The sequence below is a fragment of the Lytechinus pictus genome, chromosome 16 (assembly GCF_037042905.1).
Source record: "Lytechinus pictus isolate F3 Inbred chromosome 16, Lp3.0, whole genome shotgun sequence".
NCBI lineage: Eukaryota > Metazoa > Echinodermata > Echinoidea > Temnopleuroida > Toxopneustidae > Lytechinus > Lytechinus pictus.
In genome coordinates, this window is record NC_087260.1 from 20,824,701 (window position 1) to 20,945,547 (window position 120,847).

Sequence of the window (120,847 nt, forward strand, 5' to 3'; positions counted from 1 at the left end):
AGAAACCTTCCAAAATGCCTTATAAGTTGGCTACGTGGGTGGAGGGGGGGGGGTCTGCATCCTATATGAGTTTTCAAGAAACGAAAAATCAATATCATAATACCTCTAGGAACAGAGAGTAAAAATTTACCCGATAGCACGTTTGCTGGGTATTTTTTCCTGCAATATTGGGCAAAATGCATGTTTGAAGGGTAAATTTCAACGCAACATTGAGTAAAATTTACAAAATATTGGGTATCTTTTTACCCAACGAACATGCATGTTCCCATTGGGTAAACCTGAAATCAATCCATGACATAACACTATGCACATTTCCTTACTGTCCATTGCACTTGCATACAGCTTTCACTCCGTCATTACAAACTCTTTGCCGACATCAGCCACAACCAATAAAAATAATATATTATTAATAATTCTTATATGAAAGCAGAATTAATTAGTAGAGCTCTAGCAACTTGTAATTCTAATTCTTGTGTATTGTATATTAATATTTTTAAGGTTGTGTATTGTATATTTTATTTGAACCATGTTAATTTAATTTCCTTCTGTTGCCATATAATCATCATTATGTATTTGTTTTGTGTAAACCAGTGAAAACAGAGAAAAAAAGAATTTCCTTTATGGACAATAAATTGATTCTGTTCTATTCTATTTTACTGTACATAGTCATGTGTTCATAAAGATGCAGCTAATTCATGCAATTACTCACAAAACTTGTAAAATTCAACATGAAAATATGGTATTCTTTACTGACATCCACCCCTCCCCCCTCTCTCACAAACACACACACACACACCCACCCCCTCCCCCCCACACACGCTGACAAGACGATTGAGAGCCTTACATAATCATCTCTCACTATATTTCTGAATGCGATGCAAAAATAGTTTAATAAACAACGTGATTGAGTTGACTACTGTTATCTTGACAGACATGATAACTAGACAAAACTTTGACACTTATCCAACATGTCCAATGATTCGTTTCAGAAGGCCGATGCAATATATTGTGCACATGCAGCATTGTCCAACAAAGTGTTGATCATCTAAAATATAATATAACAACTTGACGATTTTAAACAAAATTACCAGTATTTCACTTAAACGTTGAATTCTATAAATTCGAGATCTATATTTTTTCTCTGGAATGGCATTATTTTAAAACAAAACTACTTCCGTAACAAAAAAATCATTATCGACTATGTATACATGTCTTCTTTAATTGGTTTTTTTTTTTTTTTTTTTTTTTTTGGGGGGGGGGGGTGGTTTCCCTAGCAATTATGAGTGGAAAAGCTATAATAAAGCAACCAGAGGACTAACGGCTTGCTGTGACCTTCCTAGGGACCTGGACCTCGTAATACAAATTATTGCTATGGTTTGCAAACGTGAAAAATAAAGTTTGATTGGTTCTTGGTCTTTATTTTGAACAAATCCACATGTAACGATGATCTCGATTGCTATCTAGGCAATAATTGCAAACCTTTTATTTGTGTAACGGTTCCCCGGGCCCCGTATATAGTAAGACGAGTAGGAATATTATTTTGTAGAACAATATTGTGCGATTGATTGCATTGAACACAATGTATACATGCAGTAAACTGTGAAAATCATTCGGTTCGAAAAGGAAGGGTAAAATCTCAAAATCTCACCAGCAAAATAATATATTTTTTTCGGGGGGGGGGGTGCGATAAAGACAACTTCCCCCAAACCATGGGCAAGCAGCTTATTAATAGGACAGGTGCTCCCGGGCAAACCCCTGTAAATGCACACCCCTCCTCAGCAATACGCCCACTCCAGGAGGCCGGTATTACCCTAGTTATCCAGGGGTAAATGTCCGGCTTTGCTCTCGTTCTTTTAATGACATTGTCACTATCATCATCATTTTTATTGATTTGATATCATGATGGAACAAGTTGATATCGTACATCCCTCCTGAAACTTCTCTTACTACCTTCAAGATAAAGTTTAGGACCACATTAGCTCAACACCTATTATAATTCACCCTTACTGTATGCTACCCCCCCCCCCACCACCCCCATCCCACTTTGTTTATTTTTTGTTTGTTTTTTGTTTACATTTGTATAAGTTGTAATTTGTAGTCGTAACTTACCTTGTATAGGATTGATTTATGTTTTCTTTTATATATGTATTTGTTTGTTCATTATATTTTGTATTTTTAAACGTGACCACTGGACTCCTCAGAAGAACAGCCTGTGGCTGAAGAGAACCATCCAGCCCACGAGTGGAAAATAAATAAATAAAATAGAATAAAATGATAATGATCATCGTCACCATCATCTTCATCATTGATATTATCATTATTATTATTTTTATCATTATTATTATTATTAATAATAATAATAATAATATTATTATTATTATGATTATTATGATGATTATTATTATTATTATTATTATTTCCATTATCCACAACTTGATGTTCTGTTGGTATATTATAAACAGCAACCGGACTTCTTCCAGAAATCTAGGGTTATTGTTCTATATTCTATCAAATGGGTCCTCTTCTCATTGTTCACTTCTCTTTCTAATTCAAGACATTCCGTAGGATATGAGCTGTTCCAAGCAAGCTTGCCTTCTGTATCGTTTCAAAGGAAACCTCGACTCCTAGAACAGCCAGAAAGCTTCTGTGTCTTGTTGTCACTGTTCCTAGGGCTCCGATGACTATTGGTACCACCTTCGTCTTCACCTTCCATACCCTTCTCCTAATATCCTATTATTATTATTATTGTTATTATTATTATTATTCTTCTTATTATTATATTTAGGCCCTATCATTATTATTATTATCATCATGATCATCTCTATTATCATGATTATCATGACGAGAATATTTATGTCATAACTGATACTATTTTCCATGTTTTTGTACAGATGTCTGCAGTACTAAAGCTCCTCGGTGTTCGTGGTCCAAAGCGGCTGGTGAGGGGCCGTTTCATCTACGCTCTCTTAATCTCCCTCATCTTCTTTGTGACCGCCAGCCTCTTCAGGTTCCAGGCCCAGGAGATCTTTATTACGTCATCATTTCTTCAGACTGACCTGATCGAGATGAACATCCTGGCCCAGGCACAGTCACAAGCTATACCGCCGGTCACAAGATCATCATCACAGTCTAACCGAGGTGGTGTCCCAGAGTCAAGGTTAGGTGGTAAGTCCTGGTCAGGTGACCTCAAGTCAGGTGACCATAAATCAGGTGACTTGCAAGATCATGGTCATAGCAAGCGTGACGAATACCTGCCGTCTGTTGCGCCATGGCCGGCTCACCATGATGGAACTGATCATGCAAAACACAGAAAACACCACAAGCATCATACATACAGGAAGTCGAAAGAGCTGCCTTTAATTGACATCGATATCAGCAAACTGCATTTTCCCGAAACAGAGACGCTCTTGAAGTTCCAGTCAAGGAACTTTGTATCACATAAAACTGACAAATCACATTGGAGTCTCAGCCATAATTCCGGCTTACACAATGGAAACCATGAGAAGGATGCGATATTTGTGAAGAATGTTGTATACCCTAGTTTGCTAGAAGCAAACAACACTGCTCCTTTTAAGGCAGGATCGTGTTACAGACAAGTCCATCTGTGGGCCGACGAAGGTAGGAGCTTTTCTAGGAGAGTTGGTGACTTTCCTTGCCCGGGGCTGCCATGTGGAGTTCGTTTGGTCGTGGACAATGACTATGAGACACTGAAGAGTAGTGATGCCGTGGTTCTGTTTCATCGAACCAAGTTGGACTGGGCAGAACTGCACCGTCACAAACCGAAGGGTCAGAAGTGGATATTTTACACCCAAGAGAATCCCATCAATACAGACAAGAACGTCATCCCAAAGAAAGAGTTCTACAACACCAGCTATGACTACATCATGTCTTATCGGTTTAGGGAATCCCATATCTACGGATCCTACGGCAGATACAACACAGATCATCCTGAGATGAAGTTTACGGCCATGAGGAACTGGGCATCGGACAAGACCAAACAAGTCGCCTGGGTGGCTTCCAACTGTAACATAGTCTCCTGGGACCGTAAAGGTTTCGTGGAGGCGTTGTCCAGGTACATCCCGGTGAGTATGTACGGGAAGTGCGGAACAAAGCCTTGCCCAAGGGATGAGCGGTGCAACAGGAGTATCCGCAAGCACAAGTTTTACCTCGCTCTAGAGAACAGTCCCTGCCGCGATTACATCACGGAGAAGCTTTGGCGGAATGCCTTCCTGAACAACGTTGTTCCCGTCGTCTATGGAGCCTCGAAGGAGGACTATGAACGGGTCCTGCCGCCCGACTCGTTCATCCATGTCGAGGATTTTGACTCCATTAAGGAACTAGCATCGTACCTGCGGAGACTCAGCAAAGACGAGGGGCTCTACAACACGTATTTCGAGTGGAAGAAGTTCGGCTGGGTGCAGCTCACCATCGAAGAATATCTCCTGGAGCCGGAACAAGTATGTGAAAACATTGTCTCGAGGCTTCTGGGTGACGAAAGAGACATGAGGGAAGGAACCTACCACAGGCCGAAGTTCCCGGATTGGAAAGACTGGTGGACAAACTCGTGCAAGTTAGGTATCAAATGGCCAATCAAATTAAAATGAGAAAGACGGTTAAGGCGCTTGAAGTAAAGACACCTAAAGTGAAAACTTAGTCCTCAACAATGACGCGAAAGCTGTTCTTTATAAATTCACTGCACTGGGGTGTTAAAACTGACATCAGTAAGGTGTCCCTAGAGAACCACATCATGAGGTGTTAAAATTACACCCTAGAGTTTGAACTTCCAATACCAGAGAATGTTTAAGTAACAACGAAAGGTGTTGTAATAACACAGATTGGTGTTGAACTTACACCACAAATTTAATACCGGCGGGGTAAATTACTCTGGTCATTTAGGCCAGTACGAACAACAACAAAGTTTTTGACGTGTTGGGTCACGGAATATAGAAGAAGCAAGAAAAAAGGAATAAAATGGTCAGAATCTGGACAACTGAAAGGAGAGAAAAAATCTGCGAGTTCTATTGGGATAAAAACGAGAACGGCAAAAATAAAATAAAATGATTAAGATCGAGAATTTTTATTCGGAGAGACACAAATGGGGGAATGGTTAATCAGGGCAGAACCAAACCCTGAAACTGATGCTAGAGTTTTAGCTCCGAGACGTACGGACATGACGGAGGGTTTAAGAACAGAGAAAATGTATTGCCAAATGCCCTTCATGACAAGAACAACCGAGAAGTCTTTGTCGAAAGATGGTGAATCAATACAGCAGTTTTCGTCCTTGACTCTGGACAAACGACATTGCTTGCAAAATTTATTCGTCCGTTCCGAAGCTTAGGACGAAACTGCTGTTCTGGTCCACCAATTTTCGACGAAGACCTCCAAGCTGTTCTTTGGCATTTTGACGGGCACTGATTTTCAATACATTTTACTGTGTTCTTAATCCTTCCGTACATCGCGGAGCAAAACTCCCTGTTATTGAGGAACACGTGGTACTATTACCATGATTACCTGCAAAATTATTACATATAACGCAAGGCGACGCAAATAAAAACATTTTAAAAGTCTAACGTATGACGTACGGAATCATCTCTCCATGCAGTGGTGTACGCGGGGGGGGGGGGGGGTTACAGGTGTTCAACCCCCTTAAATTTATTGATACCCAAAACCCACCGCTGAGAATTCACCCCCCCCTAAAAAATGTTGAAGACCTTTTTTTTTAAGATTTTTTTTTTTTTGGGGGGGGGCTGGGGGTATCATTTTAGGATACGAAACGACGTAAATTTGTAGTGAAGACCTTTTTTGTCAACATTTCTTTCAGCTTGAAAACACCCCCTTTCAAAATCTCTGCGTATGTCTCTGTCTCTATGTGTAATCCTATAGAAATAAAGATGAAAGGAAGTAGACAAAAGAAAAGCAAACAAAACGTTATAATCAATAAATCACTTAATGAATAATTGTTTGTAAAGTTTGATCTCAACAGATATGTATTATAATAAGAAATGCGAATTAATATTGATTGAGTTTGGAATTATAAAATATTTGCCTCTTTTCAATCTATCCTTAAATTCTATTATTTCATTTTTACCTAATGTGTGAGATTTCTTGGCAAGCTTGTATTTGACTTTTCGTTAGTGTAAATGTATTAATATTATTTGCATAAGTTGTGTAATTCAATGCGATTTGTTGTTTCACCTGGAGGAAGTTTGTTTCTTTTTGTTTTAGAAAAAGACAATGAGATATTGTATTTCATCTTAATAATAATGTTTTTCGTAATCTACCAACTTATTAATTTCCCCCTCTTTCTATATCTGTTCTAGGAGTGTGCCAGTATGGAATGCTGAATTCAAGCTTATTATTATCCTGGCATTATAAAAATGAAAACAAAAATAACCTTAAAATTGTGTGATTGTGAGAAAAATTATATACTTTATTGCTCAAATTAAAAAAAATTACAAAAAGAGGTACACTGCCTGAATGCTGCAAATCATGTGGATTGCCCTCAAGATCGGCCAAAGTTTGCGACCTCAGCGGTTGTAAACCATACAACATGGATGTTGCTTTATCGAGATCGGATAAAAAGTATATAGAAACTTTTTAGCATTTAAAGTGTTCATTGATGTTTTATTATACATTGTTTTACCTTGTGTTATCTTCCTTTTCCTCGAATGTTCCTCAAATTGTACATGTTTTGTATTATTTTGTATTTCAACTTTAAACACAATTTTGCGATAAATATTCAATTCAATTCATTAAAAAGTGATATGCACTCCCTCAAAATATTTTGCTCGCTTTTCTCAAGATCACTTAACCCCCCCCCCCGAAGGAATTCAAGAAAAAAAACCCAATAATATTGATTTTTTTTTCAAAACGTACCAATCTCATCAGAGAATCGGTAATAAAGATATTTTTAGATACATTTTTGCAAGGTCCTAATATTTCAGAATTTTGTGCATGTATATTATTATAAAAAAAGTCCCATCATAGCAACCTATATTACGCTTCTATTTTTTTCTTCAGAAATCCTTTTAAATAGGCAGCTTTGAGAAGTGCGAGAGGAGGGGTGTTGGCCGTCTGATTTTTCAAGTCTACTCAAGGGACAGAAAAAAGCATTAAAAACAAAAGAAAGCAAGAAAAAAAAAAAAAAAGAAGAAAGAACTGAAGTGTTGGTATCATAACTCTACAATATCCCTTTTAATTGAGAAATGGGACCTTTTATAGCCCGTCTTGCCCCGTGTATTATTATAGGCCGATGATTTAGGCCCTATATCTAGATGACCCCGAGGAATAAAGATAATCCTATAAGAACATCTAATTATCAATATTTATGAAAGGCACTGAATAAATATTATCATAACTATGGTTTCATTAAATTGTCTATACCGAAACGATTTTGTGTATTTAACGCTTATTATACTTTCATTTTCAGTTGATGTAAAAGTTACAAATATCTATTAACACAACATATTTTTTTTTATTTCATTGTTATATAGAAACCCTATACGGTTGCGAAATAATGTTCTATGATTATGTGACGATGGTTAATTGCAAGCTGACAATCAAAGTTTGTTTGATACTATCCCATTTACATATAATTATGAAGAGAAAGAGAAAGAGAAAGAGAAAGGGGGGAACACAAAATAAAATAAAGTTGTCCTATGTGAAATAATACTAGAAACAAAACTAAATAACTATTATTTTTAATGTTTTGAAGACAATGTCTCCTTAGCATTTCTCTTCTCCTTTTTCATTTTCCCCATAAAAACCCTATAGGCCTACATGAAATTCATTATAATTTTTAGAATCGTTTTCTGTTCAATATGCTTCGAACAGACCACTGCACTGTATTGTTTGGCCAACGCCATCTAGCGGTTGTACAATGAACAGGTCATATGACTTAATTTTTCAGCTGGCTGGGATAGTGTCAACGCACTTTAGGCTTTTAGAACTTTGGCGTTTACTCCCTTTGAAAATGAATGCGGATATAAATGTAAAGTGAAGTCATATGCTGATATTGGCCTAATGACGGTCAAATAAAAAATAAGAGATATTTGGTCAAATGTGGCTTTAGGGTATAAAATATTGGCATTTATCTACATTTGCCTCTCTCCATCCAGGTGTAGTAAATGGGTACCCAGTAGGAAGATATTGTTTGAATATGCTCGAGCGTCCGATCAGGGTAGCCATGCTAAAGCAGGGGTAGTAGTATGCGGCACTTCAGTGGCGCAATGAGCCAACATTTTTGAGGGGGCTAGATATGGCGTATCGCATAAAATTAAGAAAAAGTTGCGAGCGAGCAATAATATTTCGACATCTTTATTTAAAAATCTGATTTTTTGATTTTTGTATTGATGATGAAAAAAAAACATTTTGTGACAAAGGCATATATTGTGACCTTTCTTTTTCATTTTTGTGATCATGCATTTTTTGGCAGGTCTTAGTTATATACCAACAAATATTGTATTTGACCTCCAGAATGTCCTGATATTCAAAACGCCTATATTTCCAAATTTTCACGTATTTTACCCTTTTATTTATTTGGTTATTCATTTATTTATTTATCTATGTATTTATTTATTTATTTATCTATCTATTTATTTATTTATTTATTCATGTATTTATTTATTTATTTTTAATTATTTGGCCTATGAGTATTCTAACTTAATTCGGCTCACTTCTTTCCCTCGTATTTTTCAGCCCTAATGATATGTGTTTCATGCACGTTCTGACCCTCTTCTGTATACCAATCTTTTGATTTCAATTGTTTTACTGCATTTTTTTATTATTCAAAATTAAATAAAAACAAACAAAAATATACAATGTAATTTTATTTTACATGAATCATTAAGTGTATGCCCCAAATAAAAAATAGGAATTTAAAACACAAATGATCTATTCCAACACATTCACAATTTGCAGGTGAAGATTGCAGACAATTATATTGCTTGAAAAAGAATGACTATACCTCACGTGCAAACTCATTTGATTGATAAATACTTATAAAGCAGAATATTTTTATAAGTTTTAGATGAAAAACATAGTTCATAATTTAATGAATTAAGATGGAGATGAAAAGTATGATGATGGTGATGGTAATGATGATGATGATGATGACGATGATGATGATGATGTTGTTGTTGATGATGATGATGAAGATAATTATGCTGATGATGGTGATGATGATGATGGCGATGATGATGATGTTGATGATGATGATGATGAAGATAATTATGATGATGATGGTGATGATGATGATGATTATGATGATGGTGATGATGGTGGTGGTTATGATGAAGTTGAATAAGATGGAGATGATGATGATGATGATAATGATGATGATGGTGACGGATAATAATTATAACGATGATGATGATCATGATGACGACGATGTTAATGATGACGGATGACGATGGTTAAGATGAAGGGGATGCTGGAGATGATGATACCAATAAAAGGGGATATGGCGATGATTTGACATCAAAAGAGGAATGATTTCCTAATAAACTAAAAGATTGACACTGAAATTTTGCTTCAATCACTGTGGTAATATAACACGGATTTAACGTGAATATTTTTTATTGACTAGATATCACACAATTTTTTAACGAATATAATTTTAAATCAAATTTTATCATGAGGTCAAGACCGTTTTTTGTCTCACCTGCATAGCAGAGTGAGACTATAGGCGCCGCTTTTCCGACGGCGACGGCGACGGCGGCGGCGGCGACGGCGGCGGCGGCGGCGACGGCGACGGCGGCGTCAACACCAAATCTTAACCTGAGGTTAAGTTTTTGAAATGACAGCATAACTTAGAAAGTATATGGACCTAGTTCATGAAACTTGGCCATAAGGTTAATCAAGTATTACTGAACATCCTGCCTGAGTTTCATGTCACATGACCAAGGTCAAAGGTCATTTAGGGTCAATGAACTTAGACCATGTTGGGGGAATCAACATCAAAATCTTAACCTAAGGTTAAGTTTTTGAAATGTCATCATAACTTAGAAAATATATGGACCTAGTTCATGAAACTTATACATAAGGTTAATCAAGTATCACTGAACATCCTGCTTGAGTTTCACATCACATGACCAAGGTCAAAGGTCATTTAGGGTCAATGAACTTTGGCCGAATTGGGGGTGTCTGTTGAATTACCATCATAACTTTGAAAGTTTATGGATCTGATTCATGAAACTTGGACATAATAGTAATCAAGTATTACTGAACATCCTGTGCAAGTTTCAGGTCACATGATCAAGGTCAAAGGTCATTTAGGGTCAATGAACTTTGGCCAAATTGGGGTATTTGTTAAATTACAGCCATAAATTTGAAAGTGTGTTGGTCTAGTTCATAAAACTTGGACATAATAGTAATCAAGTATCACTGAACATCCTGTGCGAGTTTCAGGTCACATGATCAAGGTCAAAGGTCATGTAAGGTCAAAGAACTTTGGCCACGTTGGGGGTATTTGTTGAATTGCCATCATATCTCTATAAGTGTTTTGGTCTAGTTCATAAAACGTGGAAATAAGAGTAACCAAGTATCACTGAACATCTTGTGCGAGTTATAGTAGTTTTCAAAATCAGCACTGCTGCTATATTGAATCGCGTGATGCAGGTGAGACGGCCAGAGGCATTCCACTTGTTTAAACATTAGGCCAATAGCACAGAATAATGTGGAAATTATAAAAAGGAGCATCATAAATCAATAAAAGTGGCAATAAGGGCATCCTCAATATTGGATGTTCATGGCCTTAACTTATTAGATTGTACTATAGGTCTATATCAAAAGAGAAAATATTTGAAATTTCAACAATGTCATGAAACTTACAGTGACTGCTGCTCCAAGCTGGGAACCGACGGCGTTGTTCCACTTGTTTTTACGTGTCCCCTCACCCCCGGGGGTGGGGGGGGGGGGACTATTTATAGCTAGCAGCGGATGACTCAGGATTGTAAAAGAAAATCTGGTGGGGTCGCCCCATCACCTCTGTTGATTCTTGAAGTTTTTGTGAGAGGAGAATAATATTCTCCATGATGGCCTCCCATTCGATATTCAATAAAAATGTTATAGCAAAGGATATTTTGAGTAAAATTCGGGGCTATTATGGTTCTCTAGAGTGAGGGAAACAATTTACATTGAGTGGGTATTCCGTTGAATGATCATAATTTCATTTTAAAGAAAATCATCTTTAAATGTCATTGATCAGAGGATGGATGAGCTAATAGAAATCGTTTGTGTTTCAACTATAGAATTTTTTTAAAAGAAACAGTTTTAGAAAAATATTTGTTGAAGTTGGATGTAGGAGATAAAATATCTTTATGTAAATTTCGATGTGGTAACCATAATCTGCCAATTTCTAAATGTCGTTATTCATCTGATCAACCTCTTGAAATATGTCCATTGTGTAACCGTGAAGTTCAGGGTGATGAATTTCATTATGTTTTAGTATGTCCGTTTTTCAATGATGAGCGTAAGAAGTATGTTGAGACTTAGACCTAATGTCATAAAGTTTAATCAGCTATTCAATGTTAAATATATTAAGCAATTAAAGAATCTATCCAAATTTTGTGAAGTCATCATGTCGAAGTTCAAATAATTTTGTTGTCTTTCCTTTTTTCATGCACTTCCAGTTGTTGAATTGGTCTTTTTAAAATTAATGTACAATCCTGAAGGGGCCGTATAATAAGAAATAAAAATCACTGTATCACTGTATCACCAACGAACGTAGAGGGCAGCAACACACAAGCGTGTTGCTATTAGGAAGGTCCACTCGATACGCGCATACAAATGAAGTGCGCGAGCAATTTGGTAGTCATGCCAACGAAACCATGATCCGATACAATACACTCACGGAGTGACAGCAAAATATAGGTAAACTAATAGATTATGACAATAGTAGATTAAAACAATGAAAACAAAAAATATATAAAAAATTAAATAATAATGTACCAAATTCTTAAAATAATATATCACTAAATTATTCTCACAATTTTTTTGTACATCTTCAGTAAAACAGGATTAAATTCTGTCATAAATAAACCAGTCTGCTAATTTCACCCGGATTTAGCCAAGTCATTTTGTGACCACCGAAAACCTCTCAGAGCACTTTTTTAGTAGATTGTAGAGTTGATTTATTTTCATTTCCTCTTTATCATTATTTTTGCTTGAAATATTTTTACATTAAATATCATGCTTAAAAATATGAAATACTTGTTCCTGTATTTTTCATAAAATATTACATGGTGGTGACAACAGTTTTATGACTTTGCATATCAATATGTCTTGATAACAAGTATACGTGAGGTTGATACGTCTTCATCTAAATTTCGCTGCACCATAATGCGCCTACACAATATCCAGCACCGCCTCTTATACAAGCGCCATGGCTGGCATGACCGCTCCGGCCCGGCGGGCCGGTCGGTGCTGAGGTAGGGTACGGTGGGCTGCATGCATATGCTAACACACATTTTTGTAAAATTATGAAATGAAAAAAGTAAATGTGACATAGACCTTCGCCCCTTGATAGTTCGTCTCAAGTCAAGACCCGTCGGAATATACATAGCTCGATATACTGAACCAGATAATTGCTGTCTAATATTATGTCTAACGTACGTTAGACTGGGACTTGGCTTTGCTGTTTAGTGGTCGTATTCGATCCTGCCTGATGGATTGCAAAATGTGGGTTGGATTTGTGGATATAGCATAATTATTTTAGATTTTTAGACTACAATCTACACTCTAAGTGATAATTAAAATTCTAACCTTGAATATTTATCGTTGCTCATCCGCCGTAGTGCCACATCAATGACAGACCGAGTCTATATCTTTCAAGTCCATATCTAGCTAAGTCGAGTCGCGTCGAGATTATCATGCCAGTGCAGTGCAGTCAGCATTATCATTCACGCAGCGCAGTACGCGCACCGAGGTACAGGTGACCGGGGAAGTTTCGGCGCGGCCAGACCAGAACATCACGGTCTTGGCTCTGGCGTTAGATTGTGTAGATTTGGTAGGGGCAGCGAAATTAAGCAGAAGAACGGTAACACAAATGGCATCAGTCTATGTATTTTTATTGCTATGTAAACTACAAGAATCATGATTACCTTTTGTTTTACAATTTTTAAAAAATACAAATATACTAAAATAATATTATTTAACATATTTTCTTGGAGGTTTTATTATCAATAATAAATAGTAAAATTGAACAAACGAAAAAAAATCAACTCTACAATCTTCCAAAAAAGTGCTCTGGGAGAAAATGGTCACAAAATCTGAGCGGAGTGACGGACCTTCCTAAAAGCAATACTGCAAAGTGTTGCTGCCCTCTACGTTCGTTGGTATCACTAGCTAAACTTGAATTTCCAGAGGGGAGTTGTGAAGTGTGCGTATCCACTCTATGAGCTAATCACGTGCTAAATTGCAACTTGCTGGGAAAAAATTGCGCCACCGATATTTCTTTCCATCGCGAGCTCTCTGCTTTGCTCCGCTGAAGTTTCCCGGTCCGTGCGCTATATCAGGGTGCTCAATATTTCTGCTCCTGCTGCATTACAGAACTTCAGAAGTAAAGGAAGCGGTACAAGCCTGTCTGCCGACAATTTGTTTTCTTGCCCACTCTTGTGATCTGTAAAAGGATAAAAGAAATCCATCATCATGAAGCTCACGTGTTTCTTCGTCGTGATCATTGGTAAGATTTTGATAAGAAGTTTGGGGAAACGATTGATCAATTAATTTAAATTGCCGACTTAAGTCTTACTCTTAAGTTAAGTTAGAAGTTGGACTCAATCGCTGAATATATTATCATCAGTTCAACTTCAGAAGAGAGTGGGAATATGGAAAGAGATTCAGAGAACGCGAAAGAGAGCTGAGATGAGAGAGGATATTATTCTATTGCTAATACATATTAAATACCGGTAGTTTACTAAGTTATGATGAATAAGAAGTGTGGTCACCATGATGATACAGGTTGTCTTCTTGTCCAGATCTAACCCAGGGCCAGGGGCTTACCGTGTATTTGACCATACTCACGGGACAAGGGTGATTTATAGTCTAAATATTTCTCCTAATGAATTGTGAAAACAGAAATTATGCACTTACCACGATTATATGGATGAAGGTCTAACGAGTGGCAGTTTCCTGACATCTGGGCACAGACTGGAACCTCAAAAAACGAAAAGTTCTCTCCTTCTACCCCTGTCTCGATCGGCCATTTTTGTTATGAATCGTAACAAAATGGCCGATCGAGACTGTGGTAAAAGGAGAGAACTTCTCGTTTTTTTGAGGTTCCAGTTTGTGCCCAGATGTCAGGAAACTGCCACTCGTTAGACCTTCATCCATATAATCGTGGTAAGTGCATAATTTCTGTTTTCACAATTCATTTGGAGAAATATTTAGACCATAAATCACCCTTGTCCTGTGAGTATGGTCAAATACACGGTAAGCCCCTGGGCTCCCGCCCGCTGCGCGTGCGGGGGCTCCCTGGGTTAGTCCAGATCTAGCATGTACATGTAGACTAAAAAAAGTTAAGAGTTTAATACCTCGGGCGAAGTTCGTGCAGGCTCCACTCCACTTCACTACCGCTCCACCTACCCGAACTTCGGGACCGTGAACTCGATCGGCTATTCCGAGTGACAAAGGTGGGATCAAAAAGTGGTTTATTGTAAAAATTATAGAAAAAAATATAACGAGATAGAAAAATAGCTTAATTTCTTACTCTACACCCTTATTTCACTCCGTGTCCATCCTCTGGTTATCCTCAAAATTTGTGATTTTGGGCCAGTATCTAATTCCTCACACGTATTATTCACGGCCGATTTCAAAACATCGCATGCGATCGGTCGCAGGCCAAACAGCATAAATATTTATATCAATATTGGATGGCTCAGAAAATACCAGAAATATTCTAAGACTAAGTGTTTGGGAAAATATTCCAAGAATCAGTGGAATATTTTTTAAAACTCTTGATAAACATGGATGTTGAATTAGCCCCATTGAAGTCAATATATTGGCCTGGTTCTAAATGTTACAAACGTTCTTCACAGAGATGCCAAGTTCAAAGACCAGCTATGCGTGAGATTTTCTGTGAATCTGAATGAGATCACAGACATTGTGTACAATGTATATGGGGATAGGCTGTGATAGTTGCGTGAGACAGAGATTTGAGGGGATGAACAAGAGTCCAAAATGCTTGAGTCTCACGCATAATGCGTGAGACTTGGTAGCTCTGTCTTCAGATATAAAAAAATAAAACCAATATTAATGTGTTTTTTTTTACATCACACTTCGGTAATCTGTATTCTTCCTGTATCCTGTTTCCTACACCATATAGCTTAGAACTTATTTCAGGATATTGGTCTGAGGATGTGGTCACATCTATATTTACATACTTTTTCATCATTTCTCAGACTATCGGGCACATGTTCTGTGTTTATTGCATGGTAGAAAAATCTCCAATTGTGTACAATACAAAGCCATTTTCTGATGTGCAGTGCTTGCCCAGCAGAACAAGGGTGCAGTGCACACATTGGCCCAAATTCACAAAGATACCGGTACTTTCAATAGAATGTGCTGACTTCTAATGTATTCACATTATTTTTTGCCCTTTGCCAAAAGTGTGTAGTTATATCATAGTTGAACTTTTCATATGAATGCAATGAAATAGTGAAATGAACACATTTCCATAGTCCATTGTCTAGAGCTATAAAAGATCGAGAGTTCAACCAAAAAAAAAAAACTAATTTTTTATCATCTTATGAAGTGTCAGTAACATGCACAGGTGCACCTTGACTATGGGAGGGGTTAAAGTTTAATGTACGGGGTTTTTTAAGTTGTAAGAAATTTTTTGATGGGAAACTGCTAGAGGTGAAAATGGCAGTGACCTTTAACATCAGGGGGGGGGGGGAGTTGCCTAGTAATTTGCCCCTCCTGACAAGATTTTCTAGTTATGCGACATACATGTGTATACATGTATGAATAGAGCTTTGGTACACTTGTGCATGTAACCAACATTTTATTTGAGATGATAAAAAATTGAAAAGAGAGACAATGTGAAAATGTCTGTGCATACTCATTATCTCATTATCAAGCAGCACAGATCAAAAGGAGTGTGGTTAAGAATATAAACCTGGAGTTTCATTTTCTACTATACAATCACTTTAGAGACAGTCAAGCACACTATGCAAATGGCTAATTACAGTCTTTACAGCTGTATGCTAATCTGGTGTGCAAAGTTGCAAACCCTTCACTTGAGTTATTAGAGTCTGAGTGTACAGTCTACAATGACTTTATACTGAGTGTCATCTCACTCACAGCAAGTTCTATTTACGTACTAGTCTTCTGTGAAGACCCACTTGTTGATCAAATTTTCAATCGGGTCTGTGTCTGCAGACTACATGTAGCTGTATGCAGTATTTTAAAGGGAAGGTACTGTTTGATACCAAGTTCATATAAGGGGGAAAAAATGAAGAACCTCCCCCCCATAAAACTTATTCTAAAGAGTATAAAATGGGTTCGTAACAGAATTGTGGTCTTCAATTTTGTGTCAATGTATGCAAGTACACACTAGAGCTACCCCAAGACCCTCAAACATATATTCCAAATTCTATAGATTTTTCACTCAATTTTTAATTTTTCTATTTTGATTATAAAATCAAAATTGAATCCCCGTTAATAACCCCCCCCAAAAAAAAAGAGGGGCAACCGGGCAAGCAATACATGTATGTTGACAGAATGAGAGATGAAATTTTATGGCAAATATGCCACCTACACTACAGCGTCTGCATCATCTGCATGTAGGCCTAAAAGGGGGGGGGGGTTATGGTCTATTTCCTGATGGGGAGGGGATGTTTTAAAGGACAAGTCCACCCCTGATAAAAGTTGATTTGAAAAAAAGGAGAAAAATCCAACTAGCATAACACTGAAAATTTCATCAAAATCGGATGTAAAATAAGAAAGTTATGGCATTTTAAAGTTTCGCTTACTTTCACAAAACAGTTATGTACAGCCTGGTCGGTATGCAAATGAGGGGACTGATGACGTCGTCCACTCACTATTTCTTTTGAATTTTATTAGATGGAATATGAAATTTTTCCCTCATTGTTTTGTGAAACAAAGTTTTATTCCTCCCTGAACATGTGGTATTTCTATTGTTTTAACATTTGATGGTTCAGTCAAGTTGGTCATTATTGTCATATCTGTAAAAATGGAAATATTGTATAATTCAAACAATAAAAAACAAAAGAAAATAGTGATGGACATCATCGAATCCCTCATTTGCATGTCACTGAGTTGTGCATATATAACTGTTTTGTGAAAAATAAGCGAAACTTTAAAATGTCATAACTTTCTTATTTTACATCCGAAAGTGATGAATTTTACGGTGTTATGCTTGTTTGATTTTTCTCTATTTATTAAAATCAACATTTTTCTGGGTGGACTTGACCTTTAAATAAAAAGAATTGCAATGGTTCCTGTAAACATGAATTTGGGTCATTATTATAGTTATTTATGAAGGAATGTGTAGATTGTAGTAATCCTGTATTCATGGTTTTTCGAAATTAAACATAAAATGCCAGTTGTGCTGACATTCTACATGTAAAAATGAGTTCAGACATAATCCACCCAAGTGTTCGTAATGAAAGATGATTCTTGTTGAATATATTAAAAAGTATGTGGAATCGCTGAGAAATGGAAAAAGATCAGTATGGCATTCCAGCCAGGTGTTACGAGCAAAATTTATGCACTGTGACGGGTCCCACATGTGCTCATCTGTGTTTGCAATCATCAGTGTGGCCAGTGTTTTTTAAGCTTAGATTTGATGATTTTACAGAGTTACATGTAGATGAATGTAAAACCACATACCTCCAGGTACCATACGACCATGATGATTAAATTTCATCATTTTTAGGGCAAGGCCAGTTTGGCCTTGAAATACCTATTATTTTTGAGGGCATCAAGGCCAATACAGAGGACAACAAGGCCAAAATCCTTTTCCAAGAGGGGCATCGAAGGCCAATCTTTTTAGGTATCCTTTTTTGTCTCGCCCACCAGAGGTGAAGGCGAGACTTAGGGATCCAAATGTCGTCCGTCTGTCACAAACCTAATGACACATACATGGAACTCCACAACCGTAAGTCGCTTTTCAACCAAACTTGGATGGTAGATGGACTTGGGGGACCTGCATGTTATGCTGCAGTGGGAGGTCACATGGTAAGGTCAAAGGTCATTTTCAGGTCAACATTAAAGTTTATGTGCAAGGCTCTTTTATGACAAGTGTTATTCCATCCCTGTCATTTCACAATGAAGTTTTGATACAATTCTGTTGCGTGCCCTCGCAAATCATGATATTTCTGGTTAGTTTCATAAGTGGGCGAGACACAAAATCGCTTTTGTCTTGTTTTAGATGTCAAATGTACTTACTCTTGTACAGGATGCTACATAAAGCAAGTGAATTTCAATATACAACTGTACATGTAGATCAAGTTGGAAAATACTTGCCCGAATATATATTTCACTTGCCCCCCAAAAAACTCTCAAAGCAAGATTTTACTGCTTCAAAAGAAAGTAGTGCCATTCTATGTACATGTACCATTGCCCATTTCCTCTTTTTAACATGAACTGATGCACCTTGTATTTGTAAAATTGCCGATGCCCCTGTAACTGGCCGTGATGCCCTTTAAAAAAATGAAGAATTCACGGCCAAAAAGGCTGTGCCCTTTTTTCAAACTGGCCGATGTGCCCTTTTTTCAAAACCGGCTGTGCCCTTTTTCACTGTGAGATTAAAGTTGACAAAGTTCTCCCATATTTCACAAGCAAAAATACAGAAGTCGATTAATTTAAGCCCTGTTAAGATATGGTGAAAATTAATCTTGATATCAATAATTGTTTGTTGCAACTACTGTACTTTCCTTTTTAAAGGGAAAGTTCACCCTGAAGAAAAGTTTGTTGTAAAAAAATGGAGAAAAAATAATTAAAAATATTGGTGAAGGTTTGAGGAAAAGCCATTAAAGATTATAAAGAAAGTTATTAAAATTTGAAGTTTTGGATTTGTGACGTCATAAGCGAGCAGCTGCCCCATAATTTAATATGCACAAATTCTTAATAGTTCGTGATGACTTATTTTTGTTTTATTTTGTTAGGAACAGGTGTGAAATATTTTGTCTATTGATATACTGAAAGTACAGTAAAAACCATTTTCAATCTTCTGAGAAAATGACATTTCATTGATTTTTTACCATAAGATATGTGTAGGAAAGCTACTCGCATATGACGTCACAAATCAAATGAAATTGTTATAACTTTTTCATTCTTTGATGGATTTTTCTCAAACCTTTGGTAATGTTTTTTATTATTTTTTCTGCTATTTTTGCAGTAAACTTTTTGTCAAGGTGAACTTCCCCTTTAATAGTCTTCACACCGCAAATTAATTGTGAAGCATGAAATAAGCTTTCACAGTATTGAATGTATATTTTTAATATCTTTAAAAAATATATATATATTTTTTTCCATGTCCCTAGAACATTAAGACTTATATATAAGGTTGTGAACTGTAGAACTTTTTTTAAAGATGATATTGAACAATTGAATTGGACTCTGAAGTTTTGCTATATAAATAGAGATAACAATAGAGCTCTTGATGCAAGAAGTACACATACTCTTGTCTATCACACACACTTAAAGGACAAGTCCACCCCAACAAAAACTTGATTTGAATAAAAAGAGAAAAATCCAACAAGCATAACGCTGAAAATTTCATCAAAATCGGATGTAAAATAAGAAAGTTATGACATTTTAAAGTTTCGCTTCATTTCACAAAACAGTTATATGCACATCTCGGTCGGTATGCAAATGAGGGAACTGATGACATCACTCACTCACTATTTCTTTTGTATTTTATTATATGAAATATAAAATATTTTGATTTTCTCGCCATTGTCATGTGAATTGAAGTTATATTCCTCCCTGAACACGTGGAATTCCATTATTTTAACATTTTGTGGTTCAGGCAAGGAGGTCCTAATTGTCAAATTCGTAAAAATTGAAATATTGTAGAATTCAAACAATAAAAAACAAAAGAAATAGTGAGTGAGTGACATCATCGACTCTCTCATTTGGATGTAACTGACTCGTTCATATAACTATTTTGTGAAAAATAAGCGAAACTTTGAAATGTCATAACTTTCTTATTTTACATCCGATTTTGATGAAATTTTCAGCATTGTGCTTGTCTGATTTTTCTCTATTGATTCAAATCAACATTTTTCTGAGGTGGACTTGACCTTTAACTTCACAGATATGACCTTGAGTAAAGATTGTGACTGCCAAGTGATATTTGTAGACCTTAATACTAGGTGGTTTCAAACCGCCTCGATCACAAGAATCCCCGTTAAATTACGAGAACTTTTTTAGGCTGAAAAATACCATTAATTATTCCTGCATTCACACCGCCCTGAAACATACCCTTCGGGATAAGTTCCTGAAGTAGTTCCTGAAGTTACGAGCATGTGCAGTATGGTCTGATAAGCAAGCAAGGCGCGAGATTCAAAATCACTAGCCCAGCAGCCACCCACGGCGCCGCACCCAACGACACGCTGGGCTAAAAGTTCCCGTAATTTGCTTTCAGACCGCCAAATACCCACGACCTTGGAAAAATCCCCGCGAAAGTTCTCGTAATTTCGCCAAGTACCTACTATTTATCGGGTATTTTCTTTCGGGGATATTACGCGTAGTTTGCTTTCAGACCGCCAAAATACCTGGTATTTTCTGATCGGGGTAAATTTCCCGATCAGAGAATACCTGGAACTGGCGAACTTCAAGGCGGTCTGAAACCACCTAAGGTAGCAGTTATGTAGGGCTTTAATGATAGAAGACACTTCTAATATTTTCAATTCAAAACAGAACTCGTTGAAGTGTAACTTGATTTAAAAAAAAAACATACCACCACTCCTTATACAGTACATATGTAGTACATGATCTCTAGATATATCCTCTTTTGTAATATGTGCTGTACGAGTGCGCTATTATTAATCCTGTTTAGAATACATGTAGATGAAATTACATTATGACCTATATTCACCATACATACATGTACAGTTTACATGAAATTGCAATTTCACTTTAATATTAGAAGCAATACCGTTTTTCATAAGATATTGAAAATGTAATTCTGCAGGTTTTGTTCCTTGTATACATTGTATTGACCATGCTACTTGTAGTCTGCATGCACAAACCCTTGGTTTTCGCAACTCACATCTAGTACACAATGCAGAGTCTGAAGTAGTGAGACTAGATTCACTATGTACTGTGGCTGGCTCTTACAATGTACTGTATGTGACACAGACAGTGAGTTTGATGTCTACATGTAGTCTGCGCTCTAGTCATGGTTTTGGTTAAATGTTAAAGTGTTAAATGTGCTTGCAGACGAGGATCATGCAGTGTTAACAGCAAACAATAATTTCCTGTGAAAGCCTTTAAAAATCTAGATCATTTGTCACCATATCTTTGCAGGATTACTTGTAAATCTCCTTTGTAAACCTATTCTAAGCTGGAAACGATCGCACGATAATTCGCCAGCATACATGTATGTGGGACGATGTATTATAATAGCTTGGAAAATTTTCAGCTGACAGGAATGTCACCTTTATTTTGCTCATTTCTCAGCAGTTACAGATTATTTTACCAGAATCATTTTGCATTAATGTTTGCCACATGCAGGTACATTATATTTCTTTATTTAAAATTAAACATAAAGAAATGTGTGAAAATGAAAATCATAGCTAAATTTTGAGGGTCACGAAAAGTGTTAGGGGACCTTTTTATAAAGTAAACATGATTTCTTGAATAATTTTTGACAGTATGATTAATAGGAAATTGCATGTTACATAAAATATAAAATTAGCTGAGAAAAATATTATCTTTGGTTTAAATCTGAAAAACTGCCTTTCCAAACCACTTTTGTGATGTTATCTTGCAATTCCTACATCCCTTTTAGGAGGCAATATTATTGTGCTGTTCAACTGGTCATCAGACTCAGCAGAGGTAAAACATAGTGCATGCTGGGATATCATCTGAGCAGGGATAAATCCTTGGATCTAGTGGGGGTTGGGGAGGGGCACTAGACCCTAGGAGTGCCAAACCCCTCTTTTGCTACATGTATTAAAAGGTGGTTTCAGACCGCCTCGAAGTTCGCCAGTTCCAGGTATTCTCTGATCGGGAAATTTACCCCGATCAGAAAATACCAGGTATTTTGGCGGTGTGAAAGCAAACTACACGTAATATCCCCGAAAGAAAATACCCGATAAATAGTAGGTACTTGGCGAAATTACGAGAACTTTCGCGGGGATTTTTCCAAGGTCGTGGGTATTTTGGCGGTCTGAAAGCAAATTACGGGAACTTTTAGCCCAGCGTGTCGTTGGGTGCGGCGCCGTGCATGGGTTGCTGCTGGGCTAGTGATTTTGAATTTCGCGCCTTGCTGCTTATCAGACCATACTGCGCATGCTCGTAACTTCAGGAACTTATCCCGAAGGGTATGTTTCAGGGCGGTGTGAATGCAGGAATAATTAATGGGTATTTTTCAGCCTAAAAAAGTTCTCGTAATTTAACGGGGATTCTTGTGATCGAGGCGGTTTGAAACCACCTAAAGTGAAAATTATTGGAGGGGGGGGGGGTGGATCCCCCTCCTTTTTAATACTGGATCCTTGCATGTTTTAGAATCTCTAGATGTATTGTTTTGAGGTCATTTACAGATTCCTGTGTAACTTCATGGCAGCTCAAGAAATAAACCTCCATGTAGCCTGGAAAGTGATTTTCCACTTTAAAAAAATATTGCTTTTTCCATTTCTGATGACCTGTAATTCTGTTTCAAACTTGATCTAAAATAGAAATTCTGTAAATTGTCAAAGAAAATGTACCTAGAAAAGACACCTTTTCTGTTTGTCAAAGGTATATTCAATGAATTTTCACATAAAAATGTAAAGCACCAACAGATTTCATTTTGATTTCCCAGTATTAAATCAGAAAATCATGGTCCCTATTGCATGTACCCCTGTATCAAACTATAGGTCCCCAAATCACTACACTTTAATATAGATTATAGTCGTGCAGAATCTAGATTTAAGTTGCTGTACATGTAGCGCTTCTGAATTGTCAGTTTAGGGGGCAAACCCTTCCATGACATGACAAGGATGGTCTTAATTTTAACTCAACGATAAGCCCATGACTAGTGGCATCGGGAATTGGGGGATAAAAATAATAGCCACAGATATATCTTGACTCATATGAGTCAGGAGAGGGCCAGAGTTCCCTATTGGCATATAAGGCTATATGCACTATCTATGTAGACTCTGATTTGCATATTTAAAAAAAAAGGATTGTTCACATACTGTATTCTACTGCTGTTTGGCCAGTCATGTTGGAAATTAATAAACTTTGGTGAATTGCTGCAGTAAATTTGGTGTATTTTAATGAAGGTCTTAAATGATAATGATATTTAGTTATAAATAGTGCATACATGTATCATATATAATTTAACATCTCTTGGTGCTTGATGGAATATAAAATCATTTTATATTCCATTAAGCACCAAGAGATGATAAATTATACATGATATGCGCTATGTACAATCCATTGTATGCTTGTCGTCTACTTTATCTCTTCAAATCATTTTATTATCAGCCTGGAGTTCCCTGTATTTATACTCGATGGTAATGATAAATTTTCTTATTTCTTGTAGATGTGTACTAGCCAGAACAAAATTACAAGTTAAGTGAATTTCTCAAATCAACACATGTACAAGTAGAACAATTATCTGTTGTGCAGTGGGAAAACAGGATTCAGAATCTGCAGGCCCTTGATATAACTAGGCCTACATAGGCCTATCTCCACTCCAAATTAATTTAGCTCACATCTATCCATGTGCATGTACTATCAATTGGGCAGCAAGAAAAGCAGGATTCAAAATCCATCTTAGGCCCAAAATATTAAAACTCAGAATTATTTTTCGCATGTGAACAAAACAGAGTGTGAGAGGGTTATGTACAGGTCTGCAGGTGGCAAACTACATGTACCTGTACATGTGGCTGTGCACACAAAGCAGCACATGTTTACTTTACTGTAATAAACAAGTTCCATAATTAAAATTAGACGGCAGCTTCAATTCCATATACCCGCCCCCTTGAGGAAAAGCAGTACTAGTACCAGTATATAGGAAATGATTGCGGACTACGTTTACGCTGGAGAAGGGGGGGGCGGGGAGAGCTGCGGGCTACTCATATCTGGTTCAAGTGAGCGCATGTTAACCTCCAAACCTGTTTCACTTGCAAATGATTGGAGGTGGGGGGGGGGGGTGTTGCATTGATCTAACCCTGGCAATTTTCCATGTGGTCCTAACTAATTTTTATCAACTAATGAAATGTAATGCCAAAAGATGCTAAAGCAAGGGAAAATGTGGATTTCAAGAACGTCTTTATAATTGAAATATAGGATTTTATTAAAATCACCTTCACATCTACTGGATATAGTGTCAATGGGCTGTTGAAACCTTGTATCTAAAAAAAAAAAATTGAGGACAACTCAGAGGAAATGCTGAGTTTTGGAATCCTGCCGATGGTAGCAATCTCATATTGTTTGGAAACAGTCTCCTAATTCCAGTATAGACCTCTTTCTAGCTAGGCAACATTAATTAGCAGGCTAATTTGAAATTTAGGGTATTTGCTCTGTGGTGCTAGTTGTAGTTGTCGGTGATCATGGCAAGTTATAAAACACTCCTTAAATTCATTAAGAAATGGACCATCTGTATCTAGTTCTTGCACGTTGGGCCTCACTGGGGGATTTTGGTCTGGTGTTGCGTTGGAAGCACAATTTGGATTGCGTTTCCTAGCTCCAAAACCTATTCAGAGTTTGTGATACAGAGCACAATTGCTCAACACCTCATGAATTGACATAGCACCAACACCAAAAGGTCAACACTGAACTTGAAATCACCCACTGTGTGTAGGGACATGAATGGCAGATTGTAATGGGGAGGGGGGGAGGAGGGAATGGGGGGAGGGGGAGGAGAGGAGGGAGGGGGAGGAGGGAGGGGGAGGAGAGGAGGGAGGGAGGGGAGCAGGATACCTACTAGCATTGAAAAGATCCTCTACCTGAAGTAGTATGGAGCTGGACTGCTTGTAATAGTGTAGCCAGGGGAGCGTTTCATGAAAAGATTTTATCCGACATATCCTATTTTATCCGACAATTACCATGGTAGCAGTACCTCACAGCCAATCAGAATCAAGGAAAGTTGTCAGATCTGACAACTTGTCGGACAAAAATGTTGATGAAACGCACCCCTGTTCTTGTATTGTAATATGATTCATGCTCATGTATAGTACTGTATGAAGACTATAAATAGGCCATTATTGTTTGCGTTTGGAAGAGTACAAAGTACCTTTCACGCTGCATGAAATAACAAATTCATACAAAGGCCAATGTCATTCAAAAGGTTTCGCTTGCATGATAATGAAGTGTCACATGTTGACTTGTCATTGAAAAATAAATCATGATAATGGTTTGTGTTTACAGTAAGAAATGACTATCATTTTTTAGATGAATGAATACCGGCAGGAAGTAATTCCTCAAAAAGCTGTGGGCACCAGAATCGGTAGACTAGCTTAGCCGGGGTAATATACATGTAGGAGCGCCTTGAGCACCTAGCAAGGTGGATACATGCTCTATACAAATCCTATATTATTATTATTATTATTATACTGTAACAATTGGGTCTATGTCATGTACAGTGTAATGAGAGTGTTCATTTTCCATTGACAGTGCCCCTTCCCCCCTCCCTCACCGTACATACATGTACAGCATTATTATGTTTCTCAAACCAATCACTACCCTACTACATGTACATATAAATACATCATGTGACAGTTACAATATTATAATGTACAATTTTGCATACCTACATGTAGGCCTACAGTGTCCACAAATGTGAAAAAGGGGGAAAATTCTAAAATATAATACACGTCACATTCAATGGTTTCAACATTGTGTGGAAATTCTTTCTGGTCACATGGTGTGTACCTTGCTTCCTGGTGCATGTAGTTCATGATCATTATTGTGTGTCAGGTGGTTTTCATCATAGTCATGTGATCTCAACACTGGATGCTTCAATGATGCAAGTGCTCTAAATGCAATGCTTTATGTCATTTTTATCCCTTGTCTCATTTCCTTCCTACTCTACTTTCTCTTTTGTTCTATGCCATTCATGCTTTTTTTGGTGCAATTTCATAATTTATTTTTTCTTAACAAAATATCCTTGCTCGTCATTTTTGTCTGACTTGATCACAAAAGAGTAGGGTACAAGGACAGTTTATCATATTTGTTGTTTTCAATGAAATAGCAAGGATTTTGATATGCTTTACATTACACTGTGGCCCATACAGGCTGGGTGCAAGGAACATGCACTCTTTATTTGGACAAGAAATCATCAGAGATTAATATCTATACAGGGTAGCTTTCTCATGAAAATTATCTTCCGCATTCCCCTATTAAAAGTTTAAAATTTGCCTATTGCACCCACTGTATTTTGAGATCTTAGAAGATCCATCTCTTCTTGTTATGATCATGATGTATTGTAATTAAAGGGAAATTTGGGAACTAATTATTAGACCACCTCCCTACTTAAGCTCCCATACAAAATGGTCTAACAATTACTGTATTTCCTATGGTGTAAATATTGTCTGTGCAATCTATGGCAATTTCCAAGGTACTTCCCAGTATTTTTTCTTTGTATGATAAATTCACCCATTTTATAGGCACAGAATGAAGTTTGTGACATTTGTATTGGTGCATTCATCTCTTCTACAGTGTGCACTTGGCTCAATCACTTTGTGCTATTGCACTACTGCAAATATCCTCGAGTTCACCACATCGCCATGAACACGTACAGTGCATGTACACCTAGCACGTGGGCTTATATCCACTATGTCGAAAGAAATTTTCCATCTCCAAGTGCTACAAAAAGGCAGGAGAATGGGAATAAAAAGAAAGGAAATTATACCACTTCTCCCATACTCTCTTCAGTTTCATTGTGATGATAGGCCTCCCTCTCATTCATGTTGTACTGTATGTACATGTATTTCTGGTTAATTGCCAATCATCATTTCCTTGTACCAGTATAAAAAGTGTGTACACGTAAATGCATAAAAAGGTAAAATTGACTCTAGTGTACATGATGAAATAACTTAAAGCACTTCTAATAGTTTTTGTTGCAGATAACAGGAACAAATTATTATGGAATGATAATAAATTTAGTTACTATTTTTAATATTTGCCGAAGACCGACAGTACTGCATATAGGTGATTGGTGTTCCTAAGAAATCCTAACCCATTCATTTAGACCCTCCCCCTCCCTTGTCTTTTCTTCTGTTACATGAACAGATTAATCAATTAACTTTAATTTCCATCTTTCCTTTTGGAGAAACTTGAGATATGATAGGAATTAAATTTCATTCAGAGCTGTAGTTGACCATGTACATGTACTGTACATGCATTTTAATACTTTGGCATATTATTTTAGACTCTTTTCATGTTCATTCAAAATAGAAAGCATTTACCGGTAAGTCTATTTTTAAGCTTGATGAAAGCTTTATATGGTAAAATTTGGCAATGTTTATGGTGGCTATTATTCCGAAATTCCATCTTACAAAACTGCAGTGACCGTAGACTCATGATCACTTTTAACTGATTTATTAATGAAAATTTGAATTTGTAATGAGACTGATAATGAAAATTCGTAGAAATTACTTCTGCCCTCTCAATTTTAGTGATCAATGTACCTAAAAAGTGGAAGCATTTTCTTTTTTTCATCATTGTGAAAAGTGTGCAATCGCAGATATTGCCAGTTGAGACTTTATTAAAGGTCAATCCCTCATCACAAACAAAACTATTCAGTTTTTGTCTCGCCTGCATAGCAGAGAGAGACTATAGGCGCCGCTTTTCCGACGGCGGCGGCGTCAACATCAAATCTTAACCTAAGGTTAAGTTTTTGAAATGACATCATAACTTAGAAAGTATATGGACCTAGTTATTGAAACTTGGACATAAGGTTAATCAAGTATTACTGAACATCCTGCCTGAGTTTCAGGTCACATGACCAAGGTCAAAGGTCATTTAGGGTCAATGAACTTAGACCATGTTGGGAAAATTATTTTCAAAATCTTAACCGAAGGTTAAGTTTTTGAAATGACATCATAATTTAGAAAGTATATGGACCTAGTTCATGAAACTTGGTCATAAGGTTAATCAAGTATAAGTGAACATCCTGCTCGAGTTTCAGGTCACGTGACCAAGGTCAAAGGTCATTTAGGGTCAATGAACTTTGGTCAAGTTGGGGGTATTTGTCGAATTACTATCATAACTTTGAAAATATATGGATCTAGTCCATGAAACTTGGACATAAGGTTAATCAAGTATTAGTGAACATCCTGCTTGAGTTTCAGGTCACATGACCAAGGTCAAAGGTCATTTAGGGTCACTGAACTTAGACCATGTTGGGAAAATTATTTTCAAAATCTTAACCGAAGGTTAAGTTTTTGTAACGACATCATAACTTAGAAAGTATATGGACCTAGTTCATGAAACTTGGTCATAAGGTTAATCAAGTATTAGTGAGCATCCTGCTCGAGTTTCAGGTCACGTGACCAAGGTCAAAGGTCATTTAGGGTCAATGAACTTTGGTCAAGTTGGGGGTATTTGTTGAATTACTATCATAACTTTGAAAATATATGGATCTAGTCCATGAAACTTGGACATAAGGTTAATCAAGTATTAGTGAACATCCTGCTTGAGTTTCGGGTCACATGACCAAGGTCAAAGGTCATTTAGGGTCAATGAACTTTGGCCAAGTTGGGGGTATTTGTTGAATTACCATCATAACTTTGAAAATTTATGGATCTAGTTTATGATACTTGGACATTAGGTTAATCAAGTACCACTGAATATCCTGTGCGAGTTTCAGGTCACATGACCATGGTCAATGGTCATTGAAGGTCAATGAACTTTGGCCGTGTTGGGGGTATTTGTTAAATTACCATCCTAACTCTGAAAGTTTATGGAACTAGTTCATAAAACTTGGACATAAGAGTAATCAAGTATCACTGAACATCCTGTACGAGTTTCAGGTCACATGACCATGGTCAAAGGTCATTAAAGGTCAATGAACTTTGGCCGTGTTGGGGGTATTTGTTGAATTACCATCCTAACTCTGAAAGTTTATGGATCTAGTTCATAAAACTTGGGATATAAGAGTAATCAAGCATCACTGAACATCCCCTGTGAGTTTCAGGTCACAAAACCAAGTCAAAGGTCAGTTAAGGTCAATAAACTTAGGCCATGTTGGGGTAATTGTTGAAGTGCCATCATAACTTTGAAAGTTTATGGATAGAGTGAATGAAATGTGGACATGGGTGTAGTTGACAGTCTTAATAAGTCTCCGTTCAAATGTCATTTATGGTCAATGAACGTGGTATTATGTCATTATATGAATGATGTTTTTGTGAATGATTATTTTATAGTAGTTTTCAAAGTTAGCACTGCTGCTATATTAAATTGCGTAATGCAGGCGAGACTGCCAGAGGCGTTCCGCTTGTTAAAGATAAATTCCAGTTGTGGGGACGATCTCAAAATGACTTTTTACAGAATTTAATATAATGATCACCAAAGTGTCTGTTAGTATTAGGAGTGGGCTATAAATGGGTGATTTTTGGTTTTACTGTGGGAACAGTTTTTTTGTGTTCCTTTTACCTTATCTCAACATGAAATGACAATATTTTTTGTCTCGGGTCCGAGAAAAAAGTGTGCCGGGCCAAAATCCAAAATGGCCGCCAAAACCCCCCAAAATCACAGTTCTGGCCACAACTTTTTTATTTGGTGGTCATTTTCTCTGGTTATGGTGTCTATTCATATGTTTTTGGGGGCAGGCAATTTGTTTTTCCTATAATTAGTACTTTTAAACCATTATTTGTAGAGTTAAAAGGTAATTATACCTAAATTTTCCCATTTTTGTAGCCTTTTTTCAGCCAAAAAGTGGGTTTTATCATCCTGGGGTTCTGGGATATTAGATGGTACGAGGTCAACAATAGCAAGCAGCTTCATGTAGCTATATTGCTTTTATTCCTCCACTTTGGGTTTTACGGATATTTGTGAAATATATCTTATCAAATAAAAGAAAATGTCATTTATACATAGGGGCTATACGGTGTTAGAATGCACTGTACATACTACACTGCATATATCCATGCATTGACCACCATGGCATATGACAAGGCCTGTATATAAACTAGAGTGTCATAGAAATGAGCTTCAATGGTTTAGAATTAGATTGTGAATTTGAATCCTTGTCAGCTGATGTACATGGTGAAACCAGTAACGTAAATTAAACTTACATGTAAATATCACATAAATGTATATATACGTACATCACATTTTTAGCCATATCTTCTTCATTTGGAGGCTTTTTTTTTAACCTGGTTCTGGTGTCTATAAACTGGCCTATGTTTATGGGGTCAGGTAACTACTAGTATCATGGTAATGCTGATCAACAGCCAATCAGAATAAAGGATTGCATGCAAGTTACCATTAAGTTAAGTTAACATAATGGTAAATTTATATGCAACGGGGCCCAGAATAGCTACAGTGTAAATTACCTCTCTCTGCCCCCTGAATTAGCATATTTGACAAAAAATGTCCTCAATTTCTGAGACAAAACATATCTTCAATTTCTGAGGCATCTAATTCTAAACCTGAGAGCTCATTTCTATGACATAGTTTATACAAGCCTTGTTATCTGTCATAGTGGCCAATGCATTTATGCAGTGCAGTATGTATGTACAGTACATTGTACATATGTATACTGTATAGCCCCAATGGATAATTGACATTTTTTTATTTAATAAGATATATTTCACAAATATCCGTAAAACCCAAAGTGGAGGAATAAAAGCAATATAGCTATATGAAGCTGCTTGCTATTGTTGACCTCGTACCATCTAATATCCCAGAACCCCAGGATGATAAAACCTACTTTTTGGCTGAAAAAAGGCTACAAAAATGGGAAAATCTAGGTATAATTACCTTTTAACTCTACAAATAATGGTTTAAAAGTACTAATTATAGGAAAAACAAATTGCCTGCCCCCAAAAACATATGAATAGACACCAAAACCAGAGAAATTGACCACCAAATAAAAAAATTGTGGCCAAAACTGTGATTTTGGGGGGTATTGGCGGCCATTTTGGAATTTGGCCCGGCACACTTTTTTCTCGGACCCGAGACAAAAAATATTGTCATTTCATGTTGAGATACATTACAAGGAATAAAAAAAAACTGTTGTCATATTGAAATTACAAAAAAAGTATTTTTGACCCATGTATAGCCCACTCCTATTAGTATGAATAAAAATATGTGCCAAAGGATTCTGGAAGAAATTGTGTAATTGCTGAGAAATAAGCAAAATAAGCGCGGATTCTGTCACTTCCGTCGGGTCTTTATTCCAGCAATAATAATACACTGTCCCACGTGTGCCTATCTGTGTTGGCGATCTTCAGTGTGATCGGTTTTTAGCTTAGATATTATGATTTCACAAAGTTCAGTTTATGTAACTGTACCAGATCTAGATCCACGATTATATAGTAATACTTAACCTCGGTTTTACAGACTTTCTCACAAAATCAGTATTTTACTGCAACTACTGTCATTCTTTGGAGCCTTTAACCAACAAGCTCTGCTTTTACCTTTGGCTCCCCATATCCACACCTCTCATTTTCTTTCTTTGTCATTATATTACAACCATTTACAAGAATACATTATAGTACTATTTTATTGTTATATTAAGTAAACATTTCATATTTTATGATATTTATTTATGCTTACCTACGATAATTTTTATTGTATGATATTATTGTTTGTACTGAGTTGTTGATTTTGTTGAAAATGTGAAATGTTGATATTCTATGAATAAAACCTTGAACCTTGATTTAGCTTTAACCTTAATCTTTTCGAAAGAGGAATTTTATACGCTAGCACATGTATTTGTATGACACTTAAAAAGTATTTTCTCTCTTCCACATAGCGATAGCATACGTAGGCATACATGGACTTTATAAACAAGATTAAAAGGGTCTTTCTTCCAAATAGCATATAATTATATAGGCCTACATGTACTTCATAAACAAGGTTAGAAGGGGAGTATTCAACAGTATAAAAGACAAATGCAAATACAAATCTTTGAGATATGAGGCTTGTGGTACCATGTGACCAAGCTGGTGTAATTTAAAAATAATGCTCGGAAACAAGGCTAACAGTGACCTTTGGTTTTACATGTAAACAGTGATATCTTTCAGTTTCTGTTCTTGAAATGTATGTTCACAAATGAGACCCTAGATAAATGTATAGGCCTACATTTATGTGTACATGTACATGTACTTCCAGCTTTGATAGTTGGGGAGGGGAAGGGAGGGTAATTGAGTGCTTGTGAGAAAAGGCCACCGCACACCTTTCTGTTCGCGATCCGATTTTGGAACAAATCTCATTTTGCTCATTTTCTGAAAATGTGAATGGAACATATAATTTTATTTGAGGTTAGAATTAATTGAAAGAATACTAATATAACAATTTTGAAAGATTGCAAGCCTTTATTTTGGAGTAAAGGCCAAATTAGTTTTAAATCATAGCCAATCGTACGACTACTATAACGTCATTACGACTAGATATTAAATTCTTAAATTCGCTTTTATTCTAAGAAGGATGATAGCATAGTCACAGATTTGAACAGAGGTATTCGTACGATGATTTTGAACATTACACAGTAAGATATTCCAAGTCTCAATATTAGCATCAAATTCTACTACATTTCATTCTGAAATTGGGTCGCAGACCAATCGTAAGGTGTGCGGTCGCCTTTACAGATCATATTCATTTGTTTGTTTATTTGTTGTTGTTTTTTTGGAGGGGTTATTGAATCATGTACAAGTTTCAAGTTTACATGTATTTTATTGATTTCAAATCCAGACACAAAGGATTACAATCAAAATATAATGTACATGTATTTCAAATTTATTTGTTTAATGGGGGGGGGGTACTAAATTCACTCATTTCTTAAAGATATAAAGATCATATCAATTGGTTTGTGGGGGAGGGGTAGGGAAGTATTGAATCCCGATTTGATTGTGGGAAGGGGGGGGGAGGTACTGAATGTGGTTTGAGGGGGGTGTGGTGGAGAAGAAGAAGAGTACATGTACATGTATATCCACTTGCTTATTAATAAAGATTTACAAGTCATATTTATTTGCCTGATTGTTTGGGGAGGGGGAGGGTCACTTGATGGAAATGTACATGTACATAAAATTTGTTCTCTTGAGAGGGGGGGGGGGGGGAAGAGGTGCATTTAAATCCTCTTGTTTGTTGAAGCCTTGGGATATGAACATTTCTGCTTCAGTGATGCTTATAGATATAAGTATTGTACAGGGGGAAACTAATTAATTATATTCAGCTTTTAGGTTTGTGTGTTAGAAAGGGGAAGTTGTTTGCAACTGGTCTTTATGTTGATACGCTGTGCAGTACAATGCAGTTCAGTTGATAGCGGTAAATCTTACTCAGTTTTTGGAAATTAAATTGCATAGATACTGACATTATATCAAACTAATGACCCATTGTTCTTTCCCTGTGATTGGAACTCTTCTGATACTACATGTACATATAGTGAAAAAGTATTAGAACACAAAACTTACTGCTGGTAATCATATAAAATACAGTTAATGCGGACTTAGGATAGACATGTAGGCCCGTATTCTGGAGTCGGGTTTAACTTAGACCATGGTCTAACTCTGCTAAAATTATGGTAAGCCAAAATTGTTATTAAGTTGTATGTTTCTTAAAATTTACTGTGCTCTTTCCTGATTTGTGCTTCCTAGACAATTATGAATGATTTGAGAGCCAAATGAGCTGAAATATGATATCTCTACTGTTAGTGGTTATGTAACAATTGGCTATCCATACTTAAACCACAACTTTAAACCTGAGTTTAAGTTAAACTCGACTTCAGAATACGGGCCGTAGAGATGGGTCTGGCTATAAAGTCAAATCTCTATGGCCCACAGAAATTTGTTTGACTCTAAGGCAGATTTTGACTTTGAAGAGCATTTATTTAAAGAGATCGATGAAGTTACACAAATGCTTTGCACAATCTGAAGTAAAACTTGACTATAGAGAAGGCTGAATTTTATAAATGCTGACTTTTATAAATACAGGCTTATTTGAATCCATGGTCACGGGTTCTGTACAAATACTGCACATTCATGCAACTATGCACCAATTAGTGGTGAGATATTGTGCGATATTGTACATTTCTCTTGTACTGCAGCACTGTACAAGTACATCTTAAAATGTATTGTGGGATGTACACACTCAAGATAAAAAGTTGAACCAATTTTGGAGGGTGAAATCTTGCAATATTTACCAGGATCTTGTATCGCTTAGCATGGACTTCATTAGATCTGTTTGACAAATGGATCACAGGACCAATTGATTAAGGACATATCAAAGTCCAGGCTTGCTGTGATTCCACATCAATTTACAATATGTGGTTCTGCATTAGCCTAGTTTGGCGAGTCTCAAGATTAATTAGACAAATTAGCTTAGCCCATTTTATTGATCTTGAGATTAAAAAAAAACAAATCCCCTCAGCCAATTTTTATTTATTTATTTCTTTATTTGTTATTCATTTATTTATTCATTCATTCATTCATTTTGAGGGGGGGGGGGTTCTCACTAGCATTTTGATTGTGACCTTTATACGTGTGCATTCATATACATGTACATGTACGTGCTGTTTTTTTATTTGATTAGTGTATAAGGATATTGTATCATTGATAAATAAAAACGCAAAACCTGAGTGCATCTTCACTTTATTATCTTAATAATACACCAAATCTTTTAACAATGACCATAAGGAGGCGCGATAGCTCAGTCGGTAGAGCGGGGGATTCGTATTCCGGTGACCCGGGTTCGATTCACACTTGGTGCGCTATTGCCCTTTGGTAAGGCATTAATCCTCATTACCAGGTCCTTCGGAGAGGACCTTAAGCCGTCGGTCCTCTGGTTGCTTGCTTACAAGCATTCATGCTTTCTTAGCAATCAGGTAAAAAATCCCAACCAATCAATATATTAATCAAAGTTTAATGTAACTTATCGAATTGCCCATCATTTTTACTTCTATCATTGGTATTACGTGTGTGGCTGACAATGATTTACATGTACGTTCCTCTGGCCTGCCTATTGCCACCCGTATCACTCAATGGAATGATGCTGATCATATCCATGAATCAACTTTTAAAAATTGTTGGTATTTGCTCAAAATTAATTATTTCTAATCATCAAAATGGCTGTAATACACAATAGAGAGTGTCTTTAATGCATCTAAGCCATAGAGATGTATTACTAGTTTGCTAGAGTGCGGACTCACAATAGGCGCGCATACTTAACGTTTGTGATTGCACGGAGCACAGTCGGCCATTGCTCGATAGGTCTAGATTTGCAAAAGTACCCGGATGTACCCATAGCTCGTACGTTGTAACGCTGTGAAAAGGATGCTGTCTCCGGCTTTTATCTTGAAGAAAAGAATCCAACCTCATTACATTTGAAAATATGAATGACAAATTGCATCTCAATAAACTATTAGTGTGATTACATGGGGATTATGCTATTAATTTGTCTGTTTACCTGAATTCTAGGGATGAAATTGTCCTAAATAATTTGCATTTACGACTACCTGTCCATTTATAGGCCTATTTAATATAGGTATGAAAGAATAGATAACAATATTGATAATATCACATAATTAAGTAGAAAAAATAAAACATACAATATCAAAAGTAAATTTTGACAATTCAAAAGACAGTGAATCAGCCCATCTTCTCTGGATTTCCCTACCTTTGGCTTTAACTGCATCGTCCTTTGGCACAATTCCTTCATCCACATGATTCAATGTTCTCCGATGTGACCAATTTGTTAATGTCGGATATAATTTTGTAATTTCAATTCATTTTTTTTTTAATTTCATTTCCATTCAAACATAATACGAAGTAATATAAATCGGATAGGCCCTACAATTTTACAGATGAACATTCTTATCTCGTAAAAAAAAAACAGTATAGGCCTATAAAATTGAGCATAAATGGCCTACTATTGCCTTAATTTGTATGAAATATAATAGTTTTTTATGTACAATAATTAAGTTAGTGTTTTGATCTTTGATTACCATTTTATTAGCAAGTAGTATTTAGGGCATCTCATTATTTTTTCTTGTTGAGCCTCCCCTTACACCATCAAAGGTAAAACTACATTGGGTATTCAGTGCACTTTATGGCACCGAAAATGAGATATTGATTTTAAAAATATCTAGAATGACTTTTTATTGTTCCAAAATTTTTTCTTTTAATACCCTTCTCTTTAAGTTAGAATCGGTTTATTTTATTCTCTTTTTAGGGGGTGGGGTGTAATTAAAGTGACATAAGCACTCAAGCAAATTCACAATCAAGATAAAAGTATACAAGAACAGGCGGCGCGACCGGACCCCTCCCTGAAGTGAAAATGAACATTACATAATAAATGATTGTGATTTTATGCATCCGGCGGCCCCCACCACTATCAAAATCATTACGCGACCCTGTAATAACCTGACATAATTTTGTTCATCCATGAAAATCGTATATATCATAAAAACAAACCTGAATGATCAAACTCGGGTCCATACTAGCCAATGAAATCAAAAGAAGAAAATGAGAATATCAAATTAGTATATACTTTTAAAATGACACAAAAAAAATGGAATCTGCAAATATATATCTTGTTTATATACAGAGCCAGAGGCCAGTACGTGCCAGTGTTTGGAATTCTTTGCCATTAAGTTAGTATTCAAGCGACACACTCAAATTCAATCAACACAATTTTAAGACAGGTAAATTAGGATGATCACTCAACAGCCGACAATTTTAATATCTTATTCCAAGTATTTGTCAGTTTCACAATAGGCCTATTATTGCTTAATATTATGTTTGGTTTTCGTACTCACAATTTTGCAAAAGTTTTAATGGTAAGTTTATTAAGTTTGCATGTATCTAGATCTTTCAGGATATTGTTATCAATTGGTTTGATACACTCAGTTGTAGTAATAATATTCTTTTTAGTATAATACAAATTATAATATCCCACTCTCGCTCTGTTTCTTCTCCTCTCCTCCTCCTCCTTCCTCTCCTTATTATTCGTTCCTTGATTTGTTCACATAATATTGGTCCAATCATGGGATCACCAGCGAAATATCAACAGAATATTTCAGCCGGTTTGCCGATCAGCTTAGTGTTTCAGCCAGGGTGAATCAAGTCTAGATTTCCAGAAAATCAAAGAGAAAATTTTGTATGTTGCGTTAAACACGCATTGTAATTTGTTTATCATGTTTGCAAGGCAGTACTGTAAACATAATTCCCCCCATTTATAGGCCTCCTGTATACATTGCAAAATTGTACGACTGCAGGCGCGCATTTGATATGCAAATTTTGCTGTCAACAAACTTTTCTACATTGATTTGCACGTAAGAAAGTAATCAAAATGATCGGATGGTTGCCAACATTGGAAATCTAAATCATAAACTGATAGATTCATCAATAAACTGGACCAATGCATAAATCATTTTCAAATATTATCAATAAAGAGTCATTTCATGACTCACAAGTTAGTGTGATGACGGTTACATCGACGTTTAAAACCATGGGGAAAAGGCCCTATTCTATATGATTTCTATGTGTAGATCTATATATGGAAAATAAATTATAACAATTATTTTAAAAATGAAGAAATAAATTATCAGCACCATGGTTATGCCTAGGCCTACATGTACATGTTATTTTTAATATTCAACCCTTCCAAAATCATTAGAAAAGTCATATTAATGTATCGAAATGTTTAATATGACCAAAGCAAAAACAATTGGGGATGTATCATTGGCCTGTATATTATGCGCTATTATAATAGGCATTTTTGTTCTCAGTTTTATTAGATTTTTTGTTAATTTAAACTTTAATTCAGTGCATTCAATACTATTTAACTTTTCCATTTGCTTTCGCGCTCATATGTCATCATTTTGTTCCGTTTCTGTGCTATCACTGTACATGCCCCATAGGTACTGTACGCGCATGGCAGGCTGAGAAGAACTATCGAGTAATGGTGGCCGGTCTCCGCGTAATCACAGCGATTTGACGAAGTACGCCCTCTAGCGTTATTAGTATGTACATGTATATCTATGATCTAAGCACTGTACAGAGTCACCTGGCCTCATGCGGCAGCATGGCTACCATGTCATGCATCAATGTGCAAGGAATTTCTTTCTTGGTGTATCTTGCTTCAGCAAGGGGCAGAGTGGCAGATCATGCCAAAGGATGCTTGTCCAGCAGTTCCTGGGACTAATCGACTGATTCATATCACCTGTGGTACATACATATACATGTACTATATGCACATGTATCACCAGAGGAGCTATGGTTTGGGTTAGACGATTGTTGGTTTTAAACCAAAACCATATTTTAGTAACATCGTGTACATTTCTCTTCTGTCTGTAGGAGCAATTTTGGCAATGGGAACTACTACCAATGCCACTAACACCACGGCTGCACCAACAACCACAGAGGTACCTACCACCACAGCGGGGCCTACCACCACAGCGGTGCCTACCACCACAGCGGCACCTACTACTACAGCGGCGGCAACAACTACAAAGGCACCAACCACCACAGCGGCACCTACTACTACTAAGGCACAAACCACTACCAAGGCGATGACCACAACCCCTGCACCGACCACGACGCCGATGCCCACACAGACAACTTGGATGCTGGACAACGGCAACAAGTCCTGTATTTTGGAACAGATGGAAGCTAAATTTTCAATCATGTATGAAATGATAAATGCAGAGAACAAAACTGTCCAAGTGAGTTTCAGATGTAATTTATTGACCACGATGATCATGAATTCATCTTTAAAAGATTTGATACATAGATGAAGTGAGAACATTTCATTTGTTACACAATTTTTAATGATTAAATTGATATAATTCATTTTGACAGAAATTGAAATTAAATATTGAATCTTTTGGTCAATCCACATACAACTTTAATGGAGGAAATTTTCACTTGAATTCCTGAAACATGTTCCAAAATTTTAAACATCGGCTGAAATACTCTGGATCATATATCAAATATAGGCAAATTATGTCCTCAATCAAAAACCTGAATGAACAAGCCAGGACCGTAGAAGTATTAAGCTTCAGTTATCACATTAAGCTTCAGTTATCACAGAAAGGTAGAAAAATCATATTAATTTGCTTGATCAGCCATATCTGTTCATGGTATTAAATGAACAATTCCCAATGCTGATTAAATCCAAGGCTTTTGCCTTCTCTTGAATTAGATATGATATACAATTTTATCAATCTTACATGCATATGTGTGTTTCGTTCCATAAAGAACCATACATTTTGCAAACTATGTGGGTCGAATTGAACGATTCAGCATGCAATTGTATTAAATGAATATCTGCAAATTGTAATTTTTCTGTATGTTTGTCTGCTTATCCAGTCTACAATCACATTCAGTCTGCCCCAGGAAGCATCGGTTGACGCTGCAAAGAGCGCTTGCGGCAGCAACGAGACCATGCCCAAGCTAACCCTCGTCTTTGACGATCCCGTTTACGGCAACAAGTTTGAGCAGTTTTTCACCATGTCCGCCAACGACTCCGCCCTCACCAACATAACTCTTGCGCTCAACCACACTGATCCCTTGTTCCCTAACAGCACCAAGGCCGGTATGAATATGAAGTGGGATGCAAAGGTTTTCCGTGTGTTTTAATGCTATACAAATAGATAAAGAATTATTTGGTACCAGGGGGTACCAAATTATGAATGCCATTTTGTTTAATTATTAAATTAATTTAGGATTGTACCCTGGCTTCCCAAAAAGTCTAAATATATTTTATATAAAATGTTATTATTGCACCATGAAAATATGTTTGAAATGCTATAATTCTGTTATTATTGTTGTTAACTTGAAATATTAGCAAGTTTTCCCACCGACAGGCAGAACAAATTCTAGAACGTAGTACATGTATCGAAAATGTCCGTCGAATGGCAATGAAAAGCTCGGAGGTCTTTGTGAAAAATTTGTAATCCGGAACAGCAGTTCGTCCTACGTTTCGGAGCTGACAAAAAATTGCAAATATCTTGTTTGTCAAGAGTCCAGAACCAAACTTTCATTTTGATTCACCAGTTTTCGACAATGAATTCTAGGTCGTTCATTGTTATTAAAGGGGAAGTTCACCCTGAAGAAAACTTTGTTGTAAAAATAGCAGAAAAAATAGTAAAAAATATTGGTGAAGATTTGATGAAAATCCGTTAAAGAGTAAGAAAGTTATTAGAGTTCAAAGTTTTGGATTTGTGACGTCATAGACGAGCAGCTGCCCCATGTGTTATGTAATATAAATTGCATGAATTTCAAATTTCGCATGGTTCCTGATGACTTATTTTTGTTTTTTATTCAAGATCGGGTGTGAAATGATTTGTCTATTGATATACAAAAAGTAAAGTGAAAACCATTTTCAATTTTCTGAGAAAATGACATTTCATTGATCTTTTACCATTCGCTATGTAGGAATGCTGCTCGCATATGACGTCACAAATCAAATAATTGGAATTCTAATAACTTTTTAACTATTTGATGAATTTTTCTCAAACCTTCGGCAATATTTTTTATCATTTTTTCTGCTATTTTTACAATAAACTTTTTGTCAGGGTGGACTTCCCCTTTAAGAGTTTTAACAATACATTTTCTTTGTTCTTGAAAGCGTTCTGCGTAGCGATGGGAAAACTATCTGTTGATGCAATAGGGAAACCTTAGTGATATGGTACTGTAGGGTCGCACATGGTATTTACAGTACCGGCTAAAAGTCAACTGAAGCAATGTTACAGTTAACTTTCAAGTCTTCCTTAGTTTTTTCATTTAGATTTATCTAATGAGGGGACTATGAATAAAGTTGATATGCATTTTCACAAGTGGATGAGACAAAATGTGACTATGCTTTGTTGATTAATAATAATGATAATATGTGTGATATCTTATTGAGCGCACACACCTTCTTGATACTTACTTTCATTGTTTAATTTTGCTCCTGTGGTTTAAGATAATTATTGACCAAGAATCTGTCATGTGTCCATGTCATAGTTTTTACCGTTGCCCCACTAACCAGTGAATATATCTGTACTATTCCCCTGATCAGGTCAGCTGGTGATGTACTCTGCCACCCTTCCCAGTGCCACATTCATGGTCAACAATGGTAATTCTTACCTCTGCAATGCCCTCCAGATGTTTAAGGTCAACATGGACGCCAATGTCACCTTCTCAAGGGTCAAAGTTCAAACAGCTGATATCGTAGACAATAAATTTGGAAATGGTAAGAGAGTTGATAAAAAAAAAAAAACCTGGGTTGGGATAGAGAATGGTTGTGATTTATTTGTCTTTTGGTGTTAGGGCAATTCCAGCTCCAGTTATATCACCAAAACTGTAACGAGGCAAGTGTTGAGCTGTAACTCTGCCTTTAAGTCAAGTCTTTTGGGACCACAGATTTCTGTTTGACTTTAGGAGAAATTGGACAAAGTAGAGGACTGTAACACCACTTTTCCATAATCTGGTTTAAATAATTGCTTCGACATGGGAAAATATTTGACTTTATTTAAGGGTTGATCTTATACGCAAGTTAACCTGTATATACATTCAGACTACTTTCACTTCAAAATTATATTAACAATTGATCAATCTCTCCCACCATGTTTCTTCCTTGTTTTATGATCATAGTATCGCAGTGCCCTCAAGATACGCCCTCTACCTCGCCAGCCCCCACCTCCAGCATGGCGCCCATGACCACCGCCTTCCCACCGGCAGACAACTGGAACATCACCTATGATAACAAGATCTGCATGATGGTCACCATGTCCCTCGAATTCAACATCACTTATAACACTACTAAGAACAAGGTGAGAGTGGTGTTTTGTAAAGCTTTGAATGACTTTAAGGTAATGAGGATGAATGCCTTTACCAAAGGGCACTAGTGCAACAAGTGGAAATCGAACCAGGGTGACTGGAATCCAAAACACCTGCTATACCGACTGAGCTGTCATACCTCCTTCATCTGGGCCTTACAGCTCTGATTTTTAAAATAAAATCATTAACCACTGTCTTCAACCTTGTCAGTCAAAGGAACTAAGATATGCATAAATACCGATATTATTTCCAAATTATTTCAAAATATGTGATAAAACAGTCTTAAATTAGTAGATAATATATGCACAGTATTATGATTTTTTGAAAAACAGAGAGAAAAGCAAGGTTAAAGAAAATGCGATGTAACACAAAAGAAATGCTGAATACCTGATTGTAAAATGGTGTGTGCAAAAAGCCAAGGTATGGCTATAATGATGATAACAATGATAATGACTATCCAGTGCAAGGTACTTTCAGTGTTGATACTAGTTGTTTAACCTGCCTCATTTCATATCCATCTCTGTGCACAGAACAAAACTGAGACCGTAGTCCTCCCCAAGACCGCGAATCCCTCCAACTCAACTTGCGGAGCCAGCAACACCAGCTCCACTTTCATTCTGACCTTCAAGGAAGGCTGGATCCTGGAGCTGGACTTCACCCTCAACACCACCTCCAACGTCTACAAGAACACCAACATGATGCTCACCTACAACTTCAATGATTCAGCCACGAACGGTGAGTGACAGAGGATGATGGACGGTTTTTACCCCCATCACAGCTAAATTCGCCCCTGAAAAGTCCCAAAATGGAATAATAATAATTGGCATTTATGTAGCGCTTTATCAATCTACGACTGTTCAAAGCGCTTCACAATTATTATTACCCGGTCACTGGATTCATAGCATTTCAAGCATCCTGTTAGGCGCAAACTTGCTAACCCAACCACAATGATGGTTGTTTCCTACCGTTACCCAATTAGCACCTGGGTGAGAGTGGCAAAGTGTGGATTGACGCCTTGCCAAAGGACGCTAGACCATGGTGGGATTCGAACACACGACCCTCTGATTACAAGGCGAGAGTCAGAACCGCTACACCATGGCGCTTCCACGTCGGGGCGACTTTGTTTTCGGAAGTTGCCCCAGGATCTGCCACAAACAGGATTCAAGAATGTTTAGAAAATCAATTATGCAGTAAATTAAAGTAGTGTAGTAGGTTTCACGGTATACCATGTGTCTTCCTCAGGCAAGTGTTGCTCCTGAAAAAGGACCACCCAAACTCTTAAAATTTTAAAACTTTCAAACCAAAATGTCATTATCCTCCCTCATGCAGAAGATTGATTTTCTAAATAGATCAAGTATGACAAAAACCAGGCCCGGCCACCTATTAGGTTAACCGGCAGGTTAAATTTACATTGTTAAGCGCATACATAAGTCACAGTACATCATACAAAACAATCACAATACATGATTATATTGTTAAAACATAAATATACAATAATAACATTGAATATATAAAATACAAAATAAAAATTAGTTCAAACATTAACAGGTGCATACACGTAGAACCGAGCAGTAGAGCAGAGAGAGAGAGAGAGAGAGGAAGAGAGATCGAGAGAAATAGCAGGAAAGACGATAGGTGAAAGAACAGGATAGATAGGAAGAGAGATTGGAATAAATCATGATACTGTTCAATACATTTATATATCTAATATCTTGAAATGGTCAAAATAAATGATAATGGTATTTCAATTTACTACATAATTACTTGTGCGAAAAATAGCCTTTAAAAATCAAGGAGAAATTAAAAGGATAGAAGTAGCCCCCAAATATTAGTTAAAGGAATGGTCCAGGCTGAAAATATTTATATCTTAATATATAGAGTAGAATTCACTGAGCAAAATGCCGAAAATTTCATCAAAATCGGATAACAAATAATAAAGTTATTGAAGTTTAAAGTTTAGCAATATTTGTGAAAACAGTCGTCATGAATATTCATTAGATGGGCTGATGATGTCACATCTCCACTTTTCATTTTCTTATGTTATTACATAAAATCATAATTTTTTCATTATTTCATACTTGTGTGAATAATATGTCTCCCTTATAATGAAATAAGTTGCAGCAATAAATATCTAATGCACTAAATCAGTTGTCAATCCAATTTTTCTAGTTCTTGGAGGAAAAAAATTGAATAAACCTAATTTCATATAATAAAATACAAAAGAACAAGTGGAGATGTGACATCATCAGCCCACCTAATGAATATTCATGACGACTGTTTTCACAAAATATTGCTAAACTTTAAAATTCAATAACTTTGTTATATGTTATCTAATTTCGATGAAATTTTCGGCATTTTGCTCAGTGAATTCTACTTTATTTATTAAGCTATACAAACTTTCAGCCCGGACCATCCCTTTAAAGATCCCATTGTGAAAAAATATATATATATGTATATTTAAAAAGTAGAAATGGATTGCTTCCCCTAGTCCAAAACTTATTCAGAGTTTGTAAAACTGATCCAGATCACATCATAGACATCTCAGCAACTAGTGAGTGACTTTTCAGGGCCATCTTCATTTTATGTTTTGTGTTATAATCGTGTAAAAATTGACCTAACACCAACACCAAAAGTCAACACTGAACTTGAAATCACCCATTGAAAAAAAAAACTATAGAAGCATGTTCTCCCACATTTTTAAAATGATCTTTAAACACATATCTCATGAGAGTTTTTGTGGCACTGCTTGATATTGGATAATCCTTATTGACTTTTTCTTCTGCAATTTCAGGTTCTGCCACAGCCTCGACGAAAGAAAGCAAGATCGAGGCAGCAAAAGGAAAGTATTACAGCTGTCAATCCGAGGACGAGCTAAATGCAGACAATGTTGTCTTTATTCTTCATGATGTCAAGATTCAGCCATTTGCAATTTATACAAATCAGACGTACGGTACAGGTAAGTGGTCAATGAGGTTGCATGAATAGTGGTTCAGTGGAGAAGTCTCTGAATTTTGGATCACAAGGTTCGAGGTTTGTCTACATTTGAAACTCTCCACCCATGTGTAGTAAATGGGGTGCCTGGTTGGAAGTAAAAAATGCTTTGTGGGCGTGATCCGGGTAGTGTCACTAAAATTTTCTTTTAAGGTCAAGTCCACCCCAGGAAAATGCTGACTTGAATAAATAGACAAAAATCAAATTAGCATTATGCTGAAAATTTCATCAAAATTGGATGTAAAATAAGAAAGTTATGACATTTTAAAGTTTCGCTTATTTTTCACAAAACAGTGATATGCACATCTAGGTGAGTCAGTCGATGATGTCCATCGCTCACTATTTCTTTTCTTTTTTATTGTTTGAATTATACAATATTTCATTTTTTATAGATTTGACAATAAGGACCAACTTGACTGAGCCATATAATATTAAACAATGCTAATTCCACATGTTCAGGGAGGAATTAATTGTTGTATCACTTGACATTGAGGAGAAAATTAGAATATTTGATATGATAAAATACAAAAGAAATAGTGAGTGAGTGATGTCATCAGTTCCCTCATTTGCATACCAGCCAGGATATGCATATAACTGTTTTGTAAAATCAAGCAAAACTTTAAAATGTCATAACTTTCTTATTAAACATCCGATTTTGAAGAAATTTTCTGTGTTGTGCTTGTTGAATTTTTCTCTTTTTATTCAAATCAATTTTTTTGGGGGTGGACTTGTCCTTTAAAAACGCAAACAATAGGATGGATTACTGCTCTACTGTGTAAGATAATCATTGCTGACACTAATTTTATTACAAAGGAGGCATGTTTTTTACACGTATGAAAATATGGACTCGTTTTGATTTCAAATAATGAAATAAGAAAATGGAACTTAGGTACATGGCAGCTTCATTCCACCAATTGCATATTGATGATGACATGTATAAAACTGAATTAAAACATATTACTGAACTTAAAACTCAATTTCATATCAGATTTTGATGAAAATTTCAGTGCTTTTTCATGATGAATTTTACCTGTCTTATTTAGATATTATTTTTAGCCTGGAGTGCCCCTAGGAGGAGGCTTAAGGCTTGGTCCCACTGCACTTTGGGATGCAGAGAGGATGTAAAACAGAAAAGAATCTTGCCATCCATTGGAAAACGCTATTGTATCCGTTGTGTACTCATTGCATAAGTGTTTCATACGCTCCATATCCATCAAGCATCTGTCCACTGTGGTTTCATTGTTCGCCCGTTTTGTCCATGGTCTGGAGCGGATGAAAACGGATGGACCCATCCCAAAATTTTGCTTGTCCGTTGCATCCGTTACGAGTACGTTTTATGTCCGTCGGCAGTGGGACCAGGCCTTTAGTTATTAAACATTTCATAATAACTTTAAAAGGGAAAACAAAATTTAATTTATTTTCATATTGTCACCCCTTTGCAGAGGCACCTTGCCCAGCTGACAGCTCGCTAAACAACATTGTACCAATTGCAGTGGGTTGCGCCCTTGCTGGTTTGGTCATCATCGTGCTCGTCGCTTACCTGATCGGGCGTCAGAGGAGTTCAAAGTCCGGTTACGAGTCAGTCTAGTCTGGACCAAGACGGGGGACAGAGCCGCCCCATCAGGATTTCTTCATTTCCCTCAAGAGCAGCTATGATAATAACCTACATCTGAACATCTCACGATGGTGATTTGATCCCATTGAACACGATTCCATTTTGGTCCAGCACAATATTTACAGTATATCTTTGCCCCAGTTATCTTTGGGTTGTGGCTTAGTAGGTGCAGGATGGCTAGTGGCACAAAAGCATCTTGTACATAAGGAATCTAAACTGGAAGGCCCGCATTCTCGAAAGAGGTTTCAGTTGAACCATGGTACAAAACCATGGACTCTGCAGACTTTTGTACATAATTATGCTTATTTTCTTGCGTAGACTATAAAAAAATTTAAAAAATCAAATTTTTGCAAAGGGCGCTAAAAGGGAAACTCGATATAATTCAATAAATCTGCATAAGCCATGGTGATATACCAAAGTATTCTGAAAACACCTTTGAGAATATGCACTATTATGCCTGAAGGCATTCACACTTGTCATTTAAACACATTGAAAGTGATATTCCAAAGTGACTTAAACAGGATGGATGTTACCACTTCAGTGCATGTTCCTCGTGACACGTGAGGTATATTAACTCAGTGTGAAATTGGTGATTATGGATTAATCGTATTTAAGGTTTATTCCCTCTATTGTTCTCAAACCATTGTGGCATCACAAAATCTATTGCATTTCTGGTCATCCTTTTCCTTGCACAATTGAAACATTTTTTTTCTGCGGGCAGCTTGATAGAATATTGAATATGCAAATGTATGGTTGTTTTTAGCATGAAGAAATCTTGATGGTTCAGGGGTTGTCATGGAAACAACCATCTCTGTCATGTCCCCTTCTCTTTCTGGAGTTGCCAAAGTTTCATCAAAGTTTGAAAAATCTTTGATACAAACAAAATTTCTTGTTTTTCTGTTGTGTCTGTCTAGAAGAGTAGCTCTTATACATCTCTTGAAATACCGTTAAACAAAAAAAAAAAAAAATTTGGAAGTGTGATCCATCTGTGTCACTATCATGGTTGGTGTTCACGGCTCTCTCTGTTTGGTTTTGCATTTTGATATTTGATAATGCACAACCATAATATGTGTGAATAATGCTCAAATGGTGCCTAAAGCCGGTGAAAGAGAAGGTGTTTGCTTCATAAATCTGCAGATAGATACATAGGTCAATATACTAATGTTAAATTTCTTGTGTCCACATTTTTTGCATTCCTAAATGTATGTGTTAACGTGTGATCCCACTCTTAGCGTTTGTGATATAATATCCTGGCAACTCCAGGAAGAGTGACTCATATTCTTTTTTTTTAATCATTGAAATTTGGGTTGTATACAATGGAGATCACTTTTTTTGCATAATGGAATGTTGTTGATAAGTTAATATCAGTTTGTATGCGGCATAATCAGATCTATTTTCGTATCCGTTGAAGTACATGAATGTTTATTATTAAATGTTTATTTACGGTTGTGTGTATGATATAGATATATATACCGGTATATGAAAATGCCTATATTTTTTCCATACTTCAAGTAACTATAGTATCACTCTTTCTGTTTCCTTACTTAGTTTCATCAATTTTTTTGTTGTTGTAAATTTGAGCCATAGTACTTGATTATTTTCCTGTGCGTAATGAGCAAATGGTCGGTGCACGGTTCCCACTCCCGACTGGTCAACTCGAGTCAAGCACGGGGAAGGTATTTTCGATCAGGTCAGGTCAGTCTAGTTCTAAAAATAAAAAATAATTGCTTCTGTTATTGTTCAAATTGCTTAATATAAACTATCTTCTATTTACTTTACTAGATCTTACAAGTTGGCAATCTTATCTGACATGTTTTTCATTTTATATACATTTTATGTTAGTATAGTTAATATTGTGAATGATATGATGTATATTATTATTTTCAAAGAAATGGTTCTACCAATATGTTTTAAGTTTATATAGATTTATGTTGTTAATTCGAGATATTGCAATGAATGTGTTGAATCAAATTCAGTGCGAGATTGCAAAACCTGTTGCCTTGATATTTAAATTAGAAGGGGAATATGATATTTGTGATTTTTTTTGTTTTATGTTTCTTAAAGCAAGAGATGATGAAAACGGATAGCAATAAAATCTTTTGCAAGAAATTATATTAACAGACTTTTGTCAGTTATGTGTAAGGGAAGTGAAAGGAAGGTATTACCTTCCTTGCCTTGTGCTTTCGAGGCAGTAAACGAACTTGGCCCTGATCTGGGGGGGGGGGGGGCAGAAGTGTGTGCAAAATTTCTGCCAAGATAAAAAAAATAGGAAAAGGTTTAAAAGTCACCATTATACAAGCAATTACCAAAATAACAGGCACAGGTCTCCTGTGATTTTTCTGTATCGTGTTGTGTTATCGGACGAATTCAGCGTGGTAAACGTTACTCATACATACATGTATATGAGCCTTGTAAGATGAGAAAGAATTGATTGGTCTTATTTCCGTCAAATTTGGCATCGTTTACAAATTGTCTGTGAAGTTTCCTTGCAGATTGATGATAAAATGTCTTAAGAAATTGTGAGTGGTATGCGGTTGAAATAATAAGATGAAAATTTTTGAATGACCTGTGTATTGAGCTGTACAAATTTGTTCAATTTGTTTTTCATTTATGTGTCGTGTACATGTGTAGTTACTAAGTACATATGGAAAAATGTGGTTCAATTGTTAAAGATATTGGCCCGTATTCTGAAGTCGGGTTTAACTTAAACTCAGGTTTAAAGTTGTGGTTTAAGTATGGACAGCCAATTGTTACATAATCACTTTAAGTAGAGATATCATACTTCAGCTCATTCTGCTCTCAAATCATTCATAATTGTGTAGGAAGTATAAATAGATGATTGTCTTCACCATCGATGAATCAGGAAAGAGCACAGTAAATATAGGAAACATACAACTTAATAAAAATTTTGATACTTTTGGCTTCCCATACTTAAACCACAACTTTAAACCTGAGTTTAAGTTAAACCCGACTTCAGAATACGGGCCATTATCATTAGGTGATTTGATTCATGCAGATGCATGAGATCATTATTTTGTACTTTAAAAGTCGCTTCAGATGTAGCTATTCAAGATTACACAAACTCACTACCGTCATTTGAATATTAAGGGTGTTAGTGTAATGAAGTTGTGGTATTCCACCAGAAAATTGAAATGTTAAGGTCAATGTTTAAATGAAAATTGATGGTTTCATGTAGGGTGTTGAATTCTAGTGTAGGTGTGGAGAGGAAGTGAACACTCAGCAGAACATGTATTGAACTTATATCATGCGAAATTGACTCTGTAGCGTGCTCATGGCGAGGTTGGTGTTAAGTTATATGACCCGATGATGAAATAATAATAATGCAAATTGAATCAATTTTTAACCCCCCAAATCAGTTTTTGAGCTAGGTATAGCAGCATGGATCACACTCTTATCAGCAACATCATTGCAAACCTTGATGCCTAACACCAGTATCTCTATGTCTAGCACCAAACAAACATCTCCACCAGTGGATGTTGGTGTTGATGCTAAGTATCAACACCAACATCCACATCAGCACCAAACACCAACATCTACATCAGCACCAAAACCCAACAATAATACCAACACCCAGCACCAACACTGAACATTAACACCACACTTGAAATCACCCACTAGAGCTCATTATGATAACAGTGTTCCTAGCTTGAAATGACTCGATGTAATATTATGGTATTATAAGCAACATGTATCAAAGTTCCTAAATTCATCCTCCACAAACTCTAAAATGGGAGATTACTTAAAACTTCTCCAGTAAAGTAATATTTTAACATGTATTTTTAAATCATTGCATACTCAACTTTTTAATCCTTGAGTTGGGGAGGGGATTTTGATTGATGTTTTTTTACAGAACTCCACGATTAATTGGTTCAAAACTTTTCCATTTCTTTTTCTCTGGATTAAACTTCATGGTACATGTACACTTGTAGGAATAGTAACTTGATATTCCATATTGTTATTTTCATTTTGTAAACTTTGCTTGAATGATAAAGGCCTAGTTAATGAAGAGGAGGAGAGGATGGAGGTGATGATGAGGATGGTGGTGGTGGTGGTGATGATGATGATAATGATGGTGATGGTAATATTTGTAACAGCTGCTGGTGATTGTAATAATAAAAAGATGATGATTGTAGTTATGAAGATTATGATGATGATAGTGTTTGTGGTGGGTGGGGATAAGTTTATGGATGAGATGTTCGAATTCACCATTTGCCGGTGAGTGCCGTAGTCTTTGCAGCAATTATGTACATGCCGCCTATTATTCCATTCTGTAATTTATGTTAGTGGTGCCCGGAATAGTGTATTCTTCACATAATGCACATGAACATTGCTTAACAAAACGAGACAAACATTTCATATTTAATCTTCATGTTTGAATATGAAAAAAAAAAATCAGTTGGAATATTGCAGCTTTGAATCAATTTTCAACCATAGGAGGGAAATGTGTTCTGGGTACATGGATGTGCATGTTACATGTATGTCACGCTACAAAGGTGTATAGAAAATGTAGACATTTTCCTTCATCTTTCGATGCATTATGATTTGTTTAAGAGTAGATAGAGAAGATAAATATCTAGACATAAGGGGGATTGCAAGACGATATTTATGATCAATTGCAAATTTATGTTGCAATTTAAAAATTGATAGATAGGATTTATCTGTGGCAAATTGGTTTATTTAACACTCCATGGCCCATTGCATAAAAGTTGCCATTATGGTAACTTTGTCATCCAATGGTAACTTGTCTGGAATCCTTGATTTTGATTGATTGGTGATCAGCGTTACCATGGCAAAGTTACCATAATAGTAACATTTATGAAACGGGGCCCATATGTCAAGAGGCAGATCGCCTATCAATTGTAAAATTTAGAATTGATTACAAGACAAACTTGCAATTGAAAGCAATTTTTTGACAATGTCCCTATAGCCATATGATCAGTTTCACATATCACTTTGTGATGAGTCCAAAACCAGTTGAAATGCTATTTTTTGCTCTTTATGATGTCATCATGGAATATAGAGTTATATTCCGTGTTTGAAACCAAAAGGTTAATAGTTCATACAGATATTGAAATGATCTTTTCAGTTTTTAATAAGAAGCCTCGCTGCATGTAGTCTTATTAGTCTATTCATGTGTTGCGCTATGTACATAATGCTTTACACTGATTGACACATATACATGTAGTTGATTATACTGCAGCAATATCTTTACTATCCATTGCTAAAAGAATTGTAATTAGCTAGTGACATGGTAGACAGATACCTTGTAGCAGCAATTAGATAGGTTAAAACTGTTGTGAGATATTTCTTCTTTTACTGAATGTAATATGCAAATGAATGAAATACCATGATTGTGTAGTCTTTCAGTATCCAGACTCCGATGAGACGACTGCTGTTGAGATTTAAATGTAATTGTTGTAGTGGCATGAGATATCTCCTTTTGGTGACATTGTAATTCCTTTTGAACGCAGAGTCATTTATATAACAAATTACTGATGATTTATTTAATAGATAATCTTAGGAAATGAGATAAGTTTTATAAAGTAATATGATACTGCTGCTCTAAATATCGCATAAAGCTATTAATCATAGTTATTGTGTCTTGTGTACTACTATTAAAACCAGAACTGAAGTTGTTTTGATATGAAAATTTAAAATGGCTACTTGACAGATTATCAAACTAAAAATTAAGTGACATCAATGACACTCAGAATAATTTGGTCCCCTTTGTTTTAAACACACAAATGTGCCTTTGCATTTCGTTTCATTGTAATGGGGGTGGGGGGTAGGGGGTTCCCTGTTCACATTGAAATAATGCTGATATTTTAGGGTTTTTAGTACCCCGGTAATTATAAAAAAATAGCCAAGTTTGAAAAGATTCACTATTCATAAATCCTCATTTCATATGTCGTCATGTTTTGTCTTGTAACCATTGTATTATCAATGTCACCATCTGAGATGTTTGTACAAATTTAGGTAATGTAAATTGCACTTCTTAATATTGTGTTAATCAAGACTTAAATCACATAATGTGCAAGTTACGAAAGGATATAATTATAATAAAGTTTGGAAGAAAAATATGTTGAAAATTATGCTTGAATGGATATTGTTGTCATTTGGTGTATTGTCATCCACTTCTAAACTGCATTAGATATATTAAAATAAATTAATATCGACTGTAGTTATGGATCAATCCTAGATTTAAATCCTACAAGATTCAAAAGTAAATCTTCAGAAGTTGTAAAAATCAATCTTTACTTTAAGGTTCAAAGAAAAATCAAAATTTTCATTGATCCGTACCATGGTAACTGCTCGGATTTATTTTCAATCCTAAATAGGATTTCAATTTAGAGGAACAAGCCGAACAACAATTAAATCAATAGCGCCCCCTACATTTTAATGGTGGTGTTTTTTTTTACCAGATTGCTAAGAAGGCATGAATGCTTATAAGCAAGCAACCAGAGGAGCTACAGATTAAGATCATCTCCGAGGGACCTGGTAATGAGGATGAAATGCCTTACCAAAGGGCACTAGCGCACCAAGTGGGAATCGAAGCCGGGTCACCGGAATCCGAAACCCCCGCCCTGGCCGACTAATGATTATTGTCCCGATTGTAAGAATGATCTTACGCAATGACCAATACAATCAATCCGAGAAATGTCGTACGTGGCTCAGCTTTATATTACGTGAACAGTGATGAATAACAACAATACGGATTGTGCGTAGTACTGTATTTCTGAAAGTTTTATTGACTTTTTGATAACCAAAGAAAAAATGAACTTTCCAGAAGATGTCTTGATAAATTCTTCTCCCGTAATTGAACAATGATAGTTTTCTCTGCATTTTTTTTTTACAAACCCGTCACCTGCTAATAAGAGAATACATTATATTTTAAAGTCGGCTGTATTTCTCCAACTTTGTCTTAAGATGTTAACTTACACGATCCATTTATAATATTACTTATCATGATTGTTCACTTTGCAATAATTTTTTTTTTTTTTTTTGGGGGGGGGGGGCATTTGGAGACAAACAGAGATTTTCACTAGGAGATTACGCCTCTGCCTGAAGTTTCGTGACATGTAAGTTGATATATTGAGCAAACAGTTTTGAAGGAATTTGAAGGAACCACATTTTCCTTGATTTTTTTTACCTAAAATGTATTATTTTAGATTAAATGGTACTTCATTCATTTCTTTCACAACATTTTCAAATACAAGAGAGAGTTGTCAAAGCTGTTGTACATGTACAATTTCTCACATTATATACTCACGTTCAGGGGCGGATCCAGCCTCATAGGTGGGGGGGGGGGGGGGCGGATTTTATTTCGGTCATATTTTCCCCGATCGGCGGCTCAAAGTTGATTTTTGTTTGTGTCTTTGAAGGGGTAGTTCTAATAGTCACTTCTTAGCCTTATTCTTGTATAATTATAATCTCATAAGCCTTATTTAGATGGTGCGAGAACGAAGTGCGAGCAATTTTTTTTTTAAGTTTTATGTATTTTGTCCTAAAATTCAAACATTCTGGGCAATGTTTGTGATCCTTAACAAGATGTGTATGCAACTAAATAATTACTGCGAGCGCGAAGCGTGAGCAGAAATTTTTAATAAGATCTGATACAAATGAACCTCTTAAGGACTGCTTGCAAGTAGCCATGAAGACGTTATATTTTTCAACAATCAAATAATGTGAGCGCGAAGCGCGAGCTGTAAATTCGTGACATTTCTACCTAAAGAATGGAAATTCTAAGCACTTTTTGTGATCGCGAACAGGCCTATAACTAAACGATTGGTGCAAGCGCGAAGCGCGAGCGGAAAGTTCGAGATTTTGACCTAAAAACAGGACACACTATTCATGTTTTGTAAGTCATGAAAAGGATGAGTAATTGGGGATCTTCTTACATTAATAATGCGAACAGAAAAATTTTGATATTTGGGTCTGAAACTGAATAATGATTTAAATAGAGAACAAGCTGCGTGTCTGAATAAACATGCGCGCCCGTGTTTCAAATTTAGACTTAGAATCTGGGCATTCTAAATACATTTTTATCATGAAAATCAATAAAGCGAGCGCGAAGCTCGAGTTTAAAATATTTGATATTCTTATCTGAAAAGGGTCAATTTAAGCTCTATATGTCAAGCACTTTGTAGGAAATTTGTGAGGTGTATATGGATCGCACTTAATAAAGAGCTGATATTTTCCATTATTATTACTTTGAGTTTTGACATAGGACCGGGGCATTCTGAGGACATTTTGTCATCATTTGAAAATTATGACTATCTTCCTCTTCCTAAGCGCGAGATGAAACTTGTCGATATTTCATTCTGAAAAAAAAAGGGACAATTTAATTATTAAATCAATATCTTATTTATTAATCTAATAAGCCTATGAGAGCGCGAAATCTGTTAATTTTATCGCCAGAAAACTGGACATTTCAAGCACTTTTGTAATTATGAATATGATGAATGAGTTAATATATTTTTAACAATTGATATGCGAGCGCAAATTGCGAGCTTAAACTTTTGAAAAACTGTCATAAAATGGGGATTTTAAGTAGTTTATTATAGAATTAATATCGAAATACACATAACTCGTCAATCAAAATGCGAGCGTGTAGCGCTAGCTGACACGTTTTGACAATTAGACCTGAATAGGGATATTTTAAGAACTTTATGGAATACAAGGAAATACCTGACAAATTTTGTGAACGCGCAGCGCAGCAGAAAATGTTAGTATTCGGACCTTAAAACTGACATTTTTATACAGAGCACTTTTTAAAATCAATTTGTAAATCAAACAGAGTAATGAAAGTTCGATATACGAGCTGAAATATATTTTGTATATTGACTTTAAAACTTGATATTTTAAGCTCCATATTTAGCAAGATATGTAAATCCCCTAACAGGCAATGCGACTGACATGAAATAATTTTTTCCCCCAAGTTTTCCCATCATCTTATTTTATTCATTTGTCTTTCTTCTCTATTTTTCTTCTATGTGTTCTCCTTCTTTTTCTTTTCTTTTCTTTCTTTCTTTCGTTCTTTCCCTTTTTTCTTCTTTTTTTTGCTCGGCCAATAGGGGGGGGGGAGGGCGGCTGCCCGTCGGGCCCCCTGGATCCGCCTATATGCACGTAGTTGTCAATTCTGGCGCTAATTACAACCGCATCCTTCCTATTGAAGTGATTTTGTTCGTTGAAAAGAAAGTGACCGTGGACACTTTATATTGTTTTATGAGAACATGAACTATGCGGGGCGGATCTGGCTCTTGCAAAAATGGGGGGCAGGCCGAAAAAACATTTTCAGCGACATTCTCCCTGATTTGTTTTAATCCTAAAATTGGTTACTTCAGAAATGGTATTTTAATTTTGATAAAAGGGCACATTTCATATTGAAAAAAAAACATTTTTTTTCTTCCTACGGGATTGATTTATCTATCTATCCACATATCTATCTATCTATCTATTTATGTATTTATTTATATATTTATTTATTTATATGTTTATTTATTTATTTATTTTTATTCATTCATTCATTTTATTTTATTTTTTTTTTTTTTTTTTTTGGGGGGGGCAATAATTTCCCCTGCCCACCTGTTCCGCCGCCCCTGAATGAGGGTATGTTTTATACATTGTAGTTTAATCCAATCGTTTTACACATCTCCCTTACATTGTTCTGGCATTTTGAGCGCCTAAGTGTTGGAGAATGATAATGATGATAATAATGATAATTATAATAGGCATTTGTATAGCGCCATCTATAGAAACAATCTATTCCGAGGGATTCCGAGGCGCATTTTTATCATTATTACCCCGGTTTTAGCTCGAGCTGCCTTTCAGCACTCATGCATTTAAGGAATTAATCCTGCCGGGTACCCATTCATCTCACCTGGTTCTAATGCAGCACAGTGTGGATAAATTTCTTGCTGAAGGAAAACTCGCCATGGATAGGATTCGAACCCATGACCCTCTGTTTGAAAGGCGAGAGTCAGAACCACTAGACCACGACGCGCCCGAGAATTTTTTTCTATCCTGAAGTAATGGGCTATGATATTACGAGAATGATAGAAGCATGTCCGAGAAAATAGGCCCTATTTGATTAAATATTGGGGGCACTTGACCCCAAAATTTCCACGACCAAGAACCCCCCCCCCAAACAAAAAGGATAATGAAAAAGGAGGAAAATGAAAAGGGAAAAGGGTATACCTTAATATTATGTCAAAATCTCGTCTCACAAGGTTAGAGTTTCATTTTAAACAAGTCACATTTTCGCTCGCTTGCGACGTTTTAGAAAATTTGCCAGATACTGTCTCAAAAATTTTTGATCGTTTCCCCCACTGATGGTATATGGATGCCACATATTGTACTAAAGCACTTAATTAAAATCTCTGCTCAATATCCACGATATTTTGACTTTTGTAAATGACCTAGATGTTGAAGTTAGATTTTATAAGAGAGCTTTAGGAAGAAGCAAAAGAAAAGCACTTCCCCCATACAATTTTTTAAAAATATCTTTGCGAATAAAAACCCATGGAATTTTTTCTTATATTCCAGGATGTGATGAAAATGAAAGCAGTCGCTATTGACGATTTGATGTGAATGCTCTTAAACATTACTTATCTTTATGGTGAATGCAAAGGCCTTGCGTCCATTCCAATCTTGAAAGCATCTTATGATTTATAGGAAAGTGAAAAAAAAGGTTAACCTCAGAAGACTGCCATTAAAACCAGAAATCGAAGAAAGCATTCTCTATTATGTTTTGAGAGTGATTTACCTCAAATATTGCACCATTTTAATGAAATTATAAATCCATCCTTGGATGCACGCTGTGAAGTTGCAGAAATTAGACTATCGCAATAGTGAAGAAAATGGGATTGCAGCCGATTTGTTAGAATTGGTGCATTGCATATGTGATTTTTCAGAAGAAAATACATCCGTCATACAAGCACACACACACACACACACACACACACACACATCCACACGCTCATCAACGTGTGCACAGTGCAGTGCACTCACGTGAGGGAATTTTAGCACTTACTTCGCAGACGCCTTCTACAACACAGATAATCTATTGTCAAAAGCTCTTCGTAACAAAGCAGCCTTTAAAAAAAAAAATAAAAAATCGGTGAATCAGAACAGCAGTATCGTCCTGGACTCTGGCCAAACGACATATTCGCAATTTTTGTCCAGTTCGAATCTTGAGAAGATGTGCTGTTCCGGTATACCAACTATCGACAATGACCTATAATCTGTCCATTGCGATTTGACGAGCATTTTCAATAGATTCTGAACGTTTAAGCTTCTGCAAATTGGATGTACGCTATTATCATCACATTTTACCCTATCCTATTTTAATTCTGAATTGGTTTAATTCCAAAAGAATTACATTTTTTTGCATATTCCCCAAACCATTTCCTCGCTTTTATTATTTTCCAAGCGTAAATACCGTGACAGCCACATACACAAATGTATATGTATAGGCCTATAAAACGTGATTTGTGCTAAATTACAGACACAACATGCATTTGAATTAAAAACTCGCTGATAAATTTCAAACTTTTTCAATTTTCAAAGTGAGGATTTTTTTACTCCTTAAGACCAGGGGCGGCAACAGAGGAGGCAACCTGCTTTGATTTTCAAGTAATTGAGTAATTAGAAAATAGAACAGAGAGGAAAAAGGGCAAAAATGAAAAAAATGAAGTATAAAGAAAGAATGACTGTAAATTGTGGGGTATAGGTTGTCGAACTATGTAATATATTTTTAATTGCGAAAAATGGCAACTTAATGTACTCTCACCCCTAACAAAATACCGCCCCTTATTTAACACATAACGATAACAATCATGATTATATATATATATATATATATATATATATATTTATATATATATATATATATATATATATATATATATATATATATATATTTATTTATATATTTATATATATACAGTGCGTCCCACAAAAAATGAAACCGAGATTTAGCGATGATTTATCATAACTTAATCATAAATACAATAGGCAAATGACCTACCAATGTAAAGCTTAGAATCTCCTCTTCCATCTGATATTACTTAGATTATTTCTCATTCACGCATGAGTGAGCAAATACAATTTGAAGAAAGGATACCAAAAACTCATTTGGCGGGGGGGTATCTGAATTTCAAAAAGAAAATCACATGCCTAAAAAGTTCAATATCTGCTCTTTTATTTGATACCTTATTCACAGAAAATGGTCAAGAAGTAAAAAAGTTATGTTCCCTCGAAACAATGCTTGTATTTCCATAATTTCATTAAATAACGGTTTTCACCGGTTTCCCACATAAGCTATCGCACGCTTAACAAAAGACTGAATGCATGGCTGATCGTCAACAAAACGGAGTGTCGAGTGAGTTTGATCGCTAGCCTGTAAAACCTCTTCATTTTATGAAATTATTGAAATTTAAGCCTTATTTCAAATAACCAGAACTTTGTTATTTCTTGACCATTTTCTGTAATTGATGTATCAAATTAAAGAGCAGATATTGAACTTTTTAAAAACGTGGTTTTCTTTTTGAAACCCAGATACAGCCCGCCAAGTGACTTTTTGGTATCCCCTCTTCAAATTGTTTTTGCTCACTCATGCGTGAATAATAATTTTAGATGAAAGAGGAGATTCTAAGCTTTACAATGGTAGGTCATTTGTCTATTTTATTTGTGATTAAGTTATGATAAATCATCAATATATCTCGGTTTCGTTTTTTGTGGGACGCACTGTATACATGTATATATATATAGCAAATTGCACCGGTATTCATGGTATCAATTAAAATGCTTAATTGTATTCAAGTCAATAAACCGAGTCAACAAGCCGTATTGTTTCAGCTCATGCATTGATGGTTCTACAGTAGCATAAGACCTATATTTGGTTTAATCCTGGGGGGGGGGGCGTTTCATCAATATTTTCGTTCGACAAGTTGTCAGATCTGACAACTTTCCTTGATTCTGATTGGTTGAGAAGCACTTACTACTATAGTAACTGTCGGATAAAACAGGACTTGTCAGATAAAACGTCCGACAAGTCCTTTCATGAAACGCTCCCCTGGAGATCATGCTCACGTGCAGGGTTACGAAATGTGCTTAAAATGAAAATTTTAGGTCAAGTATATTAAAAAAAGAAAACTACATGTATGTCTAAAACAAGAGATATAATGGCCGGTGGCAAAGAACTAACCCGAGAACTAAGACAGAGAATTGGAGAATTAGAGAGGGGGAGAGAGAGAGAAAGGGGGAGGGGGGGGGGGGGGGGATTGAAGTATCTAGAAAGAAGGAAAAAAAGGGAAACAAGTTCGTGATTCTGAGAGATATTGATGAATTACAATCATTCAGTCGTCATCAAAACAATTTGTAAAGAGAGTCCGTTTAATACATTTCTTCATTGTTTAGACAGTGGTAACGTGTGTGCGTTGGTGTTTCACTTGGTCATCATAAACTTAATAATTGTCCTTCAAAGTCACAGAAAACGTAAGACGTTTGTGCCCTGATGTAAACAGGTTGTCAGTTCTTTTGTTCAAACACGAGGTGAAAACAATAAATAAATATGAAATGAAATAAATGAATAGACTCGATCGCCGACTTGTGTATTGGAACGCTCGCGGTTCGTGTTAGAATGTGAGTTCAAGCAATAATCGCGGCTTCAAACGAATGAAAATCAACTATTCATGATTTTTCCTCGAGAGAAATTTCTCTTCTTAATTCATTCTGACGTGAAGATATCAAATTCAAAATAGAGCAATCATCGGTGACCTTGCCCGTATGAATAAAAAAAATACTCAATACCACATCAAGGTAGTTGTATTTTTAAATGGCATTAAATTGGACAGTTTCATTTATTGATGCATGATTTTTTTTTGGATGGATTTACACGCAGAATAACTGTTTTAAACTGATCGATAGAATTCAGTATAGCTAAATCTCTCTTGAATTCTAAAGATCATGAAAGGTCGAAATATAACCCAACTCGGTATTTTCAATCAGGGCCCTGGGAACGATGTTTTTTCCTTTTTACTGGGGGTGTTGATGTAAAGCAACCCCCCCCCAAAAAAAAAAAAGGTTTTCGCTACAAAAGGAAGGACATTTTGGTCCCAAGAAATTTAAAAGGGAAAAAAAAAAACACACACAGAAAACAATAACAAATATCTTTAGAAAATCAAGGAAATGTTCCTTAATTCTATTTTCCTTAATGGGGCATTCATGAACAGGATTTGTATCTCACTAAAATTATATTGTGAGCGCGAAGCGCGAACTGATTTTTTTTTACACACTGACATGAAAACCGGATAGTTTAGGCCTAATCATGAACAGAATATATATCTCAAGTATAATGAATGCGAGTGCGAGGTGCGGGGTGAACCTTATAAGTATACTGACCTGAAGTAGAACTGGCCCATTTTATCTATGTATTCTGTGAAAATGAAATCAATCATCATTACCACATTCTGATAATAATGATAATAGGCATTTATATAGCGCCATCTATCTAGAAATATTCTATTCCGAGACGCGTTGTTATTATTACACTGGCTTTAGCTCGAGATGCCTTTCAGCGCTCATGAATTCAATGAATTAATCCTGCCAGGTACCCATTCACCTCACCTGGGTTGAGTGCACCACAATGCGCATGAATTTCTTGCCGAAGGAAATTACGCTATGGCTGGGATTCGCGAACCCACGACCCTCTGTTTCAAAGTCAGAAGATTAATCCACTGGGCCACAACGCGCCACAATATATTATACTTATGTGTAAATAGGTCTGTTTATATGTAAATTATATTCTTACAAAAGATAAAACTAAATTATATTCTTACAAAAGATAAAACTAAACTAAATCCCTGCAATTATTGTTGATTAGAGTTATCGATACAGACGTGTCATCTAGTCTTATTGAGAGATTTATTGACAACTTAATGGCCTTACTCCGCAACAGTGAGTGCTAATTACCGGGCAATTACCCTATAAATTTCCGCTACCATAAAAAATACGTCTTTGTGTCTGAAAAGTTCAAATATGAGAAGGAAAATGAAAAAAAAAAAAAAAAAAAAAAAACGAAAGAAGAAGAAGAACCGAAGAAGAAGAAGGAGAAGAAGAAGAAGAAGAAGAAGGAGAAGAAGAAAAAGAAGAAGAAGAAGAAGGAGAAAAAACCCAGACCCAGCTCGCTATCTATGCCATCGGCAAAACTTCACCCCACATGTTGTTGTTGTTGAATACGATGGCGCTCTTTAATCTCTCCAGATTATACGCGCCAGTCACTTTCGGAAGCTGGACGTCGTCGGCAAAGGAAAGCCCTTTGTAACGGCAAAACATGATTAAATATGAAATATTGATATTGATTAGTCACCCATCCACCTATTATTATTGGTTGATGGCTGTCAGGTTCGAGTCTGAGAGGACGTGTTTGATAGAGGGGGTAAGATGGGAGAGATGAAGGGAGAGAGAGAGAGATAGGGGGAGAGAACACTGCTTGTTTGATTCCACCTTTCAGAAACGCATCATCACCTTTTCGCATTTTTTTTCAGCCACTGATCAGAATGCCAAACAGTGAGTGTTCGGAAAAAAAATCCACATTTATTTACCGTTCTATAAATTATGTATGCCTATTCTTTTTGAAATCGCACGATTCTCTCATTCTTGAAATACAAACTAAACTTAAAACAAAAAATCGAATGTAGGCCCACAGTTGACGACTGACGGGTGGATTGCTGGATGTGAAGTACATACGTCACCGACATGAAGGGGTGGGGCCACAGGCGGGTGAATTATGGACAGTGGGAGCGACTCCCCCTCCCCCTTTGAAGAACAACTTAACCCGTTAATACGCGAAAATCGCCTGGGAATCGGAATGTATATACATGTAGGTGCTGTCGCAAAACTTTTCAAAATGGCCCGAAAAGAGTGACGGTCGATCATCTGTAACTTTTTAAGCCTTGAGCGCTCCAATAAGTCCAGCTTGTCTGGAATTCATCACCAATTAGGCATTCAATTATCAATAACTATAAGACCCCTGGGACTACATGGAAGTATACAGACTAATCTGGGGCCGCGGAAGCGGGGGGGGGGGGCTGGGGGGATTCAGCCCCCACTTTTTTCCAAACCCGTGTACAAAAGCGTAAAAATGACCATATGATTGTGATTTTTGCATGGTCAGCCCCCCCCCCCCCACTTTGAAAACCGCTCCGCGGCCCCTGCTAATAATCACAATATTATAATGACAGATAATTATAATTATAATGACAGATAATTAGCTGCCAGCGCACAAAATAATAATGATGATGATAAGCATGATTATCATCATGAAAACATCGCTAAAAGCAACAAATTACAAAAACAAAAGAGAAAATATTCACAGTATATTCAACATAGCTCCATTTACAGTGACCTTGATATTTGTTTAAATTTTATATAATTTCTTATTCATTTTTGTTTGTTTGTTTCAAATTGTCTACACTGTAAAGCGCTTTGATTAGGGTTCTCATGGAAAGCGCTATATAAGACTAAGCTATTATTATTATTATTATTATATTATAGGCCTGACATTGATCAAATCTGCATCCAGCTAGTTTTCCTATTGTGACGCTTCAAATATTCCAGAACTTGACGATTTCCAGACTGCGCAGAATCGTAATTGCTTTGGTGGGTCACGCATGCAATCCGGACCGGCTGCTAAATGATGCATTCATAACCACTGTCAAACGCGTTTGGAGATCAGAAGGTGACAATACAATGATGCATTCTTGAAGGCATTAATCCCGCTCATCACTTACCTCAGTTACTATCCACTAGCTGTCATGAGGTAGGACCATCTATCTCTGATAGCAAGAGCTTTAAAGAAAAATTGCCTCTAATTTTTAAAACTCGTCACGTCATCTCTCTGTCAACGATTGCTGTCGCAGCTTTGATTGTAATTAAGCGTTATATTTTGTCTGACATCTTGCGTAATTTGGCATGCCCTGCGTCGATATTTTTTTATCTTCAAAAGAAGATCATGAAGATAGTGGCCCTGCAAGGATTGACAACGTCCTGAATGTGAACTGGAAATCGTTTTAGCCTAGGACATCGTTCAAAAGTTTGCGTTTTAAGAACTCTCTCTCTATTTGCCTTTATTTTAGATTGTAAATCATAACTTGACACATACAAGTTAGGACAATAGGTACAAGAACTAGACAATATTTCGTGTATCGATTCAGTTTTCACTGAAACAGTCGAGAAGTTTTGTCTGTTCTTCAAGAAAGTTTGATTTTCATAGTAGACCCTTTCTAGCGGAAAAAGACAATGGTCGGCTTGTCGACGACGCAGTTGATCACAGATTTGCCTAGAATTTCGACGGATGCGAACTTCACAGTATACGATGTCGAAGTTACATCGGTGATCGACATCGAAGTGACGTCGATTGTCGATAACTTATCAAGAAGCACATACGTGGTCGACGGCATCGAAAGAAACCCATACGCCGATCAGTACGTGTTCAACGCGATCCTATTAGCGGTGACCATTACGATGACGGTGTTCGGGTGTGTGGGGAACGCTTTGGTGATCGGGGCCGTACTTACCCATCGGAGGCTCAGAAACCTCGGCAACGCGTTTGTGGTCAACCTGGCGGTTGCTGACCTCGCCGTGTCGGCGTTCATCAACGCCTTCGGCATAACGGGAGTCGTAACGACCGGATCTTTCTTCGACAACAAACATGTCTTATGTCAAATAATTGGAGTCATATGTATAATGAGGTGAGGCATTCATAATCAAGTATTTTCTGTCTTCCATGCAAACAATTATTTTCAACTGCAGGTCCCCCTTTTAATGGACTCGTACATACATGTAATTCAATGGCATACAACATAACGAGATGATTCTACGTATTTTTGTCAACCTGACACATCTGTAGTTTTTTTTACTCAGCTATGTAATGAGGATGATGCAATTTCATTGATCTATTATAACATATTTTATTATCGTTATTATCTTCTTTTTTTTTTGGGGGGGGGGGATCTTGTCTGGTAATCACTGTGACCCCGTCTTTGGGCCATTCTTTTTTAAAAATCTTGTTCAGTTCTGCTATTTCTTTTAAGCTCTGTACTTTTATTCCACTATATTTGGCTATCAACCTGTTATTATTTTTCGGCCTATTTTTTGATAAGGGCTACATATATTCACTGAATTCTCAACATTTCAGGTCCAACTACTTGACATTTAAATCTAAGATTGCGGTTTTTTAATTCATATCTTTAGTAATGGGCTGCATTGTAATGATTGATTTTTTGAAAAATAATTTGAACGAAATGAAAAGAAAATAGAGAATTAACCACACACACACAAATTATGTTTGAAAATTCAATGTTAGTTGGAAACTTGGGTTGGTATGTAACGACCACCGTCTGTAACTTCAACTTTTATTAATATTCGTCTGTACCCCCTCTCTTTCTCTCTCCCTCTAATTTGTACAATTAATTTGTTGTTCATTAATGAGATGTTTCACCAACCATGTCCGTCTTATAGTGAGGTTGATTTGTCTATTGATCATCAATCTAAAGAAGACCTAACCGTAATTTGCATTCTTCGACCATGTCAGGCCGAGGAAAACAAATTTAATGCATTTATGTCACAAATTAATTCTAAATGCTAAACAATAAGGGTATACTCTGAAGCTGAGCCAATTAGAAAAAATATGTATAACATATTATATAAAAAAGAACAGATGTGAAAAAATCACTCGGTCGTCATAAAAGTACAAGTTAGTTAAAAGGACAGGAAACGAGTTGGTGAAAAACAATCTTGCGATATTTCGAGTTTTAACACAGATTTCATGTGTCAAAGTTCCAGGATCAGCTTAATTCGTTCGTCTACCAAGTTACCTTATTATAAGCTTGGTATTTTGTTCTCTCTTTACCCTCTCCCTTTTTTTCATTGGGTTTATTATCCCAAATATAATATAAAGAAGAGTGTGGACTTGGTTCAGGAATTTAAAGCAATAGATAAAATCAATATTTGGTACCATCAAAGATTTTGGATCACGAAATAATTAGGCGCTATATTTCCTTACATTTTTTCTGCGTAATTGTGTTTCTAAATTTCTATGAGATCTACTGAAATATCGATTCTGGAGTAGCTTCCAGATACCCAATTAAATTCATGCTCTGGGAGTAGTTGATTTTGCACGATCTTGTTTTTCCTATCCATAATACTTAAGTTTTGGTAAAATTAATCTCATAGGGTTTGATATTTTCTCAAAGTTACTTGATGTCTTATTGCACTTGTAAATCTTCTTTAGTACCGTTAATTGTATCATCTGCATATTGCAACCGTTTGCTATCCCCACCATGTATGTTTAAACCTGTAAAATCTTTAAAGTGCCATATCAAAATCCATATGTAATATCTCACTCACAACCAAAAAAGAGAAAAGAGACAAAAGATCCCCTTGGCGACATGCACCCTCGTCCTTTATTACATATCTCTATCATTTACCGTCACACCAGAAAACGCATTGTCATAGAGACGATGTATCCATCTTTTGAAAGATGACAAAAAACCCCAATAACACTAGGATCTTGAATAAAAGCTTGTGAGACACGCGGTCGAATCCCTTTTCAAAATCAATCTTCAACAACATGTCAGACCAATGAGCTCGTCAAACGAATATTTTCCCAATAAAACGTCCTTTCAAGAACCTTGTTTCTACTGTCTTGTATTAAGTGGGGGTAATACCGGTTTCATTCTATTTGCAATACATCTGGTATTTTTCATTCAAAAGTGAAATTGGGCGCCATTTTTAAAAAATAAATGTCGGGGTTGGTTACCCTTTGGAATTAGTGTAATTATTCCATTTTTTGTGAGTTCGACAATTTTCCTGGAAAATATGCAACGTCTAGAGATCTGGGCCCCTTTGCATAAAAGCTACCACTATGGTAACTTTGCCCTCTAATGGTAACTTCCAAGGGATCCTTGATTTTGATTGACTGTTGAGCATCGCAACCATGGTAGTTTTTATTAGATATTGAAGCCCATGGGATTTATTATTCTTCATATTTTTTAACTTTAACATGACGTAAATTTAATTTTCACTTACAAGACCTTCTAATAATTCAGACAATTTAGTAGTTAATTTTGGAATATCAGGAATGCGTAATAAGTCTTTTAATAACCTTTGATAACCGCGCATGGTGGCTCAGTGGTAGAGCGTCCGCCTCATGAACGGGAGGTCATAGGTTCGATCCTCGGCTGAGTCATACCAAAGATTTATAAAATGGGACCTTCTGCCTTCTTGTCAGGCGCTCGACGTATGAAAATGGAGAAGGCTGATAACACGTTATGTTATGCAGGGCCCGCTGAAAGAATAGCTTACAGCTGAGAGTGACTACCCTGTAAAATTGGATAAATAAGAGTTATTATTATCATCATCATTATACATCTAATTTATTCTAGGATTGAGTAATCGCTCATTTAAGGGAATTTTTTATCTAGTCATAATCTTCTAAGAGAGCAATTTCAGATTATGTTTTACTTTCCGCATTTTTCTCTTTCTCATTGCATATACCTGCATAAGGATGTATTATTTCAATATGATTACATACACATTTTCCCAAAGAGTCAAATAGTATAATGCTTATAGAATTAAAACATGAATCATAACATATAATTTATTTTTAACTTTTGATACACGAAATTTTCTATATTCGGAATGGTTCAAATAATACTTGAACGAGGTTCATTCTCTTATTACTTTGATTTTAATTATTGAGGTTGCGTTTAACGTGATAATTATTAACTATATATACAGTGCGTATAAAAAAAACGGGACAGATTTGAAAAGTCTATAAATTTTTTGTTTCAAATTATGATGTCTATATTTTGGTGTTAATAGGTGCTCTGAGGTCTTATCTTTCAAATGCCATTAAAAGAAATTAGTTTCGTTCATGCTTGAGCGAACACGGAATGTTTTTGTCTGAGGTTAAAAAGGAGGTTTGCGCCAAAATGGCATAAAATGACAAATATGATGATCAGACTTTTTGCAAATCAGCAGACTTCCTCTTAACCTTTTCATTATCTTTGCCATAATTTCCAAATTATGCGGTCAAAATTCATGTTCAAATTTATTTATTTGCTTGAATTGTTCTGTTGTTGTTTCTTTTTAAAATGTTCTCTTTAGCTTTGAATATTACTTCTTCAAGCAAAAACAATTTTGTTTCAACCGAAGTATGGGAGAGCGTGTATTTTTTCAAATCCTTTCATTGTGTGCTACCAAGGTTATGGTGCCTTTTGAACAGTGCCATACAGATGGGCGGGGGCTCGGGGATGCTCTCCCCCTCAATTAAACAAAATCCTGACCAAGAAAAATGGTGGAAAGGAAATAAAAGGAAAGATATAAAGTAAAATATGACATTATTTTCTGAATATTATGTCAAAATCTGTCACAAAATGTGATATTGTAATGAAAAAGTGGGAATATTTGCGTGCTCACTTCGCTCGCTCACAATTTTTTAATGCATTTTCCCGATCTGCCATATCTAGCTCCTTCAAAATTGACTCAATACACCATTGCCATTGAAAGACATGAATCCCTTCTTGTTTGTCATGTCAAACACATAATTAAACTTGGTCAAGGGATCAATAACCCCTTGAGAAATGGATTCATGTCTTTTAAAGGTACCAGAAGATAATTTGTTTCACATAATAAAAGGATTTGAATAATTACAAGTTTTCCCAATTAATAATGCAAATCGTCTTGCTTGGGTTGACAAAAAGTCTTCTTTTCTTACTTATGAAGGAAAATTCAAAGGTAAAAGAAGTTTAAATGAAAACACAAATAATTCAAGTAAATACATATATTTGTAAATGAAATTCGATAGCATAATTCGAAAATTATTGCACAGATAATGAAAAGGTTAAGAGGGAGTCTGCTGATTAGCAAGAAGTCTGATCATCATATTACTCATATTCTGCCATTCTGGCGCAAGCCTCTTTTTTGAAACCCCGACAAAAACGTCCCGTGTTCGCTCAAGCATGAATTTTTTTTTTTTTAATTGCATTTCAAAGACAAGATTACAGAGCATCTATTAACATCAAAATATAGATATCATAATTTGAAACAAATTTTTTATAGACTTTTCAAAACTGTCCCGCTTTTTTTTTATACGCACTGTACTGTGCAAAATCTATCATGAAATTAATAAGATGAAACTCCGGGGTCATACTGTAGATTTTCTATTTTATATCCAATTAAGAATTTCTTTCATGCTTATCACCATTATCTTCTTTGAAAATATAATAAATTAATCATCCAAGATATAATTTTCCAATAAATTTTAACCTTTCTTTCCGTAAAAATATGTACAACTAATGTGAAGCAATCAAATCATAAATAAAAATACTTATTAATAAGCATTATTATTGATAAAATACTAACATTATGCATTGAGCATGACATTTAGAATAATGTAAAATGATAGCTCATCTTTCGCCGTATTTGCCATGTTGGTGGCCGGTTGCAGCAGGTTTTCAATTGGAACTAAATTAAGACAATAAAGAAAAAATGAAATGGAAGGAGAGCTAAAGACAATATATACATTACATATTGATTTAATAAAAAAGTAATAAAATTAACCCAGTTGCGTTCAGTGATTTTTTCAATGCATTCAAGGATGTGCGTTTAATGAGGTTCAGAAGGGACACGCTTTCCTTTCGTAGAAAGTCTTGAGGCGACTCTTTATACATATAGAATAAAAAAAGAAATAAGGGTTCAAATCTGAACCCTAAGGGTTGGTACATGTACAATATCAGCACCACAAGGGGTGCTAATGAGTACAATTATGTTCATTTGTGCACCTTTAAGTGTGCAGTATATTAAGCAGTACCCTATAAAGGTGCAGAGTTGAACCATGTTATAATGAGGTTAAAATTTGAACGTTTTATAATGTCAAGTATTATGCACCTTAAAATGTGAAAAGTCGCACCTGTTAGGGTGCAAACGAGCATTTCTGGGTACAAGTAATTATCAAAAGGGTTCATTACACCCACAAAAGTTGTACAAGTGTTTCATTTAGGGCTCAAAAATTTCTTAGTGTGTATGGGATTTTACGTGAATTCTTCTTATTCATCTCGTCAGAGTCAAAGTAAAAAATATTGACTACTGATCTCACAATGGATAATGAAATTCACTGGTATACCAGTTTATGTAAGGCTAGAGGGAAATATAAAATTATGTTGCAATTTTCTTTAATGATAAAAAGAAGATGGATATTTCCTTCAGGATCAAGGAAAAAAAATCAATAAACATGAACATCGATAATAATTGATATCTTATTCATTTTTTCTTAACACTATACCTTTTGCGTACATCAAACTCATACTTTCGTCTTGTAAGTGATTTCTTCTTATTCATCTCGTCAGCATGGTCAGAGTCAAAGTAAAAAATATTGACTACTGATCTCACAATGGATAATGAAATTCACTGGTATACCAGTTTATGTCAGGCTAGAGGGAAATATAAAATTATGTTGCAATTTTCTTTAATGATAAAAAGAAGATGGATATTTCCTTCAGGATCAAGGAAAAAAATCAATAAACATGAACATCGATAAAAATTGATATCTTATTAATTTTTTCATAACACTATACCTTTTGCGTACATCAAACTCATACTTTCGTCTTGTAAGTAGGTCTGGGAAAACACATACCATAACCATCTTTATATGTTATTATTCTATCAAAAGAAATTATACGTTTCATTTATGAAACTGCTGAAATAATACGACATTGATTCATTCCGCGAATCCCACCAAGAATTCGTGATCTTTTTGCGCATCATTTAACCAAATGTAATAATATATGTTCCGAAACATCGAGTGAAGATCTTCCAGCGCTGTTATACTAGTCCAAAAATACGAAGCGATCTTCCTGATCCTGAATAAAAAAAAAAAAATGTTTGTGAACAGCAAGTTTCAAATACCGTAAGGGCACTAGTATTCAACCCGTTTGGAGAGTTTCCTCAAATATATAGAAATATAGAATTTACCTGAATTTCAGACCCGTCTTATTTCCAAGAGCAAATGCTGGTGATTCTTTTTCCGTTATTTTTTTCTTCAACCAGTTGACTGTGTGCGCGGGCGATCGAATTATACGGCGACGAATTTTGGTACTAGTATTCAACCCGTCGGTACTAGTATTCAACCTAGCGATGAAAGATGGCCCTGTCTCTCAATCTGCCCTTGTCCCATCCGACTATGGACTAGACCATTTGAGATGAGACCAAACAGGGAATTAATCAAAGCCAGAGACTTACATAGATCTACATCTAATTTAGCAATCTAAACCCTTTTGAGATTTGCTATCAATCCTCACTAGGTTGAATACTAGTACCATTCAGTGCAAAAGGCCATCGCCGCATAATTCGATCCTCCGCGCATACAGTCGACAGATTGACAAAGAAAATATCGACAACAGATTACCCTGGAAATAACAAAGGTATGAAAGTAAGATAAATTCCCTATTTCTAAATATTTTGGGGAATATGTCAAAATCTTTGAATTATGCCGGGTTGAATACTAGTACCCATACGGTACAAGGTTATTAAAAGATGCTGATGAGTCATCTTAAGATTACACTGTTATTTTCTTTTTTTAAATTTTGATTATACTTGTTGTTGCAATTCTAGTCGCCGTTTTTTCCACACCATACTTTATATATATTCATATTCAATGTCAATAAATGAAATGAAAAAAAGTTCATAAGTTAATAAATTGATATACTAACTGTTTCCAATTTCATTTGAATGAAAAAAAAATTAACTCACAGTGACAATACAGTTTCATTACAGTTTGATGAACCAAGTCATCGATGGAACAAGGCTCTGCATGCTTTGAATAATTTTGTGGTTGTATGTAATTTCACGTTGGTTGTATCAATTAGCTCCTTGGTTGTATGTAAACATGCATGTAACCATGTACTTTTGTTTGTAGTTATAGTGTTGCAATTTCTGTGCATTGTAGCACCAATTATCATGGTAATTCAATAATTCAAGACATTTCTCCTGTGAAAAATGACAGTAATGATGCTCTTTTTTTATATAGAAATTCAACGAGATATTAAACATTGAATTCAATAATCAGATGGTACTCCGTACTTTTTTTTACCTTCATTGATTATGCATTCAGGTGGTCATTAATGAGGTAAAAACAAAAAATAATCCGGCGCTTACATAATCGGCAAATTAAACAACAAAAGGGCTGAGGATTTCCTGATAATGAAATTTAATTAGCAGACCAAACTGTTTCTAAGACATTATTAAGGACATTATAAACTTTTGATAAGAATTAACGAAGTGAAATGTCGTGAAAAGATACAGAGAGAGAGAGAGAGGATGTGTGTGTGTGTGGCTTGGTGTGTGTGTGGGGGGGGGGGGGTCCATAGATTTTATAACACAAAGTAAAATCAATTTGGGAGTGTTTATTCTAAGAGCAAAGAGAGAGAGAGAGAGAGGGGGAGGGGATATATATCCTTTTGATTCGTAAATCTATACGTACTGGGGTTTCCCTAGCCATTTTTTTTGGTATTTGCCTTGTAGAAATCATATGTTTTGATTATATTCTGTTCAAATAAATTACGATTTTGGTTGTCAAGACGACAACGACAAAAATAACAAAGACACTACTAATAATGATAAAAATGTTATATAGGCCTACTTATGATGGTAGTTATATAGGCCTACTTATGATCGTAGTCATGATATACCTACATGCAATGATAGGTAAGTATGAAAATTTAATCATCGATTTTATTGATATGTCTTGGTAGCGTTATTCACCCCGCATAATTTGGTACCATTTTCAGACGGATCTTTGCATGCATGACTGACTACCGATATTAGATAATTTATCCAAATGGTCGTAAAATCTCATTTGCGGCAAGTTGCTGGGTCAAGAAGAATCAAACAAAGTGTGAAAACAAGTAATTGTGTGCACGTAGAAAGACACCTACCCATCATTCCAAACACACACACACATCCACCCTTACCCTCACTTACCAGCACACATACACACACACCCTCACACACACACGCCCTCCCCCTCTAATTCCGCCCACACATACACAACACATCATCTTTCCCACACACATCACCACCCACACACCGGTGCGCCCACACTCACCCACACTCGTGAAGTGCTCAACATAAGAAGCTGCTTCCAAATCAGGCAAGCCATTTTGAGAGGGGCAATTTCTCCATTGTTAATTAACGAAAAACCTGACCAACAAGATATGGGGATGAGGAAATGTAGGGGGATGTGTTGTGGGTGTGTGTGTGTGTGGGTACATTATGTGTATGTGTGTGTGTGCGGGGTGGATTGATGGGTAGGTGTCTTTCTGCTTGCACACAATTACTTTTTCACACTTTGTTTGATTCTTCTTGACCCAGCAACTTGCCGCAAATGGGATTTAACGACCCTTTGGAGATTATTTCATATTCAGTCCATAAATGGTACTAATTATTGTATATACAAGGAGTATGACTCTTCCAGGATATGTTCATAAATAATGATCAATTATTAAATGTTTATCATTCAGACAAGACAACTTCAAACTAATGGGACATTTTTCTAACTCGCCCTGCATTGCGCTCAAAAGAGTTTTTTTATAAAAACAAAATGTGTTGAGTTTTCATTTGATTTTTAGAGAGTTCTTATATACACTGGCAAGTTAATATCCGCTGATCATGCTGTTGGGAGGTGAGAATATTTGCACGCACTTTTAATCAACCTTCATAAAATATTCACAATTTAATAATCCAAAAATAAATGTTCGCTTCAGTGTGCCCTTCTGTGGAAAGAAATAAAGGAGTGCATTGTGATGATAACAATGTATTTCATTTCATTCTAATCGAGATCATCTGAAATAAAATGTTACACCGAAGAACAAAAATTAACCATAGACTAAGGTTGGCACCAAAAAGTGCATGAACATTAATTTAATTAAAAACATGTGAATAAGAAATACAATGAAACAAAATTATATGATCGTTCTGGTTAGTGATAATGAGGACACCGATGATGCTATATATTGTATTATATTAAGTATTCATTAAAAAAATGGAAACCCTCCTTTATTAATTGCATTCTAGTAAATAAAATATTTATTTAAAAATGAAAACCAATTATTATAGATTTGATGATAGTGGAATCTTCACCAAATCATAAGAAGGATAAAGACTATTTTCTAGGGGCCAAGTGCAAGGCTGAACTGAGTTCGATAACTTCTTTTCCATCGGATTATCGTCGGGTCGGGCATTCGCATATATATACCCAACCAGGCATTCGGGAAAAAAAGGCCACCTAAATTCCCGAAACGCCCGGTCCAGTATACCCAAACTGTTCGAGAATTTTGCTTTAATTTTCACAAAACATCGGGTAAACTGGACCCGACCTTTCAGAAATTTAGGGTGCCCTTTTCTCGAATAGTCAGGTCATCTGGTCCCGACCTTTCGAGAATTTAGTTGGTCATTTTCTTGAATGGGGGGGGGGGGGGATTCGCGATTGCCCGACCCGACATCCCAATGTCCACAATCACATCATTTCGGAATATAGAGGATTCTTTCAAATCAATATTTTTTTTGCTGTCAAAGAGCCAAGAAATAATTATGTCAGCTTACTTGGGCAAACGCAGGATCTTAATCATTTCGAGAATATTGACTTGAAGCAAGAGTGTGGCAAAGTACTTGACAAAATATTTTAATTTCATCAAGGACAATGGAAATTTGCCGAGACTACCTTAAAGTGTATATTAATTAAATGACGCGAAATGATTTTTTTTTCTTCAATTATTGAATGAACAAAAGGTTATTCTGATCGGCATATTTGATTTCTCTCGTCTTACAGTTTGGCCTAATTAATATTGCAAGCTCTTAAAATGATCATTTAATATCTTAACGGAGTTCGGAAAAAGAGAGTGTTGGATGTAACCTACATACCGGCTTGCAAAAACACTTATCTATCATTTTTTTTAAGCGACTTTGGCAGACGTGTAGAAGTAAACATTTCTGTTGATCCATCCTGCAAATGTATAACGTTTCATTGAGCAATATCGGACACCATAATAAGTAAAACTCTATCAGCGTTCAAGATTATGAGGCCAGTTATCAAAGATTTCAGAAGGGTTAGAAGGGACGATTGTAATAATTTAGTCAGAAATGGCAAAGCCACCTCATTATCTCTTTTGAACTATATAGCATCTATTTTTCAGCGTCCACTGCTTCAGCAAAAGGCGGCGTTTATGATTGTCAAGTTTTATTGCGAAAATTGACTAGGGTGGTTCTAGTTTATATAGCTGCTTTTAAATTGAGGTCAATTTATTGTTCAAAGACTGGGGATCGCATATGAATGCTACCACTGGAGTAATTTCAAGAAAATGAAAATTGGATTAAGTGCCCATAAATATATATACTCTCTTTCTGAAGACCAAAGAGTGTTATTAGCTTTTCATCCACACATCCCTAGGTATTGATGATACGTAGTCATGGTAGTGAAAGTCTGTTTTTTGCAAAGCTGTTGTTGAATTAGGTTAATACTTTTGTTGAATCAAATGAAATCATTCACTTACTATATAGGCCTTAATGAAGAGTGGATGGCAGATATTCGCTTTCTGAATGCATCCATGCTATCTTCGAGAGAAAAGGTGTTGTTTGTGCAATAATAATCATTTTTGATTTCTTTTTCTCCGTCTCCAATATTGATGGAAGTTCAAGTAGTTAACAGGAAAGGAGAGATATATTTTAAAAGGAGAATAAAGAGAAAAGCTATCTTTTAATAGGAAGTATAGGGGTCTTTAAACAAGGAAATGTATTTTCCCCTTTTCTCTGAATAATTTATTGTCCGAGTAAATTTAGTCAGCGAACCTATTATATCCTTTGAGGAATCTATCCCGCGATCCTGGAGGGGGGGGGGGGGGGGGAGAGAAGGTGGGATTCATCTGCAAAGTCCAGGCATGCCCTATGTATGTCCTCAGTAATCACTTGAAATATTCTTTCAGACAGTAACCACGTTTTGTAAGATGTTGATAATATTCACTTTTGATCTCTATCTGTGCGAGACTGACCCTGCCTCGGAAGTGAAGATGACAAACCGTAAACATTTCATTTCACGGTTGGAACTTCGAAATTCATTTTCGGTTATCAGTGCTGTCTAATTACCATAATACCGAATACTGTCGAATGCAAATCCTATGTACGCACATCGCCTTTCATGTCAAGTTTTCGTAATATCCAAATTGAACATTGAACCACTGGCGTACTGATGGGGTGGGGCTTGGGGGCCATGGACCCCCCCCCAAAAAAAAAAAAAAAATCACGACCAAGAAAAAAAACATGGGAAAAGGGGTGAAATATGACATTATTTTCGGAATAATATGTTAAATCCATGAGAAAAATTAGATCCTGTTATCAGAAAAGGTCATGTTTTTTCATTCTTTTCACTTGTCCGAAGCTTTTTTTTTCTCCATACGTCATGTCTGCCCCCTCAGAAGTTTTGGCTCATTCGTCACTGCATTGATCCAAGGTCGTACACAGAATTTTTTCTTGGGGGAGCAGGAGGCGTAAAGATTTTCGAAAAAAATCGAAAAGCGGGAGAGCGAAGCGACCAAGTTTGTCTTTTGCATTTTTAAATGTGAAATAGAAAGATTTCGTGCACACTTAGAAATTATAAGTTTTCAAATCTTAGGGGGGGGGGGGGACCTGCACCATCTCACTTTCACAATCGTTCCGCTGCCTCGGAAGAGGGAGAGGAAGGATTGTATTTCATTAAAGCCTATTTCAAAAAACTAATTTCGTTTAATTGCATTGATTCAGTAGATGATTACCGTTTCTCTCTTGTGTTGATGAAACTACCATCAAGCTTCTTTAAAGGTCAAGTCCACCCCAGAAAACAGTTGATTTAAATAAATAGAGAAAAATCAAACATAAATAACGCTGAAACTTCATCAAAATTGGATGTAAAATAAGGAAATTATGACATTTTAAAGTTTCGTTTATTTTTCACAAAACAGTTCTATGCTCAACTCAGTGATATGCAAATGAGAGAGTCGATGATGTCACTCACTCACTATTTCTTTTGTTCTTTATTGTTTGAATTATACAATATTTCATTTTTTAAGAATTTGACAATAAGGACCTCCTTGCCTGAACCACAAAATGTTAAAATAATGGAATTTCACGTGTTCAGGGAGGAATGAAACTTCGATTCACATGACATTGACGAGAAAATCAAAATATTTTATATTTCATATGATAAAATACAAAAGAAATAGTGACTGGATGACGTCATCAGTCTGCTCATTTGCATATCGACCGGATGTGCATATAACTGTTTTGTGAAATTAAGCGAAACTTTAAAATATTATAACTTTCTTATTTTAAATCCGATTTTGATGAAATTTTCAGTGTTATGATTGTTTGAATTTTCTCTTTTTTATTCAAATCAGCTTTTTGTTGGGGTGGACTTGTCCTTTAATAAATAGGTTATGATAATACAAGAAGATATAGGCATGGGGAGAATTGAAACAGGACTTCCAAGGATTTTTTTTATTACTTTTTTTTCGATGAGAGGAAAAAAAATTGGAGGTCATTTTTTGTTTTTAATTTCATATCCATTTCCTTCGTTCCCGTGTCCATCATGATCATCATGCCGTCTTTGTTTAAAGCACGCATTAGATCGTCGAATTTCAAGGCTTACTCAAAGAAAGGTCTTGACATTTTGTAAAATAAGACCCCTTAATCATCTAGGTCACGGAAATTCACTGTGTTGATTAAAATTCGAAACAATAGAGCTAACGACTGTCAGGGCATGGTCAAATTTGTTTGCTTGTGAACGGATCCCTGATCCAAAGGATAACCGGACCGAAGGAAAGATCATAAGAAAAATAAAGCAATTTGGGTGAATTTAGCTAAACTGTATCGAGGTTATTTATTATTACTATTAAAATCCTATACATTAATTTGAACGCACTATCGCACAAATCAACGCACCGGAGCAATTTTTTTTTTAAATCGACTATTTTTTTATTAAACAGAAGAATCCTATTTTCTGAAATATTTTTAACTTAATACTAAAAAAACCTTATCACATATTACATATTTTTTGTGTCCATGCCCCCAAAGCCCACCCCCCCCCCTCATCTGTAGGTCAGTGATTGCTCTGTGACCGAATAACACCAATTTTCTCTTCGGCAATGCATGAATCAATACCCTTTCTTTATGTTTTCCTCTGTTTGTTGCTAATTCATCAGCCAATTGATTCGAAGCATTCTCCGGAAACACAACTTCTCGAAAGCTTCCATCTTCCGTTCTATTTCAAAGCAATAAACCTTTTTTTAAGAAGTGGGGAGGGGCTTGGATGGTAGTGCAAGTGGGTTTTGACGTAAGAGTACAAGTAGCGGTGTGTAAAATACATGTACATCTTAATAATGCCATCTACATGACGTTCTTAAAACTTGCGGAAATAATTAAAGCTGCTCAAGAATAGATAAATCACATTTGACACAGAGTAAAAACGGAATGAGAACGGGAGGTACGTGACACTGTCGTAGAACAAGTGGTATATAAACAATGAAATAAAATTGTAAAAAAAAATATTAGGATGCGCCGGGGAACGAAACTTGACAGCAGCATGAAGAAAAAATGTATTCAATCAATAAGTTTTACAGTCTGTCTCTCTTGAACATGTCGCACAAAAAAAAAGGAACGAAATATTTGAAGAAATCATCATTAAAATATTAAAGGTGCAAAGGGATCAGAAGAGGTAATAGCAACGACTGATATGCTAGAGAGATTCCGGACTTTTCTCGTGTCGTTGCCATGTAAACTGGATTATTTGTTCCGTCGAAATTGAAATGGTGTCTGGTTTAAATTGCAGGTTTAGAAAATTACCTCAAATTTGTTGAATTAAAAGGATACAAAAGCATTTCAAAATGAATAAATAAAAAACAATATTAGACATGATTGAGCAAGGTTTTAATCAGCAATAATGCTTGATATGGTTTAGTATTGTTTGCGAATTTGAAATGCCCCCCCCCCCCTGTTCTCTTTTCATTGAAGGAAGCTCAAAACAAGCTGAAATGTTGGATAGAAAACACTCGGAATCAATGAACATGCACAAAACCGTCGAATCTTGGCGATAAATTCGAGAAAAAAAAGTGTTGGCATAAATGTATTAGAGAAAATTGAGGACTAGCAAGAGAATCACTTAAAATTTGAAACCGGAGGTGCCTTACAAACATGACAGTCATGGTAGTAAGCATTTTTTTTTTGCTGGGGGGCAGGACGCGTAAACTTTTTTGAAGAAACTCAAAAGCGAGGGATTGAAGCGACCGAGCTTGTCATTTGAAATTTTGACATGCATACTTTCGATGTCTATTGTGAAACTTTTCAGTAAAAAGGTAAGTTTTCAAAATCATCATCATCATCATCATTATTATTATCATCACCATCACCATCATCATCATCGTCATCGTCATCATCATCATCATCATCAACATCAAAATCATCATCATTATCAACGTCATCTTCGTCGTTAACATCATCATCATCATCATCATCGTGGTTGGCATTATTCCTCAACATTATCATCATGATCTTTCGTAGAGCTAATCAGTTTCTATGCCGCTGTACCAAAGGATATCATCATTATTCGCCCTTGAGTTCTATATACAACCTCGATATTTCAATTTAATCTGTCATATTTCATTGATTCCTTCCATTCCAAGATAAAACTAAATGAGTTTGAAGGTCGACAAACAGAAAATCAGAGCATAAAAGTATTGTTCTCGGCTTTTCTCGCGGTATAGCATATGCCACATTCAAGGTGGCTAATTAGGTCTCAGATTTAAAAAAGGACCTCATAAATCTGGTGCATAATTAATGATAGGCGGTTGCTAATGGCTTGAGCCAATCCACTTTTGAATGAATTAATAAATATAAGAGGCTTATGCATTTTTCATCCTGGCAACTCTATTTTCTATCTTGGTTCTTATTAGATCACGTTAATGTATTTTAGTGAGCTGCTGACAGCTTGAAATTGTGTATGACTATTTAATGAGGTGACGTATTAATGAATTTATTACTTATCATTTTTTAGGTAAGGCCTAATACTGGTAGTGTGTGAAATGTTGTATAAAAGCGAAAGCGTGCGTATAACTTCTTGTAAGTATCAATGAAAAACATGAATATCTGTCATGTCTGTGGAGGCGTTCCGCAAAGCTGATTATAACGATACGCTTGAGCTATCATTACAGTAAGTGATGCATATGTTTGTGAACGGTTTTATGAAATAAAATGTACGCTTTTTGGTTACGACTGGTGAAAAAAATCAATCGGCAGCTGAATAAATGACCAAGTCTGTGAAATATTCAGCGCTAGGTTTTTCTTCGCCTTGATGATAATTCGAAGTCAAGATCAATTTTTGTAGACGTCCACATCAGCAGAAAATAATGGCAAGTGATTTTACCAAGATGCTCTCCCCCAAATAAGAAATAGGGGCTACTACCCCCACGATCTATTCAATTCAATTTAAAAAAATGTTGTGAATGTGGGTTACAGGAAATAAAGGAAAGAGAAGAATATTGAAAGGGGAGATAAGAGTCGCACTCTCTAACACTGGCCTCCCCTACCTCAAGGAGTTTAATGTGGAATCCAACAACTTTCAGTGAAGAAAAAAAAACATGAATGTTGTTGGATCTTCCAATTAACGTAATGAAATTCAATCGATAATGATGCTGTCTATGTGCGCTTCCACTTGACTAAGTAACCAATACCCGTATACCGCTCACGGTTTTTTTAATATTTTTTTTTTATAGGATTCAACATTTTTGTAACGCATAGGAAGGATAATCATGTGCCTATATAAAAATATTTATGTGTTGTTGAGTTTTTTTTTTTTTTTTTGGGGGGGGGGGCGGGGGTAAATGGGGCAAGAAGAAATAATTTTGTGAAGCAATGTTTTCGGTGTTGTTGGCCGTGGGTGTGCTAAGGGTTTAACCGACGTGTATCGATGAGATGTATGTCCAGGACCCCCTTTCAAAAAGTAATTTTGCTATCCAATGGTAACTTCCCTGAAATCATTGATTCTGATTGTTAGCATTGTTACCATTGGATGGCAAAGTTACTATTTCAACTCTTATGCAACGGGGCCCAGGTTTTTCTCTTTTTTTATCATCATTTTATCATTAAAAAGTGTTATTAGAAGTGTTGTGAAAGGGGGGGGGGGGGACAAGTATCACCTAATAACTAGATCCATGGGTCTTTGAATGTATAACTTTCACGTTATTATGCACGCGCACGCCATATATCGCTCAGTTTTGTAATGCCCTACAACCCGGAAATCTAATAGGGTGGTGCTGGTACCTTTTTATACCCAATGTAATGGGAACATTTTAATGGATTCTTAATTATGAAAATCGTGGACCCATTCATACAGAAATAAATCTGATGACCACATGGTATATTACCTGTCGACTACGTCAAATATGTTTGTATTTGCCCTTGATGTGTGATAAATCAAGAAAGCTTTAAAATTGGTTGAAAGGGATTTAGTTTTATACGAAGTTTATCCTTTATGGGATGGTAAACCTTTATAATTATGACAATAAGCTGTATATAGTAAGTCATTTTCAATGCCTTGTTTGTACACATTTTCATATCGTTACTTTGAAACTTTACCATTTTCCCATCACCTATATTTTAGTGCATTTAACGTAGGCCTTCATGAGCACATTCTGGCCAATCCTATACATAGGATTATTTGAATTTATTATTCAAATATTATTTCACAAACTCCTGATTCATCAACTGAATTGCCTCTGATTCCGGAAAAGGGTCACCATTATAGGCCTGTGTGCTGAGTAGACGAAAATACACCTGATTGGCATGTTATGTACTCTAAAAATTAAACTTTAAATCACCTCATAAGAACCGAGTGTTATACAATACCCCGCTAAAATGAACACGATAATGATTAGATTGAGTAATATTGTATTACCCAGGAAAATTTTTAAGTGGTTATCTTTCGGACTATTGATTTAACATAAAATATAATTTTTGTTTACATTTCCCTTACCCTACACTAATGTGATATAAATCCTGCAACATTTGCTCCCAAAAGGCAAATGATATGTATATATATTTTAGATTACTACGCGGTTTTATTTCATACGATGAATTATAAAAATTGTTTAACCGGTTGAAAAGATGATAGTTTGTTTTCACATCAAACATGTGAATTGTCCTCCTCGTTGAAGGAAATGCTATCCTGTCTAAGATCTAGAACCTGGGAGATGACATCACCCCCCCCCCCCGAGTCCTGACAAGCAAACCACTTACATTAAAATTTGATGGTGTTTTCGAAATCGTGCATCACATCAAAAGTAGTGTCTGCAGGGTGGATAATGCACTGTTAAAAACAGAAAGTTTACAGAAAATCTTTAAAAAGATAAATAATATTTTACAAAAAAAAACATAGTTACTCTACAAATTGTAACAGAGGAATATTTTTGCAATTTAACAGGGTAGGTCTGTTTTAAGGGAAAAAGGTAAGTTTTATTACAGGAAAATTAAAAGGTTCCACAAACCAATTAAATACTACATCCTTCAATCCGTTTTATGATAATGTATAATTTCATAGTCATGTAAAGATTACGATATGTCTTAAAAGTAAATGCTTCAGAAAAATTTCATGAACATTTCAATGATACTTTATGCTATAGGACATACATATTAAACAACATTGTTTGCAGAGTTAAGGGTGGGATATTAAAGGCTAACTCTTTCAAGTATTTCAAACAAGCGCCGTGCCTAAAAATTGTCTTGCTATAGTGCTTTAAAGGGAATGTTCACCCTGACGAAAATAATTGTAAATAAAAAGAAAAACATAAAAATGATAAAAAACATCTAATAATCTTTAATGGAATTTGCTCAAACCTTCAATAATATTTTTGATTTTTTTCTGGTATTTGTACAACAATTTTTTTCTTCTCCTTGTCCCTTTATAGACAAACCCCGTCAAGTAGTTTCAACACGCTCCGTGCCTTGTCTTATCGTAGACCCACGTGCTTTACTAATTATATACATCGGTTATAATCAAAAGAGACAACTTGGAAGTAATGCATTGTAGTTCCAACAAAGTATATTTCGGTTATAATTAACAAAGTTTATATTTGGTTATAATTAAGATTATTATAAGTGATATATGGATTCTAACAAAAATAATTGCTTGACATCTATCAGTCATTTCTTTCATTTATCGGGCAAAATTTCCAATAACTTGTACTAATGACCAGTTGACCTAGCCGTCATACACTAGTTTTGAGATGAGAATGTTTTATCAAATAACTCATATACACGTGACAATATATCTTTAAAAAATGCTTATTGTGCATACTGTGCATAAGAATAAATATCCAAACTTGTTACCTTTGAAAACGTTAGAACTTATAAGCCAGTTCGTAGTTCCTTTCTGCGCATGATCAAAAGATTCTACGCATGATCAGAGGAAGGTCATTTGTACTAAAGTGACATAGTGGTTTAAAATCTAATGAGATAAGCACCAACTTTGATGTCTTGATTATTCATATATTCTTTTGAATTGTGGTTTTCATTTACATCCACAAAAAATAACAACGCGTCCACGAACGACTGGTTTTCACAGTTTGCCAAGTACATTGTGCAACATGCCATGATATGCATTCAAAGTAGGAATGCAACAAATACCTTCATAAAGTGTTCATTGGTGTGCTATTCTAGTCACCTGGTCTATTCAATTTCTTCATCCTGCTATGTAAGGCAAGCTTACGTAATATTTTGCTTTGAAATCTGCCTATCATAATGAAAGAAATGAAAGGTCATTTGCAAATTGTCCATGAGTAACTACGAACTGGTCTATTCACAGCTACCTTCCTACCTTGTCCGTGTAATTTTTACTAATGCCCTGGTAAATTTTTGTATAAATCACATGCTATTCATAATTTGATCTTTATTCTAAAAATAAATTGAAAGCAATTAAAACATGACTTTGTTGCTGGGGCGTACTGCAATCAGATTTCTTTATCAGAATACTGTGGAAATATTGTAATAAAGGCTTGGCACCTCCCCCTCCAAAAACTATACATGTAATTCTACTGGGATTTATCACAATATTTCATGATCAAAATGTCTAGGTAAGAAACCAGTGACAGTGTTGCTGCTGTTCAATTAATCTGTGGCACTTTAAGGCTTATAACTAAATGAAACGAAAGTAAGTTTTCGAGGCTTGTGTGATCACATTCTGGATGATATACTGGTAGCCAGTTCCTCTCAAGATGAACATGAGACACATCTCCGTCAACTATTTGATCGCCTGCAGGAGTATGGCATCATTGTCAATCCCTCAAAATGTCAGTTTGGTGCTTCATCGCTTTTTTTCCTCGGACATACGGTGGACAACACCGGAATCCGTCCTCTTAGCGACAAAGTGAAAATCATTCGTGATTTTCCCGCACCTACGTCGCTCACCAAACTTCGAGAATTCCTGGGATTGGTCAACTTCTACAGACGATTCATTCCTCATTGTGCAGAGGTGCTGCAACCACTGACTGATCTGTTGAAAAACAGAACAAAAAAGAACATGCCAATTGATCTTGGAGAGAAAGAGCTTCTTGCTTTCAATCATGCTAAAGATCAATTGGCTAACTCTACTGTTCTTGTGCACCCTCGCACTGATGTTCCCTTGTGCCTACTAGTCGACGCTTCTGACGTAGGAGTTGGGGGTGCTATCCAACAACGAGTAGATGGAGTTTGGCAACCTCTGGCTTTCTTCTCTAAGAGGTTACAACCAGCTGAAACCAAATACAGCACTTTTGGTAGGGAGTTGCTTGCAGCATATCTTGGTATCAAGCACTTCCGCCATCTACTTGAAGGTAGGTCATTTACTATTTACACTGACCACAAACCTCTTACCCATGCACTCAAATCGAAACCGGATAGGCATTCGCCACGTGAAATCCGACAACTCGATTTCATTTCTCAGTTCACTTCTGATATACAGCACATTTCAGGTAAGGAGAACACAGCAGCAGACGCCCTCTCTCGTCTGTATATTGACAGAGTTGATTCTTCCTCAATCATAGACTTTGCGGCCATCGCAAAAGATCAGGAAGATGAAACTGAGGTGAAAGACTCCTCACTTCAACTCAAGTCAATTGCTCTCCCAGGTTCTACCACTACCATTCTGTGCGATATATCAACTGGTACTGCCAGGCCTTTGGTACCAGTCAAACATAGAAGAGCTATTTTTGATTCCCTTCATGGACTTTCTCATCCAGGAATCAGAGCTACTCAAAAGCTCATTACAGAGCGCTTTGTTTGGCCTAGCATCAACGCTGATGTCAGAAAATGGACCAAAACATGCCTCGAGTGTCAAAAGTGTAAAGTACATCGGCACACCAAAGCACCACTTGGTACTTTCACTTCACCTGATGCACGCTTCTCTCATGTGCACATTGACCTCGTTGGTCCGCTTCCTTCATCAGAGGGTAACAATTACCTTCTTACTTGTGTTGATCGCTACACCAGATGGCCAGAAGCTATCCCTATCCCAGATATCACTGCGGAGACGGTAGCACGAGCTTTTGTGGCCAGATGGGTAGCAGTGTTTGGTGCACCTACTACCATCACAACAGACAGAGGTAGGCAATTTGAGTCAGCACTTTTCCTTTCACTCACCAACCTCCTCGGCACTAAACGCATCCGCACAACAGCATACCATCCTGCCGCAAATGGTTTAGTGGAGCGTTTTCACCGCCAACTTAAAGCTTCTCTCAAGGCTCATAACAAGGTCCGTTGGACTGAGTCACTCCCTTTAGTCTTGCTGGGTATACGCACAGCAATCAAGACGGACATTGGATGCTCTGCAGCGGAACTTGTGTTTGGGACTACTGTCACTCTACCTGCACAGTTTGTAGCTCCTTCACAAATTGATGCTGCCGTTGACCCATCTAACTATGCCCACAGACTAAAGAGAATGATGCGAGAATTACATCCCACTCCTACTCGAGAACAGCACACTCGAACGCAGGTACATCCTGAACTGCATTCTTCATCTCACATCTTTCTAAGAGATGATGCTGTTAAAAAGCCACTGCAGCCTCCATACAGAGGACCCTTCCGAGTCATCCGTCGCACTGACAAGTATTTTACCATAGATTATAATGGTAAACATGAAAATGTCAGTGTCGACAGACTGAAACCGGCTTTCATCGAGCAGGATGCTACCACTCCTTCATTTCATCATCAACACCCACCTGACCAAGTTCATAAACAATCCAACTCCACGGACTTGGCAGTGGATTCTGATGACAAGCACATGCCTCCCGAAATTCGTAAGACCCGTTCTGGTCGCCATGTCAGGTTTCCTGCCAAGTACGTTTAATTTTTCGGAGACGGTTGATACATTTCTCACAATACACTGGTGTTTACAGTTCTTTTATTTGCTTGTTTTATATAGCCAAGTTCCCTTTTACTTTCCCTTGTCGATTTGTTAATACATTTCTATTCGGTACAAATCTAGGGGGGAGCTATACTGTAGTGACTTGACTATATCTCTTTATATATATGTACATCTATATATTCTTTCCTTGTATATATTTTCATTTATATTTCAACATACTGTACATGTATATAAATGCTTTCTTTTATTTCCAATTTCATATATTCTCACTTGTTCACGCCATGTGTATGTACTACAATACTGTACATTCACAGAACAAGCCAACTCATTTTCTGTCCAAATCTACTTGGCAAACACATTCTTATATTGAGAAACAACCTTTCTTTTGTTCCTAGACTTGGAGCAAACATCCTTTCATTGTTCCTTGTTTATTGCAATGAACTTGCAGGTATACAACATCACTACAGAGATGCTTGCATGTTTGCTTTTCTCACAGTCTGCTTCTCTCCTCTTTGTTCTTCTCAACTGTGTTTTGCCCCCTTTTGGGCGCTTATTTCTTTGTCTCATCTTTTCTGATGTTGGTAAAAACAACTTGTTTTCTCCATCACATTATCACTCTACTCTCTGCCTTCGTCCTGTCCACTCATGCTGACCATCTCATCCAGCTGCTAGTGAGGATCGAATCAAATCTTGTGGAGGATCAACTTATACTTAATTATTTCTCTGCATTTTCCAATCTTATTCCTTACCGTCACTTCCACTCATTCGAAGTCTATATTCTCTGCATATTTAATGAGCTCATTACTTCGCGAGACATTTTGTGACATCTATCCCTTTTTTCTAATCTATTTGAAATTGTGAAGTGTATATATTTCTATTCACGGATTTGTGCAATTTATCTGAGATTCTGAGCGGCTAGATCCCATTCTATCTTCTGGCGAGCAAGAATTAAGGTAGGACCTAACTTTTATATAAATATTAGGAGATCGGCTTTGCCAATTTCCTAAAACATCATACCGCGCCGATCGGGAAATCGCGCAATCCGACCATTTGAGGATAGGGCCCCGTAAATCCCCGAGAGGTCGAGTCCAGTAATTTTCCCCGAGGTTGCATGAAGGCATAAGATATTCATTCGACCCAACCCATTCACTTTTTTTAATTTGATATAGCTGATTGACAAAAGTGCATGATTATGATTGAAAATCTAACACTGATTCTTGTGATGGTAACTTCTGAACTTCCTTCGCCCAAATTGGGAAGATAAATAAGTGAATTGGAACTATTTTTTGACTGTCGGAAGAATTAGGGCTATTTTACTGTTTCAGTTGGTGAATTTGATGCATTTATATTTATCTTCATAAATGGCGATTTATTTTTAAAATGAGCTGGCTATGGTACCCTTTTCTGGTCAGATATGGAATGTCAGATATATATCTATCCAATGGTAGTAAACATTCTACCCTCTACTTTCACATTTATTTTTCATGAATTTTTCAAAAGTGCCATTTTAACACACAAGTCTATGGGGAATGTTTTACGCGCGTGACACCCCGACGCATTGTGAAAATGGCCAGTCAAAGATACCGATGTTCGGGTTCAATTTACCCGATTAGATTTTTTGTTCAATTTTTAAGATTAAAAGTCAAATTAACGAAGGGTCAGATAAACTGGACCCGACCTTTTCCAAACTTGGAGGGCCCTTTTCTCGAATTATCTGGTTACGCGATCGCCCGACCCATGGACCTATCACAAAGGTCCATGCCCGACCGGACGCGATAACCCGATGTGATTGGCACAAGCCAGTTTTTGATTGGTGTACACCCACTTCGCCTACCTTCAATTTTAGTCTCATCCCAGTTCAAATAACCACATGGTATTACACCAGTTAGTCTATTACGGTCAGATACCTGCTTATAAAATAAATGTTCATTTGACAAAGTTAACAATCATCGGATGAAGTGGCAATTGTTATTAGACATTGGACTAAATAACAATAAGACAGGTGGGTATTACATGTATACCAAATGATTGTAGTGTAGACCAACCGGAATTGATAGTAGACAGTGGCGTACCTGGGATTTTTCACAGGGGGGCAAAACCGTCCGCCAAAAAATTTGACAAGCAAAAAAAAAAAAAAAAAAAAAAAGGTCTTCAATCACAAATGAAGGATTTCGTACCAGAAAAAAAATTGACGAGCAAAAAAAAAAAAAAAAAAAAAAAAAAAGGTCTTCAAGCTCGTCAGGGGGCAGGGATACGTCCTTTGCATGGGTTGTGGCTCGTCAGGGGGCAAACTGCCCCCTCTGCCCCCCCCCCCCCCGTAGGTACGCTAGTGATAGTAGATCAAATGGGTTACACCCACGTAGGTTATCTGACAATTAGATCAACTACTTGGGGTAGATCAAGTGATATACCCTCGAAAGTTGAACGACATGAGAACATAACTAAAGTAATTGATTCGAACTTGTCCTGGTACCATAAGTGTTTATTGAATTGGACATTAAAAGACGCGCCGTAATGAGCTTTTTTAAGGGGGTAAACCAGGCTGCAAAATGATTATAAAATAATTATGATATAGAGTAAAATTCGGAAAGCTGAAAAAGAATGACGAAGTAGCATTATTTAGCGAAAACGGTTATGCGCACCGTCATGAATATTCATTAGGTAGGCTGATGATGTCATGTCCCCAGTTTCCCTGGTCTTATGTTATTACATGACGTCTTAATTATTTAAAGGGGAAGTCCACCCCAACAGAAAGTTGATTTGAATAAAAAGAGAAAAATCCATCAAGCATAACACCGAAAATTTCATCTAAATCGGATGTTAAATAAGAAAGTTTCGCTTTTAATATTTAGTTTCGTCTAATAACAACAACATTTATAATAAGTTTCGCTTAATTTCACAAAACAGTTATATTCACATCCTGGTCGGTATGCAAATGAGGGGACTGGTGACATCACTCACTCACTATTTATTTTGTATTTTCTTATTCAAATTTTCTCCCTGTTGTCCTATGAAACAAAGTTTTATTCTTCCCTGAAAATGTGGTATGACCATTGTTTTAACAATTTAGCTCGCGTTTCGCGCTCGCATTTTTTGTTCAGTTAATAATTATACGTATCCTGTACTTTAATTCAAACGGTGCTTCCCGGTCCTTGATTTATCCCCTTTTCAGATCATGAGACCCAAAGTTTTCAGCTTGCCCATCGCACTCGCCTTATTGGTTCAGCGATGTTCGTAGCCTGTTCATGAATTCAAACGCTGCTTAAAGTAGAAATATATTGCCAATCCAGAAAAATGAAGAATTATACATAAATCAAATTAAAGCAGAAAATAGGAAGAACTCTGAGCTGAATACTTCGAACACGGAAATAACGGCCGCGAAATTTGTGATTTTCGATGACGTGTATGCTAGTACGAGAGACGTGAGTGGCTCTCCCACAACATGCTCCACTCTACTTGCGTGCAAAATCTGTTGCGAAGGTACTTTTTCTCCACACTGTCACTGAATACTTCGATCACGAAATAGAAGAAAATCCAGAAGTTTATCTAGATTTTGATTTCGAAATGGAGGATTTTGAAGAAAAGAGATTGATGATGAAGATTCCAGGTCTAATGAACGACAAAGTGAAGTGGATGAAGGTGAATTAGGGGAATTACGACGGTGATGCCGAGTCGCTACCAACTCACATGCAACTACACTTAGCCGAGACTTAGCCACTCCAGCAAATCCATGAAAATCAAATCCATGACCACGTCTAGACAGAGTCTCTTCACTCACTTAACAAATTGACTTCGAAATGAGACGTAGAATAATGTATTTTTATACTGTACTTACAAACAAGTGAAAATATCTGAATCAAAAAATGTCTGAACCCAAAGTTAGCGAATAGCAGCAGACGATATGCATCGACGATTAACTTCACGTCCCTGGGAATCTCGCTCATTCTGTTACGTCGAATTTCGATCTCATTATTTTGAAAAAAATACGAAATTCGGGGAATTCTTTTTCCATATAAGAAAAAAATTATTTTTGCTAAATACGATAAAACCATTATATCAAAATTAGATGTAAAAGATCACCCGCAACATGCGAGGAAGAATGGAATGTATATACGAAATATAAACGAAATTCGGGGAATTCTTTTTCCATATAAGAAAAAAATTATTTTTGCTAAATACGATAAAACCATTATATCAAAATTAGATGTAAAAGATCACCCGCAACATGCGAGGAAGAATGGAATGTATATAGCTGTAAAGAACTGAATAGACAAAATATTAAAGAACTGAATGGATAGAGCTTTAAAAAATGGAAAGAGTTTTAAAGAATGGAATGGATAGAGCTTTAAAGAATGGAATGGATAGAGCTTTGAAGAATAGAATGGATAGAGCTTTAAAGAATGGAATGGATAGAGCTTTAAAGAATGGAATGGATAGAGCTTTAAAGAATGGAATGGATAGAGCTTTGAAGAATAGAATGGATAGAGCTTTAAAGAATGGAATGGATAGAGCTTTAAAGAATGGAATGGATAGAGCTTTAAAGAATGGAATGGATAGAGTTTTAAAGAATGGAATGGATAGAGCTTTAAAGAGCTGAATGGATAAAGCTGGAAAAAAACATGAATGGATAAAGCTTTAAAGAATTGAATGGCAACAGTTTTAAATAATGGAATGGAGAGGGCTTTAAAGAATGGAATGGATAAAGTTTAAAAAAACTGAATATATAAAGCTTTAAAGAATGGAATGGATAGACTTTTAAAGAATGGAATGGCAAAAGCTATAAATAATGGATTGGAGAGGGCTTCAAAGAGCTGAATGGATAAAGTTTAAAAGAACTAAATGGATAGAGCTTTAAAAAATGGAATGGATAGAGTTTTAAAGAATGGAATGGATAGAGTTTTAAAAGAATGGAATGAATAGAGCTTTAAAGAATGGAATGGATAGAGCTTTAAAGAATGAAATGGATAGAGCTTTAAAGAATGGAATGGATAGAGCTTTAAAGAATGGAATGGATAGAGCTTTAAAGAATGGAATGGATAGAGCTTTAAAGAATGGAATGGATAGAGCTTTAAATAATGGATGGAGAGGGCTTTAAAGATTCAAAGGAATAGAGTTTAAAAGAACTGAATGGATAAAGTCTTAAAGAACTGAGTGGTTAGAGCTTTAAAGAATGGAATGGATAGAGTTTTAAAGAATGGAATGGATAGAGTTTTAAAGAACTGAATGGAGTTTAAAGAATGGAATGGATAGAGATTTAATGAACTGAATAGATAGAGCTTTAAAGAATGGAATGGAAAGAGCTTTCAAGAATGGAATGGAAAGAGCTTTTAAGAATGGAATAGATAGAGCTTTAAAGAATAGGGTTGTTAAAAATTTTAAGAATAGAATGGATAGAGCTTTAAAGAACTGAATGGCAAAAGCATTAAACAATTGAATGGATAGAGCTTTAAAGAACTGAATGGATATAGCTTAATAGCTTAAAAAGAGCTGAAAACATGAATGGATAGAGCTAGAAATAATGGATTGCATAGTGCTTTAAAGGACAAAACGGAAAGAGTTTTAAAGAATCGAATGCATAGAGCCTTAAAGAATGGAATGGAGAGGGCTTTAAAGAACTGAATGGATAGAACTTTAAAGAATGGAATAGATAAAACTTTAAAGAAGGGAATGGATAGAGTTTTAAAGAATGGAATGGATAGAGCTTAAAAGAATGGAACGGATAGAGTTTTAAAGATTATAATGAATAGAGCTTTAAAGAATGGAATGGAGAAAGCTTTAAATAATGGAATGGAGAGGGCTTTAAAGAATGGAATGGATAGAGCTAAAAAGAATGTAAAGGATAGAGATTTAAAAAACTGAATAGATAGAGCTATAAAGAATGGAATAGATAGAGCTTTAAAGAGCTGAATGGATAAAGCTGGAAAAAAAACTGAATGGATAAAGTTTTAAAGAATGGAATGGATATAGTTTTAAAGCATGGAATAGAGAGGGCTTTAAAGAACTGAATGGATAATATATTAAAGAACCGAATGGATAGAGCTTTCAAGAATGGAATGGACAGAGTTTCAAAGATTGGAATGGATAGAGTTTTAAAGAATGGAATGGATAGAGTTTTACAGAACTGAATTTCGATCTCATTATTTTGAAAAAAATACGAAATTCGGGGAATTCTTTTTCCATATAAGAAAAAAATTATTTTTGCTAAATACGATAAAACCATTATATCAAAATTAGATGTAAAAGATCACCCGCAACATGCGAGGAAGAATGGAATGTATATACGAAATATAAACGAAATTCGGGGAATTCTTTTTCCATATAAGAAAAAAATTATTTTTGCTAAATACGATAAAACCATTATATCAAAATTAGATGTAAAAGATCACCCGCAACATGCGAGGAAGAATGGAATGTATATAGCTGTAAAGAACTGAATAGACAAAATATTAAAGAACTGAATGGATAGAGCTTTAAAAAATGGAAAGAGTTTTAAAGAATGGAATGGATAGAGCTTTAAAGAATGGAATGGATAGAGCTTTGAAGAATAGAATGGATAGAGCTTTAAAGAATGGAATGGATAGAGCTTTAAAGAATGGAATGGATAGAGCTTTAAAGAATGGAATGGATAGAGCTTTGAAGAATAGAATGGATAGAGCTTTAAAGAATGGAATGGATAGAGCTTTAAAGAATGGAATGGATAGAGCTTTAAAGAATGGAATGGATAGAGTTTTAAAGAATGGAATGGATAGAGCTTTAAAGAGCTGAATGGATAAAGCTGGAAAAAAACATGAATGGATAAAGCTTTAAAGAATTGAATGGCAACAGTTTTAAATAATGGAATGGAGAGGGCTTTAAAGAATGGAATGGATAAAGTTTAAAAAAACTGAATATATAAAGCTTTAAAGAATGGAATGGATAGACTTTTAAAGAATGGAATGGCAAAAGCTATAAATAATGGATTGGAGAGGGCTTCAAAGAGCTGAATGGATAAAGTTTAAAAGAACTAAATGGATAGAGCTTTAAAAAATGGAATGGATAGAGTTTTAAAGAATGGAATGGATAGAGTTTTAAAAGAATGGAATGAATAGAGCTTTAAAGAATGGAATGGATAGAGCTTTAAAGAATGAAATGGATAGAGCTTTAAAGAATGGAATGGATAGAGCTTTAAAGAATGGAATGGATAGAGCTTTAAAGAATGGAATGGATAGAGCTTTAAAGAATGGAATGGATAGAGCTTTAAATAATGGATGGAGAGGGCTTTAAAGATTCAAAGGAATAGAGTTTAAAAGAACTGAATGGATAAAGTCTTAAAGAACTGAGTGGTTAGAGCTTTAAAGAATGGAATGGATAGAGTTTTAAAGAATGGAATGGATAGAGTTTTAAAGAACTGAATGGAGTTTAAAGAATGGAATGGATAGAGATTTAATGAACTGAATAGATAGAGCTTTAAAGAATGGAATGGAAAGAGCTTTCAAGAATGGAATGGAAAGAGCTTTTAAGAATGGAATAGATAGAGCTTTAAAGAATAGGGTTGTTAAAAATTTTAAGAATAGAATGGATAGAGCTTTAAAGAACTGAATGGCAAAAGCATTAAACAATTGAATGGATAGAGCTTTAAAGAACTGAATGGATATAGCTTAATAGCTTAAAAAGAGCTGAAAACATGAATGGATAGAGCTAGAAATAATGGATTGCATAGTGCTTTAAAGGACAAAACGGAAAGAGTTTTAAAGAATCGAATGCATAGAGCCTTAAAGAATGGAATGGAGAGGGCTTTAAAGAACTGAATGGATAGAACTTTAAAGAATGGAATAGATAAAACTTTAAAGAAGGGAATGGATAGAGTTTTAAAGAATGGAATGGATAGAGCTTAAAAGAATGGAACGGATAGAGTTTTAAAGATTATAATGAATAGAGCTTTAAAGAATGGAATGGAGAAAGCTTTAAATAATGGAATGGAGAGGGCTTTAAAGAATGGAATGGATAGAGCTAAAAAGAATGTAAAGGATAGAGATTTAAAAAACTGAATAGATAGAGCTATAAAGAATGGAATAGATAGAGCTTTAAAGAGCTGAATGGATAAAGCTGGAAAAAAAACTGAATGGATAAAGTTTTAAAGAATGGAATGGATATAGTTTTAAAGCATGGAATAGAGAGGGCTTTAAAGAACTGAATGGATAATATATTAAAGAACCGAATGGATAGAGCTTTCAAGAATGGAATGGACAGAGTTTCAAAGATTGGAATGGATAGAGTTTTAAAGAATGGAATGGATAGAGTTTTACAGAACTGAATGGACAAAGCTAGAAATAATGGATTGCATAGTACTTTAAAGGACAAAACGGATGGAGCTTTAAAGAATCGAATGCATAGAGCCTTAAAGAATGAAATGGAGAGGACTTTAAAGAACTGAATGAATAGAGCTTTAAAGAATGGAATAGATAGAGCTTTAAAGAATGGAATGGATAGAGTTTTAGAGAATAGAATTGATAGAGCTTTAAAGAATGGAATGGATAGAGCTTTAAATAATGGAATGGATAGAGCTTTAAAGAATTGAATGGATAGAGCTTTAAAGAATAGAATTGATAGAGCTTTAAAGAATGGAATGGATCGAGCTTTAAATAATGGAATGGATAGAGCTTTAAAGAATGGAATGGATAGAGCTTTAAAGAATAGAATTGATAGAGCTTTAAAGAATGGAATGGATAGAGCTTTAAATAATGAAATGGATAGAGCTTTAAAGAATGGAATGGATAGAGCTTTAAAGAATAGAATTGATAGAGCTTTAAAGAATGGAATGGATAGAGCTTTAAATAATGGAATGGATAGAGCTTTAAAGAATGGAATGGATAGAGCTTTAAAGAATAGAATTGATAGAGCTTTAAAGAATGGAATGGATAGAGCTTTAAATAATGGAATGGATAGAGCTTTAAAGAATGGAATGGATAGAGCTTTAAAGAATAGAATTGATAGAGCTTTAAATAATGGAATGGATAGAGCTTTAAATAATGGAATGGATAGAGCTTTATAGAATGGAATGGATAGAGCTTTAAAGAATAGAATTGATAGAGCTTTAAAGAATGGAATGGATAGAGCTTTAAATAATGGAATGGATAGAGCTTTAAATAATGGAATGGATAGAGCTTTAAAGAATGGAATGGATAGAGCTTTAAATAATGGAATGGATAGAGCTTTAAAGAATGGAATGGATAGAGCTTTAAATAAGGGAATGGATAGAGCTTTAAAGAATGGAATGGATAGAGCTTTAAAGAATAGAATTGATAGAGCTTTAAAGAATGGAATGGATAGAGCTTTAAATAATGGAATAGATAGAGCTTTAAAGAATGGAATGGATAGAGCTTTAAAGAATAGAATTGACAGAGCTTTAAATAATGGAATGGATAGAGCTTTAAATAATGGAATGGATAGAGCTTTAAAGAATGGAATGGATAGAGCTTTAAAGAATAGAATTTATAGAGCTTTAAAGAATTGAATGGATAGAGCTTTAAAGAATGGAATGGATAGAGCTTTAAAGAATAGAATTGATAGAGCTTTAAAGAATGGAATGGATAGAGCTTTAAAGAATGGAATGGATAGAGCTTTAAAGAATGGAATGGATAGAGCTTTAAATAATGGAATGGATAGAGCTTTAAAGAATGGAATGGATAGAGCTTTAAATAAGGGAATGGATAGAGCTTTAAAGAATGGAATGGATAGAGCTTTAAAGAATAGAATTGATAGAGCTTTAAAGAATGGAATGGATAGAGCTTTAAATAATCGAATAGATAGAGCTTTAAAGAATGGAATGGATAGAGCTTTAAAGAATAGAATTGACAGAGCTTTAAATAATGGAATGGATAGAGCTTTAAATAATGGAATAGATAGAGCTTTAAAGAATGGAATGGATAGAGCTTTAAAGAATGGAATGGCAACAGCTTTAAATGATGGAATGGAGAGGGCTTTAAAGAACTGAATGGATAAAGTTTAAAAGAACTGAATATAATTATAGAGCTTTAAAAAATGGAATAAATAGAGAATTAAAGAACTAAATAGATAGAGCTTTAAAAAATCGAATAGATATAGTTTTGAAGAATGGAATGGAGAGGGCTTTAAAGAACTGAATGGCAAAAGTTGTAAAGAACTGAATAGATAGAGCTTTCAAGAATGGAATGGATAGAGCTTTAAATAATGGAATGGATAGAGCTTTAAAGAATGGAATGGATAGAGCTTTAAAGAATAGAATTGATAGAGCTTTAAAGAATGGAATGGATAGAGCTTTAAATAATGGAATAAATAGATCTTTAAAGAATGGAATGGATAGAGCTTTAAAGAATAGAATTGAAAGAGCTTTAAATAATGGAATGGATAGAGCTTTGAATAATGGAATAGATAGAGCTTTAAAGAATGGAATGGATAGAGCTTTAAAGAATGGAATGGCAACAGCTTTAAATAATGGAATGGAGAGGGTTTAAAGAATGGAATGGATAAAGTTTAAAAGAACTGAATATAATTATGGAGCTTTAAAGAATGGAATCAATAGAGAATTAAAAAACTAAATAGATAGAGCTTTAAAAAATCGAATAGATATAGTTTTGAAGAATGGAATGGAGAGGGCTTTAAAGAACTGAATGGCAAAAGTTGTAAAGAACTGAATAGATAGAGCTTTCAAGAATGGAATGGAAAGAGTTTTATATAATCGAATGCATAGAGCTTTAAAGAATGGAACGGATATAGCTTTAAATAATGGAATGGAGAGGGCTTTAAAGAACTGAATGGATAAAGTTTTAAAGAACTGAATGGATAGAGCTTTCAAGAATGGGATGGAAAGAGTTTTAAAGAATCGAATGCATAGAGCTTTAAAGAATGGAACGGATAGAGTTTTAAAGATTATAATGAATAGAGCTTTAAAGAATGGAATGGAGAAATCCTTAAATAATGGAATGGAGAGGGCTTTAAAGAATGGAATGGATAGAGCTTAAAAGAATGTAAAGGATAGAGATTTAAAAAACTGAATAGATAGAGCTTTAAAGAATGGAATAGATAGAGCTTTAAAGAGCTGAATGGATAAAGCTGGAAAAAAAACTGAATGGATAAAGTTTTAAAGAATGGAATGGATATAGTTTTAAAGCATGGAATAGAGAGGGCTTTAAAGAACTGAATGGATAATATATTAAAGAACCGAATAGATAGAGCTTTCAAGAATGGAATGGACAGAGTTTCAAAGATTGGAATGGATAGAGTTTTAAAGAATGGAATGGATAGAGTTTTACAGAACTGAATGGACAAAGCTAGAAATAATGGATTGCATAGTGCTTTAAAGGACAAAACGGATGGAGCTTTAAAGAATCGAATGCATAGAGCCTTAAAGAATGGAATGGAGAGGACTTTAAAGAACTGAATGAATAGAGCTTTAAAGAATGGAATAGATAGAGCTTTAAAGAATGGAATGGATAGAGTTTTAAAGAATAGAATTGATAGAGCTTTAAAGAATGGAATGGATAGAGCTTTAAATAATGGAATGGATAGAGCTTTAAAGAATTGAATGGACAGAGCTTTAAAGAATAAAATTGATAGAGCTTTAAAGAATGGAATGGATAGAGCTTTAAAGAATTGAATGGACAGAGCTTTAAAGAATAAAATTGATAGAGCTTTAAAGAATGGAATGGATAGAGCTTTAAAGAATGGAATGGATAGAGCTTTAAAGAATGGAATGGATAGAGCTTTAAAGAATAGAATTGATAGAGCTTTAAAGAATGGAATGGATAGAGCTTTAAATAATGGAATGGATAGAGCTTTAAGGACGTTCCACAGTTATGTTTATGCGCATTATGATCTGCGCATAGTTTACACTCTGCGCGCTGACGTCACAATGGATGAACAGGTGATTAATTAGCTGCGGGTATGAGCTGATTTTTCTCATCTTTTGCACTTTAACTGCAGATCCGATGCGTTATTTCATGAAGCAAAAAAATTGAATTATTCCATAGACCATTCAAAAAAAAAATGTCTACAATTTCAAAATACTTTACTCTGCAGTGCTGCCAAGAATCACGAATATTACCGCCAGTTTGTATAAATGGTAGAGTGGTTTTGATTTTTCTTAACATAGATACAAAGCATTCGGCGCATTTTTGGTGTTTTAAAAAGCACATTTGCTCTAATAAAAATGCTGATAGTTTAAAAACAAGCACATGAACCCCTATTTTTTAATGTTTGTACCTCTTAGGAATACCATCTTCTACAACTCTGCAAATTTTGGTGAAAATGACATGGATTTTTAATAAAGTGCAGCATTTATTGTACTTTTGTAGTTTGTTACTGAAATTTCACATTTTTAGATTGGGATTTTGTTATCTTTTACGCCATTTTTAAGAATTGACAGTGCTGTTAAACTTAAAATTGCAAACAAATAGCACTATAAATAGATTCTCCATTCTAACGATACAATTATTAATTCTCTTGCGAAATTTGATGACTTTTTCATGTATTTTGACTGAGTAATAGAGGTTTAAACTCATTGTAGTAATCTTGGGCGGTCTAAAAATGCCAAATTCTTTTGAATGCGCAATTCTTAAGAACATCAATTTGAGTGAACTTTGAAGCTCTATAGCAAAAAATCAAGCACATGGACCTATGTTAATTTTTGCATATTTCGAATATTAAGGTTCTAAAGTATCTATGTGCAAAGTTTGGTGAAGATGACATGGATTTCACCTTAACTGTGGAACGTCCTTAAAGAATGGAATGGATAGAGCTTTAAAAAATAGAATTGATAGAGCTTTAAAGAATGGAATGGATAGAGCTTTAAATAATGGAATGGATAGAGCTTTAAAGAATGGAATGGATAGAGCTTTAAAGAATGGAATGGATAGAGCTTTAAATAATGGAATGGATAGAGCTTTAAAGAATGGAATGGATAGAGCTTTAAATAATGGAATGGATAGAGCTTTAAAGAATGGAATGGATAGAGCTTTAAAGAATAGAATTGATAGAGTTTTAAAGAATGGAATGGATAGAGCTTTAAATAATGGAATATATAGAGCTTTAAAGAATGGAACGGATAGAACTTTAAAGAATAGAATTGACAGAGCTTTAAATAATGGAATGGATAGAGCTTTAAATAATGGAATAGATAGAGCTTTAAAGAATGGAATGGATAGAGCTTTAAATAATGGAATGGCAACATCTTTAAATGATGGAATGGAGAGGGCTTTAAAGAACTGAATGGATAAAGTTTAAAAGAACTGAATATAATTATAGAGCTTTAAAGAATGGAATGAATAGAGAATTAAAGAACTAAATAGATAGAGCTTTAAAAAATCGAATAGATATAGTTTTGAAGAATGGAATGGAGAGGGCTTTAAAGAACTGAATGGCAAAAGTTGTAAAGAACTGAATAGATAGAGCTTTCAAGAATGGAATGGATAGAGCTTTAAATAATGGAATGGATAGAGCTTTAAAGAATGGAATGGATAGAGCTTTAAAGAATAGAATTGATAGAGCTTTAAAGAATGGAATGGATAGAGCTTTAAATAATGGAATAGATAGAGCTTTAAAGAATGGAATGGATAGAGCTTTAAAGAATAGAATTGACAGAGCTTTAAATAATGGAATGGATAGAGCTTTGAATAATGGAATAGATAGAGCTTTAAAGAATGGAATGGATAGAGCTTTAAAGAATGGAATGGCAACAGCTTTAAATGATGGAATGGAGAGGGCTTTAAAGAACTGAATGGATAAAGTTTAAAAGAACTGAATATAATTATAGAGCTTTAAAGAATGGAATGAATAGAGAATTAAAGAACTAAATAGATAGAGCTTTAAAAAATCGAATAGATATAGTTTTGAAGAATGGAATGGAGAGGGCTTTAAAGAACTGAATGGCAAAAGTTGTAAAGAACTGAATAGATATAGCTTTCAAGAATTGAATGGAAAGCGTTTTAAAGAATCGAATGCATAGAGCTTTAAAGAATGGAACGGATAGAGCTTTAAATAATGGAATGGAAAGAGCTTTAAAGAATTGAATGGCAAAAGCTTTAAATAATGGAATGGAGAGGGCTTTAAAGAACTGAATGGCAAAAGTTGTAAAGAACTGAATAGGTAGAGCTTTCAATAATGGGATGGAAAGAGTTTTAAAGAATCGAATGCATATGAGCTTTAAAGAATGGAACGGATAGAGTTTTAAAGATTATAATGAATAGAGCTTTAAAGAATGGAATGGATAAAGCTTTAAATAATGGAATGGAGAGGGCTTTAAAGAATGGAATGGATAGAGCTTTAAAGAATAGAATTGATAGAGCTTTAAAGAATGGAATGGATAGAGCTTTACAGAATAGAGTTGATAGAGTTTTATAGAATGGAATGGAGAGAGCTTTAAAGAATAGAATTGATAGAGCTTTAAAGAATGGAATGGAGAGGGCTTTAAAGAATGGAATGGATAGAGCTTTAAAGAATGGAATGGATAGAGCTTTAAATAATGGAATGGATAGAGTTTTAAAGAATGGAATGAATAGAGCTTTAAAGAATAGAATTGATAGAGCTTTTAAGAATGGAATGGATAGAGCTTTACATAATGGAATGGAGAGGGCTTTAAAGAATGGAATGGATAGAGCTTATAAAAGAATGTAAAGGATAGAGATTTAAATAATGGAATGGATAGAGCTTTAGATAATGGAATGGAGAGGGTTTTAAAGAATGGAATGGATAGAGCTTAAAAGAATGTAAAGGATATAGATTTAAATAATGGAATGGATAGAGCTTTAAAGAATTGAATGGAGAGGGCTTTAAAGAATGGAATGGATAGAGCTTTAAAGAATGGAATAGATAGAGCTTTAAAGAATGGAATGGATAGAGCTTTAAAGAATGGAATGGATAGAGTTTTAAAGAATAGAATTGATAGAGCTTTACAGGGCTTTAAAGAATGAATAGAACTTAGAATGGAGAGAGCTTTAAGAAACTGAATAGATAGAGCTTTAAAGAACTGAATGGATAATGTTTCAAAGAACTGAATGGATAGAGCTTTAAAGAATAGGGTTGGTAAAACTTTTAAGAATGGAATGGATAGAGCTTTAAAAAATTGAATGGATAGAGCTTTTAAGAATGGAATGGATAGAGCTTTAAAAAATTGAATGGCAAAAGCTTTGAATAATGGACTGGAGGGGGCTTTAAAGAATGGAATCGTTTAGTTATATACCTATCCTGTTCGTGATTAAAAAGTGCTTAGAATATTCAATTTCTAGGTTTAAAATCTCATTTTTTTCCCGCTCACGCTCCGTGCTCGCAACAATTTGTATAGATACCTATCCTGTTCATGATTAGAAAAGTGCTTAGAATGTCCCGTTTTTAGGTCTGAAATCTCAATTTTCTTTTCGCTTGCGTTTCGCGCTCGCATAAATTTATTGTATAGTTGTATACCTTTCATGTTCATGGTTACAAAAGGGGTTTAGAATGTCCAATTCTTAAGGCGAAATGTAATAAAAATTAGCTCGCGCTCGCATTATTGTTGAAATATGTATCGTTTTCATGGAAATTGCAAACAATCCTTTAAACAGGTCCCTTTTTGATCAGGCCAGAACGTATATTAGTAATATATGCTCGCGCTCGCATTAAATGTAATATTCATTATATACGCACCTGTTCAGGACCACAAACATTGCTCAAAATGTTCAATTTTCAGACCAGAATACATGAAATTTCAAAAAAAAATTAGCTCACACTTCGCGTTCGCATTATTTAATTAAGGACAAAGCTATAAGAAGAGACTGTCATATATATATATATGTATGTATGTATATATATGTATGTATATATATATATGTATATATTGTGTGTGTATACATTAAAGAACAATAGAAAACCCAATTGTGTCCCCCACCTTTAAGGAGAGAATTCAGCACCCCCACTGAAAAAATCGTTCCCAGGGCCCTGGGACTTTACCTTTAATTTCCTCATATATGTGTGTTTCATACATTATCTCCTGTAACAAAGAAAGTTGCAGCAATGAATATCTTATGCAGTAAATCAGTTGTCATTCCAATAGTTTTCATTCTTGGTGGCCAAATAAATATAATTTAATATAATGAAATACAAAAGAATAAGTGGGGGAGATGACATCATCAGCTTGCTCAATGCACATTAATGAAGACATGTATAGAATTGTTTCACCCAAATAATGCAAATATTTAAAATATCATAAATTATCATATTATTTATTGTCAAAATTTGATGAAATAATCAGTGTATTGTTTCATCTGAGTTTTCTTCATCATTCTGTTCAAATCATAATCAGCCTGGAGTACCCCTAATCGACCCCGCCACAATGATACGCATGGGCATTCTTTGTATTGCACATGGTCAATGAGCTGTTAATTTTCTTCATTTTCCCTTCTTCTTTCCGTTTATTTCGCAGTTATTCCTGCTCCCTTTTGAGTATAGCTAACGGAATCAACAGTTCAATCGCCATTGTCCATCGGAACATCTACATAGACATCTTCAACAAGCGTATCCTACATTGTATGTTGGTCACCCTCTAAAGCTCTGAAGAATCTGCTTCATTATTATACCACCCAATAACTTTTTTTTCCTGCTACTTTTCATTTCATTGGCAGTTGCTCTTGCTCCCTTTGGAGTATAGCTAGAATCGGGATCAACAGTTCCATCGCCATTGCCAATCGGAACATCTACAGAGACATCTTCAACAAGCGTATTCTACCTTGTCTGTTGGTCTCCCTCTGAAGCTCTGAAGAATCTGTTTCATTATTATACCACCCAAGAACATTTCTTTATTTTCTGCTACTTTCCATTTCCTTGGCAGTTGCTCTTGCTCCCTTTTGAGTATAGCAAACGGAATCAACAGTTCCATCGCCATTGTCCATCGGAACATCTACAGAGACACCTTCAACAAGCGTATTCTACCTTGTCTGTTGGTCACCCTCTGAAGAATCTGTTTCATTATTATACCACCCAAGAACATTTCTTTATTTTCTGCTACATTCCATTTCCTTGGCAGTTGTTCTTGCTCCCTTTGGAGTATAGCTAACATGGGGATCAACCGTTACATCGCCATTGTCCATCGGAACATCTTCAGAGACATCTTCAACAAGCGTACCTTACTTTGTTGATCACCATTGAAGCGTCTGTTTCTTCATTGACCTCCCAATAACACTTCTTTATTTTTTCTTCTTCTTCCCATTCCCTTCGCAGTTGTTCCTGCTCCCTTTGGAGTATAGCTAGAATCGGGATCAACAGTTCCATCGCCATTGTCCATCGGAACATCTACAGAGACATCTTCAACAAGTGTATCCTACCTTTTCTGTAGGTCACCCTCTGAAGCTCTGAAGAATATGTTTCTTTATAAACCGCCCAATAACAATTTTTTATTTTGTTCTTCTCTCCATTTCCTTGGCAGTTGCTCTTGCTCCTTTCGGAGTATAACTAGAATCGGGGTAAACCGTTACATCGCCATTGTCCATCGGAACATCTTCAGAGACATCTTCGACAGACGTACCTTACTTTGTTGATCACCTTTTGAAGCGTCGGTTTCTTCATCGACATCCTTATAACAATTATTTATTTTCTTCTTCTTCTTCATCTTCTTCTTTTTTTCCTTCTTCTTCTTCCCGTTCCCTTTGCAGTTGTTCCTGCTCCCTTTGGAGTATAGCTAGCATCGGGGTCAACCGTTACATCGCCATTGTACATCGGAACATCTACAGAGACATCTTCAACAAACGTACCTTACCTTTTCTCTTGATTACACTCTGGAGCATCTGCTTCTTCATCGACCTTCCAAACCTGACCGGATGGGGCGCCCACACCTTCGATCCCAAGCTCATGCTCTGTACCTACAACTACGCGGAGTCGTACAGTTACACTTTCTTCTTCATCGTCGTGGGCTTTGGCATACCACTGGTGGCTTTGATCTACAGTTACGCCAGGATCGTCATGTACGCACGGGCGACGAAGGCGGAGGTCGCCGCCATCAGCAAATCGGATAACGTAAGTATGCTTCAATCTCAATTTTTACAATTCCTACAATTCAAAATGTGTAATTTTGTCAGAATTCAATAAAGAGGACTATATAGATGATTTTATGATGAAAACTTTCATGACATCCACATGGAGAGCAATGAAACAGACATAAGGGCAACAAACCAAAGACTTAATCGTCTGAATTTATATTTTTCAATACATTTTACTGTTGGTTTTGTACTGCATGATTAGCAAATATTTGCACCACGGAACAGAACGAAATTAAGAAACACAATAAATGCATTGAAGGCCTGTCAAATGACAATAAACAGCTGGGAGGCCTTTGTCGAAAATTGGCGAACCGGAAATGAGCAGTTTCGTCCTAAGTTTCGGAACTGACAAAAAATTGCAAACATGTACGCCGTTTGTTAAGATCCCAGGACAAACTGCTGTTTTGATTAACCAATTTTCGACAAAGACTTCTTGATTGCTCATTGTTGAAGGGCAATTGACAATACATTTCCTATGTTCTTGATCAAGTGTTCTGCGTCGCGATACGAAAACTCGCTATGGCCAATGTTATCAGAGCCATGCATTCTGTAATAAATAACCTATCAACCAACCGTCGCAAAATGAGATGCGAGTTATTTACCAAGAACCACGTACGGAGAAGCTGATTTAATTTATTACTTTTCATCAACAAAATTTCTTTCATCGTTTATATTTTCTCTATTCCTATTATGATAAATGTGAGGTAGAGACAGAGAGAAATAAAAGGGGGAAAGCAGAAGAAAATTAAGAGGACAGTAAGGTTACTAATTTTTTCCCTTTAATCTCATACAGTCAAAGTCGTCGGTCACCAACCAGGCGATTCGTAACAACGACCTTCGGCTGCTACGCAGTGTTCTGACCATCGTCGTCGTCTTCTTCATCATGTGGACACCTTACGCCACCATCGTCGTCTTCGATCGCTACGCTACCTGGTCCAGGACGCCGCATGTCATTGCCGTGGTTATGGCTCACATGAACAGCTGCATCAACAGCATCATCTACGGCGCAACCAACAAGAACTTCCGCCAGGCCTACGGGAGACTTCTCGTCACGCTCTTTACATGCGGGAGGCGGCGAGACTTGGAGAGCAAGAGTATAATGTCGAATTCGAGCGCGAGTACAACGCCATCCAATGCCTAATAGAAATGTCGCCTACTATAATCAGGGGTGGTGCCACAGTGGGATAGGGGCGACCACCTCCGAAGATTTTTTTTAAGTAATCGAAAAAAGGAAAAGGATATAAATATAAATTTGACAAGCAAAAAAAAAATAAAAAATGGTTATCACCGAAATAAGTAAGGTCATCTCGTCCAAAATACATGTTTTATTTCCATTTTGAAAGATGTATTTCTTTCCATCATAAAAGACCAAAAAATAGTAGGGGGACATTTGATATTGTGTCTCCGCTACTATTTTGAGTATGGGGGAGGCGCCCCCTGTCCCCCTGGGATTTCCGCCCATGAAAGAGAGAGAAAGGGAAGACAAGAAGGAAGAAGAATCGAAGAGTAAACATATTTGTTCTGAGTAGTGTAATTCTCCATCAACTCTGAACTGAGGGGTAAAAACCCCATCGATTTGAATCTCTGAAAATTTCCCTTGCTCCTTTCTCTCAGATCCTGCACCCTTTCCCCACCGGCGGCACCCTTGTCCCCAGCGGGATTCGCCAGCAGCGGCGCCAGCGTATTTCGATATGGGGAAGGAGGGGGGGGGGGGGGAGCAAGATGACATAAGATGACGTTCTTCTTCTCAGTCTGATAAATATGATAAAAGAGCTATTTAGAGCTAAACGAGGACAAACTCTCTTTATGCTCTTTTTTTTTTTCATTTTTCTTCTTTTATTAGTTTTTGAAAAGTCGGCGCCGCTCCTGTCTCCACAACTACACCCCCTTCCCTCTCCCGAATTCCATCCACATATCTCTTGTTGTCGGGCCGCACCACCTCCCCTTGTCTGGCATGTCTGAGTTTACGGACTTTTGACCACGAAGGTGCTTTTCTCTGGTTTATGGGAATTCTCCTTCACCCCAAAAATAATATGTTTGGAACTACAATAACCGCAGGATAGGTTAAGGGTGACGGTGATGATGAAATTTGAAAAGTTGGAAGTGATAGAGGAATAGGCTTTCTACGGGAACACGGGCAAGAATTAAACTTGCGCCGGGAATTGCGCCCCTTTCAACATTTTGACATCAGGGTCAGAGCTTCTTCAACTCCGCTTCCCAAGAAATTAAAGGACAAGTCCACCCCAACAAAAAACTGATTTTAATAAAAAGAGAAAATTCCAACAAGCATAACACTGAAAATTTCATAAAATTTGATGTAAAATAAGAAAGTTATGGCATTTTAAAGTTTCACTTATTTTTTACAAAACAGTGATATGCACAACTCAGTGACATGCAAATGAGTCAGTCGATGATGTCCATCACTCACTATTTCTTTTGTTTTTTATTGTTTGAATTATACAATATTTTTTTTACGGAATTGACCATATAGGGACCGACTTGACTGAATCATATAGTATTAAACAGTGCTAATTCCACATGTTCAGGGAAGAATTAATCACTGTTTCGCTTAACAATGAGGAGAAAGTAAGAATATTTCATATAATGAAATACAAAAGAAATAGTGAGTGGTTGATGTCATCAGTCTCCTCATTTGCATACCAACCAAGATGTGAATAGAACTGTTTGTGAAAGTAAACGAAATGTTAAAATGTCATAACTTTCTTATTTTGCATCCGATTTTGATGAAATTTTCAGTGTTATGCTTGTTGGATTTTTCACTTTTTATTAAAATCAATTTTTTGTTGGGGTGGACTTGTCCTTTAAATATTTCCCCCCATGTCTCTTCTTTTCAATACCCCCTATTTTACTTTGCTTTTTGCGCCCATGCGCCCGAAAGTATTTTGATTACGTATATTTTAGGTCATGCCTCCGTTTTTGGCTATGTCTTGTTACCGTTTCCGTATCTTTGCTTCAAGATAAAGAATGCATTTCATAGTCGCATGACCGGCGCCATAATAATGTATATATTTTTTGGTTTGATTAAAATCATTTAGTTCAAATAATACAAGTAATGATACACTGCAAACTGTTAGAATACGATTCAACAAAAACACTGTTCACAAAGACAAATAACTATTTCATAATACAGGTTTTTGTACAAAAATCATGGTATTTTAACATATTCATGCAGGCGGATGATTTCATAACGAAAAAATGTAAACGTTAGCCAGAGTATAACCACGGACGTTGTCCATGATGGTATATAATAACCAATAAAAAGTCACCAAGGCGTATCTTAATAGTTATGCAGAAAATTCAATGCTCCACGTATAGGCCTATAATGAAACTGAATGAAATTTATAATGGATATGTATGATAATATATATGAAAGGATGTATATAATTTTGATTTGTTAATCGAGTACGTTGTTGATGTTTTTCGCAACAGTTGTGCAGACGATTTCACTGTTTCCATAGTAAGAATAAAGCTACTTCTGATGTGTACTTCTGCATGGCTACCTTGTTATTCAAAAACTCTGGGGAAAAGATCATTTGCTTTTGCATGCCCCACTTTGTGGAATAGTCTTCCTGAGGACAACAAATGTATCTCTGTCGAGACTTTCAAAAATCTTCTAAAAACTTTTTTTTATTTTATTTAACTCTTAGCTCTTTATGCGCCTTGAGCACTCTACAGGGTGGGTTGGGCGCTTTATAAGTCACATTATTATTATTATTATTGCGCCTCCCTCATAAAACCAGACGGAGATATTTAAATTTGTTCATTGCATATATTTGATTTGATTTTTGATTTATTGCTTCACATTCCACAAAAACATACATCTTGAACATAATTATGAGAAGATGACAAAAAATACATAGTTGTACAGTGTTTTACAAAGAAATACAAAATCGTGAAATATGAGGAACCTATTAAAAAGCAAAGCTTGTAGACATATAGGTTACCATATATAAAGGGATACAAATGAATTGTTACATGATTGACCAATTCTCATGTCAGATCGCAAAGCCTGGTGCAGCATTATGTATAGTATATATAAGTCTCCATGTTGACAAAAAATAAGATTATTAATCGATCAAGCATAATTATAATTTTTCCTGACTCACAACATTGTTCAGATCTGTGCATGATTGAAGTGTTCAAATTTGCCTAGTTAATTAGACGCAAAGTCTTTTGATAGCCTTGTTACAAAAGCAGCATATGACAACAAGTTGATTGACAGTGACAGAGTTCCTTACCGCTTATAATTTGATTTAAAGGGATGATCAGGGCTGAAAATAATTAATTTTAATACATAGAGTAGAATTCACTGAGCAAAATGCCGAAAATTTCATCAAAATCGGATAACAAATAATAAAGTTATTGAAGTTTAAAGTTTAGCAATATTTTGTGAAAACAGTCGTCATGAATATTCATGAATATTCATTTTAGGTGGGCTGATGACGTCACATCCCCCACTTTCCTTTTTTCTTATGTTATTACATAAAATCATATTTTTTCAATTTTTTCATACTTGTGTGAATATGTCTCCTTTATAATAAAATAAGTTGCAGCAATAAACATCTAATGCACTAAATCAGTTGTCAATCCAATTAAGTTCTTGGTGGAAAAAAAAATTTGAATCAACCTAATTTCATATAATAAAATACAAAAGAACAAGTGGGGATGTGAATTCAGCCCACCTAATGAATATTCATGACGACTGTTTTCACAAAATATTGCTAAACTTTAAAATTCAATAACTTTGTTATTTGTTATACGATTTTGATGAAATTTTCGGCATTTTGCTCAGTGAATTCTACTCTATTTATTAAGTTATAAATACTTTCAGCCCGGACCATCCCTTTAACATGAACACGGGCAATTCCATACGTGTCGTACGGGACATTTTGACAACAATTTCTAGTTTCCTATATAGCCGAATGCTTGAGCAATAAAATAGTCTAATTTTTCAATGATAAAGCTATAGTTGGTAATCATGTGAAAAACTAATAACCAACACACACAAAAAATGATTATGGGTAAATTATAGGTGAAAATGTTGTGTGTCGTACGGGACGCAGAAATGTCACGTACGACACGCAACATTTTAAGCTCTAATTCACCTATGGACAACATATTTTTGTTGGTTGTCAGTTTTTTTGCATGTCTTCCCAGTAGTACTTTGATATTACCACAAAGCAAATTGAAGTTCTTCGTTCGTTTGGAAAGCAGGCTGGAAAATGTTGTGAAAATAGCTGATTTTTCTAGCATGGAATCGCCCATAAATGTATATATGATATTTATTGATATTATAATCTTTTGTGCCCCTGACCTACCTGCCACTCCGACATTCTTTGCATGCTTCTATATTGTATTTTTTCTATTGAATGTATTGTATATTATGTGCTTCTTTAGATTCTAAGAATATACATTTCTCGACTTAGGCAAAATCAAAATGTGTTTTAAATCGATGTGAGCATTTTATTGCGCGTTGTGCTAGATTTTACCATATATTTCAGAGAATTTGTACTATACTGCTATACGTATATGAACATTGTGAATAGATATATTTTCATGTTAGTTACACAATTGCTTATACTCCACACTCATGTTAGTGCATTCAAAGATACTGTATTTTTAAAGAAAAATCCGTTTGTTTTACTATCATGACTATTGTGAATACAACTAACATGTCATTGATAAAATAAATGTAACATAATGAGTGATTGTACATTAATAATAAATAATAAATCTATTGCTCAATCGAATTATACATTTATAATGATTCACAAGATCCAGACCTCTCATTTTCATACTCTTTTTTTTTCTTTCTTGCCCTTTCTTCCCCTTCCTCTTTCTCCTCTTCTAGCATGTCTAGTAGGGGCGTCGCTAGTCCTTTTCCAGTAGAGGGGTGTGGAGGCCCTAATTACCGACAAATATCGGTAGCGATTACCGACGTCCGGCAAGCATGAATCTTGGAAGTGTTCTACATTCTCCTCAGTCACATTTTGTTTTGTCACACCCAGGATCAGTTTCAGCTTTTATCGATGGGGGGGGGGGGGGATATTTTCATCAACATTTTCCCGTCGTGGCCGCCGAAATCTTATTTTCTTTTTTTTAAGGGGTCAGTCCTTTTCTTAGAAGCAACTTAGGTTATTTCGAGTGGCCTGAATATAAATTATCACGCGAGCGCGAAGCGCTAGCTCAATTTTTTGGATATATTTAGCCCTGAAAATTGAACTTTGTGAGCAGCTTTTGTAATAATCATGGGGATATCTAACTAAACGATCCATGCGAACGCAAAGCGCGAGCTGAAAATTTTAATATAATGGCCAGCAAAAAGACCTGTTACAGACGTATACTGTTCCAATTGCAAAATGCGAGCGCGAAGTGCTATCTAAATAATTTTATATTTTGACCAGAAAACTCGATTGTAACCATGAAAATGGTGGATATATCAACCAAACAATTGATGCGAGCGCGAAGCGCGAGCTGAAATTTTAATTTCCGTCCAGAAAACTGGACATGATAACAACCGCGTAGCCAGGATTTCATTTTGGAGGGGGCGGTAAATGCACGCGAAGCGCGCTCCCTAGGGGGTGGGTGCAAGGAGGGGGAGTTTCCCCCTTCCTTGCGAAGCGCGAAGCTTTCGGTGTTTCATAAATTAAAATGAAAAGGAGCCGTCTCTCTTGTCTATAGTACCTATATCAGCTCCAATTTAGTTGACTATATTGTGATTTTGAACCTTGTTTTCAAAATTGATTGTGAACGCACAAAAGAGGGATAAAATGGAGGAAATTAAAATAATAATTACCCCGCGCGAAGCGCGGAAGCTAAATCGTTTTATCAAGTTTTTTTTCCAAACAAAAGGGTCTCGAGATAAGGGTTCTTTAAGTTAAAATGAATGCTTCCCTTGGAAATATCAGATTTGATTACAAACAATTGTATCTTTAACTCGCAAAACAGAGACAAGAAGGGTATATGCCGGGAGAAAGATATTCCTCCCCGCCCAGAGCAATGAAACTCTGAAATTTCAAAAGGCGGAAGTTTCATCAAATGCAGATATCTCTAATACCCCATCGGCTCTAATTCAATTGATTTTCCTAGATTATTGAACTTCATTACAAGGAAAATAGTGCGCAAAAATTTGAAACTTCTGTGATTTATTTAAATTATATAAAAAAGGATGATTTCTTAACTATCATCCTGAAGCGCTTCATTTCGAATGATAAAAAAACTTAAGTGTCATTCAAAATTTCAAACTGAGGGCGCAAAACAGGACAGGAGATGAATGTGCAGGGAAATGAAGTTTAATAGAATTTGATTAAAAAAAATATTGTACTTTTTTATTTAATACGACACGAATTGTATACTTTCCTCTTTTTAAATTAGGTACCTGTTTGTCCCAAAATTATGGTTATTTAGTAATGAGCTGAAAAGCGGGAGAAGTTGCCTATACGGAGGTGACGGGAGAAGTTGATATAAAGATTTTATCCGCCCGGAGTCGACCCGACCAGAAGTTGCGCGATCAATTTGAAAAAAAAAAGATAACTTCATATACTTCGGACTAACCTTCCTCTAATTCCATGGAGCTTCAAAACATGTCTAATTCCATGCCCTAATGTATACATTTGAACTTTAACTGGCAAGAAACACATATAGCTGAGGTAGAAAAACAGGGTTAGAGAAAGGGTGAGGGGATACAAAGGAGAACTGCAATATTGTCATTTAACCGCACGCAGCGCGGAAGCAAAATTCATATATATAAATTAAGAGCAAGAGTGAAGGAGTTTCTCTTAAAGAATAAAGAATAAAAAGAAAAACACACAAAGCTACCTTTCTTCCCTTTCCTCCCTTCGCTTTTCCTTTTCTCCTCTCTTTTTTCCCCTTCTTTTTTTTTGGGGGGGGGACTTTTTTTTTGGGGGGGCGACCGCCCCCACCGCCCCCCTGGCTACGCGCCTGCATGATAAGCACTTTTTGCATGAATAATATGCATATATAGCAATTCATGTGAGCGCGAGCTAATACTTCTAATCAACTTGTCTGAAAAAGGGCATGGTTATCAACTGTTTGCAGTGATTCATGAATGTAATACATTTTTTACGAATGAAATAGACCGAGCGCAAAGCGCGAGTTGACATTTTTTGAGATATTGGACCTGAAAACTGGACTGGATAAACATATTTTAATTAAGAACACATGAACAAGCTTCTTCACATTTAGAACTAAAAACAGAACATTCGAAACAATGTAACGATAAAGAATGTCGGCATAGAACTGAGCAACTGTTGCAAGCGTGAACTGATTTTACATTTTCAACACTTTTTGCAATTATGAACATGATGGTTCTCTAATAAAACTTAGATTTAAAATCGGACATTCCATACGGTTGTTGTAATCATGAAAAGGAAGGGTATCACTGAATGATGCGAGCGCGAAGCGCGAGCTGATAATTTTGGATATTTTTACTTGAAAACTAAATATTTTTTTATATGTTTTTACCTTATTTCCGTTTCTGCATCTATTATTCAACAAGCTGTCTATCTCAATAAACATTAATGGGCGCGCGAAGCGCGAGCTGATTTTTTTTTAATATTTTGACTTGAAAACTAAACGTTTTCACATTTTTCTACATTAAAACAAAATCACTTTCTGCATCTTTAATTGAACAAGCTGTGTATCTCAATAAACATAATGCGAGCGCGAAGCGCAAGCTGATTTTTTTAATAGATATTTTGACTTGAAAACTTAGCATTCTCACACGTTTTTGTATAAAGAACAAACTATAAAACAAACTCAGTTTCTGTATATGTAATTGAACAAATGTGTATCTCAATAAACATAATGAGAGTGCAAAGCTCGAGCTGAATTTTTTGGCATAGTCCTAACCCGAAAGGGAAATTATAAGCACTGTCCAACATGAACAAGAAGGAAAATTGTAGAGAGAATATTGACCTCACTAAATATGTGATGCGAGCTAAAATTTTTGTTGAGATTTCGACTTTAAACTGCGCGACATTCTTATCAGGGGCGGATCCAGCTTTCGCCAATAGGGGGGGCCGAAAAATATTTTCATCAACATTTTTCTCTATTGGCCGCTATAATCTGTTTTTTTTTTCTTTTGGTTTTTCAGGGGGTAGTCCTAACTAAAGACTGAAGTTTTAGTTTTTATTGTAATAAACAAGATAAGGTATCTCATGTCGATGCGACCGCGAAGCGCGAGCTCAAATTCTTTGATATCCTATGTCCTTAGACCTGAAGATTCTGAGCAGTTGTTATATTCATGAACAAAGATAAATATCAAACTAAACAATGCGAGAGCGAAGCGCGAGCCGAAATTTTAATATAGTAACGTGAAAAGGAACTCAATTAGGACTGTTTTAGTGATTAATGATGAGGATACAAGTTATCACCCATTAAAATAAATAATGAGTGTGCGAAGCGCGAGCTCAAAATTTTTGATATTCCGACCTGAAAACTGGACAGTCTAACTAAGCACGTTTTTATTCAAATAAAGAACAAGCTTTGTCTCAAACAATTAAATGCGAGTGCGAAGCACGAGCTTAAATTTTTACTGACATGATAAAGGGGCATTTTGAGAAATTTTGGTAAGAATTCAATGGTAAGAAGAAAATAGGTATTTCACAAATCAAACAATGCGAGCGCGCAGTTCGAGCTGAACATTTTTATATATATTAACAATTTGTGTAAATCAAACAAAATAATGAAAGCTTGATGTGCGAGCTAACATATTGTGTGCAAATTGATTTCAGAACTGGACATATTAAGTGCCATTAAATCCTTTTGAATGAGATTCATTACACAGGCAATGCGAGCGCAAAGCGCGAGCGAAAATTTTTATATGAATTCTATTTTCCAATTCTTCCCCTCACCTTTTTCTTGTTTCCTTTCGGGTCGGGCCGGTCGATACAAGGCTGTAAATCACACATCATGGGTATAATACCTCTTTCTTCCTTTTTTTTTTAATCGTTTCTATCAAGTTAAAGAGTACACTTTTTTCTGCAGATTGCCAAAAATATAGGGGGGCCGGGGCCGGCTCGGCCCCCTCCTGGATCCGCGCCTGCTTATCACTGTCGTAACAGAAGCGCGAGCTGAGAACTTTTTATGTTTTACTTGTCACATAATTATAATTTAATTTCAATAGGCAATTTTTTTTCCAGCTCGCTTTGCACGCTGGCGACTTTTTTACAAATTTTTCCCACATCGCTATGTTTTTGCCCCCTCAAAATATTTGGTTCATTACGCAACTGGGTTGAATAAATGTGTTGTGTAAAAGCTATATTCTGTATATGCCTGCGATTTGATTAAAATAGCGGCAATCTGCGAGGTTTAAATGGCTTTGATATCAGAAAGTTCCGGGGGCTCTGCCCCGGACCCCAACCGCACAGCACTGCCGCGTATGGAAGGGTTGGGCCATGGCCCCAAAAGTTCTACAAACAAGAACAAAAAAAGGAGGAAAGAAAAGCAAAGGAAAAGTGTATAGGATATGATTTTATTTACTGAATATAATGTTTAAAAAATAGCTCAAAGTTAGATTCTCATGAAAAGGTGATTTTTTTTCTCGCTCGCTTCGCTCGCTCGGGACTTATATAAAGCAGCTTTTTAGCACATGTGCTATACTGCGCCCCTGTTTTTTTTTCTTTTTTTACTCTTCACGATACTGCCACAAAGAATCCTGTTCACAGTGGCGTACAGACCACAGAAAAGGAATCTAAAGAGAGAAGAGTGAAATATTTTATTTTCTGGATATTATGTCAAAATTTATCACAAAATTTGATTTTTGTATTAAAAAGGTCAAAAATTTTGCTCGCTCGCTTCGCTCGCTCGCAACTTTTTTTAAAAGATAAATTCTGCCCGATACGCAATATCTGGCCTTCTCAAAATAGTCGCCCCATAACACAATTACGCCTGTTCATACCATGATATGACCGGGAAATTTGTGGCTCTTGCCCCCCCCCCTGGCCACCGACCCCTGTTACGCCGCTGACTACACGCTGGGTTAAAAGGTCCCGTAATTTGCTTTCACACTGCCAGAATACCTGCGATCTTGGAAGAATCCTTGCGAAATTTCCCGTAATTTTGGCAAGTACCTACTATAGCGGGTATTTTCTTTCAAGGAGAATACGCGTAATTTGCTTTCACGCTGCCAAAATTACCTGGTATTTTCTGATTGGGGTAAATTTCCTGATCAGAAAATACCTGGAACTGACAAATTTCGAGGCAGTGTGAAACCTTCTCCTGACACCATGCATGTGGTTTTAGCACTGGACAGCAAGTTCATGGACCCATTGCTGGAAGAGTTTTTATTTGAATTCAGCTCATAAAAAATTAATCAATCACAAGTCCGAGTCTGCTTCTGAATGGTAAAAAATGTGGCAGAAAGAAGCTGCTGAAAACTGCTTATCTAATAAAAGAGAGCCAAAATGGTTCTCAAAAATGTGATTGACTCTAAGAATTACAATTGATTGCATTTATTTCTGCCACGCGGCCCTGGTGTTCTCAAAAGACGTTTGGGGTTAAAACAATTGATTTCACATTTTAACACCTACACTACTCCACAGAGGCGTCGATCCGGGGGGGGGGGGGGCAGGGGGGGGGGGCGATCGCCCCACCAATGAAAATATTTGGGGGGGGGGGGCAAACATATCGTTTTGCCCCCCCCCCAATAATTCCGGATGTGCAAAAATAAAATAAGATTGTAATGTTCAGCAAGCGAGATTGAGATACACAAATTGTCCTTTATTTCAAATCGTGCTCAAAATGTCCGCTTTTGAGATTGGAATATAAAAATTTTCAGCTCGCGCTTCGCACTCGCATCATTTCTGTAGCAAAAACCCATACTTTTCATGATTAAATACGTGAATAGAATGTCCCGTTTTCAGTTCTAAACCTCAAAGAACTCCCACTTCGATTTGCAATAATCTTTTGTTGGATATATATCTTGTTTTTTTTTTTAAATCAAAAACGTCAATTAAACTCGTTTTTTTCAGATCGAAATATCAAAATTTTCAGCTCGAGCTTCGCGCTCGCATCTATTGTTCTTTTAGATACCAATCTTAATCATTGGTATCAAAAATGCTTACAGTATCAAGCTTTCATGTCAGAATATATAGAAATTTCAGCTCGCTCTCGGCACTCGCATTATATTTGTTTTGTGAGATATGTATCCCCCTCATTAGTTACTTCAAACAGTCCTTAACAGGTACGCTTTTCCTGTTTTAAGGTCAGTACATAAAAAATTTCAGCTCGCGCTTCGCGCTCGCATTAATTTGTTGGTGAGATACGTGTCTGTATCTCATGAGTCATATATATATATATATATATATTGTAAAGAAATGGATGAAGAGAACAATGGTAGGCGTAGCTTAAATCAAGGTTCCCCAGAGCTATCTACCCCTTGGAAAAATTGGTGATGCCGAAAAATGTCTCTGCCGGGAATCGAACCCGGGCCCCCAGCTTTGAACGCTGGTGCCTTAACCACTAGACCACAGAGACGGGTTAGTGGCTAGGGCGACCCCGATCCGACTGACCGTCAGATAGACAGATTTTCGACATCATACCAATTATAATTTCCTTTGTCGGGTGAAGGTGGGTTTTGAACAATGACAAGCCGCCATGCCTCAGCTGGATCAAAGGTATTGCTTTGATACAGTACACGTATGGGAGAATTTATACAATATTTAAATAAAAAGAGTTGCCAAAGCTGTTGTACATGTATAACTTCACACATTTATATATATATATATATATATATATATATATATATGCCTATGTGTGTGTGTGTGTGGGGGGGGGGTTGTACGATCGAGCGCCTTCGGAACGTTGTTCATGATTTTGCCCCCCAATCTGAAAAATGGATCGACGCCCCTGCTACTCCATCACCCTGCGTCCTGTGGGTCATTATTATCTGGTCAATCATTAGAGGGGATTTTAGTCGGTCAGACCATTAGGATTTTTGCCACTGGTGATGGCCATTTTAATGAGGATACAGAAATGATTGGATCATTATTGTCTTGCAGACCAAACCATTAAATTAGAGCGTTCAATGTTTCATTGAGGATGGTCATTTTTAATGAGGAAATGGATATATGGATCATGGTTTAGAAAACAAACACAGTTTGGTGACGAACGTGTAGGTTGATTTCTAAAGCACAACCGAGGCCTGTTGCCCAAGATTTGTATATGAACGGAACTCATCGATTCGAGCGAGTTCTACATGTACATGTTAACTGCGCATATCTTATTGAATGGAAATTAAGTTGTACTAGATTTTCCTTTGAAAGACAACTTGTAGTTGTCATGGTTGTCAATATTTCTCAAGAAAATCAAGTCGAAGTTTTATCATATCACCACAGATCCGGGGGGGGGGGGCACTTACATCGTCGAGCGGATACCATGCGCGACCAAAAAAACACGTAAAATGATGTCTTTTTCAAGATAGGGCACGTTACGTACGTATCAAAAATTTCCATTTAAACTTCGCAGATTGCCGCTATTTTTAATCAATCGCGGGTATATACAGAATATAGCTTTTACATAACACATCTATTCAACCCAGTTGAACCAAATATTTTGAGTGGGCAAAAATTAGCAATGTGGGAAAATGTGTAAGTCGCCAGCGAGCAAAGCGAGCTGGAAAAAAATTGCCTATTTAAATTAAATTCTAATTATGTGATAGATTTTTCCATTATATTCAGCAAATAACACATTTCATTGTTTCCATTCATTTCATCATACTGTTGTCTCCTATAATTTCTTTTATTTCCTCTTGGGTGTGGAACCAAGATCCCCCCCGCGCGCCTGCACGCCAGTGATTGAAAGTAAAGCTTAATGTAGGAAGGGTCCATACAGGGGGCGTTTTAGAGCCATTTGAAGGTTATAGATGAAAAGCCCATACTGCATGCGTGGGGTCTGGGGCAAAGCCCCGGTAGCCATTTGCAAAAAATTTAGCAAGCTTATAGCACAATGTTGTATGCAGTCCATCTTATCCGCTTAGAGTACGATTTGCGCGAGATGTAGGAGGTGCTGGCTGGGGCTGTACTAAACCCAATGGCCCGTATTCTAAAGTCGGGTTTAACTTAAACTTAAAGTTGTGGTTTAAGTATGGAAAGCCAAAAGTATCAAAATTTTGATTAAGTTGTATGTTTCTTATATATGTTTACTGTGCTCTTTCCTGATTCATCGATGGTGAAGACAATCATCTACTAGTATTTATACTTCCTAGACTTATGAATGATTTGAGAGCCAAATGAGCTGAAATATGATATCTCTACTGTTAGTGATTTATGTAACAATTGGCTATCCATACTTAAACCACAACTTTAAACCTGAGTTTAAGTTAAACCTGCTATCAGAATACGGGCCATTAGGTAAAACAGACGACCGACGTCCGTGACATTAACAATTAAATATCGCTGTACTTGTTTAGGGGGTCAATTCAGGGATACTTGCCAAGAGTATCGTTTTGTTTCCAATAATAAGGGTATAGGGTTTCACACGCCAATACTTGTTAAGGGATGCATTTTCAGAATATGAGAATATGGACAATACGTGTTTAGGGTGCTTTTCGAGACCCCATGGTCGCGCATGGTATCACTCAGTCGTCAATGGAAGCCCCCCCCCCCCGGGCCACAGATCTAAATGTAAGCTCTTAATTTAAAGGAAATAAAGAAACCCTCTAAAACCCAAGTCTACTGAAATCCACCAGCATACAGACAATAAATGGGAAGCAGACTAGCATAATGCATTGCTTTATTTACAAATAATGAGAATGGCTTGGTTTATAAAGCCCATTTTCCAGATGAAACAAAACACTGCAGTTAAGACCCCTGCCTTGGCTCAAGCTGTCGCTGGTACTTGGTGCATTCGAGGAATTAATCCTGCCATGTACCCATTCACCTCCCCTGGGTCCAGTGCAGCACAATATGGATAAAGTTCTTGCTGAAGGAAAACATATATGCCAGGACTGCGATTTGGACATACGACCCTCTGTTTGACAGAGTTAGAACCACTACAGCATAACAGTTGGATCAGTCAGAGCTTCATCTTTCCTGCTGGAATCCTGTATCAGGGTTGGGCTCATTTACTTTCTTCAATTACAATAATACGTAATTGAAGAAATGTACAATATTACAATTACTTTTCAATTAAATTAAATTTTTTCAATTATAATTACCAATTACTTTTGTCAATTACAATTACAATTTCTTTCTAGAAAAGTCATAACTAAAATCATTCTTATTCTGCACAAATTACCACCTATTTCAACATAGTTTTAAGTAACAGAGAAACTTAAAAGATGAAGGTTTAGGTTAAAGAGAATGAATTCTGCCTGTTGCTCTCTATGAGGCTGAAGCAGTTGACATAAAAAGGTCGTGAAATTAAGTAATAAATTGAGTTATTTTATTGTAAAGTAATTGAGTGTAATTAAAAGTAATTGACAGTTATTGAAGTCAATTACATTTTTTTTCAATTACATTTACAATTACTTTCCCGTTAAAAACTGTCGCACCCCACACTCCCCCTTTAGCGACGGCCCTGCATACTAGTAAAATAATGACAACCTTCGACAGAATTTTATTTTACTCAGCCTTATAAGCACAACCATCAGAATACCCGGTCAAAATGTCATGATATAATTTTTTTATTGGATTTCTCTGACGAATACTTGATTTTCGACCATGCACAGTTTTTAGTATATTAATGCAATAGTACTGTAACGCGAGACCCTATCAAAATACTAGTAACCTTTTTAAGATAGTATGCTGCCACTACAATAGTTTAGAGAGTTATTGAGCTCTTGGCCAAACATAATTTAACACTTGACCATAATGAAGAAACTTTTCTTCGACGAGAACTTTAAAGAGCTAGTGAACCACCAATCAGAATAGCCGTCTCACGATCCATATATCTGAGTTCCTATTACGAGGTCCGTGATTGGTCCATCTTCTTGCATCGACCGCCAACTTTTAGCCTCCATTCTGATCTGCCAGAATCACACTCACAGAGGTTGAACTTCAACTTGAAGGAGCTTCGATGATCTGAAGAAAAACCGTCTTTTCTCCCATCTAAAGACTTTTTTATACTCCAGCGTCCTGACCATCACAGCAGAAATTAACTGGTGAGTTTACTCACTGAGTGACTTAGTAAGATTTTTCTCATCTTTCATCGATAGAGTTAGCCATGAACATGAACCCCGGCCATGAACCAAGTCTCTATTCACTCACATACAAAACGTTTTGTTCGCCTCGTGTTCAACCTACACACACACGATCAGGCATATCCACATCACACACGTGCAGTTGTATGCACATAGGCAATCATATTATTAGAAGCGGTCAGTCCTTGCTACGCAATCAATCATTGACGTTGTTCCTCAGTTCTCAAATCTGCTTTTGTCACTGGCCTGGGTCTCACTAGGACTAGGTAAGCGTAGTTTTACGAGCTTGATGACGAGTTCCATTTTCTTGCAATATACAAGTAGGATGTGGGGTCGGGTGTCCGGACACTTTATTATTTTTGAAGCCTAAATTCTTCTTTTTTGTCTTTGGATTACACTAAAAATACGAATTCAATAGTTGTAATCATCTTCTAT

General features: G+C 36.0%; 3 protein-coding genes across 3 annotated transcripts in view; all 3 read left to right on the top strand.

Moving 5' to 3' along the window:
- LOC129279123 (alpha-(1,3)-fucosyltransferase 11-like) overlaps positions 1-6,776 on the top strand; it is a 7,369-nt gene extending 593 nt beyond the window's left edge. The window contains exon 2 of the mRNA XM_064111512.1: positions 2,892-6,776. Within this exon, the coding sequence (XP_063967582.1) occupies positions 2,892-4,604 (1,713 nt within the window). The 3' untranslated portion in view covers positions 4,605-6,776. The remainder of the gene's footprint in view (positions 1-2,891) is intronic.
- A 31,868-nt stretch (positions 6,777-38,644) lies between these two features.
- LOC129278676 (lysosome-associated membrane glycoprotein 1-like) lies at positions 38,645-49,278 on the top strand. Its single transcript, XM_054914821.2, has 7 exons — positions 38,645-39,010; positions 39,657-39,882; positions 41,350-41,523; positions 41,925-42,103; positions 42,641-42,845; positions 44,902-45,066; positions 46,544-49,278. Exons 1-7 carry the CDS (start codon positions 38,657-38,659, stop codon positions 46,687-46,689), a joined length of 1,449 nt encoding a protein of 482 aa, XP_054770796.2. The 5' UTR covers positions 38,645-38,656; the 3' UTR covers positions 46,690-49,278.
- Positions 49,279-63,373: 14,095 nt separating this feature from the next.
- Positions 63,374-105,490, top strand: LOC129278675 (melatonin receptor type 1B-B-like). Its single transcript, XM_064111433.1, has 3 exons — positions 63,374-64,490; positions 103,846-104,206; positions 105,023-105,490. Exons 1-3 carry the CDS (start codon positions 64,039-64,041, stop codon positions 105,368-105,370), a joined length of 1,161 nt encoding a protein of 386 aa, XP_063967503.1. The 5' UTR covers positions 63,374-64,038; the 3' UTR covers positions 105,371-105,490.
- The last annotated feature ends 15,357 nt before the right edge of the window (positions 105,491-120,847 follow it).

Coding starts and splice junctions, on each gene's coding strand:
- LOC129278676 (XM_054914821.2), top strand. CDS start 38,657: ATGGGAACTACTACCAATGCCACTAACACCACGGCTGCACCAACAACC. Junction 39,011..39,656: donor CAGAGAACAAAACTGTCCAA/GTGAGTTTCAGA, acceptor CTGCTTATCCAG/TCTACAATCACATTCAGTCT. Junction 39,883..41,349: donor CCCTAACAGCACCAAGGCCG/GTATGAATATGA, acceptor TCCCCTGATCAG/GTCAGCTGGTGATGTACTCT.
- LOC129278675 (XM_064111433.1), top strand. CDS start 64,039: ATGGTCGGCTTGTCGACGACGCAGTTGATCACAGATTTGCCTAGAATT. Junction 64,491..103,845: donor GGAGTCATATGTATAATGAG/GTGAGGCATTCA, acceptor TTCCCTTTGCAG/TTGTTCCTGCTCCCTTTGGA. Junction 104,207..105,022: donor CCATCAGCAAATCGGATAAC/GTAAGTATGCTT, acceptor AATCTCATACAG/TCAAAGTCGTCGGTCACCAA.